At 40.4% G+C, this 133,073-nt stretch overlaps 3 protein-coding genes across 8 annotated transcripts; 2 read left to right on the top strand and 1 right to left on the bottom strand.

The window, feature by feature from the left end:
- Positions 1–23,003: 23,003 nt before the first annotated feature.
- mettl15 (methyltransferase 15, mitochondrial 12S rRNA N4-cytidine) lies at positions 23,004–72,775 on the bottom strand. Its single transcript, XM_069662163.1, has 5 exons — positions 72,539–72,775; positions 44,176–44,312; positions 31,679–31,870; positions 29,899–30,077; positions 23,004–24,078 (listed from the first exon to the last, which is right to left on the bottom strand). The coding sequence occupies exons 1-5, from the start codon at positions 72,773–72,775 to the stop codon at positions 23,648–23,650; spliced, it is 1,176 nt and encodes a 391-aa protein (XP_069518264.1). The 3' UTR covers positions 23,004–23,647.
- A 1,982-nt stretch (positions 72,776–74,757) lies between these two features.
- On the top strand, positions 74,758–98,377 carry kif18a (kinesin family member 18A). Its single transcript, XM_069662227.1, has 18 exons — positions 74,758–74,831; positions 75,905–76,256; positions 77,403–77,560; positions 77,893–77,997; positions 78,255–78,365; positions 78,606–78,803; positions 82,496–82,672; positions 82,811–82,885; positions 83,012–83,112; positions 86,159–86,321; positions 86,824–86,988; positions 87,699–87,820; positions 87,918–88,213; positions 90,565–90,621; positions 94,454–94,817; positions 97,215–97,307; positions 97,456–97,553; positions 97,710–98,377. The coding sequence occupies exons 2-18, from the start codon at positions 75,935–75,937 to the stop codon at positions 97,844–97,846; spliced, it is 2,742 nt and encodes a 913-aa protein (XP_069518328.1). The 5' UTR covers positions 74,758–74,831; positions 75,905–75,934; the 3' UTR covers positions 97,847–98,377.
- A 17,690-nt stretch (positions 98,378–116,067) lies between these two features.
- Positions 116,068–130,952, top strand: bdnf (brain-derived neurotrophic factor). 6 transcript variants are annotated; one of them, XM_069657982.1, is made up of 2 exons: positions 116,068–116,148; positions 129,424–130,952. In XM_069657982.1, the coding sequence occupies exon 2, from the start codon at positions 129,445–129,447 to the stop codon at positions 130,252–130,254; it is 810 nt and encodes a 269-aa protein (XP_069514083.1). In that variant the 5' UTR covers positions 116,068–116,148; positions 129,424–129,444; the 3' UTR covers positions 130,255–130,952. The 6 variants fall into 6 exon arrangements, with proteins under 6 accessions (XP_069514083.1, XP_069514079.1, XP_069514078.1 ...); XM_069657978.1 differs by lacking the exon at positions 116,068–116,148 and adding an exon at positions 116,732–116,873; XM_069657977.1 differs by lacking the exon at positions 116,068–116,148 and adding an exon at positions 117,033–117,097.
- The last annotated feature ends 2,121 nt before the right edge of the window (positions 130,953–133,073 follow it).

Below are 133,073 nucleotides of genomic sequence, written 5' to 3'. Positions count from 1 at the left end.
ACTAAATACAACTTAAGCAACTTCAGACTCAGACAACAACAGCATCAGGTCCGGCTTGTTTCCTGTTTCATCAGATCACAAAAACCTGAGGGACGAGCCGTGACGTACTTTGTGTAAAATGATGCTTCAGATTTTAAAGAAACTAATAACAGTGAGTCATTGTTCCCATTTCATGTCTTCTTATGTAAGATACGAACTGAAACTATTTATTACATCATGTACGGAAAGAAAAATAAAAGAGAATTTCCCAGTACTTGTTGATGAAACAGAGCTCCCTCCTTTTTCCTTTCTCTCTGCTTCTGGTTTAATCTGAGTAAATGCTCTTTAGATCGTCCATGCGAGGAAACAATACATTTACAATCATACTGAAAACAAGTTATTGTATTATTTAGCCAACACTGCAGTTGAGCTGATTATAGAGCTGAATTGTAATTACTATTATTTTATTTAAAAGGAGGTAGTATTGCACCATTTCTGTGTTTTCTATGGAAGTCCAAGGCCGCCAAAATTAAAAAGAAATTAAGTGAAATCATCAAATCTAATTTAACTTTCCATGTGTTCCTAATGATGTGCTACAACATGTTAACTCGAAAGCTTTTTAAAATGATGTTAAAAATGTGTTCAATTTTAAGTATAACCATCTTTAAATTGAATCCACTCAGGCTGAGATTTAAACTTTCACTACTCATGAATGTTTAAAACATTACAACTGAACTTAGACAATAAGATATTTGAAAGGACTTCAGTCAGATTCTGGGGTCGGGTCTAATAAAATGTATCACATCTATGTAGAACTTCAATCATATACAGTTTATGCAAGTGTTTGGCTGTGTTCTCAAAATTGTGACATATGTAGACATCACATTAAGTTTAATATCTTTCTTATATTATTGCTGAAAATATATTAAACTGCTGTTAACCATAACATCAGTGCTCATGGTTCAAGCTACGTATGTAAACTCAGTGGTGAAACTAAAAGCAATGGGACACGCAAAAACATTGTTTCCTTCCACAAGATGTTGCAGTGATAAACCTCTACATTTAATTACATTTGATGTATTAATATGCTCAGCAGACATATTAAAGTATACTGGGTAAGCAAGATGCTTGTAATTATTCTTTCTAATAAGATATGTATAAAATGTTACTTTTTTTGTTTTGATACATTTTTCAAATTAATTAAATAATATAACAGCAATAAAAAATATTAATTCCTGAATTTTTTTTTATAATTTGTCAAGACTCCACTAGGCTACTTGTTAAAACTCCTACAAGTTGCAATAAAGCCAAATACATAAAAATGTTCCACTGATGTTTGAGGGTGAAATAAAGCACTAATTGAAAAGAGGGAATGTAAATCTGAATGAGTAAATGACTGAATGAGGGAGTGTGTGTGCATCTCTGAGAAATATCCAGTGAAAGCACCAGACAGCTTTTCAGTCAGTAGGGGGAGAAAACACTTCATCCCACTCTCCGTATCAGAGCTCTTCTCTCTCTCAGCTTCCCTCCCCCACCGTAGGCACCACCATGAGTCACAGAGTGGCACATTGACATGAGTGGCATGGCCGGCCTCACACAGAGTCAAAGATTCAGCCTGGACTTTATCTCACCGACCACATATGGTTAATATGCGTTCTTCTGAAAGGGGGCTGAGTCGTAGATTGAACAAACTTTCAGACCACGCCATAACTCATGGACTGATTTACTGTTTGCAAGCACGACGTGGAAGCCACACAGTCTACATCAGAGCCTTTGGGAGTCGGTCAAGGGCACTAAACTGAAATATTTGAAGGACAGGTGAGTGATGTTAGCTGTGATTCTTTCTGTCAGGCCTGGGAATCAAACCGGCATCCTCTCCGGTCGCAGAGCTTACACATTATTCATTCAGTCTGCCATCTCTCTGCCTGAAGCTTTACCTCTCTGTACTCTGTCATGAAGCAGGAAGTTTGAATGTACATAGATTGATGGGTTAACATTGAAGAGGTAATAGTTTAACTCCTTTAAAGAGAAGAATCTCTCAGTGATACGTCACATAAACTCTGCTGTGAGAAATATTGATCAAAGGTAACCAAACTATGTTCTATCCATCCCTCCAATATCTATACCGCTTATATTGTTCAGGGTCGCGATGAGGCTGGAGCCTTTCCCAGCTGTCATTGGGCGAGAGGCCTGGTACACCCCGGACTGATCGCCAGTCAATCACAGGGCTGACACATGAGCCCCTTCACACATCCACTGCTCTCCTGAAAATTCCCGACATTTGTTCTGCCAGCCTCCTTGTAAAATGTCAAGCCGATGTGTGAAAGCAGCAAATAATCGTCAGGAACATTCACCGCTAACGAGTGGTCAGGTGACAATCTCGGATCCCATCGGCTACAGTCTGTCGACGATATAGCCTCTGGGCACAATGGTGAACATGTGTAGCCGGAGGTTAGCGATAAACGACTTCCAGTCAAGACTTCCTTTTCCGCGTGCTGCATTGTTTACAGAAAAAGTTTTTCTTGTGATTTACTTTGACGGGTGTTTTAACTGAAATTTCAACATCATGATGCAGATTAGTAAAGAGTAAAAATTAAGCTTTGTCCTCAAGAGGAGAAAACTACTTTTAAAATGCTCGTTTGTTGAACGGAGGTCGGATTGATTTCTGATGCACTCGAGGAAGTCGGGAAATCTGAACTCTGAACAGCTTTTGTGAGATTATCTCAAGTTGAATTTTTGATCTAGAACGGATTGTTAGCTGTTAGCATGCAGATGTCTGTTCAAAGAGATTAATAAGAAGCTAAATTGTTGTCTGATGGGAGCCAGGATGTCATTACGTTCCGTCTGCTTTTGCTCTCCACATGGACCGTTTTTCCTGCATTCACCGCAGCCTGCTGATACGTGATTGGTCAATATTACTTGAACAGAAACCACAACACTTGTCATCGCTAAACTCCACGTCCCTGCCTACAGATTCTACATTTCTATGTAGCAAAACTAGGAACCATCTAGCTGTGAGTGCTAACCATTGCTTCAGACCAGGCCAACAGGACTTACCAGCAGATCAGAAGGTGCATTGTCATCAACTGGTAGCGACGGGTAGACCATCACCATCATGACAACTATAATAAACATGTGGTTAGCATTGAGAAACAGTCAAGTTTAGTAAAGTTTAGGAACCAGAACTACTTGGTTAGTTTTAGAAATAAGAAACTTCAACCACGTTAGAAAGTTAAAAGGAAGCAGGAGGAGTTGCAGAACTCTACACACGTACACAGGAAAGGATCAGTAGAGAGATCATTCATAATGCTTCCACCACAGCGTCCGCAAACATCAACACTAAACTAATTGGACTTTGAAAAACCTTAGCCTCCTCCATATGTTTGACCTCTCCTTCACCTCCACCCCTTTTATACTTTGTACCCTCACTCCCTTTCATGCTCTGCTTCCGTCATAATCACTCAGGCCACTCAGCGTGCTGCTTTAATGGCAATATGAGTGGTTCCACCTTACCAAAAGATGATAATGGCCCACTCACTTGACTGGGAGGTAGAGTAGTTGCTGTAGCTCAGATGCTCCTAATGACGGCTGATAATGGCCGTATGCTGGGCGGACCATGCCTGACTTTGCTTGGTTGCAGTTACAGATACTTCTACATGTAACTGCGACCACAACCTTTCTGACCTTTACCAGTAGTGCTATAGATGCTTAAACCTAAGCACACATATTACTAGTCCTACTCTTTGTACACCCTCTTTTCCCCTTGAGCACCTTTCAACAATACAAATATAATGCTTGTCTTCTGGAAAGCACTCCTATTTTGACATAATTCCTAGCAGACAGGGCTGCAGAGCTACTTAAACATATATTGCATTTACTATCTACAAATTGACCTTCTAAGAGTGCTAGATGTAAATCTTGGCAGCAGACTGACAACATGTTTGAGATGCTGGCATCAAATATATTCTTCATAAACAAGAAGGATACAGGAAGTGCTATAAATTGCAAAGTGTTAAAGGTTTAACAACAGCCAAAGGACTCAAATGATACACATTTCTCAAACCAATATCCCATTTAACCATTGTATGGTGTTGACATGGCGGTTGGGTTCACTTAGTTCCTTTCCTCCAGCCTTCTGTCTCTTTAAATGCAGACGATTTTGTCTAAGAAACACTCCACTGGCTTTTCTTGTTCTTTGTATTGTATGCATCTGTTTGACTCAGCCTGGAGGTGACAGAGAGATTGTTTTCCTTTAAACAGAGCTTACTACCAGATTCACAATAATAACATGCACTTATCCCCAAAGAAACAGCATCCCAAAGTGTCTCGGGAGGTCCAAAGGGCAAAGGCTCGGATGCAGCGACTGGCAAACACAGAGTGTAGGTCAGGTTAGGTCGGGGGCAGGCCAGCAGTCAGGGCAGAGTCGGTCAGAAAGGGAAAACAGAGGACATGCTTAGCAAGTCAATGAAGTCAGCATTCATATCGGTATGACGGCAAAGGTTTAGATAAGCCTAGTAAAACATCTCTGAAATCTTAAGTACACGCGTCAGAAGTTTATGCATTAATGTTGCATTGGAGTAAAAGGTACTCTCGGAAATTAGCTTACCGATGTGCAGAGTGAGATGAGAAAATCCATACCACTCTCATGTCTGTGCAGCAAGTATGAACCTACTGTCAGCAGCTTGTTAGCTTAGCTTAGCTTAGCACAGACTTAAAAAGAATAAATATATGCATACAAGCTCGTTAAAGCTCAAGTTGTGCGCCGTTTGTTCACTTTAAAAAAGAGCAAGGCAGTGTTTTTGTCCAAATACACTGCACGCAGCCAAGAAATAGTCCCCTTCATAACCCCCGTAAGAACTACAACAGGTTGTTTTTACACTCTTTTCACGTTTTCCTCAAATTAAACTAACAAGGTATTTGCCTTCATTTGTAAGCTATAGACGTACAGTTACCTTCACGTCAATCCAGGGCCGCAGTTTCCCCGTTTTCAGTCTTTATGCTAAGCTAAGCTTAGCTAAGCTAAGCTAAGCTAAGCAACTGTCTACAACAATTTTGCCCAACAGACGTTTTCTCATCTAACTCTTAATAAGGTAAGAGCAGTATTTACATTTTTTCCTCTGTTTTGGTCTCCACCAACCCCTGAAAAAACGGCACATTCACTACCCAGGTCATCAAATGGCACTTTGTCACACCCCTTTCACTTCTCAAATGCACAAGCACAAGGTACACTTTTTAGTTATTTAAAGGTACTCTTTGCACCTTAATCAAGGTATCTCGTGCTGTCTGATTACTGCCTTTCGCTGCCCCCAAGCCTTTCTAACACTTGGTCAACATTGTAGTTTGATACGTTTTAGGCACCAAAACTACCTGGCTGTTTTTAGGAAAACATCGTGGTGTTGACTTAGGGTGAGAGTTAGTGAATCCAACCTGCGTCTCCTGGGTTAAAGTCCTCCATCGTTTAACCGATCTGTCGTCCCACCGCCCGTAGCAGACCCTTGAGCTATTTCTACCACACCAACTACCTTCCCGCTTTCTGGGGGGCTGGAGCAGTTAGTCTGACCACCTACATTGGATGTTGTTGAAACCCTGGTGACTCAGATACGGACAATTAAGGGTTTCTTGTGTGTCAGAACTCCAAAAGGGGAAAACAAAGTGTCAGACATTGAGGTGGCGGGCTGTAAAGCTAAAACAACGAGCTGAAAGACTCTTCAACGACGTACGAAACAGCTTTATAAATCTGCTGAACAGTTAAGTTGATATGGCTGCAGTAAATATGTGAGTATTCTCAGATAGCGAGCAGAGCAATAATACAAAGAGGAAGACGCCATGTCACAGCATGATAGATGGGATAAATACAACGGCTGAATGCACCTTAAAAATAATCAGTGAGCAAGGGCAGACTGGTAGGGGGAAAAGTGAGTCACGATTTCTATGCATGTCTTTGCCATACATTGGGGAGTGAATCCTAAATAACATGGAGGCTAAAAATAGAAGTGTGTAACTGGCGTCGCACAAACACAAACACACACACACACACACACACAACACAGACATGTTGTGCATTTTAATTGTCTCACCGTTTGAAGTAACTCAAAGTGAATATGTGATTTGTCAATTGATTCCTTTTCTCCCAGGCTATGAATAAAATGCTTTAATTATTGATGTGCTGACGTCAGATGTCCGCTTGAATGTTGTATGTGGTGCAGACCTCTTTCTCCGGGCAAGCTACTCCCCCCCCACCCCACCCGGCTCTCAACCCCGCAGCACCCCAACGCACCACCACTGCCACCTCCTCTCCCCCGGCTGACACCCTCATGCTCCCCCAAGCCGAGCATGAACAGAACTTAAACATGTCAGGCATCAATTGGAAAAAGGTAAATACACAAATAAAGTCTGTTTTCTGACACCCGTCTCCTCCATCTGTGGCCATCAGTGTGGAGGCAGTGTGTGTGTGTGTGTGTGTGTGTGTGTGCAGAAACTTGGACTTTTGGGTTTTCATGGTGAATTCAGAAAAGTTGCTGAAAGTTATTGTTTGTCGCTCACTTTTTCGCTGACATTTTGACAAGTCCGACTTTGACAGTTGTTGATTTTACCAAGATTAAAATCTCCAGCCAATCTCAGTTTTTTTTCTCCTCCAGCAGAGCAACCAAAAGTGCTTCAACATGGAGGGAGAGCAGATGGAGTAACTTTAGTTAAAGTTTACTAAAGTGAACCTCGTGTTCACACTGATAGTAAGACTAATATTAAATGGAGTTTACTAAAAGTTTTTCATAATAGTACATTTTGGTCATGGTTACATAAGAATCGAACTGGCTACAACGGGGGTAGACGGTATCTCAGTCTGTAAGGACTTGGCTTGGGAACCGGAGTGTGGCCGGTTTAAGTCCCTGTATGGACCAAGCATGGGATTGGGACTGGTAGCAGGAGAGGTGGGCACTGTCAGAGTGTCATATCTCCATTAATGCATGTCCAAAGGGTGCTGTTTGTGCATGTCTGAATTTTAGGCCTATGTTTGAGTAGCATGTTTTTTACTGATAGAGTAAAAACAACTGAATTTCCCCCCTGGGATGAATAAAGTCTTTTTTTAATAATAATTTTCTCAGTAAAATCTTCATATGGTCAAAAGAATGTCAGAAATTGTCAAGATATTTAGCAGAGCTCAAGATGACATCTTCAAATGTCCTTTTTTTTGTGACAAACAGTCCAAATCACAGAGAGATTGAATTTACCATAAAATACATTTTATACAACAGTTAGTTCTGACCAAGTAATCTGATTGGACAAGAGGCATTCCATGAGCGCTGATATCAGCGACAACATCATCTGGGACTTTTCACTCTGTGTATCACTCCGCCTCAGCCAGGTGTTCTGAATACAGTTAATTAACATTACATATTATTATATTATTTCACTGGCTGATAATAAATTAAAACCTACGGATTAACGTACATGATAAAAACAGCTGATCTGTGGTAACCTGTAGACACAGAGTGCAGGAGAATGTTTGGGTTGCTCGGCAACAAAAGTCTAGTTTCAGTGAAGTTGTGGACAAGTTCAGTTGGTGGAGCAAAAAATAATCTGTTGTTGATTGTTGCTGTTTACTACCTGCGGCCTCATGCCTATGACCGAATCACAGTACAACATCACTCCCTCTCGTGATATTGCTCAGATATATAATAATATATAATATAATGCATATGCACACATTCAAAAAGCCTGAAACAGAACGTTTTGCGAGAAAATGTATCCACAACAAGAAAACACAAATCAAAATAGTTGATAGTAAAATTTATGTCAATAAATCTATTGATTCATTGTCTACATTCAAGGTCAAGGTCAATAAAAGTAACCATTTGAAATGTCACATTTACGCTTATACAAAGATAATGCCATAAGGAAAGAGTATTTTATTTTGCTTATTGTAGCTACCAGCTATGTAAAAAAAATAAATCATAAATGTGAAAACAGAAATACCAGATGTCACAGGGTGGTAAAAGCTGAAATAACAGGTGTCAGCGTGTCGGTCGTGGAGATTTTAGTGACTGTGGTTGTAACAGTCAGTAATTGTTGTTTTGAGGACCAATCAATAATAAAAAATTAATGATGAAGGTTTACGGGGGATTGTGTGTCTGAGTTGTTCCTCAAAAATATTTGTCGTGTAGGTCTGCCTGTGATGGGTGAATCATCAGCGCTCAGATCCTGCAGCTCCGATCCATCACTAACAGTAAATCCTGCATTAATGAGCTCCTTATCAGCATAAACCTACACAGCTCAGATACAGAGGCATTTGCTCTCTTAACCTGTACATGCTGAGGTCTGAGAGATATAAGAGGATGTTTGTCTGTTGCGCCGTTCTTTGTCTAACTACCAGTGTCGAGCAAAGGTGTGACTCATTGCGCTCCCGCCAACAAACTGTGTGTGTGTTTGTACATTATCTATTCAAAACGCTTTTCTTCTACATGTCAAGGCATCTAAAAAAACACCTTTCACCTGCCACCTAATGACAAACCACGGGACTTATTTTGTGTGCTGTTTTTTTTTAATCCATCTCTGACTCCATATACAGAATCAGGAAGCTTTCACCATCATTAGATATAAATCATTTCATGCCTGATGAGTACCCACCCCAAAGTATGGAGAGAGACAAAGACAGACAGGCAGAGCTAGTGCTGGCGTATGCCATGGATGTGAAGAGATCCTCTTGAGGAGGCGGAGGGATGGAGGGAGGCAGAGGCACATTGAAGCAGATGCAGAGAAATGTGAGAGGGTGTCAGTGAGACTGGTGATGACGCGCTCATGGCTGCGGAGAGCTGGCGAGGCCGCGGCCCTGGCTCTGACTCACCTCATCCCCACGGGGCCTCCTGGTTGACGTCACTCAGCGTGCGCTGTGGCATTTCTCTGCTTCAACTTCTTTGTGAGCAGCAGCCACACTTGAGCCTTTCTCTCTTCTGAGACACTCTGTGCATCTATCTATCTATCTATCTATCTATCTATCTATCTATCTACCTACCTATTCTATCTGCTAGCTGTGTCTGTTATGCAGTGCTTTGTTTAACTACCAGTGTCAAGCAAAGGTGTGACTCATTGCGCTTATCCTGAACACAGAGTAGCGCTCCGAACATTATCATCACAATGTAAAGATATCTACTTTGTTTTCATCAGTGAAGGCTTTATCACAGTGAGGTGGAAATATAGCCACTAATAACATGTATAAAACATGTTTTGTCAGTAAGATCATTTAAAACTTACAATGCATGTAAATGAAAACAGCATTTTAATGGTGCAAGTAACCCTCTGTACTCTGCAGTACACTTGTATTTATAATGGTGTGAATAATGAAGTAGTTGATGCTCACAACCTTCACCTCTTGTAACCGCCGCGGCAGAGCAGAACATATTTTACAAACACGAGTATGCGAGCACAAAAAGAAACATACAACTCACAGATTCCTGCCATGACCTAAAAATTGATATTCAGTTGCAGATGGTTCTCTTTGATTTTAATCCATGCTAATACGCAGAGTAAGTGAAAAAAGCACAGTATCAAGCATAAAGCTGTCTGCAGCAAGAAGAACATCTTGATCTGTTCTGCCAACACCTCCTTGATGTACACAAGGTCCTGTTGGCAGGTAAATCGCTAAGGTGCAGCGGGGCAGCATAGGTGGACATGAAGTCCTGTTGGCAGGTAAATCACTAAGGTGCAGCGGTGGATGGTTTCTATGCTCCAGCAAGTTATTTAAATGGTCTTTTAATTCATTTCTGAAGGCCAAAAAGAAACAAGAATCTGGTTTACAGAGGCAAGATGTGCGTTAGCATTGTAAATATGCTTAGGCCGTGTTTATATGCACAGAAACCCTCAGAGGAAAGTGAGAGAAAAAAATTGCGGTAGTCCATCCCATTAGTCTGATATAAAGTGTTTCCCTCCTGTGTTAATGTCTTAACGACTCCCAAACCAAAAAGGTTTTGCCGGCATAATCTTTCCAAGTTGTCACTTTTCATATATATATTTTATAGCTCTCACACAGGTCGGGAAAAAGTCTTGGCCTGGTGAAAAAAAATTCCTGGCAGTTTTTTTTTATGTTTTTCATCCGTCTGTAACTGAGGTGCCAAAATAAAAAAATAAAAAGCCTGGATTAAAAAAAAGCTTTGCAGGAATTAATTTGTGTGCTACTTCTTGTTTCATCCGTGCATACTGGTAAAAAAATAAAATAAAATGAAAAAAAGTTTTGGGGGCCGAAATACATTTTTGCCAGAATAATAAGTTCCGTATTTTTTTTATTACCTATTATTTTGTGTGTAAAAAAAAAGTTATTGTTTCTTTTTGTTTGTTGTTGTAATACTCATTTTAGCCACAAGAGGCTGATGTGAATGATCATGCCATGTTCTTAATAGCACTTAAAGCATTCATGTCTCACCTGTTCTTGCATCAAACACACAGAGGAGAAAACAATGCAGATCAAACCTGATAAATGGATCACCAGAATTATTTCTTCCATTTTGGTCCCGCTGGGCTTCCATAGCTATGTCATCTTTCATTAATTTATTTGAAATAAAGCATTCCTATTATTTTTACTGTTGTAAGGACTCTTGGCGACGAGGAAAAAAGAGACAACAATAAGAAGAATGCTAAATTCTTTTTGTCTTCATCTTAATTCTATTCATTTAATCAAATAGTTTCTGAAATAAGAACAGTTATCCCGTCTCAGATACTGATAATCTGGTTGGAGTTTAGTTATTTTGTGGGTCTGACAAAACATCTACATTCAGGCAACTCTATCTACAACCTCATTGATATGGCTGGCCTGTGACAGACATGAGTAGTGCAATGAGCTGTTCTCATCTCAGTGCCCAGAAGCCATCGCCCCGAGCATCACTGACCAACAGGAGGATGCACTACTTCCTGCCCAGCCAGAGGTAGTGCGGGGGCTGCGGTGCAAACCAACACAACATTGGCTGCAGTGTAAATCACAGGAAGACATACACCCACGGGTTTATTCCTAGTGCCACCCAACCATCCAGGAGGCCAAAAGTGTATAACATGTAGGCCTTATGAATAAGGCACCACACCTCAACTGACACTGGATAGTCTTTATGGCACAGAGCACAGACAAGGGCCAAAAGCCTGTCACAATCACACATTGTTCTCTGGTGCTAAGCACAAACAGGCAGCCCAGGGGAACATACTCAACGCCCAACTTTACACACCGGTAACAAACCTCAACATCAACATGTGAAGTAGATTGTAGCTCTACGTTTGAATACTTGCATGGACCATGTTTGTGCCCTTACTCATGAATCTACCCAGAGTTTTACGTTTCCGGCCCGAGGTCACAAACTCATCCTCCACGCCTCTATATGGTGAAGATGTAGGCCGTAAACCCAACACATCGAGTCTCACACACCAACATGATCTTCCTGGTGGAGAGCAGCAGCGGGATTGGGCTCCCACAAGGCCCAAGAGACCTAACACAAGTGTTGCAGGAACAGGATTTATTTCCTGTAATGCAGAAGTGGACAGTCAGCATCCTAATCACTGTGCGAACGGGAAATTTCATAAAACATATGAATAACAATATAAGTGGCCGTTATTATTGGGCGAACTCTGTAAGTAAATACATCCTCTTCCTGTAAACTGTATGCACTTGTATGTGATCAATACAGTGTTTTTATTGTGTGTTAAATCTATTTACAACACTGCTATCAGTGCAGCTCTGCTGTCTGACACTCAGACATCTGGTTTGTATCTACTGCAACGGGAAAGTGCATTAACTAACTGAGGAGCTCGGAAACAATCCCTCCTTTTATTTCATGTTTTTAAAGATGCTTTTCTAAGGTTTCAGATTTTTTATTAAGCTGGACACATTTGAAGTCAAATACAGTGTTCATATAGGAGTTAACTGGTCCAACAAACTCAAGAAGTAGGCACTCTTATAACATAAAGCAGGGTTGCCACAATGTTCAACCTGTAGCATTTAGCATCCATGGTTAGCTTAGCAGCTATTGCCTTAACGCAGGTTATACCTTATGTTTCAATTCATGTTTAGCATGCTAGATTGAAAAATCAATTGTTATGTCATTTTAAAGACACTTAAAGACATATGGGCACATGTGTGGTCAAAATAAATAAATCTTAGAGCCAATCTTTAAAGAGCTATTAAGGTAGTTTGGATTTAAGGAAATAGGGATCCAATGTAAAGACGCAGGACTGGTCAGATGTGAGGTTAGCAGCTATTGCTGGTAAATAGAAAGTTGCTGTAATCAAGATGAGAAGAGAGAGATGATTTTTTCTTGATGATCTTATTTTGGCTATATTTCTAAGTTGTACATTAATTCACTGATTACTGTTTATGTATGGATAAAAACAAATCCAAGATTTCTTATTTTATATTATACAACAGTTAGTTCCGACCAAGTAATCTGACTGGACAAGAGGCATTCCATGAGCGCTGATATAGAGGACAACATCACTCCACCTCAGCCAGGTGTTCTGAATACTGTTATTAACATGTGTGTCTACATGAATCAAACTCTGAATACATAACAGACTCTTATTTCACTGGTTGGTGATAAATTAAAACATACAGATAAATGTACATCATACAAAGTAGCTGCTCTTTGGTAACTTTTAGACACACAGTAGCGGAGTGCAGGAGAATGTTTGGGTTGCTTGGCAACAAAAGTCTAATTTCAATTGTGGAACTATTTGGGTTAGGGTTAGGGTTCAGCCAATGACCGAATGACAGCAGTGCTGATATTCAGTACATCACTCCCTCTCATGTGATGTTGCTGAAATAAATGGAGATGGCAAATAATGTTGTTCAGGTCTATTTACCAGAATTTCAGTGATGCCTTTCTCTTTAACTTTAATAAGTTAGCAGACATTATGTGACGTATTGCTGCAACAGCTTTCACTTGAAAATAAATACGTGTGTCATCAGCGTAACAGCGAGACAAAAAAATAAAAAAAATACTGAATGACTAATTGGGAGCTGAACTGAACTACATCAAAAGTTTTGACTCATGCTGGACCACACAAATCACAGGGGCAGATATAACCATAAACAGCATGTAAAATGTTGTCACTTAAACCAGGCTGGTTGCTGGCAAACACCTTAATGAATGGTGCACAAAAGAAAACACCTGAAGGTGGTGTGATTACAAAAAGGAACATAGAAAAACATTTCAGCTTTTTTTATGTTCTGACAAATGATTGAAGATTTGACCTAAGTTTGCAGTGAGGCACATAATTGAGGATCAAATGCAGGCAAGAAACTAACAGGTTCATATAGCACATACAGGGCACAACATTACACACTGGCAACAGCTGTAATACTAGATATACACGCAAAGGAGCATTTGAGATAATGAGAGGAAGGTGTGTCAGCAGGTGGGGATGAAATGCGATCAGGTGAGCAGGTGGATGTGAGGAAGTCAGGGGGCATCTGGGGGACAGGTGGAGTATTGCAGGTCTGACAAGTTCATAAATGCACAGGCCCGTGAATGTGGCACGGTAGGCAGGTACAGAGGGTCAGGCTGAGGGACATCTAAACAACAGAGGCAGCCGTCGTGACAAGTCCTGCAGAAGGTTTGATTTTATTTCAAAGATAAGCAGCAGCTTTTTTAACCTCAGCTGATGTCAAGCCTCGGGCTAAATCAAATAAATAATGCATAGCTGTAGTCCAGACATGACAACACAAAAGCAGGGATCATTATCTGCCATGTAAACATTGAAGCAGGCCTGATAATTGTTGTGTATTTTGAGGGGGAAAAGAGGGTTGAACTTTTAGCCATGAGTGTTTTGAGAATTTGTATACACCCAGCCTCTAAGTTGAATATTAATATTACATTCCAGCATATCAACTAATACGCTTAGACTGTCCTTTCGTGATGAATGACAGCACCAGTTGTTTAAGCCAGTGGCTCATAAATGGCATGGTCGGGGCATGTGTCCCACCAAATTTGTTCCATCTTTTTTTTTAATATAATTTATTTTATTACTGTTTTTATCGTTTGTAGTTATGATCCTTTTATATTTAATTTAATTTAATTTAATTTAATTTAATTTAATTTAATCAAAGGTATTTATCTAATTATGCCAACAATCATTGCTTAAATAATAACACACCCCCTATCCCGAGGGCTCTGCTTTCTTCCCTGCTACTATTTTACATGTTAATGTTTGCGGCTGAATATCAGGTTCTGATAGTTTTGATGGCTCCTGTAGTTGCTCATAGCTGTCAGCCATGACACAGGTAAAATGGCTGAAATGTAGGGACTTGTTTTTTGTGGCTGAGAGTCTTGGATTGTGATTTGTAGTAGCTAACAACTTTACAGAAAGGCTCCTTCCAAAGACAGACCCGTGTTTGGAAGTAAGATCCTGTTTATCTATGCCACAGACTGCTGTTACATCGCTCTCTTCAATGATACCAGACTCCATTGACAAAATAGTAATTTCACCTTGTAGAACACAAAAGTTGCTAGTCTACTACACAGCTGTGTTGAATACCTGATTCTGATTGGTCAATGACAACATTCTAAGGTCTGCTATTTCTCTATAGCACACTGCTGCTGTAAAGAACAGAAGGTTGCTAGGGGCGCAGCTTGGATCGCAGACCATCACATCATATTCAGCAGAAAGAAGGCCGGTAAACTTCTCGTTGGTCTGTTTACTGTGGTTAAAAAAACTAAAAGAGAGATCGACAAGGTTTGAGATACGATATTGTTTAAAGAATGGTGAATGGAAAAGAAAATGTCGACAGACTCAGGCGCAGTAATGAGTCATGTGGTCTCATTCACCTTGTCTTACTTCGCCATCAGTGGAAATGTTCAGCTAAACGTGGGTTATAACAGATAAGTAGACCGATTTTAAGGAGCTTCCAGAGTTTATCATAGCCAACCATAGAATCTGAGGGACTATTTCTTTTAGCGGAGGAAATAAAATAACAGTCTGCTCACTATACATTATCTCTTACTCGATCGGTTGGTTTGTTTGTGTTTTTGTGTGACTTTGGTATTTTAATTGGTTTGTTCTGATCAAATACAATACTTGTGAGCCACACAATAACACAGAACAACTAACCAATCCAGGGAGATTCAGTCCCTGTTAAAGCTTTTGTAAGAAATCTATTGAGTGGACCTGGAGTTCAATGCTTTTTTGTCAGCTTCTGTTTTTGTAAGGTTAAGAACAGTGATGTTAAATGAACTTTAAAGCTCAAACTGATGAATGACTCCTAATATCTGACATTTTTTTAAGGGTGGCTGCTGAAGCTCAAATGGCATGAATCTACAAGCATCACTTTTACAGAACATACTTACGACTTTCTAAGAGTCAAGGCCGGAAAATGACCTAAAAGCCAGAATAAATCAGTCTCTGATTTAAAGTTAACAAGGTCCTGTGTTTACATTGTCACAGCAAACTCCACACGGCAGCAGGACTCACACTGTTAAGCATAAAGAAAGAGCAGGAAGGTATCCATTAATGGCCGGAGTGATGGTGTCTTGTGTTATGGAGTAATTTACACTCGCACAAATTCATTTTAACCCCAGGGTGACTTTTCGGCGTGTGACCTCTGTTTCCCTGTCATTGTGGAGAGTAGTGCTTCTGTAAGAGCCGAATGGACGACTGCTGGGAATATTGCCGGCTCATACCCAGACAGGCAATTTTCCCTACCGTGGGATAATGGCAGTAAGTGGGGGGGTGGTAAGATTTAGTCATACTGTACACCTACTTGGAAGGTGGTGATTTTCTTCTGCTGCCACCATCCAATATATCGCCTCATTGGCGCTGATTACAGGCAGCTCCTGGTTTCGAGGTTTTGCCGCCTCACCTCCTACAACCTGATTCAAAGGAAGTTGTTTTTTTTCCCCCTCCGGTGTAATTTTATCTCTCTCGCTCTTATTTTGTTATTTTTCCACCGCACAGGACAAATGGCAGTGATTTTCCTGGTAAAGCATTCTTCATTTCCTGCTTTGAAATGAAACACATTTTGATGACACAGCTTGACCCGCGGATCGTAAACCTCCATTTCCAAAGGAGACGCTTCGGAGGGAACATCATGATGACATTTTAGACACAAGTCTTACACCTGCTTTCAGGCTTTTGGTGACAGTTATTTAAATGTATAAAAAAGATATGAGGGATGATATTGGAACATTTTAATATCATTTTTCAAGTTTGTTTAACATGTAAATATTTTATTGACTTATCTGCATTCTAGCGTTGAAGACGTCACAACATGTGAGCTGCATCTGGATATAAATTTACGACACAAAATGTGATCTCAGGCATTTGTATTTACACCTGGTATTAATAAATATTTTCCCCATTTTCCCTGCTTCGTGATCAGATCTTAATATTAAAATTAAATGGCGGTCTAAACAAAAATGAAGCTCAAATTAAGTAATAGGTTAATAGTTAAGGGGCTGCTACGGGAAGGTGGGGGTTATCTATCTTAGACTAAGATGGACTTCTGGTTGGCAATTCTGGTCTGCAATTAAGTTCCGCCCACACAGGAGAAGAAATTAGATCACAGCCCTGAATTGGTACTGCGTGAAGGTCCCTCCTTGTCACTTTTGTCGACAAGCAAACGCCAAGAAAAATGCATAAAAGCTGATGTATGGTAGGAAGCACTTCCTTCAGGGTAAAGAATAAAACAACTTGTTTTGAATAGCATCTGAAAAAAAGGAAAAACTCAGCCTTTAAGAGGACAAAAGTGGATCCAAGCAACAGGACGTGTGGCATCAGCAAGAAGAAAGTTAAACCTTGACACTCAGTAGACACTCTGAAAGGCTAAGCGGCGGAGGCTAAGCTATGAAATCACTGTGATTTTCTTCTCCAGATTACCTGCCAATTCTATCAACAGTTTTACTTTATTGACACGTAAAGTGGACTTGTGTCAGTGAGAAAGCAGTCGAGCAATAGTGAATACCACAGTCACTTACATGCACAGTAAGGGTCTTCAGACTCTATATTCCCTTGCTGAGGGGGAAGCATTGTCTGTAGCTTTTTAAGCATCTTGGGATAACAAAAGATATTTCACTTGGAAGAATGAATGAAGGAGTGTGAAGGTTGTATTCACATTTGGCTGAGATCCATGCACAATGCAAACAAGACAACCTGTCTAGCTGTGAAGACAACCACGTCCAGATCTGTTCCAGCCCTCTCTGATTTCTATGTATTCTGACAACTTCACAACTTGTACCAACATATATATTGTTCTTATCTAGATGTGCTATCCGTACAGATATCTGTGCATGTTTATAGCTGGAGTGACCTGCCTACCCCTCCTATTATAAACACAGCACTACGCCAGATTGTGGGTACTAGAAAAAGCAATCCAATATGATCAGTCAGAGATGAGTGTTTGGACATCAGTCGGCCTAAACATCACAAACAATTTTAAAAAGTGTTTTTGGAGGATATTTATTTTTCATTTCTCATTTCCTGAACTACAGACGCAGTCTGGGAAGGTGTGCGTGCAGGCAAATAACAGAATCTCAACATCGACATCCCTTCATGGTGATCGAATCCAATCTGGGAGCGATTAAACTGTCTTAAAATTATCCATCGCCTGGTTATTCAGTTTTACTTAGACATAAGTTGTGTTTGAATACACTTAAAGGTAAAATGGAAACGATTAGAACCAATTTGATGATACAGATGTTTGGAAATCCTCCTAAAGTTGCTGCAGATATTCACTGTCGTTCCATCACTTAACAAGCAACTAGAGGAAACAGATGATATTCTGGAAGTAGACGATGTATTTTACATTTATGGGACTCCCTCCTGTCCTGGCAGACGGCTGTGGCAGGTTTTTTATATATAGCCAGACAGAAATAAACAGGTGCCAAAATGCAATTGGCTGTTATAGCAGGCAGGAGAGCCGGCGTTGTGTCTCCTTCAGCCTGAGATTGTGGAGTAAGTGAGCTGACATCAGGTCACCCTGTACACCTCCTGACACAGCAAGAGGTGCTGTGATGACGGGTCAGACATAACGAAGAGGCTGTGATCGGCTGAAACTCCAGGATACACTAAACACTTCCGATTTATTTCTGGCAGCTTAAAGGTTATGAATGTGGTTAAACTCGAAAGAGGGTAGGACTTGTAATTAATGTTTTCAATGTCACATTTTAATCCCTTGAACTAAGTTTCAAATTGAAAGTCAGCAAAAGCAGTCGTAGCCCCTGGCTGTGCACCGACGCTATTATCCAACATGGCTGTCTTCTCTCACAGTTGGATCTTCTTCCCACGAGACCTGCAGGCCCTACGTCAATCACAAAAATTATTCAAATAGCTTTGACCTCAGTGTTTTTCAGCGAGAAATCTTTTTATAGCAGGCGGAGCGGCAGCGATGGGCGGGGAGTGCGAGTAGGAGGGAGGGAGTAAAGATGTGGATGGAATGAGCTCCGCTTCAGTCTGTGAAACTCAAACATCCTTCAGCCTGTCAGAGGGGGAGCCACCGCCTGACGCATGGCTCCGTCCTCACACAGAGAGTTAATGGTCAAAGTCCTCATTTCTCTCTGACAGATAGAGGAAAAATAAAAAACTACAGCCTTGGGCAGGAAAATATGTAGAGGTAGAGCAAACTTTTTTTTGAGGGGGGGTTGAGCTACTGCGTCATGGTTAAGCCTTCATCACATATTTCTGTCATGTGTTATCCTTATTTAGTCATGTTTTTTACCTCCTGTATATTAATATCTGCCTTGTAGTGCCGGGTTTGGTTCCTTATAAATAAAGTTAAGTTAGTGATCAGTTTTCACTTCTTGTTTGGATCTTGTCACTCACCTTCCCCTCTCATATAAGTTGCCGTACTTCCTGCCTTTATGTGCCCCGCCCTGATTGTTGTCACCTGTTCCTTGATTGGCTCACCTGTGTCTGATTACACTCACCTCCAAGTGCATTTAGTCTTTGTCCTCCCCTGTTTCTGTACCGTGAGTTATTCCGTGTGTCTCACTGTGATGTTTCTTTTTTGGACCTTGGCGTTTTATATGCTTTTCTGCGTCCCATGGACAGTTCAGTTCGCCTTTTTCTTCGTCCTCTCTCTTTGTTTTAAAACGTCAACCTTGATAGTTTCTTCTTTTTCTTTTCAGTTGTGTTATTGTGTTTTTGTCTTGACTTATACCGTATATCTTAAACCTCACATAAGAGCTCCTACATGAAGATAATTGCTGAAGGCAAGATGTTGAGATCGGTTTCATTATTTCTGATGACTGAATACATTTAAGTTCACAAAAAGGAGATTAAAGTTTCATTTTCATGAGCGCAGTGCAGTTCAATTTTAATTGTCTTCTTTTTTATGAAAGTGAAACACCTGGAAATCTTTTAAAAGTTGCAGAGCAGTATTTTTTTTATCACAAACCACTAAGATGAAGCTGAGGGAAAGTGCTCATTTCAAACTTTAAAACCTTGAAAAATTGGAGAAGAAATTGAGAAAGAAATAGTTTGCAAAATAAAATGTTTAAAAGCACAAATTCAAATATCAACTAAATGTTTTGGTATCCTCCTACTTCTTGTATTATTTTGCATATAAAATTGGTTTATTATTTTATTTTCGTGATTGAAATTATTAGTAGTACTACAAAATAATCTTATCTGCGAATGATTCATCCTCCTCCTCACCTGGTGTTGACTCCTCTTACTTCAAGTTGTTCTGTTCAAACTATCAAAACTATTAACAAATGAGTGCCTGAAGCTTACACGGTTAATATCAAATCCAGCACACAAGCTTCATGTTTTTGTGTTTGTTTTAATATGTGTTGAGGGAGTATGTCCTGAATTGGATATTGTACTTAAAAAATTAAGTTCCCTATACAGAATAACGCCTGAGACTATTTTAGTACAACTCATTAAGTATGAATAATGAGGGAGTAGCATTTTACTGCTGCTTAGGTGAAGCTCTTTATATGTAGCTTGGTTGTTTCATCCATCCAACAATCCATCATCAATATAAACATTTATAAAGTGAATGAAGCTGTCAGATTTTATGGAGTTTCCCTCTGAAGAGTAGTGAAGTAAAAGTCTAAAATTGCAATTATTGCATTATAAAATGCACTTGGTTTAAACTCCTCACTGCGTGCATTTTAGGAACGACTGGTCCTGCTTTTCTGACTGACATTTCAAAGAATTGCGCTGGACATTAAAAGCCTTGAGATGCGACAGAGTCGTCTGTCATATCAGGATAAAAGGGTCACATCGGAGTCAACAAAAAAAGTCCTTCCACTGGAAAAAAAGAAGTCATTTCAGGTCTGAGGTTTGCCCGTAGCTTTACACTAAACCTTGCTGTGATGCAGAAGTGATTCATGGACTTTACTGTGGAAAGTTCTGTTCTGTTTTCTCAGAGATTGTCAGGCAATCATGACCTAATATGATGTTCATAAAATGTTTCAACAAAAAGGCAAAAATAGCCTATGTAACAGCCAACACGTGTAACTCACGAGCCACAGTTTAAGAAGCATGATTTAACAGCAGTGGCTATTAGTTTTGTACCTACTAGTCAATTAATGGATTGATTCAAGTCGACAATGATAGAAACGTCTTACAGTATATTTACTGTTATCTGAGGTCACTGTTTCCATGGTGAGAATTTGCAGTCATAGATAACTATAATTTCTAATCACTGATTTTCCTGTCTTATCATCCTCTCCTACATCAAGAAACAAACATTAGTTGTCATATTTATATTGACAAAAAAACCTCAAATGAATTCAAAACCATCAGAACATCAGAAGACAACTTAAAGGAGTTGAGGCATGTGCCATTGTCAACTCTGACGTCTGATATTGGATATGACTGTTTACAGAGATACACCTATACTCAAGACTGTTTCAAGAAGGAAACCAAATTTTTGAGCCAGTGAATATAGTTTGATCTTTAACACATGAATATCCATCTACCACATAACTTACACGACTGGAAACCCACAGCACTGCAATGCTATAATACTCTGTTATGTATAATCAGTAGTAGTGCCAGAGAATTGGGGGAGAGGGGTAGATTGCTTATGGCAAGTGCTAACAATTTTTGGAGCAAGAAAAATTGCTCCAAATTCATATCACTACAGAAAAACGAGAGATTAACTTATGCCTTGTATAGAAATGCATGTTACTAAATGTACAACACTAGCATAATCATGGGTTATGAATTAATATATCAAATGCTTATAAAAAATATAGAACAACAACCACAAACAATGACTATCCAAATCATCTAACATTACTATGGAAAGAGCACAACATAACTCCTGCTAGCTAGCAGCGGCCTGCCAGCTTTAGCTAACATTAGCCAGTAGCACACAGCAGCACACAGAAATAGCTTACTTTAAGCTAATGACGATAACTTACAGTATAAATGCAGCTTGGTCAGACAGTCTTCTTCATCGTCCTTATCGTCCCACTTGTTTGGCATCACAATGTCTCCACTACATTAGCAGCTAGCATCCTCATCGCTAGAATTAGCAGGCTGTGAATGTAGCGACCGACCTCTTTCACTCTCTCTTGTTTCATAACAAATATTGTCTTTATTGCTACATGAATTCCTCTTTCATGTAAAAACCTGTGGCTTACATTATCCACATTACAATTTGAGTGCAGTTTTGAGGGAGATTTAGCTGCGTCGTGCTAGTAGCAGCCAATCTAGCTGCTCGCCTTAAGCACAAATGAGAAACAGAGTTCTGGTAAACTCAAATCTTTCTACAAACCCTGCAATTATTTTCCTTTCCAGTTTGTTCTCCGCTTAGCTAATATTCACGTGGCTACTAAAACAACACACTTGATAACCTATTAGCTACAATTAATACAACTAATGTCAGCATTAAACAATTCCTAGGTTATCTAAGAATTTGTAACATTTCTTCATCATTTAACACGAACAAACAATGCTAGCTTTTATCTAGCTAACGTTAATATTAGCTAGCTGAATGTTAATGTAAGTTGTTGTCTAATGGTAGCTAGTGGCTTATCAAATGTGTTGTGAATATAGTCAATGCTACTCCCTCTCAACATTCACTTAGTTACTGAGCCAGGGAGGAGGGACAAACTTGCCATCTTGTGAATTGTGTGTAACCAACATCATCTGACAAATTCAATAATTAAACCTTTAATGTTCAATGGATTTGTATTAAAAATACTCACGTACATCGACGGGAAGAAATCACTTCCTGACTTCTGGTAAAAACGGTGGCTGAACAAAAGACCACTTGAAAGTGTCAAAAGTTCACCTTTAAAAAAAATATATAATTCATTAGATAATATGTTAATTTAAGAAAAGCTTTCATCTCTCCCATGTTTGTTCATTATTTTCTACTTACACGAATACAGTAGTGTCACACATCAGTACTATAGTCATGAGTAACATGTTCACCTCCTGATATGTGATTAACAGTGTGATTCAGTAAAGGTCATGTGGCCATAAAATAGAAACTAAGCACCAAATATAACATTAACTTACATCCACTGATGTCAAAAGGGAGGGACATTCAAACTCTGGATATAGCATCATTTCATATTAGATTAAAACAGCACATAATTTTAGACACAGCTAAATGTTACATGCGCCATTTAGTTTCCAAGGTAACGAGGCGGGTATATTTAGAGTGTACTAAACTAAGACAGTGGAAAAAAGTGTTAATAATCTTGATGGAGCAATTACAATTAGTCAAAGTCAAATAGTAAAGATCAAAACACCTCATCTGCTTCCAGTCGAAGGTGAGAGAATGTTCAAGAACAAGCACCCCGCTCATTCAGCACCACTTCTGACACTTGCGTCACTGAGTATTTAGTGGCAGTACTGATTCACATGGTACAGTAGAGGTTTCACTTGAGCTGCTCATCAAGGGAGGTTCAGGGGAAATACAGACGTCAATGGGAAGAGGTGTTTTTTTGTTTTATATGCTGAAGCATTTAGCTGCTATAAACGCCTACTTTGGTGTTAAACACAAACAATGCAATAAATTCTGATAACACACGATAATTAGAAGAAAATAAGTTCAATGTGGAATTCTTTATTAGAAAAAATGTGTACACTCAAACTTGAAACAGTTTTGAAACAACACAGTGAGAGACATCAAATCATTTTGATTTTCTTTACATTTTTTAACAAAAGGCGAACAGCACAAAGGGTGTGTACTTTTATTGGGGTGTAAAGTGTTTTTACCACAATAACATTATGTAACAACAACAATATTTTGTTCTTGTTTTGAATGTACATTCAAAGTTTTTCAGTGATAACTTCTCAGTCCGTTTGCGATTTGTTTATCTGTGTAATCCCAATCTAAAAAGTCTAGTTTTCCTTGCAGATTTGTGCAACATTTTGTAACACAGCGGCTTTTATATATACCTACCAATGATGAGCATAACCAGCTGTGATACAAATTTTACTCTAAATAATTTACAAAAAACATTTTACTGTTTAAAAAAGACTTGAGAATTAGACCACAAACTTAATAGGAAAATGTTGACAAGGTAATAAATCAAGAGAAAAGTAGGGTTGGGTCATTTTCTCACCTGGTTCTATACGCCGCCCCCTGCTGGCCATTAAAAAATGTAGTTTTAAGGCACGTCCAAATTGGCCACTTTTTTTAAAGCCAAGATCAGAGGTACCTCTAAACCCAGGGTCTCAGCTTTGGTAGACTTAACTTAGACACAGTTCATATATGAATCCAAAATGAAAAAACTTAACGCCTGAGAGCTGCCCTAAGTTTAGCAGAGCGTCCTCGAGGATTGTCTTTAACGTCCTCCTTTTCTGGGATGATCACTTTTCTTCGTAGAGGAAGCCAATAAAGACTTCCACCATCTCTTTTTTCATCCACCAACTTTCCCTTCCCCGTGCTTTGCTTCCTGGGGCTAAAGTGATACTGATCTAGATTAGACAGGTCCGCATCTCGAAGGAAACGTTTGACCAGTCTGTCCTCTAGCGAGTGAAATGTGATCACGCAGAGACGTCCTCCAGGTCTCAGCGCTGTCCGAGCCGCACGAAGGCCTGCGTGAAGTTCGTTCATCTCATCGTTCACAAGGATACGGAGGGCTTGGAAGGTCTTGGTGGCCACATGTGCCGGTCGGTGAAGTCGGTCTTTACGTGCGTAGAGGACAGCAGCAGGAAACGATCCTAGAGACAAAGAAATGGTCAGAGTGAGGGGATCTTGTAAATACTTAATGAAAGTCTACTGCAATTAAAAGCACAAAGAATAATACCAAAAAAATAATTTAAGTCTCAAAAGAAAAAGATCTGCAACTTTATAGTAAAATAATAATTGAGACGTTGATAAAAGCAAGAATTCAGGAGACTAAAATATGCAGGTGGCCAGTTTTAAGGCTGGTACATGAAGTAGATTAACAGATTATTTGATGGACACAAAGTTAATTGGCACCTATTTGGTTCCATAAAATGTTTGGCAAAAATACCAAACAATTTATGGTATCAGCTTCTTAAATATGTGTAAATTAGTTGCTTTGTTTCGTCTTGTGGGGATGCAAACTGAATATCTTTAGACGACAAAACAATTTGATGACATCACAGATTAACTGAATAATAAATTGTTAATTATAGCCCTGTCTAATTTCAGTTACATCAGCTGCATAAAATCACAACCAACTGCACTTTGAGAAAGAAAGTCCAACTTAAATTCAACATGAACACTCCCCTTTTAACTTTTTTTGGGCTAACTTTGTAATTTTAGCAGTATGTCTAAGGAAATGTAACCTCATCTTATTTCCTGTCATTATGCTTTTGCATTTCCTACACTACATTCACTCGCATGCTAGCTCGCTAAATTATCCTTAGTGGCTTTAAGACGCCTACAGTAGCATTAATTTGGCGTCCATGTTACTGTTGCCTAGCTGCAATGTTTTCTCGCAATTCAACACCTTAAAAGCCGAGCTTATGGTGTACACTTTCCGTTTCGTAACCGAGTTTCATTCATCTGGGAAATAAAGCACATGTGGATGGGTGTGTGGGCATTTATGAATTTCAAGCCAAAGACAGAAGTTTCAGACCAGCAATTAATGTTGGCTTTTTATAACATGATGGTTTTTTTATTATAATATTATGTATATATATATATATATATATATATATATATATATATATATATATATATATATAATAAATATTTTACCCTTAAACTCTCACACTCACACTAATCTTGATTATGAATAGTTGTCAGAGTTCTATGAAGTACAAAGTCCGAATGCGAAACAAGCCAAAACTAGTTCTGAACAAGTTCTGGGGCCAAGAGGGTCACCTCTTCAGAAGACTATACAGTCTACATTCATATAAAGGACAGGAGACACTACTTTGGGTGAGAGTCTGCACATTTTCCAGTTAAATTGTAGGAGGAGTGAAGGAGGCCATCTGTGTCAATCTGAGTCACTGCCATACCACTTATCAGCTAGCACACCACCAAACCGTACCTTGAGTCTTGTGACTGAAGACTCTCATGCGACCAATGACTCACATATGACCTCAACAACCCACAGGTGTTATCAGTGTGTTAATATGGCCAAAGAGGGTGGGTCTGGGATCTCAGGAGAATAAAAGAAGAAAAACTATTCAAGAATAAAAATGATTCCTCCAATTAAAAATAAAAATCCAGCTCCCTTTGACTCAGTACTTCTACATATGCTATCTTCTGACTTAGGCATAGTAGAAGAGTTTATCTATTGTTAAAGGAGCAGGGGTTATTAAATGTAAGCCTAATGAAAACAAAAAAGAGATGCCAAGACAGAGCACAAAAATATTGTGTTTGAATAACATATACCAGCCAGTAAAGCTGGTGGAAAGAGAGCTGCAGCAGGGCTGAGTGGCAGGTCCATCAGAGGCTCTGTGCAGGGCAGATGGAGGGTGGAGATGGTGTTGATATGTCTGATGTGTCACCAAAACACGGATGTAAATGAAGCCAAATGCCTCTCATGATCTCTCAGCTACTGAATGCCAAGTTTAAGTTAAATCTCACTGAGCCCATGATTAATATTTCCTGTGCCCTTATAATTGTTAAAAATATCCAAATATTGTGGGGTTCGTATGCAGTCTGGCTGGTGCTCTCAGTGTTGATCTGCTTTCTGGAAAATAAAAGGTGCTTATAGATTTTGCATATCCTTTCTCTTTATACAAAATTTGGCTTCTGCAATTTCTTGAGGGATCCTTCTTTGGATGAATGCATGTGCATTACAGAGGACGGTACTACTGACTGCAGGCTTGAAGAAAAAGCTTCAGATGCCAGGAAAACTGCTTTTACAGGCTTGTGCACCAGATTGACAAAAAACATGCAGAATGCAGAATGCATCATAATGTAGGCACAAAAAGGTTAATTAAAGTGTATATGAGAGGCTAAGGACAAAACCCTGCTGCACGTAAAAGTTGGGGAAAACATTAGATTAATATAAATACTTGTTTAGAGTTTGCAGGGCCCAGATTGATCATCTTATAACCACCACACAGAAAGCTAAAGCACAGTTAGACACTTATATAGACCTACAGAGAAACTGCAATAAATAGAGAAGTGAGTGATGTGGCATTTCTCTCCTCCTGCACTAAACAGCCCGAGGTGTGACTCACACTGCAATCAATACAATGCCTGCACAGCAAGGACCAGCCCTGGTCTGGTCTCACCGAGCCGTGTACTCTCTCTGAAATTCACCTTTCAAATGTACAACAGACAGATCCATGGAGAAAAGGAGAGATTAAGATGTGTATATAAAGGGGGAGGGAGGTAGTTAAAAGGGGAGCAGATAATTGTGAAAGTATTTCATAGGACAACACTGAGCATGGACAGTGCAAAGCTCTTGCAGTGCTCCATCTTTGTGTTATATCTTAAGTCGCTGCATTTGATGTTTATAGCTGTCATCAACAAAGGCAACAATAAGATAGTTGGAAAAACAGCAGTGCTGGATGGTTTACTGTTACTGGCCAAACAAAAGCTTAAAGTTAATGGAACGTAGGAGTTTACAACTCCAAGTCAACAAACTTCAGTTCTCAGTCAGACAAGACAATTACACATTATAGTCATTAATGTGTCCTCATTAAATAGTTGGTACGGGTATTTTGGCGTAGTCACCACATGTCACTCTAGTTGACAAACTGTTAGCATGCTAAATACATAGGAATATGCTTGTGCTTGGCAGCTACTATCGCCTACCAGGCAAGTTAGCTGCATGTTAGCACGCTAGCTAGCTTGGTTGTTAACTGTGCAGCAACTTAACATAAATAATAAAAAAATATTTGTACCACCATTTTTGTCTCATTCCTGAAAACAACACCTCTTTTGCTTGGCAGTTTAAACTCCAGCAGAGCATGTTTGAATCAAAACTGCATGGTGTATAGACGCTAACATGATAGCTTCTTCCATTAAAGACTTTCTGGCTTTTTTCACATTTTAGTCCAGGGAATCATAACAAAAATAAACTGTAACCATAAAAATGTCTGTTAAACCAAGCGCTTATTTAAAAGCAGTTTAAAAAACTGATGCTATTGCCATTTTGTTAAGCTCTGGAACAAGTTTTTCTTAACATGTCTTTAATTTCAAATGGGCAGTGATAGCATTTATGCTAACGTTGAATTAAAACAAGCAGGTCACCACACATGTTTACTTTCACAATTGTTGCTCTGGGTGGAAATTTTCATTTGGCTTGTTGGCGTCTAATTTAAGGCATGTGAAGCATGTCCTTCCCGCTGGCTACACACACACACACACACACACACAATTAAATACAGGGTGATTAAGCCCTTTATTGGGTTGTTGTGTTGAATGCATTTGGTGCTGTAATTCAGGTTAAACGGATGCTTTTGCTGAATTAATTCCTGCTGTCAGCGTTAAGAGGAGTAAAAGTTTCCATTTAGTTACATGTTGGGTTGGATTTGGCAAAGCTGCTCTGCTGTATTTTCATTGCTGACTATGAAGGTACCTTTAAATAATAAAAAAACTAACCAGTTCAGGGATTTTTGTTCTGACCTTCACAGCTGTAAGACATGGCGGTGTCTCCATGCCTGCCTCTGTTATGTTAATGTTAAATCTTTAGGTCACTTACATCTTTTTTATGTCCTCCATTAAAGTCTGTAGGTGTTCAACTTAAACTCTGTATGCACTAATGTAGAAACATGCTTATACACATTTTTTGTCAGATTTGAAAAGCCGCATCATGTTCCTGTTTTAAGAATCTAAATCCAACATGAAACAGGTTGAAGTGCACAATAAGTCAACTACGCACGGCTGTTGCTTTTTGTAGAGCTCTTATTATATCATATATCACTTCTATTTGCAAATCATGAGTTATAGCTTACTTATTATTGTTCAACGTCAGAAAAGTAATTAATGATTTATAAAGCTGCTACTGAAATAGACTTTGATGAGATAGATAACAGAACATAACCTCACATAAAAGAATGTGAAAAGAACAAACACAGGGTGAGGAAATGTGAATGTAGATTAAAACTAAGCATGATTGTACTGAAAACCAAATGAGGTTTATAAATGTGATACAAGGCCAATCATCTCACTGACCTCCACACCCTTTCCTCAAATACAACGTGAAAGTGACAATGCCTCCTGTAGCCACGTCCATGTAAACTCCAACTGAAGATGGTTAAAGTTCATATTTTAAATGGAAATATTTACAGTATAAATATGGGATATATTAGTCGGGAATATCCTGAAATTTAGTCCAGTCTTTGGCAGCATTCAGCCTTTGTACACTTAAATAGATTTTTGCATATGCACTCTTTCCATCATTGTGTACGGATATACGTCTTTGCATGCATTTGATTCAATCTGCTTCACTACTTCTTCAATATCAGAATCGCTCTGATATTATTTATTGACAATTTATATATTCTATAATATTTTCTGGGCGTACTGTGAAGCCCGTAAAGCCAGTATCCCGGCCAATACCTTCTGCTCTGGTCACTTTTTACAGTCTGAATTCAGCTGCAAGAATGGATTAACAGTAAAGAGTCATTGTCTATGTCTAATCTCTAGAAACAAATATCTGCTATGCAAAACACTTTTAGCTAATAAAAAGCAAAATCTTTGTCAAACAGGTTTGGAGAATGCAAATCTACCAATAAGTGCAGCCACTACATCCGCACAGACTGTTTCACTGTATACAACCAAATTCAGCTCATTCGCAGATGCCTGTTAAAGAGATTAGAAGTGTAAGAACAAGATGTTTCTTATATTATGTCCTAATACCACCTTGTCCCTACATTACCCTCCACCCACCCGTCACCATCAGTGTCATAACTGTCATAATTTCCCCCCTGCCCTTTTTTTAGATCCAGACATCTCTGATTGTTCTAAATAAACATTCGTGGTGACTCGCTATGCTTTTCAAAAAAAGATTAAACAGCTGCTCTTACTCACACCTGTTCTCCCAGGGTGACACTGACGCACATACTGCTCTGTGCAGCAAGTACTCAAACGACATCTCAATCATTCAGCAGCTCCAATCCTGAGGCATACGGCTAAAAAAAATAGAATCAATGAAGACAACAATATAGCTCCAGATTTATACATGAGCGTGTCATGCGTATTGGTATATTTTGGTGTTTGCATTGAGGCGTGTGTGCATGTTTGTGAGCAGAGAAACGGGGGGGGGGGTAAAATGAGGGGAAACAAAGAAAGCAATAAAAGGCAACATGGAGGGAGACAGAAATGTGCTGCTGTGTGTGGATGCTGTTTGTTTTCCAGGCATTAGCCCGAGCAGTTCCTGCACCTCAAGCTCTGTTTTTTAACTTTATATCTCAAAGGAATGTGAAAGAAAAGCACCCAAACAGAGGCAGGAGAGAGGAAGATGACTGAGGTCACAGTCCGCGTAATTTTCTGAGACACACATGTCCCACCGGGAGACAGCCTTAATAACTCCACTCGTGTTTTATTTTCCCTCGCAGCCACCAGAATTCTGCGGGGAATTTATCAGGAGAGTGTCGAGCTACCTGCCACCACGCTGGCCAGCTGCTGTGTCCGGGTGATGGGGTTGACACGGCGTGCCTCCACAATGGCTGAAGCTATTTTCCTGGCGTGTCTTTCTTCCCCGTATGCAGTGAGGATGGATGCAAGAGCCTGTTGATCTAAGGTATTCACAACGTCAGCAGCGCAGGGCATGTCGGGGTACCTACGCACAAAGAGAAGCCCAATTAAGCTGCTTGACGTCATGTCCTTGCTGACAGTGGCGAATCCTGACAACTCTGAGATACAGCTGAAAACCTTTATGGCTGACAGTTGTGAGTAGAATGATTGTGAGGGGATGAGAGGAGGGATGCAGCTTTAGCAATAGCTTATAATGGGGTTATCTTGGCTGCTTGCTTTGCACATTATGCCGATATTGTGAAGTGATTCATATATAGTCCTGAAATAATTAAGGAAGCATTAAATTGCTTGAGAGAGAGGGAGATAGAAAGACATAGAGAGAGAGAGAGAGGGAGAGAGAGACTTAGGCTTGATAGATATGAGAAGCGCATGCATGAATCTGCAATGGGGCTTCAGATTACACTGTCACACTTAAGTGGTATTACTCATCAACATTGAGTAATATGGAGTTATAATGCTGGCTTATTTTCATTTTTATCAAATAAAAATGAAAATGAGGAACGGCATTTTGTTATCGTTTTAAAGCTGTAAATAATGTGTAATCTTAGTGACAATTTGGAAAATATTCATGAAGTATAGCTCGACTGATTCTGGATTTTAGAGGACAATACCAACAGTGATAATTAAGAAAAATATGAAAAGACATGTGTTGAGCATGTTTACATTTGATAAATAAACGTATCTTTGCTCTCTGGTCCGAGGTTTAAAATGTGGAAATAAATTCATACTTGGAGTTTTTAGAGAGCCATTTGTTGTAACTTATCGGCCAATTCGTCGATACATATCTAAAAGGAATTCATAAGTTTACCTTGTAATGTTTTATGTTCATGATTCTGTCATACAGGCACATCAAATCAAATATACTGCCTCTTTGTGCATGTGCCGCCTGAAATCGATTATTAATTAAATGTCTCATCTGTTTTTTGCTTTAAGTCAATAGGACCATTAGCAAGAACTAATGAAAACAATATGAGAGTATTTTTAATCTGTTCCTACATGTTTAAGGTATGTCCAGAAAAGAGGGTGTCAACGCAAGGACTAGGGAGGGAATTGATTTCATGGTTATGAGAAACCAAGACAACCAAAACAAATATTTATTGTTTTTTTGGGGGGCTTTTGCCTTTATTCGATAGGACAGATGAAGAGAGGCAGGAAGCGTGAGGAGCAGAGAGAGGGGGATGACATGCACCAAATGATCGGCTGGAAGTCGAACCTGCGATCTGAACGTCGAGGACTGTAGCCTCTGTGCATGGGGACCCTGCTCTACCAACTGAGCTAAGCCAGCGTCCCAATGTCTATTGTTTTAATAAAAAACACACACTTTTTTGTAATATCGGATTTTTTCCCCCTTTTTTAAATTTAATTAACATATGTAGTAGAAAATATGTGAGGCCCAAGCTAACCTATGTATTGGTAGCCCACTATGGCTATCCAATTAGAAACAATTTGACTTTGAATTACTGCTCAAATGAGTATGAAATTTTAAGGCACCAGCGGCTTTTAAACCTTATTTAATAGCTAATTTAAGCATAATGCTTCTATGTCCTATTTTACAATGCAGCATTATTCATCAAACGTAAAAAACAAAACATCCAGCAGCCTTAATGTTGGTTGCAAATCTCTTACCTCTCTCCGTCCATTCTCATATCCAAGGGCCCATCCTTGCTGAGGGCGAAGCCTCTCTCTGCCTGATCCATTTGCATGGAGGAGCAGCCAGCATCCAATAGGGCTGCATCAATGCTGCCTGGCTTAATGTTCATGTCAGACAGCAGGGCCTCAAGCTCACTGAATCGGCCAAGTAATGGCTTCACACGACCACTGAGGAAAGGATTAGGGATAGAAATATTGCAATTAGACATTTGTTTATTCATGCATATGACACAACTGTTGTCAAAATACTGGGGTTATTGGCCAGTATTTTGTGATGGGGAAAGAGTGAATTTTATTGTCATTAAATTCGTTGACAAAATATTCTTTCAGAAGTGAGAAGAACATGGTATGACACTAAAAATAAAGAGAATTCAGGAAAAACATATCCTTTCCACGTAGAGTCCAAGCCTGGTGTTTTAATTGTTTTACTTGAATACAGTGAAATGTTTGGCTAGCTGGTATCAAACACAGTACAGTAACGTGGAAGAGGACAAAGGATAAAATCAGAACTAAACAAAAAGCGGAAACAAGTTGAAAAAAATAATGAAGATAAAAGATAATGTACCATAATTGGTACAAAATATAACATAGGGCTGAGATGTAGATAAAGACACTAAATATTTTTAGTGTAACCAAATGTAACCACATGCTAATGAAAGATCACTGCATCATCAGCATACAGGAGACAAACAACTCTTAATATTAGGAGGTAAGCCATTAATAAGGACGAAGAGTAGTGGTCCGAGTATGCCTTCCTGAGGCACACCAACCTGAATAACAGAGGGGAAAGAGGTTACATGGTCATTTTTTGTTACATAACTAAATACGAGACAATCTTTAAAACTAAACTGCCATACATCAAGTAAAATTTGAAAAGTCCAATGAAGACTACTCCATTTTGCTTCATTGATGTCACCTGTATTAAAGGAAGTGGGCATGAGTTTACTAACAGGACTAGGTCAAAACCTAGTATGTGGCTGACCGCATCAGGTCAATGTGCGCTTTTGTAGGCAATGTGTTACAAGGACTGTCCTTATGAGGCCGATGACGTGTTTGAAAGCAGGTGCGGCTGTGGACGTAGGTGAGGACACCAGAGGTCCAATATGCTCCGTGATCCGCCAGTGCGATGTCGCAACTCTCTCTCTCTACGGCTGTGAAAGTACCGTCAGTCAGTCAGTTACTCAGTCAGTCAGTCACATGACCCCGGCAGTCAGCCACAACAAAATATAGCTGTAATTGTGATGGATTTTAAAAGGGAGCTAAATCCGACCAACAGGGGTATTGCTTCATTAGTTGGATCTGCTTTCATTACTTGTTTATGAGTGGGATACTCTGTTAGTGCTTGTTCCTGAGTCAGATCTGGATCGGCTCCAAAATCTATTGTGTTTTCACTTGACCCATGCCTCACCCTTCCAGTGTCATGAAAATAGGGCCAGTATGTTTTCTGTAATCCTGCTCACAAACAAAGAACTCAGAAAACATAATATTATTTATATAACAGCCGTTGGGGCATCACATTTAAAAAGGGGTTATACATTTTATCTTGTTAACATTAACAAGGACAAAAACCAAAAAGGCTGTGCCCCTGCACTTGGTCTGCCTGTGGGCATATCGACCAAGTTATCAATCCAGTTGCAGTTCACTGCTAACTCCACTACTGTTGCTACTTTTGTTCCATCTGTAAAATAATAAGTTGAAAATCCCATTTGTTTCCTAAACACATATCAAACAGATCTGATGGGTTACTCTGCCATGATTCTCCACGTCCTTCATGTCACAGTTCATTATTTAAACTTTGCCCTGCTTGTCTGCCTCTCACCACTTACTGTCTTATTGTGCTCCTAGAGAACATACACCACTTTTTGTGATATTGCATTGAGTCTATTAAAAATATTCTAAGAGGGTTTTCAATTTTTTTTTCATATCTATGTTTTTATTTAACCATCTGCTGCCGGGTACGACCTCAGTCTGATTAGCTGATCACTGAGCATCTCCACTGGAGCAGTTGGGGTGTTAAGAGCTGTGCACAAGGGCACCTCAGTCTGTGACACGACTCAGGTAATGAGGGAGCAGGCTGCATTGTTCTTTTTTCTTTTCAAACCTTAAGAGCACAACTAATGGGAATAATAAGCCTTTAATTTATGGAAATATTTTTCCATTCCATGTGTACAGCATCATACATACATGTAGAGAAACAACACCTGCACTCTACATCAGGCAAGTCAAGGTTATTTTAGGCAGACATGTTTGTTGGGATGCCATGTGAGATATATGATTCAATGGAAACCCACAATAGCCTGAGTAGCCTTCCAGTCAACCTATTAAAACCAAATCAAGTATTTCCTCGGAAGACGATTTACTCTCTTTGCTGGCCGAGTGAGATCCTTCCCTGTCACCCAGCGAGCAGAACGCTGAATACTCAGTCAATTCCTCATGCACGAGTGGTGAGATCCTCCAGCCACATTCATGCATTTTTCATGTGACCTTTTAACTTGTGTGAACAAAGATGATGGCAGAGGAGTGCAACAGGAGTTAGCATCTATACATTAAGAGCAGCAGGTTTTCTGCAGCCTCCTCCACCCATCTGGTCCTCGGATATAAAAACAGATTTCTAGTAAAGTCATCCCTCTTAAAAAAAGTGAATAAAAATATCTGATTGTGATTCTGAATGGGCAAAAATAAATGTTGTACATCACAGAAGCACTGCAGGATCTAAGCAGCTCATGTTGACTACACACTCTGAACCCAACACTGTATTTGTGATCCGTATGAGGTTAGCATCCATTTTTAATCAGTGTTCAAAGCTGATGTAATATGTTCGGGACCAAAAAGGAAACTCCTGCTTTAGTCACCGTGATCTCTGGTGACTGCTGACAAAACTGTGGGAATTTAAGACATTTTCATGTCTTAGAAAAAACCAACATGAGTCATGATGGCTCAGAACTGAAATAGCACTGCTATTTATATACCCGGCCATTCATCCAATCATTTAATGCAGTTTCAGTTTGCTAACTTTCAAAAGATGCATGGATTTTATCGAGACACTAAGCAAAGATAAGCATTGTTCCTACATCCAGCAAATTATATGGTGAAATAAAAATTCAGGCTTTGTCAAGTGATTCAACTGTTTATGCTCTGGACTCTATGATACACAACTTTATACTGTATGTTGGTAAGAGAGGGGTAACATTAGCAGAGTGAATAAACAATTAGCCACCTCGAAATGTAAAATCTGCGATATCGTACAGCAATAAACAAAAAGGGTTAAGGAATATAAGTACGACAAGGTCAGTCAAAGACCAGTGTGCTTTCTAGACTACATAGTTAACTATATTAACAAGTATAACTAACTTGTTTTAAACATTTGGACCAATCAAAAGCCAGAACTGCCTTCAGTCAGTTAACTTACCAAGCTGCTTCTCCCTAGCAAATTAAAAACAGGGAAATATCTATTTTTATAATTGGGCTGCACGATGGTGCAATGGTTAGTGCTGTTGCCTCACAGCTAGAAAGTCACTGGTTCAAACCCTGGTTTTGGCAAAGTTTGGCCTTTCTGTGCGGAGTTTGCATGTTCTCCCAGTGGGTTCCCTGCAGGGTCTCCGGCTTCCTCCCACAGTCCAAAGACATGCTTGTAAGGTTATTTGATGACTCTAAATTGCCCATAGGTGTGGGTGTGAGTGTGAAAGGTTGTCTATCTCTATGTGTCAGCCCTGTGATTGACTGGCGACCAGTCCAGGGTGTACCCCGCCTTTCGCCCAATGACAGCTGGGATAGGCTCCAGCCCCCTGCGACCCTGAACAGGATAAGCGGTATAGATAATGAATGGATATCTATTTTAACAAATATTTTTCTACTGTATCCATCGCTCTAACAGCCAAAATAATTTGTATCCATAGCGTTAACAAATTAGCATTGGCAAGCTATGGTGATCTGATGCTCTTCTTCCTATTAAACTAATACTGTATAAGCTTCTGCTTTTAAATGTATGCAATACATTTTGAAATGCTTCATTCAATCTGATGTGTCCTCCATCTTTGAAGCAACCTGTGCACAGCGATTGAGTCACTGCTTTCAACACATGAACGTTCATCTGGACGGGAGGGCTTGTGGATTTAAATGTATGCATATCATGAACTAGACCACATACGTTAGTCAACGCTCATCACACAAACTACTGTTTAATGTTTTACCCTCCATTTGTACATGGGCCATGTAAAGGTGTCTATTACCATTAACTTCAAAGTAGCTGTTGCTCTATTGCTCTTCTATAGTTTTGGTTAAGTGTACTTTATTTGTACCAAAACAGCAGCAGAAATTTTACATCCGTAATGGCTATAATTTGAAAAAAAACATGATTGCGTGTACTTATTTTCTACACAAGATAAAGAAGGCGATTCGATAAGAGTACAATATCAATACCAAAAAGCAGCATCAGACAAAATAAAGATATTTTACACAGTTTGAAACTTGCTCCTCTTGTAACCACAACGATGACTCCTCCTTTCTCGAGATTAACTAGAGGCATTCCAGGAAACAACAAATTGGCAGGTCCTCTATTTCAAAAACTCACTGAAGACAAAATGGCAAGGGAGCATCTCACCCACGCTGCCAGGGCCTCCCTTTGCTTTGCTGTTGTTATTCACTATCCTGCTCACTGATTGATTTGTTGAAAAATCCATAGTAAAGGCTTTGTTGTTTTCTCCCATCACCTGCGCAATCCCTCTCTGGTAAAGCCTCCTCAATAACACTCTACCCACCATCGCCAATTAATAATCTTTATTACGCAACGCAAAGTGTCCGAACAAACTTGGTTTTTTGAAAACATTTTATGCATTTTCTCTACTCATAGAATATCGAGCAGTGTTGTGCTGATGATGATTTTGTTGTAGCGTCAAAGCTAGTTGCTAACATGGTCTTCAGTTTGGTGCCGCACAGGTAGCAGAAAAATTATCAGAGGTGTTTTTTATACTGAAAACGGCTCCCCCAAATCAAGATTCTAAGTTAAATATTTTGGACTATTTGCCAAAGGCTGGAAAAATGAAATAAATTTAACAGACAAAATACTTTTCAACCCACCATAAATCTGCTTAAGGGTGCCATTTGTTCTGTACTTGTGCCAAGCGCTGCAGCCTGGTTTATTGTTGCTGCTGTCATTGAAATGTATATTGATATTTTCAGTGATAAAAAAGATGCCTGTGCACAGATAATAAATAGCATTATAAGCTAGCAGCTAACCATTCCCCCCCTTGCAGTGAATGAGTTGCTCATCTAGTGGTGGCTGAAGGGTTCAGCAGAGGTGGGGAACGACCACAGGGAGAGAAGGCACAGAGCTCAATGGTGGGCAGCGCCAGCTAGGGAAGCCACAAGCTTTCCAATGATGGTTACACAAGTCCGGGCTGCACAATATAATTCCTCGTTTTATTACTCTTTGAAAGAATTGAAGAATGTGAGCTGGTTTATGTGAAGTACCTTTTCGGTGTAAATGCAGACAAGACACATTTTTGTGGTGCTGTCAACAGCAGCCAACAAGCTAACTGGAAGAAGAGGGTTGAGAGCAGCGCGTCTGGCAAAAGTTTAGCTTCACACTGAGTGGGACCTCTTAGGTTTATTCTAAAGCAGCTGTGGGAGGAGTTAAGTATTGCTACATGTATGCATTATACACTTTTGACAAGCATGACTTGGCCCAATGAACCCTGGACCTTTGTACCTCCAAAGTGGAGAAGCAGTGTCTCAAACAAGCAGGAACCACCGGGGCTGAGAAATATAGCCACTGTGGAAGCGCAAAAACATGCAGTTCCTCAAGTGTCCACTTGAGGCTGGCTCCAAAAGGGGGTCAATCCCCTTTAGGCCCCATGTTAAAACGCCAAACTATACAGCAGAAATATGTTTTCAGCCTGGTGTGTTTTAGTATTTTTAACCAATTTCTCTATGACTGCACGGGGGGTGAATTTACATATAACTCACCTGTTAAAATGATATAGAGGCTAAAAGTAATGCATAATCAGGGTGGGGTTGGTGTTGCTAGCTGTCTGCTAGGTGTCACCTAAGCTAATTCCCGTCATAAAACCTTTGTGTCTTTCGTGCCTTTTGGGGATTTATTTTTGGACAACAATATGGCTTGCTCTGTGGTACATAGTAATCGCCGTCAAAGTAGCTCCAGCTCCCTTATTGGTTGAAATTCTGGTATTATTTCATTTATATGTTATCACTTGTTAGCATGCAATTAAGAGTGTAAGAGTCCACACACTTTCTGAGCTCCTTTTGTCTGATAAATAAACAACACTGGTTAGCTACCACCACATGTAGCATCTCACTTGGCGACCAAAATGCCAAACTTGAGGCTTCAAAATGGCAGTCGACAAACCAATGTGTGACTTCAAGGCGGCTACATCCACTATTAACACAGTGTATGGTCTCAACCCTGCCCGTTTATTGTGTATGGATGGGGAGACGTGAAAATGATTGGATGGAAACAAATCAATATTGTAATAAAGAACCTTTTCTGCCTTCTTATTGTATTTGTAAGAATCATTTTACACATAAATTGATTTATTTCTTATTGATTTTTCTATTATTGATTTCAATAAAAGTCACATATTAATAGCTAGCTACTGTACAACACTGAATCGCTGTCATGTGATCCAGAGGCTGGTAATAAAGTGCATTTAAACTAAATTTAAATGTTTTAAGCAATTTACTTTTTAATCATTTGAAATTTAAATTCTGAAGTCTGTGTGGCCGCCCACACACAGGTGATCAACACACCTTCCACTACACACAGTGACTTCTTCTACATGTTTTTTTTGTAAGCTACTGAAGGATTTAAAAATATGCAAAACAGTTACATAACATTTCTAAATTATTAACTTCTTTATGTGGCTTAGACACAGAGTTGGAGATATAAATGCCTTATGTAAGGTCTTATATTATTAAAGAGGACAAGTTTCAGTAGTGTATGTGCTGAGGTCCAAGTGTGGGCTCATAATTGCTTAAGAGATCTGAGCTATTTATAGTCGTAGCACCCCACAACATTGACATCATGCAAATTTGTGTTATTCTGGCATCTCGCTGGATCTGATTCTCCCAAAGCTCACACAGAGGCTGAATCACGGGACACGTGAAATGCCAGTGACAACGATTCAGAGCCAGTGCTGATGATACTACTGGAAGTCAATGGTGAAGAAAAGCACTTAGAATAACTCACCCAGTCATCTGGGTTTTAGTGAGGAAACTGCGTACTGTAAAACAAAGAGTTTAAATATAGTCTAACCAACATTTAACATCTCATCAGATTTTTTAGACATGCTAGCAGCTTTGATAGTGTCGGACGTTGGACCATCACAGTACAGACTGCTACTATTTTGAACATTTTTCGACTTGAAAACACGATGATGGACGGCCCCAAACTTTGATACAGATGTTCAGAAAATGTGTTATTTTTAGCAACATGGCTCAACTATTAGAAGGATGACTATACTCATGTTCTCTACGGGATAAACTGTAACCCCTTATACACTACCAGTTCAAGGCGGCATCAGGTCCCGGTCAGACAGGGCGCAGCTGGGGGCGGCTTTTTTGTAGTTTTAAGGAAGCTTTATGCGCGCCGCTTTTGCGTTGCTGAGCACCTTGTGTTTTTCCGCTCTGTGCGCCTCGCGTTTTTGGGAAAAAAAATTAAACTCAAAGCAGAAAAGCACCCGACCTCAGTGCCGCAGATATAACTTATCTATTGAACACAAAGCTAAGCATTTTAGCTAGCCAAAATAAATGGGAACAGATCTGTCAGTTTACAAAATAACGGTTAGGTTGATGAAAGCTAATGATTCGGTGGTTGCCTCAACAACAGTAAATATTCAGGACTTTATTACACCTCTGTTACGTTCCGTCTATTGTGTAAAACGCAGTGAGGCGGAATGGTGGGGTAAAGTCGTTACACCTCCAGCCCGGCATCAGAGGTAGTGCGAAACAGAGAAGGTGAAATCAGTGTCAGTGTAAAGAGCGGAGCTGGCAGGGCGGCACAGCGCAGTGTGTGCGTGTGAAGCACATTTGCTTCCGCATCGCCGGAACACAATGTACTAAAAACACACACTGGGGCGGCTTTATGCCAGAGTTGCTTGGTCCATTGTAAAATGGCAAAGGCTGCATGACGGTGGAGCTTTGTTACAGGGCTGTGGCGGAACCGCAGTGTAAAAAGGTCTTGTGATTACCTCAATACAGCGCCATCACCAGATCAAAATAACTAGGCCTATAACAATAAATATGTTAGATGTTTGGGTTTATGGCCCAATACAAGCAAAACTAATATCCTTTTCATGATCCTCATCAAATCACAAAGAAGAAAGGACAGTCATTTTCCTGTTACAATTTAAAATGATCTTCACTTCACAAACCACATTTTTTCAAACCAGCTCTAACTTGTATGTAAAAACATGTGCAAAACATGTCACAACAGAGTATAATGAGGCTAGAAGTGTCCTTGTAAGACAAAACAATCTTTGCACAAGGCCACTTACTGAAATTTTCCGGCACTGCCTCTGTAACATTTCCAATAGTTGACCTTCTTCTACTGTTCTTTTTGTGTTTTTGTCAAACTGCCATATCCAAGGTCTATGAAGACATTGTTTACTGTACATAACACATAATATTTGACTACACTCCACTATTTCCTCACACACCATCCCCTCACTGAATGTTTTCCTGCTTTCACTTGTTCTTGTCCATCTGGCATGAGAGTACACTCAGTGAGGACATCAGGAACGTTCAGAGCAGCATCGGTTTGAGCGCACGCTCGTTCAACACGATGCTGCCTCTTCACAAATCAAGCCTGAAATATTCCCTCGTGTTGACCTGCTCAGTTCCTTTACCTGCGTCACTGAAGCCTAAGACAAGATGCTGATTGATTGCTTTCAGCAGGGGAGCAGTGATGAAAATATCTACAGTCCAGAGAAGGAAAAAAGAGGCTACAAACACAGGACCGACACACACACTTGTCTTTAAAGATGAGTTTCTGTTCAGATGTCAATTTGTGCTACCCTCCCTGTGACATGCTTATTTACTGTTAAAGCTACAGGAAAATGTGAATTTGTGACTTGATAGCTGCTAACTCCTCGGTGGCCTTGCCATCGTCTCCTTGAAATGTCGTCAATAACTGTTAACTGCTTCCCTGCTGCTTCTCCTCTTTTATTTTAACATCCTTATTTCCTGGTTCAAAGGCTCCTTTCAGAAGAGATACAAAATGTTCCGAGTTTCCAAATATGGAAATATCCATTGCCCTGGATATCGTCTGTGATGTGTGATTGATTGACTGATTTAGGTTACAAATCAGGTAGTTAGAACTCAGCGAATGGGACACTTAAGTGTTGTTCTGAACAACACAAAGACTAATACACTAAGCTTGATTTTGTCACCTTAAATTAAGCCAAGTACTAGTAAGGGATATTTTACGCAGTGTGCAGTTCAGCCACAAGAAGCTAACAGTGCTGATGAGGTCACTGTTGCAGCTGAAGATTTAGAAAGATGTAAAACATTTAACAGCTTGTTGACATTACTAAAATATCATCCCTCTCTGAGCCACAGCACACACACTGAGGGAAAACACAGACCTTGTTTAGCCCTTCATGAAGTTGTGTCGGTGTCCCAGTCTCAAGTTTTGCCCCGACAACTTCAGCTGCACACATTCTTTGCTGAGTACTTTGAGGTCGTTCCTGAAGCCTTTTGAAAAAGTCAACTAATCAAGTTCAGTAGGCGGGATTACAGCTGCCTTTTGGGCGGCGTCGAGCAATGCAGAGTCCGGCAGGGCTAAACTATCTACGCCACGCAATTAAATTACACCTGGCAACATCTAGCTATGCATTTCAATCACACTCATGCTAGCAGATGTTCCCGGGCCTGTAATGCTTTACTCACTATTGTCGAACAAAAGATAATATATTTGCAACTGCTGTAACTTTCCAGAGGTGTTATCTTCTTTGAGAGTATAAAAATGAATGTGTTACTCCCTTTGGAATTCACACTGGATCACATTTCATTAATCACCGATACCTTAAACAATGTACACGTTGGGTTTGGCGCTATTAGCCAACTAGCTACATCCATAAAAAAGAGATTGCTTATCTTTACAAGCCATTGTAAGTGGATTCACCTAAAAAACGTTTAAATTAGCATATTCATTAAATCGTCATGAACATGTCAATCTTGGCACCCATCGGCTAAAGTCTGGCGACAATATAGCCTCTAGGAGCGACGGCCACTTCTACGACTTCCAGCCTAGACTTCCTTTTCTGTGCACTGCATCATTTGCATGCAGATTTTTGTTTATAGGGATAAAAAAGCTAAAAATGTAGAGATTATGAACCCAGATGCAAGTTAACTGCTCCTAGTTACCACTCACACAGCTTCACTGTGACTGAGAATATTGTAGATAGGACAAGAATACATCATTTGCTACAGATCGGTTCAGACGAAGCTTAACAAAAGAAACCCTTTCCCAAGAAAAGTGCTTTTGTGAAAACAGAGTCAGGCTCGAATTTGTGAAAAAAAAAATAGAATTTAAGGAGCACCAGTTTAGCTCAGCGGTTAAAGTGCTGCAGGATAAACAGACGCGCAGCCCCGGATTCAACTCCGACCCTCGGCCCTTTGCTGTATGTCATTCCCACTCTCTCTTCCCCCATCACCGACTGTATTCACTCAATAATCTTAAGTAATGAGAATTTAGTTGGATTAGATTGTCACCAAAGTGCCCAAATCCTTAACCAATTGTACATTTGTCAGATTGTTTTATATCAGGGTAAACCTGCTAGTCAAAGTAACGACTAGTTGGTCCATTTGTTCATTCATTCATGCGGTACACTTTCATTTGGTCTGTTGCTCATTATCTTACTAGCTCTGTACATATTTTTAGGATACACTTGTTGACTTACTTATTTCTATATGCCCTTTATTGTAATGTTGCACTATCCACTTTGCTGCTGTAACACTGTTTCCCTGTTGTGGGACAAATACAGGATTATCTTATCTTATCTTAGTTCAGCTTGAGCCAAGATGATGAATCAATGATCAGGCTGAATAACCTCAAAATTTACCAAAGTGATCGTGATTATGATTTTTGTCCTAATTGAGCAGCCCACAGAGAACTAAATGTACAGATTAAACTTGAACACACTATAATTATCATAGCATATCTGAAATCACACCTGTACGTGTGTGACTGCCATACGCACACGTGTAATTCCAATGTTTACCTGACTTGGCTTTTCAATAATGCTTGCTGCCTTTTCACATTTATAACTTATTGTGGGCACAACTACTGCTGAGCCGAAGTGTGGGGAAGTCATAGCAACAACAAGGATGGTGAAAGCAGAGAACAGCACGGCTCAACATGCAGGAGACAAATCCTATTAAAGACATCGGCGAATATCATTCAGGGAACAGAGAGGCTTTTAAATAAACGTTCAGAGGTGAAATGATCCTTTTCCTGACCTGTTAAACTGGGTTCAGGTTCACGCCGACACTCAACAGTTTACTTTCCTGAGGACACGGGAGTACAGGGGAGAAAGAAAATCCTCTCACCCTGTTGTGCGGATGCTCTGCGTGGGCTGCCGGGGTCTTTTACTCAGGCTTCCAATAATATTGGTTAATTGCTAGATTTCTCCAGCTTCTCTCAACTTGCATCAGGAGTAGGCGTGGAGGAGTTTACAGCAGGGGTATATTGCTGCTGACAGAATACAGTGTTCTCATTCTCTCTCTCTCTCTTAATTGTCATTCCCTGCTCACAGGCACATTTCTCCGGCAGATTCCCTTGAGAGAGGTTTCCCCAGAATCTACGTAAAAGGATTCCTTCCCACGCCATGGTCTTAGGAACATCTCATTTTCATCCTCCCGCGCCTTGCTCATGCACACACACACTCCCTCTCACCCTGGCATTGTGTCCTCGTGTCTCCCTGTTCTCTCGCTCTCATGTTTTCTTTTTTTCCTCGCTCTCTCTATCTGCTTCTTAACTTCTCCGGGCTTCTCTCTACCAGCTCCCCCCCCCCCCTCCTCATATCTTATAGATCCTCCGTGGGAGGCAGCATCTCCCTCACACTGCAGGCGTGGGCCCTTACTCTGACAAATGACATGCCGGGGCCCACCAGCTTTGCGTGGGGGGAGAAAAGCTTTAAGTTAAGACGGAGGACTGGATTTGATTGGATGGTGAAACTCAGGGGCTGTATCTCGGCGAGCAGCATTTGATCGGGCTCAGGCGAAGAAGTGAGAAACACAGGGAGAACTGCGATACTATATCACACCTACGGTACGTTTGAAGAAATAATGACCACAAACCAAACACTGCTCACAGTGGCCAAGCAGTCGACTATGACAATAAAAAAATGTATGGCAAGAACATGACATAGTGTAAACATTTGTCTAGACAGCTTATACATAACGTAAGCTTCACCCTGTGTTTTGGTCTGGTTGATGTGTTTCAATAAATCACTTACGAGTGCTCCTCGGCCAGCTGCTCGGCCAGAGAAATGGCGTTTGGATCTCGGTCTAAGGCCAGGACGGTGACTTCAGGAACCATATTCAGAATCGCTTTGGTATGACCACCACCTCCAAATGTCATGTCCAGGACCACCTACACGCGAGAGAGCAAGAAAACAACACATTGTTCTCACAGCAGGAGTCCATATACACAACTATTCATCATCATCCTATCTTAGCCATGTTAATTCGTCATTAAAGTGTTTAAGTCACTGTGATGCACTGACAAGTAACTTAAAATTAGAGTTTTCTTAATCAGTCTTATTCCATCACTTGATGTCAAATTAAAGCTTAAAACATTTATTCAAAATTGCAGAAATGCCTGTAAATTTAAGATAGACTAAACTAACACTTAAAAAAAGATTGGTTTGATGAAAAAGGCTGTGGGAGGTATAAATGTTGCACAATTTACTTTTTGGTTTCTTAGTAACTAGTCTAGTTGTGCAAAGCCCAAACTATGAACTGAATGTGTGAACATGTGATACAATAGATGTTCAGCTCCGAAGCAATGTTATCACATATAAACACAATAATCTTAACAATATGGAGCTCAATAAGCAACACATTCTTCTCAACAGTGAGATTAAACTGTTCTTTTTTTGTTGTTTCTTTGCTCTTACCTTTGCATTTTTAAAGCCTGTTACTCGGTGTTACACGGTGTTACACGGTGTTACACGGTGTTACTCGGTGTTCAGGCACCCACCGATTGCACAACTCCCCCACCGCCGTTTTGCCTTTCTTGGGCGTAGAAATATGAATATACAAGGAGCCTCATTCACCTTCATTCGACTTTAAAAAACATCATATAGTCGAATAAAAACTGTGACGCAGACTCGCAGCGCTGAGAGGGGGAGAGTACGGGCACAGAGGGGGAGGGAGCAGATGATCGCGGACTTAAGTGATGACGTGATATACAACTTAGTTTGATCATGAAGCCTGATGCTCCTCTACAGCTCTGTGTGAAATATATGAACTACACAGCAGACTGGAGTCTCTTTTAACAGTGACAGACAGAAAGATCGGAGTAACACACACCCACGTTATTAAACGTCTATGTCCTCCATGCTCTGTGACATTATACACTATGATGAACTGATCGCAGGTTACAGCTCCTGCTCGTGTCATTCACAGTGCGCGGAATACAGACAGGTCGCGACCTTATTGAGCCAGGTACAGAGCATGAGAAACACACAGGTCTGTGTTATATCTTCTCGTCTTCTGATTTTTGCCGTCGATTACCATGGCAACGACTGAAGCTTGGAAGCATTCGGGTTAGCCCTAAAGCACTCTACAGGTATTGAGCATCAATAATGACTTTTTTTTTTTAATGTACGGTGTAATCGGTAACACCGGTGGTGTCACAAGTTTTTTAACTGGTGGGGAAATTTACCCACGTTGCATCCTTATTAAGAATTTGAATTTGAAATCCTTTGCCGTTAAAATATATACACACAACTCTTTTCTCGCCATGACAATACTATCTCAATACCAACACACAAATGGATAACCGATCTGAATATAAAGGATACAGACATCAGTTGGCAAACCATATACAACAATACATTCTCCATGACATACAACTCGAGAACTCAACTCATTCACAGAGTACACATCACCACTCACAAAATGCACCCTATGGGCCTCGCAGACAGCAACACCTGTACAATATGTCCCACTGCAGTAGACCACCACTTCCATGCATTCTGGCTCTGCTCAGCAGTTAACCGGTTTTGGTCGGAGGTCATGGGAGAGCTGTCCGAGATCCTCAGCATCCCCCTCTCCCCCTCAATCTCTCGCGATCATCCACAAACGTTCATCCTGACAGCATTAACGGTGGCTAAGAAAACTATTTTACTCAACTGTAGAGACAGAACTAAAGTATCAATAAACCACTGGCTGAATCTGCTAACAGACCACTGCAACCTAGAGAAGCTCACATCGACCCTACGGGACAATCTGGTTCCATTCAACAACACCTGGTCTCTTTTCCTGCAGTTCATTCAGAGCTGATTCCTCTTTATACCATCTCAACCAGATCTTCCCAACCCCAACATAATAACTCAAAGTAACCCACTTCTGTTTGCTCTCTCTTCCTCTTCTTTTTTTGTTGTTGGTGGTGTTACTGTTATTTATGATGTCTCTGTACTTTTGCTGTTTGTTGTAAATACTTAATAAATAAAGAAAAAAAAGAGAAAGTGAACGCAATAGCTCAGGTTTCAACCTTAAAATATTTATCTTTGAATAGCAAATACAATATTACTGAGGATTGGGACAAAATATCGGTACTGGTTTCTGTTATTTGGTAATTGCCATTTTTTTAAACCAGTAAAATCTGTTGAAGTCCGACATTAAAAATCTCCCGGTCATAATGCTGGTGAAATTAATATATGTTCAACAAAAAAGTATCACTGACTGATTATAACGCCTTCCCCTCAGCGCTTCAGGAATATGCTAAACCAGCCACCTGGACTATGGTTGGTCATTTTGGCAAAGGAATTACCGGCGAGGACGCGTCAGCAGCACCAACCCTTTATATTAACTAATATTAGTATGTATAACGAACTGCACTCCCTCAGGGAGCGAGAGAGAGAGTGCACACGCATATGGACAGCTCAGACGCGGCGCAGAATGTTGTCATTTGAGCATGAGACACGTTGTTCTGCTGTATAAACTTCAGGTTAGTGTCTGAACTGAACGTAAGACAGAGTCCTTGTTTACAGTGACAGAGTGATCGCTGTCTCATGCATGACTCCTCCGCAGGTTGAAAGTGCAACAGTTATGCGTATTGGACAAAATTATTGATCAGGACGATTCAGTAATTTCCCAATTCTACGCCCTTGATATTGCCTGCCTATTAATTGTTTTTAAGCTAAATAAACGCAGATAATATTTGACTGTAATTTCACCCATTTGTCCGGAACATTGAAAGCTTCCAGGACATGTGGCCCGGCACAGATTTGTTTTAACGGAGACCCTGACCGCAATGTGCCACTGTCCTGAGCAGTGAATTAAAATGATCGATAGGCTGATGCCAAATACTGATATTTTAATTTACAAATACACGGTGCTCTCAACAGATTTACCTGCGATTTTGACTCACCGCTTCACTACTTCCTGACTCCCAGGGTGCTTATGACATGAATGAGGGTAACGTGAACAGAAATTAATTGGCCAGAGAAGTTAATCAGAAATATCGTGATGTATCGTTATATGATGGTCTTGTAATATATAAATTATCGCAGGATCGCTGTATCGAGATATTATCGTTATTGCGGGCCATCAGTTCAAGCTGTTGTCACAGATATTTTTTATATGAACAGAAAATCAAATGACTCCCTGAAAGTGAAACTTTGTTTGACTTTGGATTCCTCCCACCGCTGTCATCAGTCTGGTTCCCTGCAGCAGGAGCAGCTTTTTTCATGGAAACTTTATAGCACAGAGGTTCAACAGGGATATTTGTTAGCAGAAATTGTAATACCGTGTTGGACTTGTCTTGATTACAATTCAATTCCATCTACATATTTCACTAAAAGATACAACATATATAAGCCAACTATGGAAGAAGCTCCTGAAAACTCAACAAACATGGATGCCAAACGTCAGCCAAAGACTGATGGGAGTATCCATTTGAGAACAGTTCCACTATCTTTTTACATGTGCAATATTTAATCAACCATTACCTTTAACATACAGCCTGGTTTGGTGCTTTGAGGAGCATCCACTCCACTACTCTCAACAACATCATCAGACTGCACCTGTAAACTGCTAAGCAGCATTTAGCAACTCGTAGCCTGGTAAACCTCACATACTACCCGAGCAAAACAGCCACTTCAGGCCACAGATAGGTCACTCCAATTCAAGAGTGAATGCACCAGGTCAAGCTTTGTGCTTACTTACATTACTAATGCCTGAGCTGGCCTGGGTGCTTGACCCTTTTTATTATTTATATATTTATAGATATTTTTAGGCACACTAAGTCTCACTGGCGGCATTTTGAAGTGTTCCAAGGACAGTCTACTCTCTCTACTCTGTGTTCTGTATATGTTTTTATAAAAATAAAGTTTGTCATATTTTATGGTCATTATATATTTATATCTTTAATACCTTCCTGATATTTCACTGGGGTAAAGGGTATTTGAGTAGAAACCAAATGTAAAACCCGAGCTGCTGGTGAAAGAGGTCACTTTATCTACAGCCTATATACTGCCTGTATATGCAATAAGCCCACAACACATCAGTGTGCTGAACAGAGATGTTGTCGGGTGTCAACTAATGAATTGCTGTTGTTGTTGGAATAAGTAATCTCAGCATAAGGTTATATATGCTCATGAGGTTTATAGCTAATTGTTTAAGCACAAGCTATGATGGTTTTGTCACGGACCATCGCGCACTAGCAGCACTCTCATACCCCTTTTCCACCTAAATTTAGCGCATTGACGCAGATTTTTCAGACACAGAAAGACCCACTTATAAATGCCGATTGTCCCTTTTCCCATTGCCAGTGAAGTATACTCCTGTCGGTCTCTTTTCTGCTGCGTCACCGTCAGGGTTAGAGACAGGGTTAGTAAACAGTGAAGATGTTACAGTGGTTAGGTCTTTTTTGTATCTGTTACTCATTCAGTCTGTTTATCAAACTTGGCGCCAACAAATTCGGAACAATGTTCGAGCGTTGCTCGGACGGAGACGAGTTGAATTTGTAGCTGAGATGACGAGGAGTCGCAGAAGTTACCAATGCAGCATAGCATCGCGCTGGAAAGGGGGACGGAGATTAGCATGTTAACACAGGGTTTATGTTCCCATCAATGCCGATCGGTACTGCAGAGCCATTTGACCCGGGTCTGAATGCCGACTGTAGCCTTTTCCATTATGCAAAAAAGCCGGGTGTTTGCGGTTTTTTTGACCAGTGGGAAAACGGCTTCAGTTGCCACCTTTATCAGCTCAGTTTGCTCGTTCTAAGACTGTCCACTGGTGGCGCAATACAAATAATCAATACAGTTTCTCTGTATGAGATTCGTAGAAAGACAGGTGTCTGATTTTTTAACTGCATTAAACATCATACCAGATTTCTAGACACCCTGATAAACTAAAATAACTTAGTACCGCCAAAGCCTAAATTGGAAGAGTGCATATTAGCTATAACAACAATACAAGCTCGATTATATGCTGCAGAAAATTCAGTAATCTCCCTGTACGCTATCTGCCACCTCTTTTATTTTGGAGGGACACATTCATTTTCTGTTATTGTGATGAATTTCTTGGTTACTCCGATAGTTAAGTTATCCATAAAGGAATATCTGCTTATAAAGATGAATGAGAAGGCGATCACTCTGCTGTGTAATGAGTACGTGGAGAATGAGCTGATGCTACCTCTATGCTGAACTGAATTATCACGTGTCTAAATGTGTGAATAAACTTCTTCAGAATAGTCTTTTAATTGCATGCGAGTGTTCAGTGTTAAAAGCATGCGTTCACTGCCACACACCATTTATTAATCCTAACATAAGACAAAGGGAAAATGTCCTATCAAGGAAATGTCAAACACCTGCCACAGCATCTTTTTTGTGAGTAACCACACAAACATCTCCTGTCCAGACAGATTAACTTATATATTTCCTGACTGCTAAAGAAGAAAGAAATCACAGCCCTGCACTGACAGTACAGTCTGAGATTGTTTGAATAATTGGATGTTTTATGGTTTACTTTTTATTTCTCCCCTTTCTTCTCTTGGATTTGTTCTAATGTCAGCAAATGGTCGGGAACAGATGTAAAATGACACAAAAAGGAAATGCCAGCTATTCCCTGCAAAAAAACATTAAACATGTCGATCGATAGTGACGTTGAAGGTGGGGTGTGTGCGTGCATGTGTGAGGGAAGAAGTGATCAATGGCGGTTCCCTCTCCTTTCCAGCGCACAGCAGCAGATGGGGAGGGGGTGTGGGCTAGTGGGATGAGTCACACGCATAATGAACTTGCCTGTTGTGCTATTCAATACAAAAAAAGGAAAAGGAAAACAGAAACACAAACAGCAAAGTAGGCTGGCTTTTACCCCCAAACAGTCGACACAAGCAACCTGGAGACAAACTGGGGCTCTGTTGGAGTTTGCAGCAATTTTCACAACAATATTTAGTCACATTGTGAGGGGGCTGAGGCCAAGGGAACAGAAGGTAAAGCTTTTTTATGTATCATGACAGAAGAGACTGACACTGATGCTCAATATTCTTAGAGGTGTTTGGTAGGAAATATAAATACTGCATGTTTATTCACATTTATATATTTATCACTGCTGCACACACGCTTTAAATCTCTATGAGGTTCGGCACAAGTTTCACCCCCTTCACTGACTCACAAACGCACTCCACATGAATGAAGCTGCAAGAATTAAGTGTTTGCAACCCAAACTGGAGAATAGGATGTTTACAAGGTCACGTATAAGGTTAATTAAAAAAAATCTACATTAGTCACCCCGAGTGAAAACAAGCTCCTTCAAAAGCCCTCCTCCTTTCTCCAAAAAAAGCCTGCTGCTTCTGCCACCAGATGGACAAAACAACTTCTTGAAAAGATTCTTTGCGATAATGGGGTTGGCATTTTGCGATGATGATTGACACCAAACTCGGGGAGTGAGTCATCCCCATTGATATTTCATACTGAGGAGCGGTGGCGAGGCTCTCACCTAGACCGGGCCTTCCCAGAAGCAAAGCAGCTGATTGAAAAAAAAAAAAAAAAAAAAAGTAATTACTGTAGTGTTGTGTTTTTGGACTTAGTTTAGGGTGTGTGTAATATCTGCCTTTCCCAGCAGAGGGAATAGGAGAGTTAGGAGTGGTCCGAGTGGTGCAGTCAGAGGCTGCAAGGTGCTATAATGCAGGACACTTCACCCCACAGGATCCTCTATGTGAGCTTCTCTTCCTAAGCAGAGAAGGTAAACACATCTTCCACTGTTGGGTATGTTAAATAAATAAAAAAAACAGGGTGAGAGCATCTTTTTAAAGAGATGAAACAAATACAAAAGATGTAGGAAAAGTATCATTTTTGCATCAATGAGATTTTCGAACATAACGCAGCTGATAAAGCAGTAAATAATATCCTGCCTGTATGGAAAAAAGGGGCCTCATCTGAAGTCGTCTTCTGCTTGAATTCATTAGGAAAAGGGGAACAGGAACCTGAGAGAAGGCAGAGTACTCACCTAAATCCTACTTGTGACTCCCCAGCCCAGGTCAGTTACAGTGGGGGATCTAAAATGTCATTGAGGGGAGTTTTTACAGATCTTGTTACGCTAACACACAGACCATTAGGGAGACAGATACACAGGTACAGGATCGCTTTTCTTGTCGCGTCCGTTGCCATGGCAAGAGTGGAGGTAACCGGTTTGCATTTCTTTCTCTGTCACACAAAGTTCATGGCGAGACACAAGTGCCCACACATTTTAGCCGGTTTGCAGCATGAGAGCAGGGTATGAAGAGACGAAGTTGAAGGTTGTCTTTAGGGGAATGGTGGTGGTTTTATCAGCTGGATCGAGGAGAGAAGAGTCTGCATGGATGGTGCATTTGTGCACTTCACTCTATGTTAATCTCACATTTAAACTTGCTTTATGCTCAAACTATACCAAGATGATTTGAGGATTGAATAATCGATCTTTATTTATACAGCGCCAAATAACAAAAGTCAGCTAATGAGACTTTTCATAAAGAGCACGTCTAGGCCTTACTCATTGTACCCGACATTAACCCATCATGAGCAAGTACTTAAAGTAATAATCTTGAAGATTTTCATTTAAATAAATGTCTGTTAAGTCACTATCTATCGCCCAATGAGGTAACACAATGGTGATTGAGCCTATGGCCCACTGATGAAAGCCTTTGCATTTGCAGTATTACGGACCGGGTGTCTGTGGCGACTTCCGCAGAAAAACTCATAAGCGGCGCCCAGTTAGTGACGTGTTTTCCATCAGCCAGCAGTGGTTGGTCTGCCAGAGAGGGTAGGCGGAAGCAGCTGCTTTTCCGCTCTCTGCAAGTGTTGCGAGTAGACAGTAATCTACTATGGCTGAACAAACAAAGAAAATTTGATGACTACAGATACAACTTCAAAAATAGGTGAAAATCCAAAGAAAAAGTAACAAATTCGACGCTCAGATGAAGGCAAACAGTCTATGAAGGAAAGCGACCGTCAGCGAGGAAAATCAAGAGTTACAACCGGAGCCAACCGTGGACGTCACACATGCAACACTGTCTGGATATCTGGGAAGTGTGCTACCGCAATTAACGTTTATCACCATAGATGCCGCCAAAGAGAACGAAACTGAGATCTTCAAGATGATTACTTGAACACTGGCATGCAAAACCTTTAACAGGCAGAACCCCTGAGCAGAACCAGACTTATGGTGAACAGCCATCTGCCGCAACCATGAGCCGAGAAAGTGGGAGAGGGAGACGAGGTTACACCAACTTTATTGCATATTCAGGTCTGTTTCTTTACAGCTAACTTGATTTCATATTCACTTTAAAACAGTGCAAATAAGTTCAAACTTATAGACGCTGTGTACATTCTGCATTCAGTGTCTCGTAGGTAGGAGGCCGAGGTGGGGGTGGGGTGCACAAAACAGATGGCTAGTGAGAGCAGACAAACTCAAAAGGCATGAAAGCTTCCTGCAATTACTCTGTCAATAGATTATGTTGGCGGCGATCAGGGATGTCTGGGATGCATGCAGCGTTTTGCCTCAATTAACTGAATTCAAAGTGTGCTAAAGCTACCACCCGTATCTCTGAGGGTAAGCAGGAGAGAGTGAGTGAATGAGTGACTGACTGAAGAAGTGATACAGGAGCACAGAAATGTTGACAAAACTCACTGCCTGAGGGCTCCTTCCAAATGTGTCTCTGTATGTTAAGATAATCTCTCTTTTGTCAAAGGAATGCTGCAGAGTTGCAACAAATACTTTCATTCCTCGTCTGCTCAGTGCCGTTTGCACTCTTTTGGCACAAGTGTAAATAAAGGCTCCTGAAAAGGTATTTGAGCTAGTTAAGACAGGACATGTCTACACGCGCTAAGACACCGTTTGCCCACAAAACCGCCGACCGAAGCTTGTAGGTCACTTCCAGACGTCCTGAAGAGAGATCAACAAGTCCTATCAGGGGCACTTAGGGATGAAAATGGGTCGGCCTTTCTGAGAGTCTGCGAAATACATAAAAATGTTTTAATATGACTTTTTTTGAAGTGTCCCCTGATGTTCAAATGCTGCGTGTGCTAATGAGAGACAGAAATTAATTATGGGAATTTGAAGAGGGGAAAAAAGAGAACCAGCTGTTACAGTTAGTGTTGTTAGAGCTCACATAAGAAACTTCAAGTCATTATATTATCCTAGTGTTATGAGCTTATTTCTTTTTTCACTTATCTTTGTATAAGAACCAATGTTAAAATAAGGACACCATTTATTGGGCGCCGGTTTAGCTCAGGAGTTAAAGGCCTTTGCTGCATACGGGCTCAGTCCTCGATGCAGCAACCCCAACTGCATGTCAGCCTTGCTCTCTCTTCCCTCATTTCTGACTCTGTCCAATGTCCACCATCTAATACAGGCAAATGCCAAAAACATCATCTTTAAAACCATTTCTGTCTGGGGCTTTGTTTACAGATTTTGGGTGTCAAAAGTGCAAAATGAGCCACTATAGCCCTTTTCCACCTGGCTTTTTTGCTTAATGGGAAAGGTTGCAATCGGCATTCAGACCCAGGCTATGACTAAGACTCTGCAGTTGACACGGGTAATTATCACCTTGGCTCCGATCGACATTGATGGGAACACAAAACCCGCCTTGACGCACTAATCTCCGCCCCTTTCTGGCTCGATGCTACAAGTTACGCCCGTCTACATCCAGGCAGCGCTAGAACATCGTTCCAAACTTGTCGGCGGAGTAATAGATACAATAAAGACCTAACCACTGTAACATCTTCACTGGCCTCCATGCTGATTATCAAAGGTATTTATTAGCGGATCTGAAAAACACGCTGATTTTGGTGGGAGAGGGGTATAAGTGTTCAGGAGGGCTCTCTGACAGCTCCATACTTCTCTCCTGGAAGTGTCTGGGGTTGTTTAGTTATGAGAGGGCACAAAGAGATCATACAACAGGTCTGTTTATGTCTAGTGTCTGCAATATGAATTTATAGCTATGCAAAGCATGCGGCTACAAGACTTATGTTTTAGGCTATAGTCCCTCAGTCCTCCAGCACTTGATTTATTCCCACAAAATTTGAAGCTGGTGTTCACGGTCCCCAAAGGATGAACTTCAGTCTGGTGAATGTTTTTGTGCTAGTTGTCGGTGACGTATGATTAAAGCTGTGCTTGTGCAGGACTAATAGGAAAGTGAGTTTAAAAATCTAAAGAAATACAACACAAATAGAAATCTAAATCTTTTTAAATCAATAATTGTATTACTTATTTCTGTATGTGAATCAACTTTTGAGTCATAGCTACATATATAAGACTATATGCATATAACGTTAGTCATACTTGTTGCACCTAGATGGGACCTAGATTCTCCTCTTCACCCTCACGAAGCTCTCTGCAGCTTCTAAAGAGGTTCAGGGAGGATGACTTAAAGCCTTACTTAAGTCCACCTACAAATTACATATTTATTCTTCTTCTTTGTCCTTTTGTTTTTATCCCAGTGCCAGTCACGGCGCTGTCTTTGTTCACCTCTTTTAAACAAGCAGCGACTGTTTGTTTTTTCATGAAATACTCCCACCACTGCCAGCATGTACGCACAGGTAGAACAACAAGGCCGACAAAGGTGAACACTCCTGGAGATCAAACTAAACCTAATGAGGGCACGATGCTACATACAGGGCTGCTATATAAACCTGCTGACATGTTCACACACATTACGGAGAAGCTTAGACTCATTTAGAGGATTAATTTAATGATTCACGCCACCAGGAAGATATCAGATTGCTTGTATTGTCACAGCAATTAAGCATTCAGCAAGGAATTTAATGCCACAGTTAAAGGCAATACAAAACCCCATTTGTCACTACTTTGATAATTAAATTATCACAACTTTGACGATTTAAATCCTTAAAAGTCTGCACGAAATCTTCAATCACAAGCGCTGCTCGCCTTTTAGAGTTAAAGGAAGCAACAGAAAGTTACAACTGCACGCCAGACACCTTCCCCTGAGGAGGATGAGTCTGGGAAACAGAGCTGCAGACTAACACAGACTAGTAGTAAATACATATCATATAAGTCACAGTCATAAGCACTCAGACGGTGTTTACACTGTAAAAATGGGACTGTAAATGTCAGCCACCGACACTGAAATACACAATATTAAAGTTTTGATGTATCTAACTTGTAAAATAAAATATCTGTAACTTCTGAGGATTACTGTTGACTACTGTCTCGCCTTTTTCTAGAGACTTCCCTTTTTTGGATTGGCTGCGACACGACAAAGGCTATTGGTCCACGGATGTGTGTGCTCCCAGTGTAGCACAAGGCCGAGGACATACTGGAAAACTATCTAAACAATTTCAGGAAGCTGGCGAGTCACACCAGTTTGTCATGGTGTCTCCAAACACCATATATAGCAAATTTCAGGCTCAATTGGGGCCGTTACGAAACACATAGGCACGGCTTTACGTTCCTTCTGGTGTCACCTCAGGAAACATTAATAAAAAATCAAAAAGAAATAAAGGAGCTTATTAACTGTGTTTAATGAGAAAGAGGTTCATCAATGGTTTAATATAATATATGATATATGGGTAAATAAACATTGTCAAGGTCTCCAGAAGCCGCATGAAATAACACATTAACAGAGCGTAAAGAATGGAGCAGTCTCCACCGCTGAGTCTGTTATTTTCTTGCTCAAGACACCTCTAAGTGTTTTTCCTTGCTTATACAAAGGCATCTTTCTGCAGCATAAAGGTTGTGTTATAGTGGAGGAGAGTGAAGGCTAAGTTGTGATGCAGGAGAAGGGAATATACACTGACCGGTGACTGTGTCAGAGGGTGCAACATATACATGTCAATATGACCTTTCTCATTTTCAATAGCTTAACGAGTGCTGCCAGCTTCTACTTGAATTAAAAGGCACTACATGTATGTGTGGCGGATTCGCTGGCCACTGGGGATCGGAAACAATAAGCAGGAGTGGAAACTGCCATGAATGAGGCAGGAGATAGCATGTCTACCCCTATAAACAAATATGAAAAATAGAGGATAGATGTATTTTATTGCAAGAAAAGCTAGCTATCATAGGTCGAAAGCTAGAGTAGCTGGGAAATTTAACTTAATGAGACCTGCTTACAGCTTTTTTTTTTATAACTAGGGCGCTGGTTTAGCTTCGTCGGTAGAAAAGACGCCCCATGTACAGAGGCTATAGTCCTCGACGCGAGAGTCATTTGGAATGACATGCACTGTCATTCCAAATGACTCTCTCGCTAATTTTTTTTTGCAAATTTTCACACTAGTGTACCACTATTGTTGGCATTGTAACCATAAGTATGTATTACCTGTTGTTGTTGATGTAACAAGAACATATGTTGTTGTTGCTCTCTTTGCCTGTCTCTTTCCTGCATTTCCTTCTATCCCATTTTTCGGCCCGTCCAGTCGAGGCAGATGGCTGTTCAACATGAGTCTGGTTCTGCTCGAGGTTTCTGCCTGTTAAAAGGAAGTTGTTCCTTGCCAATGTGCTGAATATTGCTAAGTGCTACTCATGGTGATTCATGTTGGGCCTCTCTTTAAATAACATAACAAAGAGTCGGTCTAGACCTGCTCTTTTTGTAAAGTGGCATAAAGGCAAAAGCAAAAAAATAAATATTTATTTCTCTTGTGCTTTTATTTTCCAATTCGGGCATGAGCAGAGGCTCTGGTAATGTGACGTCATTTGTCTGTAAAGTCCTGGATAACAACCACACTATGGTGAACTGACAACCTGCCTGATAAATTAATAACATAATCAGCAGCGGTAAAGGTTCAAGATTATCAAATCAATCCTCTTGCTGTCGGCTCAGGTGAATCAATTCTAACATTTTGTACGCAAATTGTGTCGTGATCGCTGTCCGAGGTGCTGATCCTGGGACACCCAGGGACATGGGATCTGTCGGAGGATTCTGCTAAACTGTCCCTTAGGTTGGGTGAACTAGTGTCCAAAAACATTTGCCTGTGGGTGTGACTGTATCACATTGCATTACTGCAAAGGCAGGAGGCAGTGGGAATGGACACCACAACAGAAATACCAATCATCTCAGCTGTAATGGTGTTGGCAGCAGGAACCTCGGAGAAACATATCAGCAAAACGAAGACATCAAACTCTGGCCGGTAACCACTTGAGGAATATACCAAATGTTTGGTTCTGTTTTGGAGGAACTGAACCTGAAATGCTAAAGAAAGCATCAACACAAATAATTATATAAATCTCTACACAAGGGCAGTAGTCTAAAAAAAAAACCTGTCAAAATAAGTAAGCAGGAATGTTGGTGACATAGCGGTGGAATTAAAGTTCAGAGGCCTGCTCATGCATCACTTTATCTCTATTTGGGGTCACAGTCGCTGAAGGAGGATGCCAAGCTTGAGGCCCTAATGAGTCCTTATTGAATGGACTGTTGGCCGGTTGTTTGTCTTACTGCAGTGATTGCGTTTAAAACTATTGCTTTATCTCACTTTGTAGCCTCAGATTATTTCGCTTAAGTGGAAGACATTAAGATGTATTGTGCCACGTTAACCAAATTCCTGGAGGTCTTCCTGGATGTTACCACTGCCTTTAAAACACAACTTCCTCACTCGCACCTTCTCTTCCCTGATGTGTTGCTTAATTGTGGAGTAATTTTGCATTATATCCGCCTGAATTAACAGTGACAGTTACAACACCCACACCAATTTTAATCTGTAAAGATCTAAACAACCTCGACCCCACATTTCCTTCCTCTCTCCCTTCTTTCCTTCTATCCTCTTCTTTATGTTCTCTTTATTTTCTAACAGGCACTTTCAGGTAATTCCTGCCAGCTCTGCTTCTGTTCTACAGCTACATTTGTTTTACTTTTCAATAAACGCCTGGCAGCAAAGAGGAAAACCCCCTTCACTGTCCTCCTCTACATAAAGCTCATAAAGCCCATGTCAAGCATCCGCCCACTTGGAGGAGTCCTGAGACCTGCTCTTACGCCATGGTGGAGCTGAGGAGATCCCTGGAGGAACACGGATAGCAGGCACTTGTATCTTCTCAGAAACTATGAGCCAATAACTCAATATTTACTATACGTGGGCAACCCGAGGCAACGATTACTCCCTCAACCATTTTATAGGCTGCTTGCATTCTGTGCAAAGGGATAGATGATTTTTTGTTGCAAAGTTGCAACTTTATAATCATTTTTGGGGCATTAGAAAATGTCTTTCAGTGGAATTTGGTGCAAGTGCATGACCAAAATATCCCGGATGTAAGGGATTATCATCTGCACTGTAAGTTAATCACATTATTAAGGAACAATCTGCTCGTCAAACCCGTGTTAATGGCATTTTTATTTACCTTGCAGGTTCTAAACCTCTGCAAATAAAGTGATTTACAGGGGGACAGTGGAGCATTGTGGGGATCTGATTTGGAGGCTGTGAGTGACAGCTGGGTAAGAACTGATTGGACACTGAAAGAAATAAAAAGGGAGGGACTTGTACTGTGTGCATGAGTCATCACTCTCCACCCCCACCCCCCCAGCCAAACTGTCTGTTTTTGTCTTGCAGGTTGGAGATTTACTGAGCTTCATTTCCTCTGATGGAAACATTCATTTTAGCATAAAACTGAACGCAGACCTGATTATTGTGAGTAACATCATGTGTCAGATTTGCAGATGACGTACAACAAAGGTCCAGTGACTGATACAAAACCTGATTTACAGTGAGTACAAGATGTCCTAAACATAAGTGTGAGTGTTTGACTAAAACAAAGTCAATGTTTACAGTTTTTAAAGCATGTCAGACATCAGGGGCATGCTGAGTCTGCTTTAACATAGCAACACAACAGTCTGTCTGGCTTCAACTATACTGATTTAATACCCTAAATGTTTACAAAAAATATGACTCTCTTATCCACAGAGCAGATTTTTCTGTTTGCTCAGCATAGTGACTCGAGGATTTGCATCTTTACATCAACACAGCCTCAGTTGTGTGCTGTGCAGCTGTGGGAGAAAGTCATTCATGATAATCAAATTAAGTGTAGCAGGTTAGTTTGGGGTTGGAGCGAGGGGCCAGAGGGTTGCAGTGTTTGAAATCCTCCTCATTACTTTGATTAGTCCAGACAAATCACAACTGAGCGGGTAGATAAATATCTAGGGGGAGTTTATGTTTTGTATTTTTTCTTACATATTGTTCACCAGTTATTACAGTTGCAGTTGATTTGATTTTTTTTCATTTTAAGCCAAAGAGAAGCTGTGGTAAACTTACTGCATAATGCGATTAAAATCGCCCTCAGTTAAAAAACTGCGCTTTGCTTTTTGTTCCTTGGATGACTGACCTTCACTGTGCTGAATGACGTCTGCAGAGTACAAAACTAGAACCCTGTTCTTAGTCTCATCCTCTGACGAATCTAAGAACAGCCGGAGAGCTTCTTGTGGGCAGGTCTGCACCTTACACAAGAGCGAGCACTTTTCAGTGAAGAGGGAGACATCATTTATCCAACAGTTAGATCACAGTAAAGAATATTAGATCTAGATTTTTCAATATAAGAGAAGGTGTACATGTCATTTTACCACTTTATACTGCAGTAATTGTTGTGGAAAAACTACTATAGGCAAAATGTTTTACTCCAGGCAGAGCATTTTATGTCTTAAGACATGTCTGGAGGAGATCTCTAAGAGGCCCCTTACACTTTCACAAATCACACATATATTATGCTTGAGTTTGGTCTGACCTTGTCCAGGAAGCTGCTTGCACTTCTCAGTTGGACCAAATTGGGGAAGTACGGACAACACACAATGTCTCAATTTAAACACCAATTGTTTTCATGTAAAACCCTACAAAGGAGGGGTTCAGGTGCGATATCGTGAAGGAAAGCATGCTTGGATATGACACTTGCACTGGGTAGATGCTCATCAGGTATATATGGTAAATGGACTGCACATATATAGCGCTTTTCTAGACTTGGAACAACTCAAAGCGCTTCTATACTCAATGTCACATTCACCCCTTCACACACACATTCACACACCGATGGCTATGCCACTGGGAGTTCAGCGTCTTGCTCAAGGACACTTCAGACTGAGGGAGCTGGGGATCGAACCACCAACCTTCCAATCGACTCTACCACTGAGCCACAGCTGCTAGTCTCAAGAGTACAGACTATTCTTCACTCACAGGATGGAAACATACCGGCTATTGCCCCTTGACTTCTTACTGCAGGTCTGATGGTAAAGGCATGGTAAAGTCTTGGTTATACTTAGACGCAGATTATGGTCATTCAAAATGAATAATGGGAAAGGTATGGTATGTTTAGGTAAGTACAATGACAATGAAGAGACAACACAACCCAACCCTGAGTGTGGACAGCAGAGGAGATACAAACCCTGGTCTCATCTGTCCAACAGAACACTTTATACTGTATATGCGTCGCTCGGCCCTCAGAGACTTTGCTGCCCTGTGTGTGACCTTAGCTTTGGGACTGAATGTAAACATAAGTCGCTTTAGGCAGCTTGAACTCCCAAAGCTGCTTTTCTATCAATACATGGTCTCAAGTGACAATGCAAACGTCTTGTTTTCAATCTGGTTGTCTGACCTCTCGTGCTTTTATTCTGACATGCCTGCAAATGTCTTCAAAAACAAAATATAGACGACTAACATCCAGCGGAAAGGAAACGCCACAAACTGTGACAGGAGGCCAAAAGGCTCTTTATTTGTTTTAACCGGAAACAAGAAAATAAGGTCAAAAACGATGCGCTGAATCTTTTCAAAATGATTACTTGCTTCATTGCTCTTCTTCACTGCTCTGAAGGATTTCTCTTAAGTGTGACACTACTGTCAATACAGTGTGCCGAGGAAACAATGCAAACTATATAAAGCCCGAGAGGAAGTGAAAAGAGGGGGTGGAATCATCTAACTATATTCACAAAAAATGTAAAGAAGCATCAGGAAAGAGGGCTTTCCCTCCTGAAGGTGAATTTCATGGTACTAAAGGAAGACAAAAGAAGAACAGGGCCAAGTCCATTAGGGAGTGCAAAGAGGAGGCGAGCTAAATGAAGGCTTGGTAATAGGGAAAAAGAGATCTAGAGGCATTTAAGAAGATGCTTCCAGTAGTTTGAAGACTGGGTTGACACAATGATATGAAATGAAAGGAACTAGGGGAAGGGCTGGGGGACAGTGGAGGTGGCTTGGGGGAGGGGTGGTTTCATAGGGAAGATTCGTAGTGCAGCGCTAGAAAGTCGCCATGAGCCTTTCCACGACTGGAATTAGCACCAGCGAGCGGGTGTTTCGTTCTTATACCTGTTAAAAAAGAGGCGGGAGCTCGGTTAAGAGAGCATCTCATTTCTGTGGAGAGACTGCAGCCATACAAGTACGTGTTATATTGTGTCTCCTTATTGCTTGTCTCGGTGTCAATGGGTGTCCATACTCATACATATTAGCCTTTTGACCAGCATTCAGATTCACTTGTGTTATCCATTCTGACACTGTGTTCCTGTCAACACTTTTCCCTTTATGTATTTATAAACAGTATTCTTGTGGAATGATCCGACAAATCATTGGCAACATCTAAAGTTTGACACATTTCAATTGTCTTACAGTCTTGTGCTCATATTGTCCATCCCTAAGCCAAAGCCTAACATGCTGGCAGAGATCTGTAGTTTTTAAAGTTGGAAATGACCAAAGGTCAAACTTTTGAGCTGCCACAAAAGACAGTCAGTCGGCTCCGGGCCTTCAACCTCAGACATCAGCCTTCTTAGCCTTTGTGTAGGAGGGGGTTTGGTCAGTCACAGGAGCCTTAGGCTACCTGGAGGGTATGTAATCATGTGTGTAAGGGCTGCTTCTCAACAGGACTCAGTGTCAATGGGTGTCAGCTAAAATCTACTACATCTAGCGCTGCTGCCGGTTTTCATATTCTTCCTTCAGCTACTCATCAGCAAGAAGTGGAGGTGTCGTGAGCCAGAGCACATCTGGTCCATGAAGCATTAGGTTTAAGAGTGGTGTACTAACAAGAGGATAAGGCAAGCCTCGTGGGAATTCATGTGAGAATCAATTTAATGGTGCTCAGAAAGGCTTCCCCATAAATGGGAGGAGATCATGCCTATTGTTTAGAGGAACCAAGCATGTGTTGAATACATGAATTTTCTACAATATAGTTTTAATACAAGCAGCAAGATGGATCAGGGACACGCTGGTTAAACTGTGGAGGTGGACACTGTGTAGGAACAGTGAGAAGGAAGCTAGGAAACTTCTGTTGCTGGCTTAGGTCAGCAGTGTCATGTAGTGTCGAGCGGACATGGTCTTCCCCGCCAAATTAGTCAGGAAACAGAGTGGGCAAGGAGTGGGAGCACACCAGCTGAGAACAACAGCACTTTATCTGGATGCTGCTGGGAATATGGATAACGATGGTTACACAGATAAGGTCACTGCGACTGACTTTTATTTCAAAAGACACAACGGCAGTGAATGCATCACACCTGTTTTAAACTATACCTTCAGTTTAAATTGGTTATAATATTAGAGAAGTTTTACAACTGGAAAGTCAACAACAATGATTTTCTCTCCTGTCTTGACACTGTGGTTAAAAGGTAGAATTCCCATTTGCGTGTGACTTGCTTGTATTTGACTGGCCGATACATCACCTTGCCGGATGACAGTCGAGAGAGGGCCCATTTCAGCACATGTGCAACATGTACGCTATTATTAAACAACACTACATGATTTCCTCTTGGTTATTCGACCTGTTTCATTCACAAAGTAAATGCCATACTACCAGCACATGAGCAACTGATGTATCTGCGACTTCAGAAATAGGGGTGGGAATCGTAGGGTAACTCACGATACGATGCGATACGTGGCCAACGATAATATCGCAATACAGCGATTCTGCAATAATCAATATATTGCAAGACAATCATGTAGCAATACACAGCGATGTCTGGTTAACTGAAGAATACAAAATGCCCCTAAAAAGGTAACGTGCAGGATTAATGTATTTATTCACTGCAATTTGTTGACAAACTGAGATGAAACAATGTCCGTGTTTTCATTCTTTAAATTAAATTTACAGAACAATAGAACAACTGCAAAAACAAATTAGGACTTTGGATTTGAACACTCTTAACGGTTAATCACTGGTTAACCGTCAAGATTAAAATGTACATTTTGGATTGGATAAAAGTCTGGGACCCATGCAGACACTTTCCCAGAGGTCTCCAATACAGCAATTAGTGTAGTCGCAATGAGGATGGCCAATTTAACCTCCCAACCCTCATAATTGTCACGAAGCTCCGTGGTGAGCGCTGTCACGCTGACGGGCAAAATATCTTTCTTCATCATCAATCAGATTCTCTGTGTTACCCCCTCAGACCACCTCGCTTCGCACTTCCTCCGTGCTAGCATGGAGGGCAGAGTTGGTTGAGAAACTTGCGCTGGACCCGCTGGTCTGAATGCTCGTGAATGTTTGCTTCGAGTGTGGTATTGCAGTGTGCTTTATTATCTACCGCTGTATTTATAATAAAATATAAGTACTGTATTGCATAATTTACAACATTGTCGTCCTCTTGGTTGAAATAGTCCCACACGCTGTTTTTTATGCTTGTTTCATTTTGCTCTGCTCTCAGGCTCAGCTCAGCTAGCGACAACAAAGCGTGTGTTTCCCAAATAAACATGTATATTTAAAGACTGTTAAAATGGTAGTATTAACCGGTTAAAATGTTTAATGGTCGGTTAACGTTATCCCTACTATTGATAATTGTATTGCACGAGTCAGGAAAAAATATTGCTTTATTGATATTTTGTCCCACCCCTATAGTCATAACTTAAATGTGCCAACATTTTATCTGAGTGTTCACAAACTGCTTCTGTGAAATGGTCTACACCTTTGATGACATTTTGCTGGCTGCTGTTTGCAGTTCAGGACAATTTCATCAACATCATCGCTTACACTCACATCACCAGGCATCTCTAGCCTGGTAGTAGCACATTATGTGTGGCTCGGCTCTACAGCAGACAATATATATACACAGCAACATGGGATCACTGTTAAAATACAATTTCAAGCAAGAGCAGAAGCATGTAGGGAAGGACGAGCCATTAACAGCAGCAAGGTATGAAAATGCACCAACAGTGAGTCCTACTGAGAATGCCCCAGAATCAGTCAATGTTTGGGCTTTAATCTTAGTACAAATATTCACCTTCTGCATGGCATTCTTTTCTTTTCTTTGCAGCTTTACAAAAAAGAAACACCAGTTTACCCAAATATTTACAGTAAATAACATCTTCTGCTAGTCTAAATCAGCTGAAAACAAAGGTATCAGTTGGTTTTCATATCCTAGTAGCATGAAAACAATCAATCAATTTATTCCAATGACAACAAAACAATAACAGTGATGAATAGTAACCAGACCGAATGATAAATTATTTTGTTATCTAATTATCCTGAACATATTTAAAAGAAAGACCGCTGAGATAATGCAGTTGGACCTCACACAAACACTGATTGAAGATGTGATGCAGGAATGAGTCATCTAAATCCAGCTGTCCACAGGGCATGTATCTGATTAGCATACCCACACGCACACACCAGGAACAAATGTAAATATTGCAATAAAACCTGCTCTAATAGTATCAATTCAGCATCGAGTGCGTGTTCCAGTTCATTTTTACTATGTTTAGCAATATTGGATGCATGTGGGTATAGAGTTACACAATTTAAATAATAGTTATTAAAGCTTTATGCAAATGTAACGCTCAGTAATTGATGCTGTAGCAGCACACTCTGCTTCTCCAGTGTACCCCTGTGCCATGCACTGTTATTTGATGTAATGTGGAAGCATCGGTTGTGGAGAGATTTTACACACACACACACACACACACACACACACACACACACACACACACACACACACACACACACACACACACACACACACACACACACACTGTTGTGGCAAAGTCAATCTGACAGTAATGAAGTGCAACATTTGGGAAAGTATTTACTTGTAGTACAGCATCAACGCTTTATTAAGCAATATCACAAGAGGGGGAGTGCTGTTATACTGTGACGCTAAACCTATGACTGAATCACCTCCGTGCTGATATTCACTACAACAGCACAGCTCTGGGTGTGATATTGCTTTTTATACAGCAGATCTACAAGCTGCGTAGTAAAAAGTAAAAAGCAAGAACAGATTGTTTAGTTATTACGTGAACTCAAGTAGTAGTGCAACTTGAGTGGAAGTGGACGATTGCCAAGCAACACAAACACTGGGTGGGTGTTGGTGGCAAAAAATAACAAGCTGCGTGTTTTCCATCGCCCAGCAGTGGTTGGTCTGCCAGAGAGAGTAGGCGGAGTTGAGCGGTTGCTTTTCTGCTCTCTGCAAGTGTTGCGAGTAAACAGTAATCTACTATGGCTGAACAAACAAAGTAAAGATCGATGACTACAGATACAACTTCAAAAATAAGTGAAAATCCAAAGAAAAATAAACAAATTCGACGCTCAGATGAAGCAAACAGTGCAAAAAGGAAAGCAAGCATCAGCGAGGAAAATCAGTTACAACCGGAGCCGACCGTGGACGTCACACATGCAACACTGTCTGGATATCTGGGAAGTGTGCTCCCGCAATTAACGTTCATACGCCATAAGTGCCGCCAAAGAGAAAGAAACTGAGATCTTCGAGATTACAACTTTAACATACATCCAGTGGAATAAAAGTTTGTAGACAGTGGCTTTGGAGGCCTTTGTGATTCAGAGGCACCAAATTGATCAATCAAGATAAAGTGATACATATATTGAAAGTCCCAGAGATGTTATACTCTATATCAGCACTCATGCAAAGCTTCTTGTCCAATCAGATTACTTTGTCATAACTAACTGTTGTATAATGAACAGTTTACTCTACTGGAAGTTGTAATTAACACAGCTTTGTATGAGATGTAGCAACATAGTTTGGACGGTAAGGAGTTTTACTTGAGCTAAAATATGATAGGCCTCATCCTCTCAGGTATGAGCAGGAAGGCTTGTATTATAAGTTAAAGCTGCTGTTCAAGTGATGAATAAAGAAGATGAAAGAGCTAAAAAAAAAAATTCTACAGGACGGTGTGGTGAAGCACCCACAGTTGGGTTGTCTGCTCAGCAAGGCTGAACGGAATGGCGCTCTGTAGACCGAGGCACCCCATTTGGCTAATGAAGTCCCAGACTGTCTTCACACCACCCCCACCCACCGCTCCACTATGAAATGTTCTACTCATGAAAGTAATGAGGCAGGGAGGGAGAAAGACTCTTCTGGCCACTGATAACCTCAGACTAAACTTGCAACCTTACGAGACAAGGGCCTAATATCTGGCCGTCAATCAGCCCCAGCATCCCTGGCTGGAGTGTTTAATTACAAGGATCAATTATTTACCAGCCTCCTCTTTCACTACTCAGCGCTCCCAAAAAAGGAGTGTAAAGAGAAAAAAAAGGAAAAAGAAAATACATTTAAGACCCAGACGAGGTTGCGGAGGCAAATTTAGTACAGAGAACATAATTAGTAGCTTGTTCCAGATAATACGGACAGAGTTTGTTCTATGCTTTTATGTGACAGATTAGTTGGGCTGTAACAACTTTTTAAAGGATATACAACCGAAAAATATGAATGTGTTGTCAGATTAATGCAAAACAGGCCCATTTAAAGCATGTGGAACATGCTACAATTAAAAGAAACACCACATTTCAGTCTTTACAGAAAAACAATTTAGATTACAGCTGAAATTTGAGTTTAAAAACACAAAATGAAGGACTGCAGTGAAGACTTAGGATATACATGCAACAAAAAACATCATTTACAGAAGCTACACAACCTAAATGAGAGACTGTCTGTCTTAAGAGAAACGGTCTGAAGAAATGTCCAATACTTGAATGAAAATGAATAAATTGCATTCATAAAGCACCCGTCAGTTCTTTACAAATGCATAAGAAATCCAACTACTGTAACTCCTGTACTTCATATTTACTCCTGCAGCCTGTCTTGACTTCAGCTCTGTGGCCTAAACAGCGACTGCAAGGCTTTTAACTAATTTGAAGAGACAAGATCGCATTACCCCTTTGCTTGTATTCACCACACTGCTTCACCTGACGGCTGACGCTGGGAATAAATGTTAGGAAATACAGATAAAATCATAAAAACAGACCTTTAAACTAAAATAGTGCATTTTAAGTGCAGCATACCATGCAGAGAAGAGTATGTATACTACACATATTGAAATATCCTTAAACTCCTGCCTTATAGATTTGATTAAATAGAGCTTTTATAGATTGCATATGGAGTTTCAAAAGAGTCTTGCAGAAAAGTACCCAGTACTCCCTGTACTGTACACTTTTCTGGAGACTCATTTCTCACCTCAGATGGCCCAAAATTCAGCTGTAAGACTTTAAACTAATTTAAAGAGACAAGATCATGTTAACCCCATCTATGCCCCTTTTTACAAGCTGGTACACTCCGTCCCTTGTGCTGACATTAGCACTCTGATGGGGGACACATTTGAAGATATGCTGGATTAACTTGCATAAAACATTGATGCATTTTTTCCCTCCCTGAAAACCTCCATGAGCTATAAATTCCTCAGAACCGCATTTATTGTAAAAATGTGGAAACGACAGATAAAACAGATGGTTAGTACTTAACTACTTTTTCATGTCGCACAACTGTACAGTGCTTTTCCTGGTCTGGGTTCTATCCTGCATCTAAAAAGGCAAAAAAAAAAGAGGGAGAAAAAAGTTGAGAAGCAGCAGCTGGCAGAGTGTTTTGTGGTCATCTATCCATAGAACAGAGTGTCTCTTCATGTGTCCGAATTACATCCAGCCAGATAACCCATATAACAGAGGGAGGGAAACATGCAGCACTGGACTTAGTCTGCTGTGGTTCAGGGCCTTCAAAAGCTACAACACCTGTGATTTGCATGTTGTGCTGTATTTTTGTTCAGTAGCTGGTACAGCCTGGTTTATGCTATTTATGGTGTGTAGCTCCACAGTGGCAACCAGATGTTTTCTAACAGGCATAATTGCTTTTGTTTATTTCACGATGAGCCCTTATTACAGCTTTGATTTACATTTGTATTTGAGTTAAGAGGTAGGTGTAGTAACATTAAAGGTATAATAAGTAGGATTTTTTTGCATTTTGTCAACAACACATTCAAACTGGGCCCCTCCTCCTCGGCTCTTCGTCACCAGAAGCTCACTCTCACTCTCTCGTGCGAGAACACACCCACCCGGCCGAGCTAAAATGACAGCATCACGGTTAGCTTTGCTCTAGCATGCTAGCCGCCGGTTACCTTTGTGCTAGCATGCTAACCGCCGGTTACCTTTGCGTCAACTCTGCATCGCTCTTTCGCCATGTTCGCCGCTCTGAATGGGGCCCAGTTGCTAATATGAACCAATCCCACACTCACCTATACGCTGTGATTGGCTCAGGGAACCACGACAGCGCCCCTCCTGAAAACGTCCCGTGCAAAGCAAAACAACAGAATAGATGCAGAGGGAAGGGTCTCACAAGGGTCTGCACACACACTCACCGACACACATGTATAGAGGCCCAGAAGTGATGATTTATATTATATTATATTTGGAAAATCCCACTTATTATACCTTTAAAAAAGTCATGTTGTATATATAGCTAACTATGTCATTAATTTAATATAGCAGCAACATATCCTCAAGCCTTCAATAGTTAGACATAGTAAATCACTTCATGACAAGGACAGAGATCCAAAAGTACAAAGTGTAAGTCATTTAAATATCCAATCAATACATCATATTTCTCTAATTCTGCTCTAAACTGACTTGATTGTTGAAAGACTCTGACATTGATCCAAAAAAGAAGGTTTAACACTTACGGCCTCATTAATTCCACAAGGGGGAGTGTGTTGAGGCTGAAATATAAGAGTAGGCGGCTTGTTTCTTCTTCTACAGCAGCACAGGGTTTTTCCCCTGGACTCTCAGCTGATGGCTCATTAATCTGTTCTAGAGGAGGTCCCCTACGCAAGAAGCCTGCGCCACTGGAGGACTCCTCCTGCTACTTCCTTTTCAGCACAATTCTTTTGCTTAACTATGAGTATCACCAAGCTGAAGAGGAGGTTAATGAAAGCATTATCATAAACCTACACGTAGATGTGGACTTTTTAGTGTTGCTTCACAGCAATTGTAGTATCAATGTTTGAAACTCTATGAAAGCTGTTTTTTTAATATTGACATATAAGGGTTTCTTCCATTTCTACTGAGCATTATCATCATCACAATGTGCCAAATCATTTGGCAAAGTGATTTGGCAAATTCTCTAGTCTTTAGTCCATCCAGCTCTGACTAAACATGAGACATCAATTCTTGACAGCAAACACCTCTTTCTGAGGGACAATTTAAAAAATCTGTTTTTTAATGACCGCATTATATGACATTGTTTTGCAAAGAAAATGGTGGAGCAAGAGGGAAAATCAACAAAATCAAATGAGTGTCTGTGAAAATTCAATGACCTTGCATCCAACAAATGTCTACAAATCTCACTCAAAACAGATTTAATCCTATGAATACCTGTACAGAATTTCCTGGCAATCCATCTACTTGTTGTGATATTTCATCCATCCATCTATTATCTATACCATTTAGGGTTGGGGGGGGGGGGGGGGGGGGGGTTGGAGCCAATCCCAGCTGTCATTGGACGAGAGGCAGGGTACATCCTGGACTGATCGCCAGTCAATCACAGGGCTGACACATAGAGACAGACAACCTTTCACGCTCACATTCACACCTACGGGCAATTTAGAGTCACCAATGAACCTAACGAGCATGTCTTTGGACTGTGGGAGGAAGCCGGAGTACCCGGAGGGAACCCACGCATGCACGGGGAGAACATGCAAACTCCACACAGAAACCGAACAGAAACACAGGAACAGAAAAACAAACTGGGATTCAAAGCAGGAACCCTCTAACAGCCTTAACCCCCATGCAGCCCTGATATATTTCAGTCTGGACCAAAGTAGTTGACCAACTGACATTTCCATCCTTACAGCCATGAAGATCGCATGGCTAAAAATGATTCCCCAGCTTTTATTTAAATTATGATGCAACACATCTTAAATAACATTAAACAACAGAAAAAACTGTCTGAACTGCCATTGCATTGTTCATTTTGTCGATTAGTGGTGAGCTACAAGCTTTTTGATCCATGAATATTATGCTTTCTGTACAGAAATATGACAAACCATCAATCCAGTTCCAACAAGCACGATGGCTGTAAAACTATGAACACAGAGTGTAGGCTAACAGTGCAAATTAGCTACCTGCATACACATAAACAGCCAGACGTCCTGTGTGGGAGGCAGCAGGGCACTGAAAGGCTCCATTTACACACTTTGGTTTAGCTGCAGCATTTGCTCTGACACCCATCATTGTGTAAGTACTCCATTCATACATACTCTGCTTCAGCTGACAAGAGCAATTACATGTTAGTGATTATTTCACAATAGCCGTCCACTTGATTAATCTCTCTGCCCTCGGTGATTTAAGTGGACATTTGTCTGACGTTGGGGGTCGTTTTTTTTCTTCTCACAGCAACTGATCTGTTATTGACACCATCACTTACGCACCACAAGTTTGACTGCTTAGACGGCAGCTCTTTCAGGGACTCGTATCAGACATCACATTTTTGATTGCCGCACCAAATCTGACAGAGCATGTGGCTGTGTCTAAAGAAATGTATATATTTCAACACACTTTACACAATATGAAAGTGTAAAGTGTGTTGAAACGTTGCCATGGTTATAGAATCAGTGACACTGCAACATCACGTGTGTGTGTCATCACATAAACAAAAACTCTCAAGTGAATCAACATTAAAAACACGACTTTGTGAGTGTTCCAAAGCAACATTTCCACAGCACGTCACACAAAGTGAGGTCTCCAGAATGTCTTGTGCAAAAAAACAAAATCCATCAAACTGTTTTTAATAGCATCTGATTGGCAAGCTGTCTCGGGACAGTTGGCAAATGGGCGGACAGCGGAGGAGTTGAGAGGTGCTAAAGTTCAGGCAGGAGCAACGCAGCACCCTGTGTCCTGCCAACAGCCCTACAGTGGCGCAATTCCTGACTAAGTTGTTGACCCATGGCCCCCACCTGTCTTGACCAGGCACTATATAGGGAGGGGGGGCACACTTTCCCTTCTATGCTAACTGCCACACCAGAAGGCTTTTGACTCATGCCCATCTGTCCTGGTAGTATACATTAAGCGAAAGCCAAGCTACTGGCACCCTGTCCAGTCCATGTGTGCTTTTACAACAACAAGTCGTTATATAGAGTGTGAACAGATTATGTACCTTGGCACAAAAACACCTCGCTAAAGGGAATATTTTGTATTAAAGGGTCATGTATAACAGTTATCTTCAAACTGCAATGAGATACTATTGAGGTGTTATGAGCCACACATTCAGCTACTAACTATTTTTAACTCTGGTGTTGTTTAATTTTTTTAATATTTAACCTTTTTTTTTATAAATAAATTCGTTACAACAAATTTTGTCTACTTTTTGAGACCACAGTTAGAGGTGGTGTTGTATCAAAGTGCATCACATTAAAAGGTGTTCCAAATGTTCTGACACACAACACAGGAAGGAAATATATGACACACCTCTAAGTTTGAGAGGACTGATGACAACCTACGTTACGTACCTTTTTTTAAGGTAAACTTGCATTTTACATGTTTTGATTGAGCAAATCTGAATTTGTGATCACTGCAGAAGCGCTACCACCCCATAGTCATCACCTCTCAGTAGAGAGTTTGCATGCCTAAGCCATTGCCACAGCAACCAAAGCAGACAGGATAACAATGCTTGAAAATACAAATACGGCCTAATCACTTGCTTTTATCAGCGAGGGCAGTCAGTCGTGGAACTTCAATTCAGGGACACATCAGGCCTGTCTACGGTCTGAACACATTTTAGAAGCTTTTTAACGTAGGAATGCATCAATGGCTGAAAATATCTTGACACTAATGGTAATAAGAAATATGTAAAATTACACCATTACCTTTATTTGAATACTTTCATACAGCTCTTATTAGTTTAGAATGAATCATCAGCATATACAAAACTACGTTTGCACAAACAGACGTTAACTTTCCTCAAGAAGATTGCAGGAATAAGAAAAGATGCAAACATACCTGACCTCGTTGGATGTCTAAGTAGTGAAGCACCTCTTTAAGCATGACTGGAGTGTGAGGAGCCTTTTCATGTGATAAAGACGACTGTTCTTCAGATCCGTCCAGGGAGCCAGGATCAGAAGATGCACAAACTGCAGAAGAGTGCAGTCTCGACTTCCATGACCTCCATGCTCTCGACAAAGCCAGATTAGATTTCCGTAGCATTGGGTTGGCGCGCAGGGACGTGTGGAAAATCATGACGCTTAAAACGATCTATGGAGGAAATTAGAGCAAAGTTATGAGGTGATATAAGCAGATATATAAAGTTCTCACGACAACTAAGAGAAGGAGGATCTGTAATCCAGGGTTAGTAAAATGAGCGACTATGTTCACAATTAAATGAGATGAAGATGGATTCAGTGGCTTCAAGTGACAGGTGATTGCTGATTTGAAATTAATTGAATTTTGGAGATACAACCATAACACAAGTGGATACATACAGTAATGCTATATAACAACTACAAACAGTGTATATATATTATTTAGAATAAAAATAGTTAACCTATGTAATAAGTGAAAATGATCTTATTTGGGAAACTTACAAAGTAACTTTGATATTTTTATGCAGGATTTTTTGTTGTTGTTCATACACTGCATCCTTAAACAGCGACTATAAAAGTTCTTAAATTTTAGGCTGATAAGTTCAATATATATGCATTCTTCATGAACAACACTGCCCGCATCAGGCACCAAAGTGAGCCACATGGTTAGACAGGTATTCAGGTGTTTCCTGGCAACAAGATGTATTGAAGATTAGAGTTCAGTTAGTGATGTATGGCTCTAATACAAGAGAAATACGTGCCGGACATAAAGGAGTGTGTGCGCCCATAAAATTTGTGAATGCAAAGCAAATGTTGAATGGCAGTGAGGAATTACAGCATTTGAGAGGTTGGCAATAAAAAAATGAGTGACGGCATGATTGCTTTCAGATTGTGAGCCATAGCTGTTCTCCCTTTCAGAAATCAAAATCAACTTTTAACAAACACTTTTATTTCATTACTGTTGTGTGCATCCTGGCTTATATCAAAATATTACCTCTTTGGGGTAAATTAAGCTATCTTTTTGTGAAGAGCAGAGGCAAATGAGTGATGTACAGTTATGAGCATCTGTACACTTATTACCTATGACTCATTTTGTGATTATTTTTATCTGTTTTCATCTTCAACAGTCATCAGGGTTGATAGCAGAAATAAGGTGACTTTATCTAATGACATATCATTCTATTAAACAGCTAGTCCCCTCTGTTGTGTCCTTATCAGTGCATTAAGTTGGGTGAAAGGTGTGAAATAATTCCAGGTGCAAGATTATTGGGATGTTATGTCACTTTAGGAGAAGGGTCCTTACTAACGTTTCCCCTCTGTCTCATATTGTTGCTAGGCTACTTAGCTGCTAGCCATTAAGCTAGGAGAGGGTAGGAGGCCACTATAGTGTATCTTTACAAAGCTGGATTTTTGTTGGATGATAAAAAATCTGATTCAATTTAACAAAACGGGTGCAATGCATTGTGTGCAACACACAAATGACATTGTTTGTTTAAAGAAGGTCAACTTTAGCTTGAGGCTAAGGTTTAGAAGGTGTAAGACTAGCTGTGGATGACAGACGTAAGGTGAATTTACAAATGCCTACACTGGCAGCAAAAGTGTTGAGGATGTGTTAGCATAGCGATATATTGCAGAGGGCTTTAACAGTTAAAAGGTGTTATGCGATGTCTGGTAACCATACAACGTGCGTAGCTCTTTAGCACGTGTGTGTACTGACTGTAACGGTACGATCAGCAGTTGCTGAGCATTTTACACCTGATGAGTTAATGATGCAGTAGATTGTTAGCTATGCCAGCATATCCGATGACCGGCAACGAGCAACACAAATTGGCTATATACGATTACACGAATAGAGACATTACATACATTTAGATACATGTAGAAATGTTTAACCTAGAGGTACTGTGCCTAAGAACAGTGTCAACAATTCAGGAAGTTAACTATAGCTTACCGTAGTAGAGCAGAGAGTAGCCCCGCCTCCCGCAGCCGTACGTCGGCTGCGTCAGTCTGCTCCGCCCAATGAGCAGCGACTCACATCCAATCTGCTGCGACAGAGGAAGAGGGCTTGTTTTTGAAAATATTGGCGCTTGTCGTGCTATCTTTGGCCGTTTGAAGCTTTGCAAATGAGTTTATTTTTCGAAGACGAACAACTTGTGTCTTATAAGAAAACGTTACCGTGGTAATGCAGTGAAAGTAGACGTTACTGACAAAAGGTAAGCCATAACCGCACACAGTGTATTTAACATAAAGAGAACAACGCGAGCTGACCGTTGGAAGTTGTGTGAGGGCTAGCAAAGCTATCAAGCTCTCAAAAACAGACCCTGCCAAGTGAATGTTGGCAGGGTTGGCTTCATATTCACTCGTTTCGCGTGCTAATACCGTCCCTTTACAATGTTTGTTCGAATTCAAATGTGTCCATCATGCCGAGAGACTTTTAACGTAACTCCTTTCTTACTTGAGAGGAGTTACTCGTAGTTATATAGCCTACATATACAGTATTATACCGTTATTAAGCCTCATTGCCGCAACGTAACGTTACCGGTTGAATTTCCTTTGAATTTTAACAAGAGAAAAACTCCTCCATCTAATATAATGTTAGTGCATTACTTTAATTGTGTAAATGGAATTGGGAATTGTATCTTTATCTCTACAAAGGCAGGGACTAGTTTCTACATCACACACACACACGACACACACGACACAACCCGTCTGGAGTGACCTCAGTATATTTTTGCATTATGTATAACGTCACACGTTTGGCATTTTATTAGGTTCACATGGCTAAAACCAATGATACAACAGAACATTTTATGTCGTATAACAGCTGTTTATATAAGTTAGGATGGCCATAATATAACATTATACAAATAAATGCACTGCAACAACATTGCCAACTGTAACCTCCAAAATTACACCTCTGAAAATGTATTGCTGGGCAGTCATATACAGGATATCCAAGGTTTACAGTAATACAGTGTTTACCCGTACTGACATTAATTAAAAAACATGCTCTGCACAACCTATCCAGAAGTAGGACAGCAATGATATGCTGGGATAGAGTCTACAAAAGTGTTAATTATTTTACAATCTTAACAACACCCTCTTTTTTTCTCTTTCTCTCAGTGACGCAATGCATAGTTCATCTGTTGTCTTCTATCGTTTTCTTGTTCTGTTTTCAATTCGTTTGACTGAATGAATTACTTGATTAACATGTTATAAAAATTGCACTGTTTCACTTTGTAATGTAAAAAAAAAAAATGAACCCTATGTGTTTTTGTTTGCCCAGAAACACTTCAGTCGCTCCAGGGGGACCATAATGGCAAGTGACGTGTGCAGCCATGTAAAGGTGGTTGTTCGAGTGAGGCCAACCAGCGATACTGAGAAGCGCGAAAACTGCCGAAATGTGGTCCAGGTTGTTGATAACAACATGCTCATATTTGACCCCAAGGAGGAGGACATGTCATGTTTTGGGTCACAAAGAGTACGAAACAGAAACAGAAACATCAACAAAAGGGCTAACAAGGACCTTAAGTTTGTTTTTGACCATGTCTTCAACGAGGACTCCACTCAAGTTGACATCTTTGAGAACACTACTAAAGGAGTGTTGGACGGTGTGATGAATGGATTTAACTGCACAGGTAACAAATATACTTGAGCTGTAGATTAAAGCTGCACCACACTGCCAAACATGATGCAGACCTGCTCCTCAGCCAGGAGCAGCTGAGGCTGTACCGACCCACACTGTGGTCAGAAAAAGGGGTGGTCTGTTACATAAAATGCAGATCATCCTTTGTGTATGCATCAGTATAATTGTTGTGAGTTAATACAAAACTTTTTGCAAGAAAATGCTATTCTTTTGGGGCTCTATGATAAATTAATGTATTCTGTTTGAACTGCCTCTCTTTAACCCAGGCATGACCCAAATACTGAAGTTCAAATGCAGTAATGAGTCACACAAACACCACATTAGACCTGCATCTTTAATTTTGTTCCTTTTTCAACATGGCTCTCTGACTCACCCTGCCATATCATTCATTTTAAATGCTGGCTGCTGTTTATTTACTTTGTCTGTTCCAGGGTTCACTTGTTGGTGTTTAAATGCAGTACAATTGGGAAATAAATACAAATAAGACCAGGAATGGATATGGCTTTAGAGAGTAATCATTGATCCATTGAACGATGCAGAATCAGCTAGAAATCTTAATTCTGTGCAATAATAGTCACTCAGTTGCCAATTTATTAAGTACACTCATCTTAAACTAATGTAGCAATCAAATCGTTTTGTAATAAATGTAACTTCATGGGGGCTAAATGATCAGTTTTTGTTTAACCTTTTTTTAAGATAAGTGGTGGTTCAGCTACTTAATGATAATTTTGCAGGATGTACTTTGTGGGACTGTTCAGCTGTCTTACATTACACTGACAAGCCGATCTATTATTTGGCATTTCTTTTTGGTGTAAAAAAATATTAAAAACACCTGTAATTATACATGGTTACAGTTCAACAACACCACAAATGAAACCTGCAAAGTGATCAAACAGTTTACCTCACTCAAACCATTACATAAACTGAGTGCTTAGTTAAAGGAGAATGCTCAAATCAACTTCCTAGTGTTGCAATTTATTTGTAATGTGTAACCGATAACTTTTGAATTGTATTTGGTCCAGTGGTGTCTGAATTTAAAGCTAGCTGTTTGGGTGGCTAGAGACAGTTATATGCACTGCATTAGCATCGCTTAAGCCTGGATGTTTATAAGTGCAGCCCTCTTGTCTTTCAATTACAGTGTTTGCATATGGTGCTACTGGAGCAGGCAAGACACACACCATGTTAGGCTCACAAAATGACCCTGGGGTCATGTATCGCACCATGAAAGAGCTATTTAAACGCATGGATGACGCCAAGGAGGAGAAAGAGTTTGCCGTTGCAGTCTCATATCTTGAGGTGAATATCTGGAGAAAACAATTAATGTGATTGTTTTGTGCTTTTTGTTCTAAGTATTTGTGCAGATTCTGTTAATTCTTTAGTCAAAACTTAATCAGACTTTGACAAAAAGTTACACATTGCATTAATGGCCATGTTTAAAGGCAATATTTTTCGTCATCTGTTTTTCTATATCCGGTTCAAATAACACGTTTGAACTTTTTAGGGTTGTGTACTCTTACTCCTTAAATACCCTTACAGAACCAAATTATACATTTTATGTCTCAACTGCTCTTTTGGTATGTTTTTTGATGGATTTGCAGCTGTTTGCAGTTATATTTCTTTGTTTACAGGTTTACAATGAACAGATCAGAGATTTGTTGGCTAATGCAGGCCCTCTTGCAGTCAGAGAGGACAGTTCTAAAGGAGTGGTTGTTCAGGGCCTGACACTGCATCAGGTTGGTAACATCTACCATGCACACTTCCACATAGCATCTTAGAGCGTATTAAAGGTAAATACTGGTGTCATCAATTACATTGTTTTTTTTTTTTAAATAAATCAAGTTGTTTGATACAAAAGGGTTACATATACAAACTGTTTTATGTTAAGCCATCTTTCCTTTCTGTTGATGTAGAGTGTAAGTACACAGTGGTGGTTCTGAATCAGGCCTTATACTGGGTCACACACCATCTATGTTCCTCTTTTTATGTTTAGCCCAAATCTGCAGAGCACATTCTTGAGGCTTTGGATTCTGGCAATCGCAACAGGACACAGCATCCCACTGATATGAATGCCACCTCTTCCCGGTCCCATGCTGTCTTTCAGGTATTACTATCCGGTTTTGTTGAAATTCCAAAGACAATTAGGCTGTAGCGTGATATCATAGCTTGGAATAGAAAAACAACATTAAAATACATGATTTATTCACAAATTGTGGGCAGTACAATATCTATTGTTTATAAAATAAGTATTTGGGGTTTGTTTTTCCACTACAAACATCTAACAATGCATCACAGTTAGCTTCTTTAAAGTCATATATTGACAGTTTTATATTCTTTTTTCCAGATATATTTAAGACAGCAGGACAAAACGGCCAGCCTCAATCCGAATGTCTGTGTTGCCAAAATGAGCCTGATTGATCTGGCTGGTTCAGAGAGAGCCAGCGCCACCAACGCTAAAGGGGCCCGTTTGCGGGAAGGTGCTAACATCAACCGCTCACTCCTTGCCCTTGGAAATGTTATCAATGCTCTTGCTGACCCAAAGGTGAGTTCATATTCCTCTAAATATAATTCAGATAACATCAATGTGCTAACATTTTGTGAGGACCCAACAGGCATTTTTAATTTGAAATAGATCATTCAAAGTAACTTCTGGTTAAGATTACTTTTTAGGTAATTCGACAGGTCAGTAGCTTTCAAAATAGGGTTGTTGTCCAGATTTCTGGTCTACTCCTTTACACACACTGCCAGTTTATTGTTTAAATGTGTGGCCATATGCAAAATTAGGAAAATAAAATCATGACAGTAAGACCCAGGATGATATTTACTCAAGCAATATCAATTCAAATTGTTATTTATGGTGTTTATTGACATGCGGTTCACTGAATGCCTTGATCATAAAATAGTTTAGATATATATATATGTAAACATTTACGGGACCAACCTCAGTTGCAAACACTGTCTTTTTAAGATCATCATGCCCCAGTACCAAGGTTTCCACCTGTTCCAGAAAACCCCTAGTCATTTTTTCTAACCTAAGGGGAAAATTAAAAATGTGGTCTACCTAAAATATTTAACAGTGTTTCTGTAATCTCTTTAAATGAACAGAAGAAAACTCCTGGTTAGAGAAAACAGCTGTGCATAGCTGCTTCTGTCAGACTTAAGTAACTGAACACAAATTTGGTTGTCTTTGCATCAAATACAATTCAACTTTGTGGTTCACTTCCTGATAAAAGTTAGTATAATAATTTATTAAGAAACGTTGAAATAATGTTACTCAGTGCTTTACAAATGAGATAAATTCTCTATAGTATAAATAAATAGTTTTTTAACCCATACAAGTAATACAATACTAATTAATATTTAGCCCAACTTCAAAAAATAAAGTCTGGGAGATATATAGTTTATGTACAGCAGAATTTTAGATCAACTAAGCTGTCTTTTTTGATATATTGTATAAATTGAATGTGTTGTATAGATTTTATTACTGGCTCCTTATTACAGATGTTAACCTCATGTTTACAGACAGCCTGACAGAGTGTTTTTGATAGCATACTGTCTTTTCCCTTATCACAGTCGTAACACCTCTCAACAAGTATGAATACAGTGATTGTGCAGTTTTACTTACATCAGAAACTAATAGAAAATGTAAAGATTTGGATTTAGATTGTTTATGCATGAGTTTGGTCTGCAAATAATTAGTGTATATAGGAATGAATAATATTGTTATTGGTATAGTTAAGAACCAGACTCCATATGCAGCAGAGAGCCTGGGAAGAGGAGAGTCAACTGAGTATTTGGGTATTATTTCATTCCAGTTGCATACATTAACCTGTCAGGCAGTCTTCTCATTTTACACACCGGTCTCAAGGGACAAGGTGCAAGCAGGCCATATGCATTCAGGAAGTGCTGTGCAAATGTACCTCAGCCATGGTGAAATGTGATCATTCTTCAACAGGTTACTTCATTCTTTGGTTAAAACTGTGTTTTTTGCATGGACACTGTCCAGTTAGTACTTTACCCTGCCCACCATTCTTTGAATGTTGCAGTTTTGGACACATAGTTTGATCTGCTCAACCTACAACGCCCACTACTAATCCCCTCTCCCTCCACACCCTATCCCCATGGTTAGTGGTGCTCCAGTGTTTACTGTTGGCAGACTAGGAATTCATGTTGTGGCCATTGTTTACAGGAAAGAATGTCCCCACTTGTGTCTGCGCTGAAATGCCATTTGTTTGAGTGAGAAGAATGTCTGCTACTTCTGTCTGGGTGGTTCAGTATGTCATCTTCATGCTATGCTGCACAGAGGTTTTTGTTGTAAGTTTGCCTTAGGCGATGAAGATACATTTGACGATGCATCCCGTTTGGCCTTCCATTCACACAAAGCCAGTGTGACCCGCCCACAGAAAAGGGGCTTTCTGAAAATGTTGTTCAAAGCGGATACATTTGATAGCGCCGATCTTGCTTAATGATGCGGACAGATCAGGTTAAGCTTTCTGGAAATGCTGATTGTGTGGTTGTCAACATTTACAGACATGGTAAAGTTCTTTGCAGCGATGTTAAGAAGCAAAACTTCATAAAACACCCTCTAATCTCTCTTATCACTCTGTTTGTATTTGAATAATGCACCAGTCCTAGAATTACTGTTACCCTTTGTTAACAAGAAATCACAGTTTTATGCTCTTGCTGTTGTCTGACCACAAAAACTAAGAGGCATGTCCACTGGAACTTGGATTTTGTGATGTGTGGTCTGTAATTGTGTGGTCTGTAATTGTAATTGTAAGCACCACGTGGTCATAACCACACACAGCCCCTTGTGGCACTGTGAGTTAGCAGTTGTTTACTAACTTGACTAAGACAAAAATCTACACCACCTCCATTGTAAAAATCCTTACATTGGTCGGCCAGTGGAAGCTTTAATTGCGAAGCTTTGACAAACAAGGGTTGAGTTATTGTGTATGTTTTACATTCAAGGGGAAGCAATCAGTGAAGCGGATAAAAAAATTACTCCTAGACGTGATGACTGATTGTAGATCAGAGACAGTTGAAAAAAAGGTTAAATGGTAATCCAACTTACCAGGTCACGGCAGTGAAAACATTTGGGTTTGCCAACTGTAAACCCCTTGGATTTGAAGCTTAACCAAAAGCAACTGGGCGAGTCTCAGAACTGAAGACGCCTTTTGGATGAACTTCCAGTCCAGTTACCTTTTTGGATTAAGCTTCAAGTTGACCTGGATGACTGAAAACCTTTACAGACAACCCCCTTTGATATGTAATGGGATTTCAAGAAATTGTCCATAGTTAGTGTGGACATTTTGAACAATGCACTTTTTTGAGGGGTAGATTCCTTTTGAACAACAAGAATAAGTCTGAATGACGGCTCATATTTCCAAACTGGCGCAGCTATCCTGAGACTCCCTGGACCTGACATGACCTGTAGCTAAAGTCTTTAAATCCAGATGTAGTCTCAGGGTTTTTCCAAGGAGAAGTGCAGGCACAGCTGTGAACCCAAAAAGATATCATCTTACACTCCTCTTAATGTCTTACTTAATGTGACTTTCTGAAATCCCAATAACCACAAGATCCACAAGTCCCTCCTTACAGCTGTAGTTTATCTGAAACCATTATTAGACACTGAGCAGTGTTCACAGACCAGCTGCAGACAGACGAGTGTTGTGTATGTCTGTTCCCTGTTTTAACTCTAAAATGCACTCGATGTTGGGTTTTATTGGTCCCCACCAAATAGTGTTTTGTGATGAAGCCTCTCTTGTCGAGTTTTTCCAGATGGAGCAGATTCTGTATTTTGTTCCTATCAAATTACCTTCCTTTTTAGGGGCTATGTTTACATTGTGCATTGTCATGTGCAATACTACTGATCCATGCTGCTATGTGCAATATTACGTTTAATATCATGCACTGCAAATACAGCCGTCAATATAATTACCATTACTACTTTCTACTCGGCAAATAATGTAAAACACTTATTGGGCTATTGTTATTCTATCAGGCACTGTCTCTATGCATTTAACCCATGTACACTTTATATTTTATATATCACTTATATTTTAGTTGGTTTCTTTTATCATTCTAGCAATCTGACACTAGAATTTCCTTCGGAATTAAAAAAGTCTTGTCTTATCATTAACCTCCGAAGTTTTTCATCTTTTATATTGCTTGTTTGTGTACACTTACGTCAGCCCATATATTCTAATTCTAAACTTTTCTTATTGGTTTTAGAGCAAGAAAACTCATATCCCGTACAGGGACAGCAAGCTGACTCGACTTCTTAAAGACTCTTTGGGAGGCAACTGCAGGACAGTTATGATTGCCAATGTTAGCCCCTCATCCAAGTCATATGATGACACCTGCAACACACTTAAGTATGCCAACAGAGCAAAGGAGATTAAGTCCTCGGTATGTATTCAAGTTACCATAACTACTCATAACTGCTTTGATTGATGGTTTATAAATGTATGAATTCCCTTTAGACAATTAATGATTTAATAACAACTCATTTTTTTTTAATTTTTTTTTTCCACCCATCCCTTTTAGCTGAAGAGTAATGTTGTAAGCCTGGACAGTCACATTGGCCAATATGCAGTGATATGTGAGAAGCAAAAGCAAGAGGTAATATGAAAGACAAAACACTACCATGCTTAATGAAGAAAAAACGCTTCTTTTTCCTACATTTATTTTAATAGTATGATCACTGCTTTATTTTTGACTGTTCAATGTTATTTATTCTGCTTTTAGATTCTGCAGTTGAAGCAGAAACTAAAAGAATATGAGGAGAAGAACATGGTACCTGGAGCTTTTAACTTGATCCCTTCCCAGAAACAAGCTGAGTTCAAAAGGTAAGCATGTTCCTGTCAGTGTAATTCAGACTGAGACATATCAGTATTTCTTTCATGATGTGACATAAACCATTTTATTGTAAGCTTTGTAATTGGAATACGAGCATGAAGCCTGCATTTACCAATGTATTGTAGAGTGGTAATGCATTCATGGGACCTGTGGTTTCACAAGTGGTCCTGCAGGCTTTAGATCCATAATAACTCATAATGAAGTGCATCAGGCAGTGTTGGGTGTAGTTAGGCATTGTGGTGTAGTTGGTAGAATCAATTATAAAATCCAATAGAAAACATTTGTTATATCTTCTAATATATATTACAAAATTAAATTTGAGCTGTAAGCCTTTGTAGTATCAGAAAAACATCTGGGGTGTTAGTTCTCAATGCAACCATCAGAACACATTGAGATGGTTAGATTATATAGTTTAATATGCTTGTTGTGTGTGTGACTAATTGATCAATATAGGTCCTTTTTTTGACCCTTGTCCTGGTCAAACTAAGCAAAGTAACATTTGGTTGAGAGAAGCTCCTCTTCCTGAACACTTTTCCAAGCTCTTCCTGGGGGTTCCCAGGGCATTTCCAAGCCAAATGGGATATATAATCCCTATAATCCCAGTAATCCCTATAACCCTGCTCCAAATCGGCCTTGGAGTCTCCTCCCAATCGGATGTGCCTAAAATACCTCCACAGGGAGGCGTCCATGGCACGTCCTCATCAGACACCCCAACCACAAAATTGAATTCAATATAAAGGAGCAGTGGTGGTATGCACCTTACCAATAAACAAGTCTGTCCACCTGTTAGTCTCATGCTAATTCTTCACCTCACTCATAAACAAGGTCCAAAGATATTTGATGTCCTTCACTTGTGGAAACAAGTCATTCCCAACCCAAATGGCACAGTCTATCAAAGTTTGAGCAAACACTTCCTTAAAACAGTGCATCTTCAGTGGTCATATCATTCTGCACTCATGGTTACAACAAAGAAGTCTGTTAAAGTAATCACAATTGATTTAGCATCCTTACCTCTCTATTACGTTAAACTTCCTTATCTCAAGATTGATCTTTAACAGATATCCCTCCATAGCGATCTCTTTCTAAAACATGTGCATTACCAGAAGAAACAGTTCAAAGGACCCTCAGGGAGAGAAAAAGACTTGGATTATATTTAAATGTGTTTTGTGTTCTTATTAAGACTAAATCCAGCAATATCTCACAGACATCTATGTAAGAATTCAAATTCTGCAGCTCACCTTATTTTTCCAAAATCACCTCTGACATGTACTGACAGCCAGTGGACCTGCATAGAGCGGACAAATACTCAAATATTGATCATGTGAGTTAATAAGTGAACTTGGAGACAAATTTAAACTCAAGAAAACCTATTTATCAATTTAAACTCCTTTTTTTTTTTTTAAATGACTTCTGTGTCTATTCATACATTGTATTTGTCTTTAACTGAGACAGGATGATACATTACAAAACATTGCATAGGGCTTAGCCCTGCTGGTTTTTCAATCTAGCTATCTAATCAGGAGCCATTTCACTTCTTGGATTAAAAAACAGATGTGCTTTGTGGCACAAGGATCAGGACTGAAAGCCGTTGGTGTTGACAGTTTTGTGTCTGGGGAAAAAAATCCTTAATTTTCAGTTTCAAATGACACCGCTAGCATTTTATAAATGCACTATAATCAACATTAGCTTAACATCTTGTTCGCATTAACTCTGGAGTTTTGATAGATGCATCTGTGTAGTTCCTTTATTTCAATTCCAGTGAGATATCCACATTTCTTTCTTTTACATAAATCAAATCAACCAAATTGCTGCTAGTTGTCTTTAAGGCATTCAGTGGCATCTGTCGGGGTATTTGGGTTGGGGCGGGGGACACAGAAAAGCTGAATGAGTCTCACTCCCACACGTTTCATTCACTGGCATCAGAATTCACAACTCGCACAGTGAGAGGCTCTGAATAGAGGCTGCACGCTTCTCACACTATTAAAAATTCAGCAGTCTAGCAAGGCCACGACGTCTCCTACGTCACTGGAGTTACATTGAAGAGTGCAGTCACATTTCAGCGACAGCTCTCCAGTCTTATTTACCTGCATGCCTCTCCTGCCTCCCCCGCAGCTTTAACTCAACTAGACAGCCACTTGCGTCCAATCTAGATATCACCTCAACTCTATCCCAGGAATACATATACACATCATAAAGCTAAGGATATATTTTCTGGCTCAGTCCGAACACAATCTGCACCTTGTGGAGGCTTAAGATTACATTTAACAGGTTGAGATAATCTCTTGATAATTGTCACATGCTGTAAGGCTATATTAATTAATTCATCTAAATAACTATTGATCTAACTACTATTACTATAGCAAACATTTGAAATAATAAGAAATTTTCTTTCACATGATCAAGTGTTTTTGAATAGCTCTTGGTGCAGCAGTTCATACATATTTGCATCTTACATGCGGCACAGCAGCTTCAGATCACACATAGCTTTGATCCCTGTGTTTATGGTGTTCTTTTATTTGATTGTATTATCTTAAGTGGTATTTCTTGATGTCTGCCCCCTCATGTTTGTGAAAAATCACCTTTCATTGTAGTACAGTTTAAGACAACACCATGAGAGCCTCACATAAGACCAGAGATGAATTAACGCCTCTCTTGACAGAAGCAGCAAAAAGAGTGTTACAGCTTCATAAAGAGACAGTTTGTTGCAAGGCTATTTCAATCGATTGCATTATACCACACGTGTACCTATTTCCTTTTTAAGGGATGATTTAATTCTGCAAGATTTACCATAAGCACTACAAATGGAGTGTACATTTAATTGTAGGATGTTTACATTTATTACATTTAAATCACAAATGGTTTGTTTTCATTACAAGAACTAGGTGCTAAAATGACCTGCTCTTTGATTTTATGAAATGATATATCTAAAGTTAATTGTTAGACCATGCTATAAAGTTTGATAATAACTTTTTGGTTAGTTCAAATTTGCTAATGCAAAGCTTATTACATGGGAAAACTAATCTTGTGTCTCTCTAGGGTGTCAGAAGCTCTGCAGCGAATCTTCTCGAGCCGGGCCCAGATCAGGGGAGAACAGCTGGATCTGGAGAGACAACTGAAGGAGAATGAGCTGCGCCAGCGCTACAGTGAGGAGGACAACATGCAGGTCCAATATTTCTGTGCCAAGGAAAAGACTGAGAAGGTAGCTGATGCTTACGCTGCTATCCACAGATTCCATCATCCCTGCAGAAAAACAGCTGCTGAGTCATCATTTTACTTCTCTGTTCTCTATAGTTGTCTTAGCCTCTCATTTACGCCACTACAGGACAGGGTCACCGCTCCCCAGTTCCTGGCTCCTCTCTGCCATTTAAGACCCAGTGTTAGGCCCAGCTGTAGATGACATTAAAAGTATAAAAGAAAGTTCTCAATAGTCTTTGGTACCAGACTTTTCAAAACAATCAACTGACATCCAAAACAAACCTAACTGTGGGATCAATTTTTAGATTTAACTCTTTAAATATTAATTATTAACATTTTTAAATTAATCTATATTACTAGACTGGAGCCGAGTTGCTGTATTGCTGCCTGCTGCTATAATTGTTATTTATATTATTTTACACAGCTAATAGTAAACACGCTAGCCCCAACAATGGACAATTCATAAAAACACTTTTTTATTCTTTTGTTGTTTTTGCTGTCAATAGGCTACTTGTAAGCACGAGCGGAAGATTGCCAGTTTACGCACTCAGCAGCAACACATTTGCAAACGTTTGAAGGAGGCAGAAACACGTTTCCTGGACAATGATGGCTGGCTACATCGAGTCGAGAATGATATGAAGCTCCTGAAGTCGAACGATCAGACCTCAGAGGTGAGTAGAACTTACCCTTTCAAATTAAGTCATTTTTATTGGCTAATTGGAAACAATTAATTTATGTTTTGGTATAACCTTTAGCTTTAGTTAATATAAGATGAGACATAATCATAATGAGATGTACAGAATAACTTTACAATGTGGGTTACATCCTTCAAAACTCATTGCTTGCTTTTTTTTGTTTGTTTATTTTGGAAGGTAGGCTGTGTCTCTACTGGTGTCGTGACTGTCTTTGTTTTCTTCCCATCTGTTCTCCCAGTAATTAGAACCGTGCTCATTTTATTTCTCCAGCTCACTCGTGGATCACTGAAGAGAATAAATCAATACCCTTTACTCATCCCTCACACAGCAGCCAGTTACCTAAAACCATGCCCATGTTATTTTTTTCTTCTTTATCCTTTCTTCCAGGAACTGACCCAGAACTATGACGCACCCACCGGTCAAATGTTCTCTCTGCTGTTGTTTCGTAGTTCCTTTACGTCAGAGTTTCTTTTTTTTTATCCCCTCCCTTACCCTGAGCAGGCAGCTCTTCTGATGAAACAAGGATCAAAACAGAACTTTGCATCTCTCTCTAGTATCCTGACCTCCATCCACCTTTTCTTCTTCTAATTTTGCCCGACAGTGTGCTAATTCAATAAGCTCTTATGTTTTCCTGGCTTTTGCCTCGTTATTTCTGCTCCCTGACCTCACTTCTCCTTCTTGTTCAGGTGTTAGAGAGGGATCTACATTGCCACAGACTGGAGCTTCAGGTGAATGATCTTAAACAACACATCAAGCAGATGGTCAAGCTTACTGCACTGCAGGATCAGGAGAACAAGCGTATGCGGAAGTAGGTTAACAATACCTCAAACCAGTTCTTTTTGAATAAACAAATACAGTTTTCCCTGAATAAAACGTCTGAATATTATTCTTCCATTGCATTTCAGAATGGTAAACATCTTGTTGCCAGCTTATAGTCGGCACTACTCTGCCCTGTGTGGGGCTGCGCTAGCCACAGCAGCAGATGAGATGGAGAACCACGAACTTGAGCACCTTGTGTTGAGGGAGAGGGGCGTGGTCTGGGCAGACCAGGAAGGGGCGGGGCAGCAGCTGAAAGGTGAAGGGATTGGAGTTGAATCGAAGATGGAGGAGACAAATGAGGTGGGAAGTGTTGGGCTCCGCAGCGAGTTGGCTCCTGTCCTGTCTTTCTCACATCTGCTTTACCACCAGAGTAGCCCCTGCAGTAAGTATTTTTTAGACTGATTGTTTAAAATATTAGAAAAAATGAAAACCGACATTCACATTGTACGAATGCCCTAGATGATATTTTAAAATCGCCTATTTAACTGACTTACAATCTCAAGCTTGAAAAGAAGTTAATATTCCTTGATATCTAAAAATACGAGTAAGGCAGAAAATACTCACATTTGAGGAGCTAGAAACTGTGAATGTTTTACGTTTTTTCTTGCTATTATGGATGAGTCGACTTGTGTTTTCAGTTGTATTTTTGTGCCAAGTAACCTTACTGGGAAGACGTCAGTTTGCTTAACAAGTACAAGAGAACCGGAGCACATGGCCACAAAACGCCAACTAAACAAAAAAGCTTTTGAAGGAGAGATCTCTTTTGAAAATGCTCATTGATTGTTAAAGAGCAACTGAGAGAATACATGACAGTTCCTAAATTAGATTAGACTAAAAAAAGTCACACATTCATTCACCATCTTGGGTTGGTGGAGAAATATGGAGGTGGCGTCATTTTATGGGAGGCAGGTCGCCCTAATAATTACACATAAATGATTTGTCCTCCTCAATTAACTTTATTGAGTGCATGCGACAGTCTCCCCCTCCCGCTTACATAAATATGAAAGAGAGGCTTCGCAGTGAATGAATCTATGTCAAAGGGAGAAAATGCCACTTGGCCATTCATCTCTCATGTTCAGTAACAGTTATGACAGCTAGCTAATGTTTTAATATAGCCTCTCTAGTTTGGTATTTGAATTTGTGCACTGCAATTTGGCAAAGAGTAGTTAAGGCTTATCTGCCAGTCAAACAGGAAACATCAAATTTAGGGTGTTTTTACTGCACTGGTTAACCCATTAAGTTAAATGTGGCCACATGTACAGTGCATGAAGACAATCAAAAGCCATGTCTACTTTTGTTACATTGCACAACTAATGTCAAAGTCTCTATTTTAAGCTTTTAAATGTATTTCTTCTGAAATTTAAGTATATTATTTTGCAATTTTATCATTACATTTAGTGTCTTTTCTATAGTATATCATGCAATTTAGTGAAGGGAATACAGGACCATACTTGTTCATACATACCACTTAAACAGGTTTTTTTTATTGGCCAAATATTTTGTTTGAATCATAATTGCCGTTTTCAATGCCTCTTTCAAAGCACCCTGTTTGTGCCAATAGGTTACAAATAGTAACTACATGGGGTTTCTTTTGAATATAATCCCTTTATGCACATGCTGCTGTGTTGAAGACAATAATTATATAATTGTAGTGTTTTGAAAACTTCCTGTTAAGTGTTTTGCACAACATTCAACTGAAAATTATACCCTTAAGCATCTAAAGTTGAAAACCAGGTGTGAGTGTGTTATTTGATTCTGTTACACGACAGGCCCACAATTGTGATTCACGTTAAGATAATATTAAATGTGTTAGTCAGATGTTCAATAGGCCTAGTGTGTTTGGCATTAGTCCAGGTCTAGTGAGTATTGTGGGACCCATGAGATTGCACAGTTAATTTTTAACTGTCATGTCTGCATGACCTGGCAGCACCGGGGCCTCATGAAATATAAGCCATGACAGACAGTGGAGCATGAACCAAAGCTGGCCAACAACACTCAATTACTATGATGGTGTCTTATCATTTGTGGGGCAGTAAACTCTGTGACTATCCCTCTGTTCTTGTGCTGACGGGTTCTAAATTGTACTATATTAGGTACACCCTCTCTGTTGTAAAATCATTAACATAATCAGAAACAACTTGAGTAAATACAGATATTACAGTCAGTCTCCTTTGGGTCGTAGTTTAAAGTTCAATAGATAATGATATGTGTATTTGAATAAGCCTCCTGGTTACGTTCATCTTGTCTTTGTGCAATTCATTTCGAATGACAACTTCCACTGCTAACTTTTTCTTCTTCACATCTCTGCAACATTGCACTGTGCATCATACTTGGGCTTTTGTGTGGGATTTGATTTTCCTCTACATTTGACAATAGCCAGACCTTTTCTTTATAAAAGAGAGAATCACAATTCATTTATCTGGTTGAATGTCTGTGCTGTCTGCACAAAGAGAAATCCTCGAGGCATAGCTACTTATTACGGGGTGGAAAATGTTTCACCTTGGTGATTTTAACTATTTTATGTCAGAAAGCAATGTTTCGTTCAAATATTCAGTGAACCAAAGATTAACCTAAAACTCTCCAATCCGATAAGTAAAAGCAACACAATTTAAGCAAGCACCAACTATTCATTAGTATTTATAATAAACCACATATGGTTTGCAAAAGTGTTTTAATGATCTCTTGCTGTTTCCTCTCCTTTAATGTCTTTGTGATTTTTCTTTTAACCATCAGGTGCAGAAAACCGCACTAAAAGAACATCATTGTGCCATGCTGCTCCATCACCTAAAGGTAAATCTACTCCCCCGTCTTGCTAATATACTGTAGTCATTAATCTAAAACCCCTGCATATCTGTTAATCCCCCCACTCCCTCAATCATTCACATATTTGCTCTCTCCTTGTCACCTTTCTCAATCCATCACACTTTCCACAACAGGCTTTAAGAGATGATGCCATGTTTTATTGAAGCAGAACACACAGATCATAAAGTTGTTTTTAATTTGACACATAAATTCTTTATTGTTTTGGTGTAAGCTTTAATTTTCGCTTTGCCACGTTGCTTTTTATTTTCTGAACATGTTTTTAGCAGTTAAAGTAAAAGGACTTGTTCAGAGTAGTAAAAAACACAATAAAAGTCAGACATGTAATATAATTTGATTTACAGTTGTGCTGCAGACGTTCTGTCCGGGCCAAAACTTGAATAATGAAATGATGTGAATACTCACAACCCATTTTATAGAGGGAAAACTATACACAGAGAGCCTTCGGGGAAATGTAACAGAAAAAAACCATTGTGAAATATTGCACTTCAAATTGGCTGTAATGATATTTACTGCAGGTGGTCTACATTTCATTGAAACATATTGTGGGAAATGTAACAATTGAAGGAAATACTCCTGCCAGATGACCAGAGTTCCTTGAATGGAAAAGAAACATAGAGGCACCAGGGAGTTTGTCACCACTGATATTAAGTTTCCATGCAGCTTATCATTATATGTGAACTCCTTTTTATTTAGTTTTGAAACTTTTTCTCTAAGGCCTGTTCCTCTGACCTGTGTTTTTACATTACAAGCCAGTCGAGCCATTTCTTTTATTGTTTTTTTCCATTTGCTCACATCGTTGCTCATTCTCACTTCAATTGTGTTACTTTGGTCAGCTTTTATGTTTTCACAAAAACCTTAAAGGGCCAATCTTTAGCTTCATTCAGTTCAATGCAGTATAGGACACGCCTACAATAAAACTCCGAGTGGATTTAGCATTTGAAACATTCCTTTTTCTGTTTACCACATATAGAATATATACATGCAGGACACAAGTGCAATAACATAAAATAGTAGTCTTCAACCTTCCTTTAACTTAAACGATTTATGTCAATACTATTGACATAAAAGGCAGAATGATAACTTGAAGTTGAAGCAACTTATTAACTAATTCATTTTCTAGGCATACGTCCCATTTTAACTCGACACACATGCAAAACTTAGGAGGTTTAACAATAGCTCAATAGTGAATTACCGTGCCGTATGATCAGTGTCATTGCATCACTATTTCCCCATTATTGGGATCATGTAGCCACAGTTTCATTTCTCAAACCATAACTGTGCATCCACCTCAATTATGCATTCAATGACTCACACTTGCATCCTTGAAAACCACCCTGTCCATTTTAATCTCAGTCTAGAGCTACCACTCATACATGCATAAAGTGTGTATATATACACACAGCAAGTACTGCTATATGCATGTTGTGCAGCATTATCAGCTAAGGTCAATGACTTATCTTTCTCTGATAATATAGATTTGAAGTATAAAGGATGTGTAATGAATAAAGCTTTTGTTAAGGAGACACACTGTTCTGTTCATGTCCTGACGCTGTTTGTAAGTCCCTTACTGCTTCCTCAGCTGTTAATGGTAGTCACTGCAGCATGTTATGAGAAATAGCTCCACCCTGCAGCTTGCAAAGCCAATCAAATTTCACCAGTTTTAGAGAGGGTTGGGGTGTTGAAAGCATTAACTCTTTGTGGACTGATTAATAAAAGCGAAGCACACAAATATCATCACTTTGAGGAAACATTTCTGCATTTAACAGTTTGGTGTTGATTATAAGATGTCCACACACGCAGTTATAAATAGCTTCATAATTTTTCATTCAGCTAACAGCCACTGCCTCTTTTATGTTGTTCTTTTTATACTCCTATTTGATCCTCTTCCCCTCGCTTCTCTCTAATCTATTTTTTCCTCCCCGGATTTTTGCTGTCCCTTTTGCTTCAAACGTCTGTTAGTCTGGCTTTTTCCTCCATTCTACCTTTCTTTCCCTCCAACCCTCAAATGTTTTTCTCTGTCTGTCTAGCACATAACCCTCCCAATCCCTCTTGAGCTTCATTCATGAAAATGCAGATCCACAGCAGGGCAGGAAAAAACGTCAACAGACGTAAACTCCCCTGCTCCACCAACCAGAAAAGGCGCACTATAAAAAACAGGCAGCAGCAACCAGGCGACCCTAATTCAGTGCAGCCTCCACCAGAAATAGCAACTCATGCATGTATTAATCCCCTACAAGCCAAAAATATGTGATTGAAGGAACTCTGCTGCCATTTATTGCTAGGGACAACTCATCTGCCACAGAAAAGTGCTATTTATCATCGTCTCCTCACTCGATGTGCTGTCTGAAGTCTGACTCACATTTGCTAAATATTGCATTTTGATATTAAGAGCCATATATAAATCAGCCATTCACCTTTGTGTTTAGTGTTCTCACTTCCTTTATGCGCTGGCATTTTTCTTTTTTTAGCCCCCTCCTTAACCCCCACCACACCTCTGTAGGAAATGCCATGAGTGTAATAGTGTTCATAATGTGATGCAGACAGTGATTTAACCTCGTTCTTCCCTGCAGAGTGTTGCTGTCATTTTGAAATTAAGTTACACAATGTGGCAAAAAATGACAGGATTAAAATGTCGCGCATCAATCAATAGTTTCATCATCAACACCTTATTTGGTGTTTAGACAAACCGATTCTGTAAAAAACACTTCAATCATGTTGAGAATTTGCTTTTCTTTAGCTATTTTGTTGTGGATTCTGAACATTATTCATCGTCTGCTATCCTTGTCTGTCTTGTCTGTCTGTCAGTCAGTACTCGACTGCAATCTAGCTGAAGTGAGCTTGGCTGTAAAATGACTTCCACTGTAAACAAACACTAGATTGTTTATTGACTGACAGATTAATAAACTGATTTTATTCTCCCCTGGTACTCAATAGGATGGTACATATTAAAGTTATGGGAGCAACAAACTAAGAACCACATGATATATGAGCGTTTATTAAAAATGATTTATGAAAAAGTTAAACGGAGGCAGCCGTACCTACAGTTCAGATTCATATGTTTAAACACCATGTTTTCTCAGTTACTAAATTCCAAGAAAGTAACACCTTTTGAATTCTGCCCTTTTTGCATTCATAACATTTTTAAGGTGCATGGCACAGCTCCATTGCAACATTGTGAGGTTTAAATGTGCATGAAGGGCACCATAATGTGTAATTGCCTTGTGCTGTGCATATGATTTCCATCACTACTGATCACATTTTGATGTAACTTAAGGGAATGATCAATCTCATTTCTCTGTTGTGACATTTTTTAAATTAGACTGTTTAGCCTAAGGCTGGCACCTTAGCGCTAATTACTGATTACTGATTGAGATTTGGGGAAAACATAATTAGGGGAGGGGTGTTTTCTGTTGCCCTGCTTACTTTTGAGCACGTTTTTTTGATTTGCTTTCACTTTCAAAGCCCTACGCTATAAACAGTGCATTGATGAATGTATTTCAAAAGAAGGCTTGTTACTAATGCTGGCATCTGAAAAGAAGTCTTGAAAATATCAGTATAGCTAAGAATTTTTAAACCAGAAGCACTTGAAGTGGCGAAATAAAAAAATCATAACGCGTTTAAAATTTTCAACTAAGCCTCTGCCAATTATTATTATTATTCACAAACATCTGTAACAGAACAAGGGTCTCTTTGTGCCTGTCATTGAACACATCTCTCACTCTAAAACCCACACTTACAAACACTGGTTAAAAAAAAAAAGTTAATTCCTGTTAACTGTAAGTGATTGTTGTTTTTTTAGATCGAGGAAACCGGACAGATACGAAACAGGAACCAGCTCCCAGAATGCCCATCAGGAGAAATCTGTGTGCATCTCTGCCACCGGAGAGCCCCAAGAAAAATTTTGAGGAGGGTATGTTCCCACTACAGTGCACACCAGAACCTGCTCCAAAAACTATTCAGGCTCTGCCTATGAGCTCATCTAGCACAATGGATCCCAACATGACCTTTGACCTGGACAATGATGATCAAACTGCAAGTAATGCAACCATCATAATAAGCGGCGGTAGTCCCTGTCAAGCATCAAAATCCTCGGACTTCCTAGGTTCCAGTCGACTACTCCATCCTCCCAAAACCACTGAGGGGAGCCAGGTTCAGATGAAAAAGTAAGGAAATGTTCATGCTTCAACTTACTTTCCTTTGATTTAACATGTTTAGCATTGTATGCAATTATCTAGAAGCTACATGTAACGCCCTGTTTGTTTTTACACATACATGGAGTCAACTTGCAACCACATATAAGTCTCACTTTGTTCATGTTTGGTCTCTGCTCAAATTAAAAATGTATCAATTCTTACAGAACTTCCAACCACAAATAGGGTCAGTGTGAAAAGTGCTATGTTTGAGTGACAATTTTCTGTCCATCTCTTGTGCCCAACAAGATATTTCTCCCTACTGGAAGTCAGTAAGATACTATCACAAGTCAGTTTTAACTCTGGCTTGTAATTGGGATTACAATCTTGTCTCTACACTTACAGTATATTGGTTCTCATGGCAGTCCATATGGTGCAGCCTTTTTTCCAAGTTAAAGTCGTAAACGAGTGCATCTATACACCCACATAATGCTTACTGCACTCCTGTGGCCACTTTGAAATGTATTGCTTCAATAGTGGACACTTCTCTTCACAGGAACTTAAAATATTGCACGAAATTACACCTCTTCATGGGACTTGTTGGGAAACGCCAAAGAAAACACTGCTGTCACAGCGGAAACTAAAAGTGATAAAACATCACAATATAACAGTAGACATATATTTTTATGTCAAATTCAGAGAGAAGAATTGCGACCTCTACAACAATGTACCAGGACCATTTTTTTTGCACTTTTTCTCCCATTGACCAATTAATTTACCTCAACGTGCACTTTTCAGAAAAGGAAAGTGTTTTTAGCTTCCCTGCTCAGTGTTAAAGCAAAACTATAGCAGTGAGCAATCTAAGCATCATTACATCATCTTTACGTCTGACATACGAGGCAGTAAGTTGGCAGCTAAAAACTCATATTATCCTCCAGACATATGGTATTAATCATGAGAGTCACAATTCTGAGCCTGTTTCCCAACGTTAACTGCTAACTTATGTAGCAGACATCACCTCTTAATTCTCTATGTGCTTCTTCGCCTTTTCTCTGGGCTGCTCCCACAGTCCCTCGCATGCGTCAAAAATCAATTTCTATGTAATATTGTTAATGTCTTGACAAGCAATTGGGCAATAAGTAGCCAATAGCCCAGATATGTTTTTAATCATTTAATGATTTTCCAGACAAGAGATTTAAAGGCACCATTCCTTCTCTCAGTCGTACAAGAAATGAAATGCATCGTAAGGGTTCTAATCAGGATTTACTCGTATACCAGTAACCTTCTAATATGTTTTTTTTTTTATCTTAAAAAGGATTAGAAAACACAAATTGTAAATGCCATTAACTCTCTCAATAATGTTTCTTAAGAAACAGATGCAGTGAAAAAAATACTCTTTAGGTCATGCTAGTCCTGGTCAAATGCCTTACTCTAAAACAAAACCTCAAGGATTTGACGTTGCTTCAATGTTAAAGGCTTTTAACCCGGACAGATCTTGTACCTCACATTTTGAATTAAACATTGTTCCCCAAAAGCATAAATTATCAAACGTTTAAGCGTGCATTAGAGCACTACACAGAGAAAAATGGCATTAGAAAATATTCTGTTCATGTAAGTCAAAGACATCTAATGGTTTTTTAATAAAAGGTTCACAGGAAACCAACACAGCCACCTCTGGTTCCATAGACTGGTTTAAAACTGTCCTAAAACATATATCTCTCTAACTGAGAGTTGCAAAGCCATTGAAGGATTGGGATAAAAAGAGCCTCAAACTGGATGGTAACTCAAACAGTCAAAAGGGGTAAATCCTCCAAACCTTAGAAGACAGAGAGTAGAGTGCAAACAGTTCAAGTATTTTCACCAGCAGCAAGTTTCCAGACTGGAACATTGGGCCAGGAGGCTTAAGTCTGCTGAGCTGAGTCACGGCATGGTGTCTTCAGCTGCAAGTTGGGAAACATCTCAAGCTATAGCAGCAGAAAGGATTTGACTTGGTGAATTATGTTTCAGCAAGAATAGATAGCAAGAAAAATCATTACCTTGGTAAATCATTTTACTAAATCCCACCATGACAAACATATCACCACGAATTTCATACATATGACCTATGGATAGATTAAAAAAAAAAAATCAGAATTATGTGATATTGTAAATGTGAATCCGCAAGAGTTTAAATAACACGATCATATCACCACATTCCAAATACTTTTTTTAGAGACGGCATTTGCATATCCAAATTTCTTTATGCAGGAGTATCAAAAAAAGTGTCACATATCAAAGCTTTTGAAACACAACAAAAACAAGATGATCAGTTTAAAGCTATTTCACTTTTTTCAGTCATATGATTTTAAATACAAAGGGAAATGTCCCTTCTTCCCATGTGAAGTCCGAACAGCAGAGATGTCATGGTAATGTAAAACCTTTGCTCTGTAGACAACAGATCCCATCTTTGCAAGACGTGAGAAGAGCCAACCCGACCTACATGGGCATGACATCTGCTGCACAAGGAAAACGGAAATTAAACGGGTAATGTGCTACTAGCCTTTTCTCATTATTTTTGGTAATGATTTTATTTAATACTGGCCATGTATAAAACACTGTTGAGGACTTTTGATCATGTGTTTGATACATTTTTATATTTTTTTCTTTCCTTTTTTTTTTTTCACGGTGGCAGCATCCGAGAAGAGTTAGCACCGAGTATTTCTGCGCCGAAACGTGTAAAGAAAGACCCAACAGTGGCCCGAAGACCACTGAGAGTGCACCGTTTGGCTGGTAAGTGTCAACACGGATGGATAGATGGATAGATATGAGCAGTGTAAAAGAGTAGCTGTAATTATGACATCGACATCCATTTATTAAGAGCTAACAGGAAATGTTTGACAAGTATAGTTCTGTTTAATCATGATACCATTCTTTGTCTATCCTCAGGTTCAGAGGAGAACAAGCCTCGAAGGGTTGTGAGAAGCATTTCTGAGGGCAATCTCAACCTCCTTGAACCTCAGAAATCCAAATCCATATTTTATAGAACTTCTCAACACTTGAAACGAGTGGCCAAACGGATGTAGAGCAACACCATTTTCAAATCAGGCCATTTTACCATTCAGAACATTTTAACTTTCCACCCCTTTCCGTCCATTCATCTCTTCAAGAATATTTTCTCAAATCATAAAAAAGGTTGATTTGTTCTCCAGCTCAAATGTTATAGGATTACATGTAATGTAAGTCTATTTTTTTGGGGGGGGGTTCTTTGGTTTAGCCTTACACTGCAGTGAGATTTTACTTGACTGTATATAAACATTATATAGTAACTGTTCATATTTTCTAACTCGTGTACACACTAACAGCAAGAAATAAAAGATGTCTTCTTCATAATATGTCTTTTAAACCGTTCTCTTTAATAGTCAGTCTGGTAGGTGAGCACATTTCCCCAGGGCAGCTAATTTCAGAGGAAGACTATGACTTTAAACAGTGGTATGGCTGAGCTTTTTGTTTTTATTTTCATTTAATTTTTTCTCTTGTACAGTTAATGACATGGGGTTATAGATATTTCATAATAAAATGTCTTGTAACAGAATCTGTGGCTGTTTTTCCGATAAATAAATCCCTTTCTGAAATGTCATATCTGCTTTTTTGTGCTATTGATATTGAGTCTGAATGTGGTTTTCAATGAAGTGTAGGTTACAAGATGTTCTGATGACAAATCAGTGACATAGAACAGGCTCGTGGAAGGTGAAAAAATACAATGGCAAGAAAAATTGAACTGACCTGGCAATGACTCACAGCCAAACCTACAAAGATAACTTACTTGTTGTCTTCCTATCAGTAAAAAGCCACCGTTTCATGTCTTTAGGAAAAAGGGTGAACCCTGAGAGCAGTGATTGATAGGATGCCATTTGTCTGAAACAACGCCTCGTGGGGATACTGGATGGATTTCACCATTCAACACAACACAGACTCCACATTACGTCTTGAAAGAGGTGTTATTAATAACACACACACTGCTGTCCAATACTTCAATTATGACAATGTTACACAATTGTATAGATAATGATGCAAATTTGTCTTCTTATTTCATGCTTTATTCTAGTGATTCCCTACAAGGGACACCTGTAAGACAGGGGGTCCTTCTGCAGTTGCCCTAGCAAAGGACGTCGGGTAAGTAAATTAGAAAAATAAGACATTTTGTTGGGAATAAAAATAAAAGCATCTACATTTCAAAGAAGAAATTAAGTCACAGATAAGATTACAATTTTGGGTGAGCCCGGCTGATCTTTGTTATTTACAAGTTAGCTACCAGCTAAATATCTAAACCTTAACGTCATGACTCAATGGTTGAAATCATTAGCTTAGATTTAAAAAAAAAAGAAATTAGCTTTAAGAAACGTTTCAACAACATATAAGTAGACTAAAATATAAATGTAGCCTAAATGAATGGCCAAACAGTTAGCAAAAAGTATAGTTAGCGCTGGCTAACGGATAAAATTAGCCAAAACTAGCAGTGACACAGTAAGCTAGAAAAAGTAATGAATGAATGTTTGTAATATATAGCTAACGAAACTGTATTTATAAACGTACATTATAAACCTCTGTTAAGTAATGGATATTTGATAAAAAAAATGCAAACTTCATCAAACCAACTTAAACAGCGATTTGTTAGAAAAAATATATTTTAACAATATCCACTTTTCATAATACAAACTGTTTAATACACCCAGTTTAACATCCAATCAACAGAACATGACAGTGTTGTGGTTGAGGGGGTACTTGAGATTTCATATATGTTTGGGGGGTATGTAAATCAATTCAGGTTGAGAACTGCTGCTTAAGACTTCAGCTTCTGCACAGTGTTAAAGGATATTTTAGGCTTTTCCTGTGTTGCATTTTTAGCCTGATCGCAGGTGAAAAGTGTTGGGAACAAGCTTTTTTAAGACTTCTACCCTGAAAACAAATGTCAAAAAATACCTCCTGGATGTATGATGAGGGTGGGACCTCACCGCTCTGTCTGGAGAGAACTAGACTTGTCACTTTGAATTCAGTCTTGCAACTTTCAGTGGCACAGCATTCAGTGTGATCTTTATTTTTAGCTCAGGAGCTCAATGCATATATCAGCACTGTACTGCGCAAGCACTGACACCCTCTCATGCTCTCATTCACAAGAATCTCTTCATAGTGTGTGTGTGAGAGAGGGAGACTGTGTGTGTGCGCACACAGGGAGGCAGGTCTTGGCTAAAGTTTATTAACTTTCTCTTAGCCAATGGGGCGCCTTGTGCGTTTTTCCTGCTGACCAATGGGACAGATTGAGAGGTTGGAGGTGGGTGTTGCTTAGCAACTGCAGGTAGAATCTCAGATCATGTCGGACCCATTGTTTTATCTTCCCTCCCTGAGAGACATAACATGCTATGTGTTGTGATTTGTTAGTAAAAAACACCTCTGTGCAAATGCGTCACAAAGTTGTTAACTCTATTTCTGTATTGTTAAACAAAGATCACAGAGACTTCAATGGCATTCTGCCCTCCAGTCAGAGCACTTTTAATTGATCGTTATTATGTTACTACATGTCTTATTTTCATTGCCAAGCCACTGGAGCACTTACAATTGCATTTTGATTAAATTGATTTACTTTTTGCTCCTGATTAAAGGGATAATAACCTTTGCTGAACCCTCATGCGGAGTCTGAGATGAGTGGTTATAAACAAAGACAACAGACAAGGCTGCTAATAACAAATATTACACATGTAGATAAAACGTCTGCAATTGCTTTTTAAGCGTTTTCCAACAATCCTCCGCCCTCCAGGTGCCACAACATTAACACACACAAACACACAAAGCACTGATGCAACTAATTATGACTCTTTCTTTTATTTCTGATTCAATAAACCTGGAGTGTTGGCCTAAATAAAACACGGAGCATCTTTTGCAGTGTTTGAAAATAGTCTTTATATTTGTGCACGGCCAGAAAAAGAGACACCAACTACCACATACAAATATAGGCATATGATCCTTCCTACAATGTTCCTGACTCCCACAAGGCAGCACGTCACAGCTGTGAACTTTTCGTCCCCTGTCTAATTAGATGACCTGATATCTTACAGCAATATGTCACAGTGGAATAACTCGCGGAGAGCTGACCACCGGTACTGTCTGTCCTTTTGCCACTAATGGTGTCACTTTGGTTTTACCTCTGTTAGCTTAAAATGATATGTGTAAGTCAAATTTAAAGCGGTATGCATGCTTTTTTTTATGCACACAGCTTACTGTGTGAATATGAACATGCTAAAAAATGAAGATGAATATTTCACATTCAATAAGTGCTTTAAAAACTTGTTAAAAGCAGCCTTGGTTACGATTATTCTTCGCTCCTTTTCATTTCTCTTTTCAGGGACACTGACGGGATTTTGGATAGTTCAATGGAATATATATTAAAATTAGAAAACAAGAAAATTAAAAGGATGTGACCTATAAGCCTGCTGTAGTACAAAAGTAAATATATTTTAATTTACAGTCCTGAATGTAGCAATATTAATAGAAGAACATAAAAGCTTTTTTTCCTCATCTTCCCTTTCCGTGCTTGCTCGATGCAAATATTTAAATGGGGGTTATGGAAATTCCTGGGATGCACTCTGGATTTGTCATGTAAAGCAGGGCCAGGAAGATTGTTGTTTACACCCTGTACTTTTGTGTCCAGTAGGTCCAACAGTGGGAAGCAAAGGAATAGACGTACATGCATAATAAATATATGTTTTTACCACAAAATTGGAGCATATTTGGGGAGATACATCGACTGAAGAGGCAGTCAAACGTATTGATTCTGGTTAAGGTAAGCATCTATAGCTTACACTTTCACAGAGATTTAAGTGCTGAATTTATTAGTCAATCAATTGATTTGTCAGTCATAAAAAAAACAAGTCATGAATTATGATATGTTTTATTTTGTTTAAATAGCAAAAAAGCTAGACAAACTTTAGCATCTGGTGTTTTTCTCATAGGAAGAGGTCATCTTGGGCTAATGGGCGTTTTTCTAACTTATTTAAAAAGGACTTACAGTTAACTGACTAGTAAAAATGTACATTAATCAACAATGAAATTAATAATTGTGGATTAGTTGTCCTTAATTTAAAAAGGATGTGCAGTGTTGTGTAAACACTGACAGCCTTTGATAATTTTTTAAACCTGCCCTTCTTAAATTATGAATTACCATTTTTGTCTCTTAAAAAAAACAACAAAGATAAAACAACAAAGAAGCAAAATTAGGAAAAATTAGGCGAAGTTAACAACAAACATCCGACCTCAAGGACATCACGTGTATACTGTACACTGTGTTTGTGAGAGAGAATGCAAACAAAGTTGCAACCAAACAAAGTTATTTTGCTCATGTATCAAAGTGTTTTTTGTTATCTTGCCTTGCTGCTGAATTTTAAAAAATGTCCAAATATTCTACATTTTACTCAGCATACATTTTCTGTGAGATGCACTGTGGTAGCACACACACCTGGCTCCCTTTATCAATACATAGCTGACTGTTGGCAGGACCTTGTGCAGTGGTTATGGTGGGGGATGGGTGAGATTTACAGTTTCCTTTACCAGGTAATGTCTCCTGTTGTGAAACAATGTGACAGAAAATCAGTACAGCTGTGATGGCTCAGCAGTGTGTCTTTGCCCCTCTACATTCTCCTCCAGGAGCTTATCCAAAGCCCACCTCGAATGTACTGTATGTAGCCTGTGGATGACTCATCCTCAGGAGAATGAGCTGTAAGGTGCAGGTAGCCTTGCAAATAAACATTTCACGATTTGCAGAGACTACTCAAGTACTTGGCTGACTTACAGTGCGAACCCACAGACCGCAAACACAAACTCTGACAAACCGATCCTGTTTTATCCTGCCTGTAGAGCACACAGTGTAACATATCCTCCCGTGTTAATGTGTCCCTTCTGTGTCACACATGTAATGACTATATCACTTAAATACAACAGTGAGACATCACTCCAGAATATTTAGTCATTTTGTTTATTGAAACGGAAAATTTGTCATCATTGCACCAATTACCATGGAGACAGGGTTAAGTCCCAAACCTACTGGAATTATACAGTGCATGAGTGTACTCATTAGCCTTTACCGCAACTTCCAGGAAGCACTGCGCGCTGTGTGGACGGGTGACTCCACCTCTTTAGGATGGCCGGGGAATATGCAGTCATTCAAATGATCTTTGTTTCCCGGCAGGCTTTCACACCTGTTCTCCTCAAACCCTCCCATGTCCTCTTTTAGCCTTTTGGTTTGTCATGTTTGCTTATGCTTTTATGGCGTAAAGTTCGTCACTAATGGAGGATTCTCAATCTTATGACAACAATAGCCTGAAAGATGCTTTTATGAGAGCTGAGTCTCTATTTCTTGATTTGAATTCGACTTTTCTTTGGAACCCTTGTTGGAAAAATGTCCTTTGCACTCCTCTTATCCTAAATAATTTGGTGCAGTTGGCTATTTTGAAAGGTTGAGGCTGCAAATGATCGGAATATTTCCCCTAATAAAAAGCATTATGCATCATCAGGTGAAAATCATATGAGTAGAGCAGTTTTTGCTCGTCACCCATTAAAGCTGGGGTATACGATTTTTATAATTTGGCTAATATCTCCTCACAGTCTGCTAGCTGTCTGTTCTGTGTTTGCCCTGACAAAAAATGTTGTTTGTTTTTATGCAGCTCTAGGGAACACATCAATCTAAACACGCAAAATGGCTCGACTAAACTTCACAACAGGATTCCAGTCAATTAGTGAATGGTTGCGGTCATGCACTGCACTCTGATCTACACCTCAATTGGCTACTCTCCCTCTTTCACCTTTTCCCAAAACAGGAATAAGACCTGTGTCCACTAACAGCGTTTTTTTTGGTGTGTGCAGGCAGCGCTCATGACCCTAACTTCAGAGCTCTTCTCACTGCAGCTTACTGTTGCTAGGTTACAAAAGTTGTCTGGCGGCACCTCTGCTTCCCTTGGTAGTGACCTTTAAGTCTGTTTTAAATTGCTGTATGCTTAATATTTGCTCATTCAATAATATTCAAGGAAATTTAACAAAGAAAACGTAAAAACAATGGAAAGGAGTCGTGTCCTCGCATTAGCAGCAGCTCCAGAGCTGGGAACTGTACCCTCAAAAAACAAAAGGATTAGCTTCTCCTCCGCCATTGTTGTTGACAAAGTTGATATTGTAAGTCCCGCCCCTTCTTGATGTTGATTGTAGGTGAGGGAGAAGTGACATTGATGAGCGCGGCGGTATTCCAAAAGTTGAAAAACAACGTAGAGCGCGTTTATGCACTGAGGATGCTGAGCGCTGAAATAGGAAACAGGCGCTGCCAGCGCAGAAAACGCTGTTAGTCTGTCTTTATTAAGCCTACCCTTGGCTAGCAGATGGTTCGGATTCCGCCATATTGCTTATTATAATGAATTAGGGGTCTTTTGGTAGCAATGCTTGTCTGTGAATTTTGGGGCTGGAGCTTGTGAAAGATACCAAAGGGAGGGTTGGTTTTGTGATTATGAGTTTGCAGGCTTGGGTTGCAGTCCTCATGTATAAATAAAGTTACTTCTACCTGAAAAAGCAAACATATGTCTACAGATTATGTGATTAAACCTTCTCAGGTTTTTTAAATACTTTTTGAGGCTGGAAATGGTTAAATTGTAATTATATACCCAAAAATTTTTTGTCTGAAAGGTGAATTTTATCCTTCCATGATAACCATCTGGTGGCTGATTCATTTCCGACCTCCTGTAAAGTCCTACCTTTACAAACGCACGCACAAAGCGAGCTGCTGTTAGCGACAATGATAACAGCTATTTTATTTCAACACAGGAGAACATCGTCCTTCTCCTGCTTTATTTCTCCAAAAAGTAAAAGAGTTTGATTTTGTCCGATATACACCCACATACTTTCCTTAACTAACAAACAGGAAAGACTCGCATCACGAAACAAACAAAGCCAGACTACATCACATGGCTTATGTCCTCTACAAGGCCACATTCTTTAAAGGGACATTGTCATTGATAATTTAACAATAGATGTATGTTGTGACCATTTTTTCATTTCCACTTCTATGAATCCTGTCAGTCCAGTGTGGCCCATGATTCTTTGTACAATGATACCTGTTAACCCCTGTTCATCTGGAGCATTGGTTCCCAAATGTGTCACCTTCAAACAATCAAGCTAACCCAAGGTAATCCGAAAATTAGCTCCTGCTTTTCTTTTTGGCAGTGTAATTACTGCTGAAAAATTAAGAGTATGCTATAGCTAAGTAAACTGTTGGCGGAGGTTTTTAGTATTGCGTATGTATATACTGTAGATTGCATATCTATTTATGGGCCTGTTTTTCTTTTCGCACACCTCCTAAGTGACTTCGCGTAGGCCAGTTTGGGAAACGTTGATCTGAAAAATTATCCAGTCAGAGGCGCTTATCAAGCTGCTGCAAATTTAAAACACTCCATCATAGCAGAAAACGTAATTTGTCAACATTTTTTATAAAAATTTACCCAAAAGCTGATTCATTTGAGCGAGTGGGCGCTTTTGTCAGTGTCGACAATATAAGTATAATCTTAAGCCTTAGCACGATGTCAGCAGAACTGAAAGGTCATTGTAAGGATATTACCCACCAAAATGCTACATGCAAGTTCTTTTTAGGTACACAGGCTAATGCCTTGACTTTTTTTATAGAGAAGTCTCATCTTCTAAAAGGGTGATTGGGAGAGTTTAAGTGCTCTTACTGGCCTTCTACTACCGAGGCCCTGAAAGAACTCCTTAGCTCGTCTATTCACAGCGTAGCTCCATCTATCTTTAACCTGGGCAAAGTCTAACCAAACAGAGTAACTTTAAAAACAACAGAACAAATCCTTCAAATTAGACAAATGGTTTTTTTTGACCGTCTATCATTTGTCCGTGCCTTTGAGAATCCTTACAAATCTCTGTAGAATGATACTTTGTGAATGGACTGTATTTATTTAGTGCTTTTGAAGTCTTCTAACCACTCAGAGCATTTTACGGCACATGCTATTCATCTGATACACACACAAACATGAATAAACAGATGGTGGAGGATCATCAGGTTCTAATCTAATACTCATTCACACACACACACTTATACACCAATGGCACAGCCTTCAGGAGCAATTTGGCCAATACTCAAGTGAATGTACGTCTTAAACACACTCAAGTCCCGCAGCTTTCTCCAGCGAGTGAATGCCAATCCAAGGTTCACTCTTGTTTTATCTTGTTTTTTCCCCACAGAGATTCCACAGTTACTCAAGTTCTTCCATCTTCCGCCATTTCCAAGACCTGTGGATAGCTAGGGTGTCTACTTATTGTAAATGTGAAAACTCATTCAAACAAAGTGAAAACACAAAATATTCAAACTATAATTACCCCGTCCAACTGAAAATATAGCGTATAACCACATTGTGTTTGAAGTGGCTTGCCTTGTGATCTCTAAAAATTCATGATCAGCCCAACCTCATGCATGCCCGGTTGACTTGAATCACAATTACTAATGTAACAGCTTTTCCAAGCAAGCTAAACTGTCCTCAGCGGATAATTTCGACACCAACAAGAAGTCTAAGAAGCAGCGCTGAACTATTTTTACGGTTCTACGCTGTAGATGGCACTTAAGCTCACAAAGACTGTGCTGTTTGTAGACTTCATACAAAGCATTTGTGTTGCCCTACAACTACAAAAAATATTTGACTCACCTGCTAGCTTGCCAACAAAGTTAAGCAACGGAGGAACTATGGGCACTCTGAACAATGTTAGGTGTACAACCGTGTCTGACTGCCTAATATTAAAAACATTCACCTTCAATAGGCCACTTGAAAATTGCGCGTAATTAATTTTCGAACATATCTTAGCAAAACTAACTTGTCAACCATTCTGCAGTTCTCACCCAGCCCGTTCCCAGCTCAGGAAGTTTAGCTCCGTAATAATATAGCTCTAGCTAACGCTTAACATTATATTCATAGCATGGTAATCATCTGATTCTGCTGCTCCTTTTCCATGAATGATCTACAAGAAAATGTACTGATATTAAATTTCAGTGCACCCTTTCACCAGAGCTAATAGCTAACCTAGCTTAACTTCCCTGTAAACATGAAGCTACTGTCACAGATGGCGTCGCCTTGATGCCAGTAGCAGGACTTCTGTTGCAGAAAGCGGCTTAAGAGTGAGTGTATTCTTGTTATCTGTCACCTTTTTCCTGTACTGATTTAAATAGGAGACAACCAATGTTTTATTTTATTTATTTTTTACTTCAATTTTCAGCTATTTATCTGTGAATTAGCTCTATATCTGTATCTCACAACAATTTTGTGCTTCGTTCTCTTGTAGGTTGATGGAGTTAAAAAGTTGTTTAACACTGTAGATGTGTTATCACCGCTTCTGTTCAGACTTTGATAAAACCTTTTAGTGATATTTCAAGTTAAAAAACACATAATGACAATGATGATAACCAATCAAGTTTAATTCAAGATTATGCAAGTTTTCATGAGTTTGTGTTAGTGTAGTGTTACCATGGATATTATAGTAGCTATATGTGGGCTGGATTACTGCAGATAGCGTTTAATTATATTCTCTCCTGGCTACCATGGGCTTCAATTTTAAAAACCTGCAAAAGCATACGCCTGCTTTGAAGAGCTGATACATTTTCCTCTGAAAACCAACTTTCACTAACTGTGTGAACTTAAAAAAAATCAGGCAGAATACTGAACCAACCACACTTATTATATCTCTTCCCACTTTTTGTGCGTTCCTCCCTCGTTTACATGTGGGAGACACACAGAGATGACAGGAAGCTGCACTTCCAGGCCAGAAAGCCTGAAAAATATGATGCATGGTTCCTGGTGCACAGTGCGTCTCAAAGACTCAAAACGTGGCCCTCAAACTTTATGTCAGCCGCACACTTTCACGCTTCATACTTAACATACACAGGAACACAATTACTAGGACTCATACCCTTCCTCTCGCTCTCTCTCTTCAATGATTAAAAAACAATATCCAGCTTATAACTGCAAGTTAGTCAGACACCCACACTCATTTGCAGTGAAAGGCAAATGACCCTGGTGATGAGTCATTGCATTCACTCCGAGATTTGCTTTATTCAAACACTGAAATCTCTTAAGGCTGAGTGAAGCAGTGGTTCTCGCCATTGTGCCTCTGAGTGAGCTCAGGTGTGCCTTGACGTTTTTCTCAAATGTAAAAAAAAAAAAAAAGTCAGGCAAAAATAGCACATAACGTCATTAAAATCTACAGAAATCAGACGATGATTTCCCAGCCGCAGACGTACCTTGCAATTAAAACGGGCTACTTTACTGTCATCTGTGGTTTTATGTAATATCAGCAGCCAGTCAATAATCAGGTGTTCCTCTAAAATCATGTGTGTTAGGTAAACAGCAAAAAACATCCCTGATAATAATTATTGTAACAATGGCAATGGCGCTTGCCGGGTAGCTCGCTCTTCAGTCAAGTATCCTGCGCATCGACTGAAACAGTGAAGTAACATTTACAGTGATTTCAATAATTGACTGCCATACTGATCGATTGGATAAGTAAAGTTAGACATTGATTTTTATTTTATTTTTTTAATTGGTTGGTGCGTGTGTGTGTGCACGGCTACATGTACTGTGTCTCAGACTCTATGTTGTGGCGGGTCCCGGAATTTGGTTGACGTTAGCAGACACACTTTTGAAGCAAATGTTTGGCTAATATTTGGCGCACTGTTAGCACTGCAGGGGAACTAAAGAGAGGCACATGAGAGCTTGCATAAATGTGACATTCTTTGGGTTTTCAACGCAAAACAGTCTGAAGTCATTTACATAGAAATCAGTCCACAACTGTTCCAGTGAACTGAAAGGTTGAGGTCACAATTTTAGGTCATGTTAAAACCCATTCACACAATGCCAATACATAGTAGGTAATGTAAATCAATTGCTTAAAGGGGGGCTGTTATGCTAATTTCAAACTTCATATTTCACTCTGTGATACCTGTGCAGTAGCTTAGCATAATTTACAGATTAAAAAAACATTTTCTCACACTGGTGCTCTGTGCAGGCCCTCACACAGCCTCTGCTTGAAACGACTCAGTCAGCTCTGTCCCTTTAAGAAACCCCGCCCCTACAATCCCGCTTTCTTCTGATTGGCCAGCTCTCCGAAGCCCGCTGAGGCTGCACTTTGTGATGTCACGTGTAGAAAAAACTGTGTGAAACCTGGCGTTCACAGCAGCCTGCAGACTGAGCTGAAAAGCCTGGAGATACCTACAGATTTGAAAGTTCACCCACGTTTAGTCTGGACATCCAACACTGTTAAAGGATATGTATGTCTTAAAATGGGAAACAGAGTAATCCCCCCTCTTTGACATTGTGCTTTTAAAATGAAGTAACGTCTACTCTACACTGAGGTTTTAATGGTCACACTAAAGTTAAATTTTTTCTCAGCAGATTTTTCATTTTGAGGAAACCGTAGAAGCCTGAAAAACAAAATACTTTTGTGTAGCTAAAATCTTTATGCTAATCATTATGAGCCCATCACATACATTTTGACTCCTTTGAGGGGCCCTGAATCACAGAACTACTGCTAAGGGTCATTAGCTTAATCCAAAAGGCCACTGGACTTGGTTGAAGACATTCTGCTAAAGGTCATTTAAAGATGAAGACACTGTATATTGTGTTTTTCATTAAAATGCATTTAATGTAAATTATTATTAGGAAAATTGCTTTTTGGGCAAATACATGTATATGAACACTATAGAAATGTGTCCGGCTGTAATTAGGCCCATATCAAAAAATTACATTAGAGGTGAAACAGCTATTCTAATACTTAAGCATATCAACCCCAAATTAACATGCAAAAAAATTCAGTGCTTTCATTATCAATAAATTAGTTTGTACTCTGACTGATGAGAGCAAAAGGAAAATGTGTACGATACAGGTGTGTGTATGTGAGTCTTGTCAGAGTGTCTGTGCAGGCGGTTAAACTAGTCTTGTGTTTTTTCTTGGCATGAAAAAACTTTATAAATGTTCTAGTAACATATTTGACAGGAATGTAAAAGACACAGATGTTTAAAGAAAGGAAAAACCAAAACAGACAGAGATTTCCTGAGGCAGCAGGGAAATGTGTCCAGTCTGTCTGACCACAGTTTGTACAAGGCTCTTTGCTGAAAAAAAAAACCCTGAATGAACTTGAGACTCATTTTTGGGCATTAGGCCTGAGGGCTGCAAGTGTTATCTGGCTGCATCAAGTTTACTTTGTTTAAGAAAAGAAAGAATAGTGGAGTGTATGGGGGAGGGAGTGTAACGGGAGTCTTTAACAGGGAGTAAAAGGGACTGAAAGGATTTTGATCCAGTGATATTATATATCTGTCCTGGTCAGGGCAGACAAAAGCACACAGCAAACCACCAGAGAGCAAAGCATGTCATCTGAATAGTATGTCTTCTTTGCAGTGTTGTACATCCAAAGGCTTTGTGTGCCTGAATTTGGCTGGTAGAAGGCACAAAGGAGGCAGTTTGTTCGCCCCTGACAAGTGTGCTTTTATTTGCGGCGGCCCTTTGATGTATAGAGAAACTTTGGCTGGGATATCCCTCGCAGACAAATGCATGAGAAATCCCACTCCTTTGTATTATCCTTAACAATTCCCTCACCATTCACGGCAAAGCTTTTATTCCCTTTAAGACCTTTATTTTAAACTTTGTGCCTACTGTCTGTCTGTCAACTGTAATGGGGAATCGTGTTTGACTTTATTGTACAGAGGGGGTTTTAATGGGGGAGTCGGGGGCGTGCAGTTGAGATTTGGAAAAACATCATCTGACCATGTGACAGTTTTCATCAAGTTTGGTGTTTATAATATTTTCATACCATTAAGACAGTAAAGTGGTGTAAAAATGTAAATGAAAACGAGCTTAACATCAAATGTTATATCTTTAACATGCAGAGTTTGTCCTGTTGTAATGACATATTTAAATGTACACAGCAGTTCAAAGAAATAGTTTTACATTTGCCGATATATGCTAATTTACTTACTGCGAGTTAGGTAAGATTGATACCAGTCTGCAATCTGGTAAATATCAAGCTACAGACAGCAGCTGCCTAGCTAAGCTTAGCTTAGCTTATCTTAGCAGAAAGACTCAAAACAGAGGGAACATCAAAGGTAACAAATCCACCTACCAGCACCGCTGAAGTTTCTGAAATACTCTGTTATATTTGTACAAAAAGCAATGTGTATAAATGAGACATATAAGTTCTACAGGGGTTTATTTGAGCCCTGTTATTAGACGGTGTGGAAGCTCATTTAACCAACTGACCCTTTATAAGTTCCCCCCTTTTTTACTTTCTGCTCCAATAACCAATGAGCAAGTTTTGTCCTCAGCATAACCTCGTCCAACTCTCCCCTTCTCTGTTGAAATCAGCCTGATATGCTTTCTGCTTTGTTGTATGTGTCGGAAACAGGTGTGCCTAGCGATACCCGTGAATACAACTCTTGATTAGTGTGATGGTATGGATGGCACCATGTTTTTACTAATCCCACATCCAAAAACTAACAAACCACCAGCATTGCCAGTTCCATTAAGCCAGGTTTCCGAGCAAAACAGACAAAAATCTGACTTGTCAGAGCTCACTTGAGGAAAAAGTTATGGCAATTTTCTTATTACCTCAAACATTTCGTCTGCTTTTATTTTCAGTGAGTCCTTTAATTATTGGCTAACATACTGTATACACCAACACTGATATATATACATGCAGTAGGTTCATATCTCCCCTGCCAATTCATTGGATTGGCCCTTTTTAGAAAGTGCTACTTGGTCCTGAATCAGGCCCTTTTAGGGATTTCTTCATTGTATCAGGGAGTTGCCTCCGATTGGTTACATCTTATAGAGACTTGATTCTTTGTTTGGTAAGTAAAATAACAACATACATTTTATTTAAATCAGAATATGTACGCAACATGGGGAAGAGATATTTCCCACAGGCAGACCTGGGAGCTACCCAGTACACTCCCTCAGTCTAACACTTTTGTTACTCATCAGCTGGGACTTAAATGACTCTGTGTAACGGCACTTTGAAGATGTAACTTCCTTCCACAGCTTTCGTCAGTCTGGGGATTTAAACTGTTTTCAAGTCACAAGCCTGAACCTCCTCTGCGTGGTCCCTGCTACTGTCTTTTATATCAGACTGCTACTGTAAAAGAGCTCAAACTCTTGACCTGCCCATTCCTGGGCTCCCACAAGTGCTTAAGCAGATAAAGATTATAATCATCACACAGGCGTTTTTAGTATAAGGGTCAGGAAATGGGGCTTTTACATAAAACATGAAAAACTGTTGTTTTAAAAGCACGAGTGATGCGGATACGAGTTTAGGAGGGTTGCTGACTGTGTCTTCCTGTATATTTAAAGTTGCATTACACTGGTTTTTACAGTTATACATTAAGAATGGTTAGTGGTTGTACTGGAAACTCTGAATAACTGTTCCAAAAATCTAAGAGAGCCTGTGTTTTCTTATTCAAATGAAGACGCTTTTTGTTGGCTTCAACGTCCAGTTCAGAAATCCAATACAAGGTCAACAGCCTGTGCTGCTTCAGTTCACTGGTGTCGGACTGAGTCACACAAAGTGAATATCTAAACGCACAATCTACCACCTACCTCCTGAGTGTGCATGTAGCGCTGCTGTGGAATGAAGTCCTTACATCTGCTAACTATAAAATCAGCACACTCCTGGTATTTAGCGAATGTGGTCGTCTTTCCAGCCAATTCTTGAGTTACATTAAGGTATGTCTGACTTCTTAGATATTTGAAGGCAGTGAGGGATGCAAATAGGACCCACTATTAATTAATTAATATCATTGTGAACCATCAACTCCAAATGCACAGATTTAAATTCACTGTGTCTTCTTTCCTTTTAGAGTTCAGCGGAGAAAGTGGAAGGAGAGACGACCGTGAAATGTGAACATCTCTGTCGACGTGTGTTTTATATATGAGCTGCAATGAAGGTCAGTGCCTCGTTCTTCTACTGTGCAATATTTGGCTGATCATAAAGGGGCTACCATTTGCAGCGTTGTCGTGCATGCAAAATTTCAGGTCACTACCACTGGGAACCAATAATGCCTTTGGCTAAGCAACAAGATGCAAATACATCTATTCAAATTCGCACCACTCCATACACTTCCCAGCTAACACAAACACTCGCACACGATCTCATCTCAGGGCTGCAGAATTAAATTGCATTCATTTCAATCATGAATAAGTCCCAGTGCTGGAGTAGTGTTTGATCCTAGACAAGTTTGGATCCATTTCATTTGTGTTCTCTTCGCTTGTCAAACAAACTTTTTAACTAATTCCACATCATGTAAATCCATTTTTCCGCTCACCTTCCTTCCGTAGTTTGGCGGCCTCGCTCCCAGATAACACGTCACACCATGGAAGTCATAAAGCTAAAGGCAGACAGGCAGCATTCTCCACTTCCCTGGCTGTGGAGCAGACGCAGGTTATTCAGAGTTAGGAGATCAGTGCACTTATATGTCACACCCAGAGCTCCAGATTTCTCCCCTCAGGCGCTACAGACAGAGTTTACATAGTCACCAGGTGTTTAACTGCTAGAAGATGGTCCGGGGAAGACGGATGACAGAAACCCTCAATATCACACCAGCACATTCAGTCCAATTTCAGCCTGCCGAGCCACCGGGGCAACCCAAATATCATCCATCCTGACACTGTCCGTCACTCTATACATAGAACGGCGAAATTAGCACAAACGCAGCGCTCGCCATCAGTGTGAAGTATGGTGGCAGTAGGAGCGATTATTTACGGGGCTGCATTACTTTCTGAAGACCTGAGCTCTGAGTCACCGACCGAGCCTGATAATTAATTCCACACTCTACAGAAATATTATGAAGCTGCACGACAGAAAGACAGATGTACAGCATGGAGCACATTGTCAACAGGGTGACTGGATTTAGATATTTTCACTGCTTCATTTAGAGGAAATTATGTTTTTATGTTTATTTATTTTACAAACCAGAATGTCTTTGAGCTTTTAACGTGTGAAAAGAGGAGACATGCAGTAGTAGTGTAATCAGAGTATTTATTGTTTTCTGTCTGGTCTTTGTTTGCCCCACAGCTCAACTTCCTGTAGATACAAGAGGTAGAGACGAACGGGGATCAGACAGTAAGAGATAACCTGCCATCAGCCGGCCTTCTATTTTTAACAGCAGGTACTAGTAACTCATGACGTGGGGCTCTTGTTATCAATATTTATGGAACAAAGATTGAGACAGAGTAATGATACACGTAGCCCCGACTGGATCCATCCTCGCTTAATAGTTGTCATTACGGCGAGGGGGAGGAAAGTGCTGATGGACTCAAATTTTTAGGCTGGCACTCTACATTTTGGTAATGATTCCTGAGACCAGACAGGGCCCGAATGTGATTAGCGGATGTAAACAGGGAAGTGTAATGACTGCAGTGTTAGAAATGGCTTTAACAATACTTACGTGCTGATTAATTTTGTACAGTTATCATTCGAGGAGTTGGAGCTGGGATTTATTTTCAGGCTTTTATTGGCAAGTTGTTGGCAGCTCCTCGGGAAAGGTAGTAAAGACCGTTTGACAAAACACAGAGTAATAACAACAAGTGGAAACGAGCAAACCACTAAAGAGCGATGCTGCGACTCTTTCCTGCTGTTATCCTTAAATCATACATCTTCTTCGCTGCTTTGCTGTACACAATTAATATCAATATTTATACCAATCTCAGTGTTTCTTCACAGGCCACAAAGATGCATAATGGTGCACATTCGTCTCCATATTTATCCGACGGTGCAGCCCGTCCGCTTCACATTTTAATAACACTCCCTCTGCCAAAATGCATTCAACTCAAACACTTTAAAGTTGCGAGAGCGAGCTCAAAAGAGGTGAAGTATCTTGGCAGACCGTAGAGCAAAATGCCATGCAGTCGTATGCAGCCCAGGGGATGAAGTGATTGATCTATGACCTCGGCCTCAGCCATAAGATATTGTGGTGAAGGGTGCGGGGGAGGGCATGGATAGTGGAAAAGGGACGAGCATGAGTCAGTAACAGAGTCTGCGAAAAAAAAAGCTGTGGGAGCAGAGGAAGTGTTAACAACATCACAAGTAGGAGCAAGTCAAGTTACCACGTCAGGAAGCAGAAAGGACTGAGAGTAGGATGATGGTAGGAGCCCGAGAGGTGACGGGACACATGCATCCTAATCATTTAATCATGTGAGGCGAATGAGGGGAATTGTTCATCCCCAGCAGGCTGTCCACGCCAAGCTGAAACGTGTTACCTCTTTCTTTACGTCACTCCCTTTATTAGTTGCCTGTAACGAGTGGCCACTGTGTGAAAAAGTCATTTAGAGAGGATTTAGTTCAAGGATAATAAGCTGTGTGTGACTCTTAAGTGCAGCACTTGTTGCCTTGTACTGTACATGAAAAAAGTAGCTATTTCTCAGCATAGCGGCTTTAATGATTCTAATTTTATCTGATTATGCCATCTTGTGTTTTTGAGACAGAAATGAGTCGACAAAATCTGCAAGGGAAAAAAAAAACTTTTTTTTTGTGTTTGTTTTTTTGGCCACTTTCTCTACAAGTGAGATGACTGAGTACATGCGTAGTCAGACCAAATTAGACCCAACTTTATCTGCCAAGAAGAGACTTTTGAATGTGTCACTAGTTTGGTGGTACAATATTGACAACTGACACTGACAACACATCTTTTTTTTTTGGTCTGAGGTCTTAAAGCTGCAGGTGTAACAGTCAAATCAGTGCCATGCTTCGGTGCATGTATGAGAGGGGAAGGTGTTGCCTCCCTTTTACACCCATGAGTCACGTTTAGAGGTATCGAGTTCCCTGAAACACTTTGATGAGCAGCTTTTTGTTTGGTGCATTTGTCACATTGTTGGTGCTATTGTCTCTTTTGCAGACGCACGCCTCCAGGTTCCAATAACGCGCCACCCATGCTGCGTGATTTCCATAAACTATGACCAAAAAGTCAATTATACCACAAGAATGACACTTTCCTGAGAACACTCGAGAAAGTTTTGGGATGCTGGCAAAGAGTCAGGCAAATATCACCTATTACTCATGTTACTTCGTACATTTGGGGCTCCACTTGCAAGCACAGCGCTTCGTCACTGCATAACAATCAGATGGCTGAGTGTTGGCAGTGCAACTGATGGAATTTTACTGAAAACAGATTTCGCCTTTGAACTTCCAGATATTTCCTGATCGAAAAAAGTCATCATTCCCGGCTTTAATCGCTCTGAATTACACCTCTGGAGGACGTGGATTAACTTTTCGATTTATACCTGTCCGAGAAAAACGCAGCACTTTAACAGAATTTGACAATGTAAGTATATCTGAGAGTGTTTGGTCCGGCAAACACAACAAACAAAAAAGCGGTAGGGTGTTTTTTTTTTTTTTTAACAGCAACAAGTTCCTCAAAAACTTGATAGGCAGAGACAAGTGCGCTGTTAATGCTTGTATTTGTTTTGTGGGATATAAAAGGCGACCTGCATGTGCACCGTCCGCGTTACAACAATCAAAATGACCAGTTGTGCGAGTGCGTAATAGGCCTATGGCCCTTCGCCAAAGAGGGAGTTAACAGTCTATAACACAAACACGTGAATATGGATATGTCTCAGAAGTTTTATGTCTCTGTCGTTGTGGCTCGATGCGGATTTAAAAGATTTGAGGCAGTGAACGAAGCATCAGTCAGGAACTAGTCTCCACATAAACTTGGATTGCCGTCGCTTATTTCAATCACGTAAGACCCCTAATGGCGTTGTCCGGGCGAGGGTGTTACGTATATCTGTACAAGCTTTTCTGACAAGCCCGGCTTGTTGATATTTGTCCTTACTGTAGAGCCACCAAGGTGTTGCCTAAGAGAGTTTAAGCACGCCGATATTGCAAAGGGTTATTAGATTCATAAGTCAGCGAAGTGGTGGGCGATCTACTGAGCACAGCAGAAGTTCTCATATGATGACTTCAAACAAGACACATTACCTACCAGCATCTGTTGGAGTGAGTGGATATTAAGACACTTCTATCTCCAGGACAGCGTAGGGGAAAATGGTAAGTAGCAATGGAAACACACAGCATATGAAGGATGATTACCAGTAAATAGTCGTGCTTGCTGTTTAGTCTGGCAACGCATTGCTGGCAGGGTTGGACTCAGTGGCTACTTGAGAAACTCAGTATCGAGACCCATGTCTGATGAGGCTGATGTTGACAAAGCTTGTGTGAAAAGAGATTGTGAGGCATTTCTGGGCTCAGGATATGCCGGTACAGTGAGAGAGGTAAGGAAATATTACATTGTGTCTGCGCGCAATGTGTGGATGTGATGCAGGACTGTGTTGGAGGTGCTGTGGCAGTGAGGCTTGATATTTTATGCATGTATGTATGTTCTTTTTGCGCCGTAAAAAAAGCAACATGTGCCACTTTACCTGTGACACTTGCCTTAAGCTGTTAAGAACAATGGGGCTCAGAATCAGCGGTTGTAATTTGGCGTTAGAGTGGAGTCTTTTTTTTTTTTTTTTGGACGCGACTATACACTGAATTGAACCGGCGTTTGTGATATAGGTGCTGTTATCTGGAAGGAAATGTCCGACCAACATGTGATCAAATATTAACAGGACTGGTTTGGCAAGGAGGGGGAAATACACGTGACAAGACGCGGGGAAGCAGCAGAGTAAAAAAAAGCAGTTTAAAGTGGGCACTCAAACAAAAGTATATAGATATTTTCTTGGCCCCCTCATAGTTCCCCTGGCTGTGTTATGCTTTCAGCACGTTGGACAGAGGCACCGGAGTCGTGCATGGACTAAAACGCCGAGTGGACGCCAACTCTCTTTCTCTCTTTTCCCCAGCCCCCCTTTGCCAAACCTGGGATTGTTTTTTCAACTTTTGGTAAGCTTATTCTGAGGGAGCCTGTGGTCTGTGAACGGAAATTAAACGGGATTATAAAAGAGAGGAAAAAAAGGGCAATTTAAAACAGGGAGAGAGAAAAGCGCGTGCCATTTAAAAAGAGCTCGTGCTTTACAGATGTGTTTTTTGTCAAAGTTGAAATGTTAGGGTCGTCTGGTGTTTCGCACGGCACATTCTCGGTACCTATAAGCCCCCCCACACTGCGTTAAACTTTGGGACATGCAAGTCTTGGTCGCGGAGATCTAACCACGCACATAGTGGTTGTCAGCCCCTTGTAAAGGTAAGAGCACAATCCATTGTTTTCATGTCACTCTTTTGTTCCTGTCGTCTTTGCGGGCTTTTCTCTAAAGAACTTCGGCTTTAAAAACTACAACATGCAGCCTTCTTCGCCTTGGCAGTGTGTGTGATCATTGTGGGCATCAGTGACCGAAATAACTCCGAAATGTAACCCGATCCAGGTGACCAATATCTCGTAGGCATCTTTCTTTATTCTTTTTTTCTTCATGCTTGAAGTTAAATTGATGAAATATTAACGCGTGCACGTTCGTTTAGCTTTTAGGTCATGTGAGATGTTTAAATTGGGACTCGGTTTCGTGCTTGGGGATTTTTTCAAACACAGCTTTTTGGAGTTTCCGAACACTGCCTGCTGCAACATAATTTGCGTAATCGTTGCGTTGTGCCTAATCATGCTCCCAATATGGGACTTAAGACGCTGCAGTGATGCTTCCAGCCTGCACGAACTGGAGTACTGATGCTGGTGCATATCAAAAAATAGTCCGGAAAAGCCTCTTATCTTTCATCTATCATATCTATCTGTGCTTATTTTTTCGTGTTTGGTCTGCTGCATTCATGTTTTGTCTTGATTTCAAACCCTCCGGATTTTGTTATCGACCAAAAATAGCCCTACTCTTTACCCCACCACCCCCCTCTTCCTCCCTCCCTCCCTCCCTCCCCTCACCCCCCCTCTCCCGTCATCGCCATCAAATCACTTGTGTTTTTACTACGACCGCTCCACGGTTTCATTCATAAGGTGCTTTTCACTTCACCTGCTACCCTACCCCCCTCTTTTGTCCATACACGGCTCTGTGTCGACCTGTCAAACGCAGCTACGGATGAATAATGTACAAAAAAAAAGATGAATTAATTCTTAATGGCTTTGACTCGTGTAATTCGCCGGCTTTGCCAAAGCGAGCCTGCTATACAGTAGTATACAAATTGTTCCATTATTCCCGTGTAAAATTACAATAAAGATGGGCGTGGTCAAAGTGCATCCACTGACAGATGTTATGGCTGAATGTGATGGAGAGAGATAAGATGGCTTGATATGCAATTGTTCGGGATGCAGCGTTTTTTTTTTCTTTCGCTTTCTTTTTTTTTTCTTTCTAAATGAAGGCACGCGTCAAATCTGTCACGTGAGGCTGCTACATTTAAATTGTCATCACACAGAACTGCTGTGGGATTTTATTCCTCTGCTCTCGTGAAGGATTTGTAGCCTAAAAAATCGTCTCGCACCAATGCAGAAGCGCTGGATATTGTCTATTTCCTCTCTCTCTATCTGTCTCTCTCTCTCTCTCTCGTCTTTTTTTTTTTCTTCTGGTCAAAGATTTAAGATTTCTGAACCAAGACGAAGCAGTTGCAAAGAGGAGAGAAAAGCCCCAACGCCCACTGTCAGTGCTGTTTAAATCAGAACTCCTCGTACACGCTGTATTTTCACATAAAAACAATGAATCCAGTAAATCCATAATTTCATTAGAATTATGTGACTTCTTCTCCGCCGGCGTTTTAGGTCATTTTTTAGCCAGCGGTGTAACGCGCGCACATCGCTTTTTGCATATTACAGCCTATTAGTGCTCATTTTATATGACAGTGAAACCAAAATAGATCATGTTACTTATCAGTCTGCCCGACATTCATAAAAAGGATCCTTTAATAAAGGCTGCGTCGCAACTACACGAGCCACGTTTCCGCATCATTAATACCACAAAAACATTTATTGCTTTAAATTTGATCCGACAATAATTTACTTAACGAAACGGTACGCGTTTTAGTCTCTGTGAGAAGAGGAGAATTGTGATGCTTTAAAGAAATATTTGGCCTTTTGTTCACAGATTCCTCAAGGGGCTTTTTTATTGCAGCATCTTTTCCGGTTGTATTTTTGTATAAATATAATATTTTCCTTGCAGAATGCCTATTTTCTGACCATGTAGCAGTATTTTTATTTATTTTTTTTTCTACTGAGACGTGGGATTATGGTGTGGGCGTGGGCGTGTTGGGTGGAGGAGGAGGGATGAGCGGAGGCGGGTTAGGAGGGGTCTGTGGGGTGGCACGACACACTTTGTATGTATGAAGGTTTTTTTATAGCACTTTTCTGCAATGTACGTCAGCGGATCAGTCCATAAATGGGGCTGCGTGTGTTTGTGTGCGGGCGTGCGCCTGCGTGCGCTCGCGACTGTGTGCGTGCGTCTCCGCGTGTGTTATCTTTACCGAGAATCTCCCCTCTCTCTCTCTCTCTCTCTCCCTTTCTCTTACTCTCTCTCTCTCTCCCTCTCTGCACTCTCAGCTCTGCAGAGTTGGGGTGGGCGTCAATAACAAACCTGATGGTAGGTTTTCATTGCAAAAAAATCAGATGAAATTCTTTCGGTAGGCCTTTTTATTTAACGAAAAATTAAATAAATGCATTCTGCAGAAATAAGGGTTAGCATTAATGTTATTATGCTTCATACAGCTAACGTGTTCGTGCTTTTTTATAATGTAAATGTTGGCCTTAGTGTGTCGCTTTTCCGTTGCGATCAATTGGTGCACTTTGGGTGCTAAAGGGATTTGGCGAAATCTGGTTTTCAATTTAGGACGTTCAATTTTCTTTTCATTTAAATATCAGGTATTTGTTTATAATAAATCTCGGTGTCCGTGTGTGCTTTCCCGCTTTAACTCAACGTTTCCATTCATGAAATGTAATAACTTGTCTATTTTCCAAGCTGATAATGTTTAAATATAAATTATAAATAGGCTATCGATTATTTTGGACTGTTGATGGCAGAAATGTGGACTCACGGTTAGGCGGCCGTCACGTTATATTTAGAGCGAATATTAATCATCTTAATCATAATGGAAATGTGGGCTACATCGCCCGCCGCCGCCGCCGCCGCAGCTGCTGCTGCTTTAGTCACCACCACCATCATCTTCATCACCAACACCTTCATCAATTAGCAGGCTTGTTTAAACAAGTTCTGGCACGAGGCGAAGCCACGAACCTGATTCGGAACCTTTAATTATCAGTGATTCGTCACTGTGGCGTGATGGTGATTTAACGGTAATGAAGCCCACGATGAGTTATTAATACACCGTGGATGTAAAGACGTCTTATACGTCGGACCACTGCGGGACTACAAGGATTCATGATGCCGTCTGCGAGCGCGCGCGCGACCGTGCGCGTGAGGAAATGTTCGATCATGCCGGCGAACCATTCAAGTGCCTCTCAGCGTGTGAACATGCAGCACATCACTGCATCCAGGAAACTTCTCGATACCATAAAACATTTATATCTTCATTTCCTGAATGTTAGAAAGGAGAGTCAGCTTCAGACTCACTTAGGAGCTGATTTCTTGCATTTTCATACAAATAATATCAGATTTATGTCTCTTATTTGTTAAAAGATCAATCTGTACTTGCATATAATAGCAGGATATGTCAGATTAAGCCTCTGATTTACTTTCCTACAGCCTCATTTGTGTAGAAAAATGCCTCCTTTTTCACTCTCATAAGAAATATTTCCGCTTTTCCAATCATTTTGTGGCATGATTAGTGTGTTTCCCTCAGCAGTGAACCATGCAAAGGTTATTGATGCTGTGGTGATATTGGATTGGGGAGGAGGAGGAGGGGGGAGGAAGAGGAAGAGGGGGAAGGCATAAGCTAAGAAAAGAGACAGACAGACAGAGACAGAGAGAGGCTTAATAGGCTGTGGAGTAATTTGCAGTCTCTGCCACTATGGACATAATGTATCAGCTGTAGGAGGCTGTGCAGGGAGGAGTACATATGGAGCTTAGAGGCCTGCTCTTCTGTGTCTGCCTCATGATTACAATAAAGGTTGTTGTCATCACAGGAGAGGTGACATTAGCATCAGCTTAGAAGAAGGCCTAAAAATGAGTTTATCAGTCAGGAGTTCTCTCGCTGTCCCCGCCCCTCGTCTCCTTTGACGTCACGCAGCCACGCTCACAAAGGTTTTCTCAGCTGACGTGTTTTCCTGTCGAGGAGGAACGCAGTGATCAAAATACCCCCATCGCCTTCCTTTATCCCCAGTGAAAATGGCATTTCACTAAATGTCATTTGGTCCGTTTTACACGGCTCCTCTCTCGCACAAGGAAGGCATAATTCCTCCTTGTTAAGTGAAGCTTTGGGCAGTGCGGACATGTCAGCGTAGTGTAGAGAAGCCTTGAAAGGTTATACAAGTGTGTCGTGTTGTCTGCTCCTGGTTGTTTCTTCTCTCTGCTGCACAAACCCAACTGTTACCGCACATCCCGTGTGTGTGTGTGTGTGTGTGTGTGGCTAGAGCACGTGGCTGAAACCTGTCGATATTTGCCACATTACACAGAAAAAGGCCTGATCCTAATGCCTCGGGTAGTTTGGAGTTACTGGCTTTAGTCAGGAAATCTTAAACCTAAAGAAATCTTACACCTCGGTTCCGGTGAATTAGCGGTTTAGCAGTTTTCAGAAAGACTCCTGGTTGCACACCTTCCTCCTGCGCTTGACCCTTCATGGGATGAGTATTAAAGATGCTAGCACGGCTCCTTTCTGCTCCCAGTTACTACACAGTTTATTAGCTCCATTCAGAAATCCAGACCTCAAAGCTACACACGAGCTAATCTCCTGACACGCCACCTTCAGTTGTGTTGCATTTGCACAAATGAGAGGGACCATGTTGTTGTTTTTGCTCTTCTAATGAGATGCCGAGTGATTTATTTATGAATTACTTGTTTGGAACAGCCCCCTTGTGCAGTGTGCATCTTCTTTTTTTCATCCTCTTTGGAGTCATGTCGCTCAGTGATTGCTGATGCAACTCTTTGTCATCCAGAGTTTGCCCTCACCTCCTGTGAGCCTTCGGGGAGGGCTATATCTATCTTGGCATGTCCCCGGGTGTGTTGGAGGTGGGAGTGACTCATTAAGCAGGTGTGAGCATCCACTCCCATACTGCTACATGCCAAACAAGAGCTCTCCGGCTCATGGGCTCGTGCAGGGAGGAATCATGATGGCAATACAGCAAAACGCATCACAATAAATCTTTGCACTGGACCGGGGCCAAGTCACAGGGATAATGAGCTGCTAGTTCCCCATTACGCCCGCTCCTGTATCCACCAGAGGTGGAGTTTCCGAGCTAAGGTTGTGGCTCTGCTGACATTTGTATTTAGAATCCTGCTTTTTAAAAGACACTAAAATGTTGGAAACACAGCATCAAGAAGCGAAAGCAAGTATAAGCTCTGTGTACATAATTTCAGTGCGTTTGTTTAGCTGACATTTGGTTATAATAACCTGTGAAAGCTGGTTACTACACTGCAGAGCACTTGCAGGGGAGTCATCCATCTGTTGTGGAGATGGCTCACTTTAAAAAGCAAGCAGAAGCAGAATTGTTGCGATAAGTTCACATGTTTGTTAGCCTCCAGTGTCTGCTGCCATCCCAATGTTCTAACAGCTCACATTTTACTGCACAGAGATGATGGGCCTCCTCTAGGATCATAGCCAGGGCTTTGTATGTAAGAGGAATGAGTCAAAGTTCCACTTTTACAGGAGAATAATGTGAGAATCTTCTATATCGAGGATGGAGGATAGATTCAGGAGGACTCATGCTGCCTAAAATGGAGTAAAAGGCTAAAAAAGGTGTTCATAAATATATCCTATAGACTCAAACACCCCCCTCCTCCTCACTCCCTGCACACCGGTACAAGAAGTGCTTATTTTTACTTCTCTGAATATCTAATTTTACATAAATAGGCCATCTAGAAATGGCTCGCAGTGTATCACGACTTGGTGGAGACGCGCTGTTACGCAAAACCTTTAAAAAAAGAAAAGAAAAAGAAACCCTCTTTGCCTCGGTGAGCGAAATACGGAAGAGGAGAGGCTTGGCTCGTGCTTTATATACCGCCAGACATTCTGGTGTGGATGCAGGCTGCACGGTATGCGGACAAACAGAAGCACACAATGCGCACGGAACGCGCGTTAATAGTTCCGCCTCGGGGCTGTTTAAACAGGAGTTTGGTGGCGACCAGTCAGCCAGCGGCAGGTCACATGTTGCAGCGTCATTGTGTAGTAAAGTTACTGTAGTTGCAAAGAGCCTCCTCATTTCAGCTCCAGAGGTCTCCCATCATCCTCCTCCTCCTCCTCCTCCTCCTCCTCCTCCTCCTCCCGCGGTGCTGCTGCTGCTGCCGCTGCAGCGTTTCAGCATGCGACAACTTCAGTTTCAGACATCTCCACAGGAGCCGCGCAGCCATGGGAGTGCATTACCTCAGCAGCCATGCAATTTCCACCATCAATAATTTAATCTATTTGCTCCAAAGCTGAAGAGATATCCTGAAGCCGGTCGGGGGAGAGCACACACAGAGAGGAAAATATCGCGAAAGTAAATTACTCAGGGAGTTGTCCAAAACATCCCAGATGACACTACTGTCCTGTTGAATGGTCTGTTTTACGACTGGGCAGTGAAAGGTATGTCAATGTTTGCTTTTCGATTACTTCTTTTACGCACTTTGAGCTTTGTTTGGTGCGTCTTGAGGAAAAGATACAAGTGTATGTGTTCATATGCGTGTGTGTGCGTGTGTGTGTGGTGTTGGGGAGGGGAGGAGGGGGGGTCTAAAAGTAGCTCGATCAAGTCCGGTTCTCCTGCGAACAGACAGCGCCGCAGCCCGAGAGAGGGGATATGTGTAACCTTATCCGCACGTTCATTAATAAAAAACGGAGTTATTATGTTGATTGGGTTTCCAGTGGAGAGCACGAGCTCAGCAGATGTAATCTAGAGAAGAAAAAACACTGTTGTTTCAGATTAGATTCAGCCTGAGCGATGTGACTTCGTATTATCATTTCTCCTGAGTTACAAAGTGGAAACAATCCAGCCACGTTCGAACAACTTTTATGCTCATAAATAGCTCCAACAACTCTTTGTTCATTGTGTTTAGTCTATTTTTACGCACCTAGCCTGCTTCGCGTTGAACCGTGCAACAAAAAGAATCCATTGAGTTTTTATTTCTTTATTTTGGAGAGGAAAATAAACTTTGATGAACTCATTAAGACTTTATAGGAAACCCGAGACCTAAACGCCCAAGTACGGCGGCCAACATACACTGTTGGGTCTACTTCTTGGTGTTGTGAGCGCTCATGGTGAATAACTTCAAATTACTGGCGGATTGAAATAAAGCCCTGTTTATAGCGCGGTGGAAAACTGGCTCATTTGTGACATGTGAACGTATCTTCCAAGAACACAGCAGTAATTCCGGTTACATGATGGTTTTATGATGTAGTTTACAAAGAATGCAATATATGGCCATATGTCTTTAGCTGCGAGTAAATTCCATTTGAATTAACTTTATTGCCTGTTTGCAATTATGCACAACAAACACTGTTTGTGCGTCTGAGGAAGGAAAAACCTATGTATCTATCTATCTATCTATCTATCTATCTATCTATCGTGTTTCACAAGAGGGAGGGAAAGAGGCATGAGGAAGGTGGAGGGAGGGAGAAAGAGAAGCTCTTATTATTTCACGGTCTCACGCGCCCTCCAGTGTTCAAAGCTAGGAACTGCAGCCGTGTTCGTTTGGAGCTGTAGGTGTGTTGGTTATATTTAAGTGTTAAGCTTTGTAGATTCATATTAAAATAACTATGGTGGAATTTTTGTTAGTGTAATTAACTGTTACTAAATCGCACTGTAGATAAACTAGAGTTTTGCACCTTTAAAGAGAAGTTTGAGGTCTGAAGTCAGAGTCGGTTATGACAGTCAGTTATACTTAATGTGTTTCTAATGTAAGCTTTCATTGTTGCACACAGTGTGGGAGGGCGGCAGCGTCTCGTTTGGATAGCACAGATCACTCAGCAGCTCTTTGAATGGCGTTCTTTCCAGGGCAGTGGCCCGGGTTGGCCTGGAGGCCAGGTATAATCCCTCAGTGATGCTCATCTATTACTAAACGTGCTCTGAAACTGTGTCAGATTGAAAACAGATCTGAAGGAAGCCAGCTTCCACGTGTGTCAGCCATTACTGCAGACAACTCTAATTGCCTTTTTGTAAGTGCTGCACTGTGGCACAGGAGGGCTCCTCGGGTATACATTTTGATAGCATGAGCTTTCTTGTCTTCCAGCTGAGCGGTTGGCATTGTGTGCGAGACGTGTTGAACGTGACAAAACATGTTGCTAGGTAAATAGCTGTAGCCGACACTAATCTTGAGGTAGTGAACAAAGGCGGATAACCACAAGGGAGTGGAGAACAAATGTAGCTATAGGTCATGCATTTCTATTCAAATGTGGCGGGCATATTTCCCTCTTTCATCTCGTCTTTTTGATGTTTATTTCCCCTCCTAACGGTTCCTGAGGTATCACGCCTGCTGTTGCTGAAGATGGAGCTTTAAAGTGTGCAGCGAGGCTAAGGGGGGGGGGGAGCAGCACTGAATGTGAAATAATACTATAGCCGTGCTAGTCCTTTCATGCTTTAGAGAAACTTTTCAGCATCTGTCAAAGGAGGCATTTATCACTTTAATCCCCACCTGGCACAAAGAATAAAACGCCAGGGTAAGTTACATATCCCCGCCATACAGCCGCGCTCTCAAAGCAGACGAACAGGTGGTCATCTGGAGACAAACAGGAGACAGAGTCCACACACTCACCTGCTCCCATTGTTCCGGCTGTTTCATGCCCGAGGTGTTGTCGGGAATAAAAGGCGTGTTTGAGCGGCAGTTATTGCAGGAGTGATTTACGTGCGTCTTCAAACATAAATGAACCTGGATCCAATTTAAAGGTGATGTTTTAAACAATGTCGTCAGAAGAAACGGGATCTTTGTGTTACGTAGTGTCATAGTTGCAGAGCTGCTTCAGAGGCTCAGAAAAACCGACATTTTTATTCCAAACATTCCTCCATATGCACTTCCTCCCTTTTGCTTTATTATTCATGCTCATTGTGTTAACTCGCAAGCCGCCTTTTTTTATTAACAGCGAAATCCGGCAGTGCACATAAAACGTTCCTTACTGGATGTATAAAACAAGAGCAAACCAATCAGTTGTCACATTTAGCCTCCAGTAGATATAAGCCAGAGATCCTCCGCCGGTCCCACAGCAATTAAATGATTCATTGGCTTTATCGCATTTTAACAGGATGTTGATTGAGAGCATAAGCCATATTGATTGTCCTGATGGAAACAGGAAATCACAGAGATAGAAATAAAATCATTTGTTGTTCCCGGTGTGAGGATACCCGGGGGAATGGCACGCAATTGCACACTGTTGAGTGGCATTACCCCCAGCAACCTCCCCCCCCCCCTCCCCTCCATTCTCTCCCCTATGGAGACCTGGAAGAGACGTCATCTGTGGTTGTTATGCTGCGAAATGACGCTGGCACTCTCTCCACCCCCTGCTACTGCAATATTACCCCTGTGGTCTGTTACGGAAGATGCAGCACTCCTCGTCTGCACCATTTCCAGCATGAAGTTTGACGCCTAACAGTAATCAGCCCTCTGCCTTCATTTCCGTCATGTGGAAGTGGAACCACTTGAGCGTGATGCTGATAATAATATCAGCCTAAATGCATCCTACACATAAAGGCTCGTGACTGGCCTCGATCCCGTAAACCTACGTGGTTTCTGTTCTGGGAAGCCTCACAGAAAACTCTCCTTATTGGAACCAAATTCTTCACAATATTTCAGGGGTTATTAAGCTTGGAGTTTGCTTTTATTAACAATATTTCACATTAAAAAAAGGATCATCATCTCCTTAATCTTGGCTTTGTCCACATTGTTGTTTTAATTGGCGAGAGGAAAAATACCCCCATCTCCCTGCAAACACACACACACACAAACCAGCCCCTCCCCATGCCCTCCCCTTAACTCACACACTCAGGAGGAGCGCGTCACCGAGCTTGGGGAATGAGTGGCTCATTAAGAAGAAGGATGTGATATTCTGAATAGAGACTGTGAGACTCCCAGCACGTCTATTTTTAGACCAGATATCTCTATGGCAGTCACCGCGGTGTTGGTTAATTGCAGCCACGGCCCCAGATACCAATTAAGAATGAAACAAATGCTTTTAAGGTGGGGTCCTGCCTCCTCCCTGTACTGTAAAGGTTCCCCGTGTCCGCTCTGAGGAGTGTGCTCGCTCGCCGTGTTTTCCTGTACGAAGTTTGGGACGTGCAGAGAGCACAGGGGCTATTTTTAAATGAGCCCCTGCGGAAAGCAAGATCTAGATTTTCTTTTCATTATGGTTGCTTTCACATCTCGTTGGATGTCCACAGAATCATTGATTGGCTGTGAGTCTTAGAGCTTCTCAAAAGGTAAGAGATGCTTATGCGATTTGCCAGTTCAGTGTTTCCGCTACACCTGTCCTTGTGGCTCTTTCCTCCCTCCCCGGCACTGCTTTGCTTATCTTGTGAGTTGCTCTCCGACGCAGGGATGATGACACATCTTTCTGTCATTCAGTTTCCTCATCCTGCAGTGCTCTCGCCATCCACCTGCAGAAAGCAAACAGTCTCAAACAAACTCCCATTCATGACTATGAGGTTTAGTGGCGGACCTGTCGTGCTGCACAGATCAGTTTTAAAGAGGAAATAATAATAATAATAATAATGCTCCAGTGTTTGTCCAAGCTGACACAAACAAACCATTCCCCTCTCAGCCTGTCGCTAAGTGTTGGCCATGTAGGAGGTTGATAATGGTGATTTCGTTAGCGCGGTAATGACCTGGTCAAACAGTAAAACATGAGCTCGTCAAACAAACCAAACAAACACAACCATGTCCTTCTGTCAACACACGCGCGGCCTGTCCAGATTGTGCCCGTTCACAATCGACCCTCACATGCTTAGACAAACAAAATCTAACAATCCAGGAAATTACTACCCCTAATAAACGTGAAATTAAAGCTATAAAAATCCAAGTCTTTAATAAAGTTCTTTTTATACGGGGGAGGTATGAGCTGTCAAAACTGACAAGACCACACAGTGATTCACGCAGTGAGGGATGAATGACAGGTTGAGTCATTATAAAACTACACATCCTTTCCCACACTCGAAATAAACTCCACAGTTTAACAGAGCAGTGAAAAAAAAAAAGCTCATAAATAATAGCAGGCCTGTAAGGATGTAGTGACATCTATTCGTGTGATCTTATCTTTTGTAATAAGCGATCTCTCTGATGCTCGGCACAGCTTTTGTGCCTCGCTGCCAACAAATAGAAATGTAAGCCAGACATCACATAGGAACAGAATGATAACAGTTTGCAAACAATTTGAAAACACTGATGATGACACAGCGCCAAGATCAGTTTCATAAAAACAGTTTATGATTAATCCAAAGCTACTGGCTCCCTGTTTGGCTCGCAGAGAAAGAGTAGAGGGTGTAAATAAGAGGGAAGGCTTACATGGTGCATTATGGATCAAAAATAAGCTGAGTTCATTGAAATTCTCTTTGATTAACCGTCTTGTTCCCTCTCTCCCCCCTGCCTCCCTCTTGTTTTCTTTCTCTTTGCAGTTCCACCAGGTTAGAAGAGTGATGACCATCCTGTTCCTTACTATGGTTATTTCATACTTCAGTTGCATGAGAGCTGCGCCCCTGAGAGACGCCCCGGGCATGCGGGGCCATCGGACGGAAGGCTACTTGGGCGCCGCTGCGACGGCCGCACGAGGCCACGGGACTCCACAGAGTGGCGGTGGGCCGGGCCAGCGCGGGGAGCTGCCCTCGCTCACAGACACGTTTGAGCAGGTGATAGAGGAGCTGCTGGAGGTGGAGGGGGAGGCGGCGCAGCTGGGACAGGGGGCCGATAAGAGCCAGGGAGGTGGGGGCCCGTCCTCTATGGTCACCGCGGAGACCAAGGATGTCGACATGTACGACTCGCGGGTGATGATCAGCAACCAAGTGCCTTTGGAGCCGCCGTTGCTCTTTCTCCTGGAGGAATACAAAAACTATCTGGACGCCGCTAATATGTCCATGAGGGTGCGGCGACACTCGGATCCCTCGCGGCGCGGAGAGCTCAGTGTGTGTGACAGTATTAGCCAGTGGGTGACAGCTGTGGATAAAAAGACGGCAATAGACATGTCTGGGCAGACAGTTACCGTCATGGAAAAGGTCCCTGTCCCCAATGGCCAACTGAAGCAATACTTTTATGAGACCAAATGCAACCCCATGGGGTACACAAAGGAGGGCTGCAGAGGAATAGACAAGCGGCATTATAATTCCCAATGCAGGACAACCCAGTCCTACGTGCGAGCGCTTACCATGGATAGCAAAAAGAAGATCGGCTGGCGGTTTATAAGGATAGACACTTCATGTGTATGCACATTGACCATTAAAAGAGGGAGATAGTGTATAAAATGTATAGATTTTATTGAAGAGTTTAAAAAAGATAATAAAGAGAAAATATCTATTTGTATATATACATAACAGGGTAAATTATTCCGTCAAATGAAAATTTTATGGACTGCATGTAAAAAAAGATGAAGTTTATACAGTAAAAGTGATACTACAGTCTATTTATTGAACATATTCATGACCTTGTAAACAATTAAAAAAAATCTGATCAGTCATTTGCGCCCAGTTTAAATTACTATATCACATTCCTCCAGACATTGTGATTTGTTTACGTTGCCAAGAATTAGAAAATGAAGGAAAAAAACAGGCAAGGAATGAGAGAGGACAGTTCATCTTCAAAAGCTTGCATGCTGCTTCAATTGTGAATCGAGAAATTCTCCACTTACAAAAAAGGATACGATGCTGACCAAAAAACATTCCGTTTACATATTCAGCAGAAAACAATCTTCCTCTCAAGTAATTTATCTGTTTACTGTTCTAAACTTCTCAAGGTAATGTTGGAATTACATACTATGTCAAGGTGCTGTTGTCAAAGCTTTGCTGTTTATTTTTTTATCCCCACCAGAGGACAAGATATATAAAAAAATTATATATATATATATATATAAAATCTATTCATTGACATGTTTCTGGGTTAATATTATTCATTTTGTATGTTGTGAAGTTGTTTGCAATATTAAACTGAAATATTTGAAGAAATAAAAATGACTATAGGCAACTGAAAAACAAAATCAATGTCGATAAAGTTTCAACAGTGTATTTCTAGGCAGGATAAACTTTATGACGCTGGCAGGCCGGCAGGAAAGTAGGCAGGCAGGCACACACAAACACACATTCACGCGCACAAACAATGCTGCAAAATGCTCCAAATTCAAATCATGAAAAGCCGATTGTTTTATGGATATTTTGCATCGCTTGGTTTTATCTTGAGGCCGGGAAAAGTGCTACTAAAACACTTCCTGCTTCCCACCAGCCCATCATCACTGCAACGCAAACCTACAGTATGTCCTTTGATGGTTTGGTGTTTACATACGGGTGCTCAGAGATTTACTGCACTGTTACTCCAGCTGCACATGTGATATTTCACAACTAGAGCAACTAAACATCACAAGAGGAGCGCCTACACACACAAGTGTAGACTAGCATGAGTAGGCTATGGCTGCAGATGAAGCATGCCCGAGTCTGTCAGTGATGGATTCACCCAACCATACATGTGTGTACATTAAAAAGAAACACCCAAAGGTTTGTTATTAGTGCATGGTAAGTCCACCTTTAAATCTTCAAGAACAATCATTACAGCTGTGCTGTACTACACAGCTGAACCGTGAACAAAAGGAAATCCATGCTAACTGGTTTGCTTTCCGGGGTTGAAAGACCACTGCAGCTGCATATCAGCACTCCCTCCTGCAGATTATATATTTGTGCATCGCATCGTGATAACGTCCTGCACACCAAGTTTAGGGTTGTTGCAGGAAAACATTAAAAAGTGTGTTCAACTTTTCATCTTAATATCACAAAACATTTCAAATATACCCAAAATATTACATATTTCAGAAATAGAAGACAGTCATAAAAAAAGCTGATATGAATCTTCAACAACAGCTTCAGCTAGGTCTTATGTTTGTGTTATATGTCATCCAACCACCTCCTTTACTTCCTCATCCTCCTGAAGGTAAGTGCGACCTCTGAAGAAACCCAGACGCTGCATTATGTGGTTTGGAAAAGAAATTGCTGAAAAGGGACAACAATTTTTCTCATGAACAGACAAAAGATGTTCAACTTTCTCTTTTTCTCGGATCTTCTGATGAAGATGCTGTAAGTTACAATTCTTATACAGAAGACAAATAAAGAGTTTCTTCATCACCTCTGAGGAGGATGAGAAGCAGGCATCAGATGATTCATTATCATGAATGAATGATAAAAAAAAAAAGGTTTCCTGTCATTCAATCATTAACAACAAAGAATTAATATCAACCTTTAGATAGAACTGGAATTATTTACTTAATTTGTATTTATATGTCTGAGCACCAACAAAAAAATGAATCATACCTTCTGCAGTGTATTTTAGACAAGGTACTCTGAGCTTCTTCGTCCATCATGAGCAGAAGCCTCAAGCTATTTTTGTTCAACAACACTTAAGTAATGTAAAACTGCCACCCTCCAGTCATTAAAGTAATGGACAAAGTGGTTCTGAAATAATCAGTCGTCTTTAAACCAGGGTGAAGCGCATATTGTCTTTTTAGATCATAAATCATGCATGTGAATACGGTGTAGTGTTACTTTGACTCAGAGCTCCGGCTGAAGCTGAAAGACAAAAACAAGACCAAAAAAAGCTATGAAAAAACATTTGGCTTATTGCATCAGAAAAGGATAAAAATAGCTGTTTCCCAACAAAATCTTGGCCCTTCATACAAGTGTGTTGTGCCTCTGGCCACGCCCCATTCAATGATGTCACAGCAGGTGTTTTTCATCAGCTGTCAAACGCAAACACTTTGTGTGTCATCACCAGCTGGGGTGTGGTCAGGAGTGATTCATGCTTGAAATGTTCAGCCCACACAGAGAGCAGTGCAGCAGCAGTTTTCTGCAGACTGGTGTTCTGCAGAGTCACCAGCAGAGGGCAGCAGAGAGGCCGATCCTTCCAGGTGTCATCGAAAGAAGACTCTATTGGAAGCTCCTGGCTGGTCCCTTGTCACCAATACACAGGACATTATGTGACGATATCTGGAGCTTTAAGCATCCATGAAGAGGTTAAGTACAGCTGTTAAATAAACCATGCTCTACCACATAGATGATGGCAGCTTCTGTTGATTGAG

This window comes from Semicossyphus pulcher, unplaced genomic scaffold, assembly GCF_022749685.1.
Source record: "Semicossyphus pulcher isolate SPU_LCO1_2020_fin unplaced genomic scaffold, fSemPul1.0.p SCAF_1, whole genome shotgun sequence".
Classification (NCBI taxonomy): domain Eukaryota; kingdom Metazoa; phylum Chordata; class Actinopteri; order Labriformes; family Labridae; genus Semicossyphus; species Semicossyphus pulcher.
This window is presented reverse-complemented; position numbering and strand designations above follow the sequence as displayed.

Bases quoted from the DNA above. Each gene is read 5' to 3' on its own strand.
- kif18a (XM_069662227.1), top strand. From the start codon at position 75,935: ATGGCAAGTGACGTGTGCAGCCATGTAAAGGTGGTTGTTCGAGTGAGG. The intron at 78,366-78,605 runs GTATTACTATCC...TCTTTTTTCCAG, and splicing joins GGTCCCATGCTGTCTTTCAG to ATATATTTAAGACAGCAGGA. The intron at 82,673-82,810 runs GTATGTATTCAA...CATCCCTTTTAG, and splicing joins CAAAGGAGATTAAGTCCTCG to CTGAAGAGTAATGTTGTAAG.
- mettl15 (XM_069662163.1), bottom strand. From the start codon at position 72,775: ATGATTTTCCACACGTCCCTGCGCGCCAACCCAATGCTACGGAAATCT. The intron at 30,078-31,678 runs GTAAGAGATTTG...CTTTGTGCGTAG, and splicing joins ATGAGAATGGACGGAGAGAG to GTACCCCGACATGCCCTGCG. The intron at 24,079-29,898 runs GTAGCTCGACAC...CTTTGTCTCTAG, and splicing joins GCTGGCCAGCGTGGTGGCAG to GATCGTTTCCTGCTGCTGTC.